Here is a 129,246-nt window from a genome sequence, read left to right as displayed (position 1 = left end):
TTCTCAGCTGGAAAAGATGATGTCCAATCTGAGTTAAACCAAAATCTGCAAAACACTGTCAGTCAAATCTGTTTAAACCACGGATACACAGTCCTGATGAAGATTAACTGAGTTTTCATGCGTTAAACTCTTCATAAATAATGATTAGTGATGTTTTTCCCCCAAAAAAACTTTAACTTTGTTGCTTTTTGAGTCATTAATATTCAATGTAATACAGAAATACTAAGAGGTACTAAAACATAAAGGTTTTAAGGGGCTTTAAAGTGAGTTTTTTAAAAACATTTTTGTTGACACTTGTAATTATAAACATGGAAACATTTCTGCAGATTGTGTTTTTATGTGAAAAACAAGATCTTAAGACTAAATACATACGAGACTGGCTTCATAAGACATAGTGACATGTTATCTTTTTGGTGTTTGGTTTGTTTTCTCAAACAGCTTTTATGATACACCAAGGAAAGTTGTTTCATCATTTGGATTTCAAAGTTGGTTGCAGTGTTTTGGCACACCAGAACTTTTTTCTTCTTCTTTTTTATTTCAAATCCCATCGTCTCCGCCAGTCGCCTTGCATCACTGCTGTTTACTGTTTAGTCTGAGTAAAATGTATTTGAGAGACTGTAGCTGCTGCTGCTGCACAAAACCTGTGGTCAATGTGCTGAAGTCCCAGATGATCTGCAAAAACCTGCAGGCAAGAAACAAAGTCGTGATGTTCCTTTTACTCCGAACAGATGCCATGGAGGTTCCCCTGAGCAACCTGAGTCCCAGTTGTTGGATCTTTTCACTGGCTGCCAGTAGATACCTATAGTACTATGGGAAAAGTACAAATGTAAATAAGTATGTGAGGGTGCTGAATAAGAGTATGCATGCTCAGCGAAACCTCCCTGAATGCATAAAATAGATACATACTCCCTATCTCTTACCACCAATTTATTATAACAATAGAAAAACCATGACTCTGCTCCAGGTCTGCAGTTTGTGTTGATATTTAGTCATAAAACCCTGTTTGTATTGTTGTGCACAGTCTTAAAAAAAAGTAAAGGTTTGCTTTTCTGGGGTATTTCAAGCAGATTAATCCTGAATTGAAATCACAGCGAACTGGCCTGCAGTAGTAGTGGTAGTCTACCGATAAAAAGGCATAAGTTTGGGGACGATAGAAGTGGCATGGAGGACAAGGACGCAGGGAAAATGTTATTCATTCATTTCTGTAACACGGCAGGAGCATTTTCAGTGTTAGCAGAGGAGGGCAATAAGGGAGCGAGGTCTGTGATTCAGGGGAGAAAGACGAGGACGTGACCCGCTTGTTGATGAGAGGAAGTCTCAGCGGCAGGAAGAGGAGACTCAGCCGTCCCGGCCGGGTTGAGCAGGTCAGTGGACCGTCAGGAGGTGGAGGAGCTGAAGCCCTTCAGGAGCAGTGGGGAGGGAAAGAGAGAGAGGAGGGGAGCCGGGTAGGAACACAACATGGAGCCCTGGCTGCATCGTAAGGCAGTTTATTTATATAGTGCCGTTCAGCTGTGCTTTACAGAGGCAGGGAAATACATTAAAAATAAGACATGGGCTGGAGGTGAGATGGTAGAGCTCCCTTGGCAGCCAGGCTGCAGAGTTGTAAATGTCAGAACTTCTATAATTAATATTATCTCGCGGCACCTGAGTATCCTGAAACAATGTGCAATCAAAATAAACCTGAAACCTTCTCAGTACAAAGAGCGAGAGTTAGCATTAGCACAACCAGTAAGACTGTGTCAGACTCTGCCATTTACAAGCTAACAAACAGCATAAACGGATAAAAGATGCTAACTACGCTAACAGTTCTGATACGTGTATTAGTCATCGATTTTGATCACAACAGACTCCTCATCTAAGTCCGGGTCTGACTGAGGCTTCAAAAAACATGTGGCTGAGTCTCTCTGATGTTTCCTCTAACGCTAACCACCTGGATACGATCTGCTCTTTCGCCGGTTCAACGAAACCTTTGTCGGTACAAAGAGCGAGAGTTAGCATTAGCACAGCTAGCCACTGCCAGTTACAAGCTAACAAGCAACTACGCTAACCGTTCCGACACGTCGTCTAGTCGCCATTTTGGTCACAATAAACTCCTCAAAAACTCCTGAGGCTCAAATGAGGAATTAGCAACCTTGTCAAGCAAAATATTAATCATTGCAGAGTGTTTTTTTTGTTTTTTTTACAAAGTTTAAAGCACGTCTGGAGAGGAACTTGAATAAATATCAGGCCAGTGTGTTTCTGCTCATTGTCTTAGATCCTCTGGCACACATGACATGTTTATTTTTATGTTATCAGAAGCAGCACCATTTGTTTTGTATGGGACAGACAGAGCCGCCTACAAAAAGCTTTCTTTCATCAACAGAAAAACTGAGGGATGTTTGCACAATATCGCACACAGCATTTGATTGGCAGGTGATCCCCGGGAAAAAAAATGGATGTCACCAAAATAAATGTTTAAAATCTCCTCTCTTGAAGTGTTCATAACTGAAAATGATTTTTTTAAGCATGTGTTGCTATCAGTGTGTCACAGCACTGCCAGATAAAGTCAGGCACTTGTACATTGAGTGGAAAATCCGCGTCGGATGATGTTTGCCTCAACTGAGTGAGATTCAAAATCCTGTGTTTCTGGTGGCGTTTAGGGTTCTTCAGACACCCTCAGATAAGAGATAGAAGTTTTCACCCAGCAAACAAGCAGAGAGAAGATGGTGACAGCAGGGCTCACCTCACCCCCAGGGAGTGTGCAGAGCCCAGAGGTATTGCAAAGAAATGAATTGCTGTGCACAGAGAAGAATAAAATGGAGGAAAGCGAAGGTGCACACAGGTAAACATCAAGGACAAAATGGAAAGGTGCAGCTGAGAGTCTGAGGGGAAGCAGCAGATGAGAATAAGAGGAAGTTTCATATCAATACTCGCTGTCAACAGGAAGAAAGTGAGGAGATACATCAATAAAGACTGGAAAAACAACTGTTCAGCATATAAAAACAATCCAACTCATCAGGTATATCAAAAATTACACATCTCCCATCAAATTGTCTTCCTTTATCCTGTATTCAGGATTAAACTCCGTCGTTTTTGTGTCCTCTAAATGAATCTTAGTCAAATATTCCCGCTCCTTTTAGCTCTGTTTTGCTCCCCAGTAATTACTGAGGGAAATAATTGGTGCTTTAGCTGCTAAAAGCTCCATTGTGTTCATCACCTCTCATTAACCGTTTGGTGCTGGTCACGTTCTTGGGCTTTTTCACTGAAAAAAAGCCGCTTGCTGCAAACAACAATGACGAGAACGCTGAGGGTAAAAACCAAAACAATGAGCTCAAAGATGCGAAAAAGCTATGAAAAAAAAATGAACTGGAGAGTTGTTTTACAATATCTGTAGTCATTTGATCCACTGTTAATATAAGGATATTAATTTAGTGCAGCTTTAAAGACCCCCTCTCAATCTGAGCAGGTGGTGGGCGGGGCATAAGACCTGATCCACATTTCTAAATGAGGAAGTAAGAGTAGATTTCTTCACTTTTTATGGTGTGAAAACCACATTAAATAAAATGTTAATCATAGCTTATTATTTCTTTTTACATAGTTCAAAACATGTCTGGGGAGGATCTTTAAGTATTACACTATTAGCAAAAAGTCAAATGAGGTACTCTACTGTTCAAAGTTAGAGGAATGTTCCTCTCACGAAGGTACCTGTTATGGTCGGCGCCTTTTCAATCAGACAACCTGACTTTCTCTGAAGGACAGTGTCAGGGAGTCCATTCAACAAGCTCCAAATACAACGTGAAGGTCTTGGTGGCAGGGGAATCTTTATCATTCATCAACACAATAGTTAACTAGAGAAAGAAAGAGAGGTCTAAAACCAGGATTTTTTGCTTCAGAGGAGGCTGTTAAAAAAAATAAAAAATAAAAAAAGAGCCACAAGATCCAGAAGGAAAACAACTCCACGCACACAACCTACATTTTCCCTAGGAGACGACTAATGAGCCAAACAACGTACACCTGGAGAGTGACAGCAACATGGAAAATCCCCAAGAAGAATAACGCGTAGCTCTTAAACTTTCATACTGACTTGCAGCATTAAGGAGCTAGTGTGTGATATCTGCGCACAATGTTAGAATAAAGGGGAAAACATTCAAGTTAAAAAAATAAAATAAAAAACAGAAAGAATGTAAAGAAGGCTTCTTGCTCGTTCCATGTCTGCCATGTCTTATTAAACACGGCTTCTCACTCTGACTTGCATTGGACCAAAAGAGAGGGAAAAAAAGGGAGAAGATATATATTGTAAAACCTAAAATAAGAGCTAAAAGTGTTGGAGTTTGAATTAAGTTGAAGTAAAAGAACGAGAACAAGGATCCAGACGAACAGGGAAGAATAAAGAAGCAGAAGAAGAAAACAAGAGTTTGCTTTGCTGAGGCAAACACACTAGTGATTAAAATGGTATTTAATTGGAAAACTGAACCTATTTTCATTTTGATGAATTATGCACACCGCAGCTTGGCAAGGTTTAAGATTCCTTAAGGTCACACTGGAAAATGAAATAAGTAAGCAGCAGCCTGAAGGTATCGATCAGCCCTCCAGTTAAAATGTAAGGACCATGAGGACATCTAATACTGCATCTATTGATTCCACAGCGCAGATGATTCATTATTTAACCGTGTAAATTCTTCAGTGAATCTGCAACAGCAGGAGAGCGAACACCCACTGATGTTACACCACACGGCGCCAGCGCATGTGTGTCTGCTTCCCAGCGGTTCATCCGTGGTCTGAGGAGCCACAGCAGACCAGGCAGAGGCTGCTTGCCCGTACAGTACATGACTCATCAGTGCACACACACACACACACACACACACACACACACACACACACACACACTGTATTTCCACTATTCCCTTCCCAGAAAAGACAATCTAAGTAATGAACTGTGCGAAAAACCCATCTGTGCTCCATTTTCAATTTTCCACGTCTTTGCGATGCTATTAATGACCTCGCAGACACACATTTGTATGCAGCGCGAGGCCAGTGTAGCATCTTTTCACTGCGCACAACAACTTATTGATCTGCAGAATCACAAGACTGGATCTGTGATGAAGTCGAATGTGGTGTAATATCTTCATGAACAGGACATTTAGAAGCCATTTTCAACACAATGAAACATTTGGAGAAAAAAACATTTGCCGTCGTTAGTCCTGAAATCCAAAATGTATTCTAAATAGCTTCATTCATTAACGGAGAAGAAGCGCCTCAAGTACTGGAGTCAGTATCATCAAAATATGGAGGAGCCAGTGTGTAGATCATTAAAGAACATTTACTCACATAAAACATGACAGTTTTACTATTGAAGTCTGATTAATATAAAAAATATTTGAATAATTATAACGTCAGAGTTAAAGAAGAAGTTAAACTTTATTTATAATAATTATAATAACACATTTTATTTATAAGCACCTGTCAAGGCACCCAAGGACACTTTACAAATCCAATAAAATATTCAGTAGATTAAAACAAAGGCAGCAACAATGAAATATATATAAATAAAGGCACTTTTCAAAGTGAGGTTACAAAGTGCTCTCACTGCCACAAAAAAAAAATAAAGCAATTACATTAGTAAGATACAACGAACACGGGTAAAAAACTGTTGCTAGGAAATAGGAACAAATCAGGACAAGGAAGCATCAATAAAAAGCCTTTGAGGACAAATAGGTTTTGAGAAGAGATTTAAAGCACTAAAGCGTTTGCTGATCTAACCTCCAGAGTCACGAGTCTTGAACTTTGCGTGGGGTGAGGACTGGGTAACTGAAATAAGATGTTTCTGAAAGTTTAACTGGGAATCAAAAACGAGATGTGAGTTTGAAGCCAAAGAACCTGAAAACTCTCGAAGGACTGATTTGATCCGAAGAATATCACTACCAATTTTGTTATGATTTAACTGCAGGAAATCATGAGACATCCAGGCACTAATCCGATTAAGACAATCTTGTAAAAATGGACAGATTTGAAAGTACGCCAGGTTTCACACACACATATAGCTGGACATCATTAGCATTTCAATGATGAGAGAAACATAAGCCAAACTGACAAATAACATGCCCTAAAGGGAGCATGTAAAGAGAGAATAAAAGAAGTCCCAGAATAGATCCTTGAGGAACTCCAGAGGAGCAGAAGCAGACATTTGGACATCAGGAATGATGCATTTTGGGTCCTTAAAAGCAACAGCAGTGGTGTATTTGTTTTTTTGTGGTTTGGCTTACAACAGTGAAACTGACGAAGAGCACCACTTAAAGAAACTCAATTCTCAGTGGTAAATCTGAGGAAAAATAAAGACTCGAGGACCTGGGCACCCTAGGACATGGTGTCCAAAAAAAAAAAAGCCTCAGACTGTATAGCAATAAAAACTTTATTATAACACAAAAACAAAATGGCTTTAGGTTTGTTTTTAGTCCATCAAACTGAGACCGTTGAGACTGATGAAAATGACCCAGTCTACTGCTTGACATTGATTTGTTTATGTCCAGCTGGATCAAGTGAGGCGATACTGTTAAACTTGATCTTTAATGAGGGCAGAAAATCAATAATTCATACAACATTGCCAAAAAATAAAAAAATAAACATAACATAATGCTTATCCCACACAGGGCAGCAGAGCTGTGGTTATATTTACTTATTACATTTGCTGGAAAAACGATGATTAATTTAAGTTTATCCAAAATGCTCTATGAAGCCTTCATCGCTGGGTATTTGAAAGTTACTATGTAAATGTTAAAAGGCATTAACAGCATAAAAATCTGATTGGCAAAAACCTTTAAAGCAGCAATAATTAATTTATTTGGCATTTTAGAGGGTAGCACAATACCTTATGAAGTTGTTGTGGGGAACATGTTGCCTGTTCACACAGAAACGAAGCAATATCATGTTCATTCGGGGGTTTTTATGCCTCTGCGACGCTACTTTCATTCTCGTGGACGCAACTTCTAATTTGGCACAAACATTCACTAACACTCAAGGATGACCTGATTAGATTTTGGTTGGCAAAGGTCAAAGGTCATATTTTATATGACTGGATAATTGGGGATGTAACCTGAAACTAGTCTGAGTGGCGGACGCATAAAAATGATTAATGAGGGCATTATCAGTAAATGAAAACATTGCAGTACGGGCCAAAAAAACCAAAACAATGTTGAAAGATGCTAAAATGCTCTGTAAAGCTGAGAAGAGCTGCACAGTTTATCTGTTGGTTCCTCGCTCCGAGCAGAAAGGTGCAGCTTTAAAGCAGTTGTTGAATAGCGAATTGATTCAGAAATAAACATAATCCCATCCTCCACCCAACATGTGTTCTGTTTTTCAAACAGATAATATCTCATTTTAGAAGCAAATTCGTCGATTGATTTTCCACACGGCGTTTTGCAAACATGCCACCACAGTTTTGGGGTTCGAAAAACAAACCTCATTATCAGCTGTGACACCGTGAAGTGAGTGCAGCTGTGTTTTGAAATCGGGAAAGGGTGATGTGAATATTTGACTTGCAGTATTGAGTAATTCAAACTACAGAGGTTTAATCCCACTTCATATAAAGCTTCCTTTTTGCCATCGAAACAAAAGCAGCCACTTCACACGTAGACGCCCCCAAAGTGATCACACACACACACACACACACACACACACACACACACATCCCCTAATTAAATAAAGTCATTAAATCAGATCATCGTGCTTTAGGCCATCTCGTGGATCGCACCTCCCTCGTCGGATTCTTCGGAGCTCACTCCATCACCTCCCCATGAAGTCCTCCACATTACCCTGAGCAGCTGTTTGGGGAAAATGAAATTATGCACGGGGATAAAAATTTAAATTCAGCAGCCACCTTCAGTGTGACTCATGATTTATTGATACTTTGGAGCAGACATTAATATTGTCGTTAAGATTAAGTCCCGCCTGAGTCGATTTAAACCCGGCTCCCGTTCCCACGTCTCCATTTTCTTTCCATCAGTTTGGAGGGGAGGTTAATCTGGTGTTGGGGCCGCACTGATTGTCGGTCATTGGGGTTTGTACAGTAGGGCTCCCCTTGTTATGCCTAACCTTTTGGAAAAGGTTGCACCGCTTCATTTGACATTTCAGAAACAGCCCGTTTGCTTCAACAGGCACGCCATCACTGAGTGACACAACTTCTTTGTTCGACCTGCGGCAAAACCTCGAGCCAGAGACGCATTTCGTGGGTTCGCTTTTTGAGCTTTTTTTTTTTTTTTTTTTTAATGATGAAACAACGTAGTTGAAGAATTTACTCGATGATGCAGTGGCTGGTAACTGAGGAGAAATATTAATGTGATGGTTTTTTGAGTTTTACGCTGCTCATTCATCCTTTCATTGTGCACAGGCTCTAATTCTGCTAATATCAGACACCTGCAGTAGAATCACCTCACCTGCTCCTCCGCTCACCTGTTCCCCATTCACTCATTAGCGCCTTAGTTTATATATATCAGTGTGTTTCCACTCACTCTCAGCTGGGTTGTCTTTGTGCCATGTGCCTCAGCTTTTCAGCTAAGCCTGTTTTTGATCCTCATCGTGTTTTTGACCTTTGCTTTCAGCCTAACTCCCCTTTCCTTCTTTGTTTGCCTGTTTTGGATTTTTGTAAAACAGTAAAAGACTCTTTACCTTCACATCTACCTCCCGAGCTGATGCCTTTTCTGACGATCATGGCGATTAACGATTGATCTGAAGGTGACAAAACAAAATCTTGGATAACATGATTTTTTTTTTTATTTCTTTCCACAATACTCCATTAACACGTTCTTTCCATCTCTCCTGCTGGATGTGTTGAGAGCAACGTGGCTCCTGCCCATTTTGCACCGTTTCCCAATAACAGCTTTTTACAGACACTTTCAAATTGCGCTTGTTTGAACTGTTTTTTTTAGATCCTGCAGCCTATAAAAAATGGAAGAGAAACCCTTTTGTTTCAGAGAAATATAAATGTTCAATCAAAACAGCTCAAGGGGAAAACACGAATCATAGACAAACACCCACAATGCACTCTTAACAATAACTTCAGAACAAAAAGGGGCATAATAGCCAGGTTTTGTTTTTTAAAGCTGCACCATTTCAATATTTTTTATATTAACAATGGGGGGGGGGTACAATGTGAAATTTGTTATTCAAAGTGACAAACCTACATACGTGTTTCCAGCATCAGCAGGCAAAATAAGCATTGTTAAATCCACTGTGTCCTACCTGCCCGGCAACAAACGGGAGACATTAAGCAATAAATATATGATTTAGTTGATCAGTAGGTAGCATCAAATGGGAGAAGTAAAGTACAAGTACCTCAAAGGACAGTCGTGCTTGACCTAATGTACTTGGTTGTAATCAACCTCTTGACTACTTGACTACTGACCTCACAGGACGTCTTAATGGAGTCGTATTAACAAGTTAAGAAAAAAAAAAATCCCATCACATTTTAATAGTGAGATGAAATGAGAAGTTATTTTAAATAAACACATGAGCTAATTCCATTTCATGGTTCTGTATCCAGGAAATGAATGAAATACCAATCAAATATCTGGATGAGATTTCAGCTCATTACCCTTAATCAGGACGTTGTTTTGGGAAAGAGAGAGTGAATACTGTTGGAGAGCTGCTGAGACTGGAGTCTGACCAAAGAAGACATTTTTGGAAAATCTGTTTTTGCAATCACGTGTTAAAACTTGTTGGATTTGAAGAGTTAAAATAAAGAGAGATTTAAGTTCAGAGGGATTTTTTATTTATTTATTTATTTATTTATTCAAAATCAAATCGACTCCTCGCTTTAAACCAGCGAACGCCACGAGGCACAGCTGAAAACTCCGTCAGAGAAAGGAGCAATCAAACTGACTGCTGTTCTCTCACTGGGGCCACAGTCTTCCTTCAGCTTCCTTATACAATACCACATCCAAAGTCCTTACACTGCCTTAGCCACTGCTTCATCATTCCACTCTGCCCGTATTGATTGCATCAAGTCCCTCCAAATGGATGAATGGAATAACCTTCCTCTCCGTCTCCGTGTCCATTTCCTTTTTTTTTTTTTCGTCAACTGATGGCAGAAACACAGAGGGTGCGGGTAACGCTGAGCCAAAGAAACGAGGCAAAAAGGATCAGGTCTATGTGGATTCCTGCTCTACTGATCATGTGCATCGACTGCCGGGCTGACAGCAACCTCCAGACAATCATCCTCATCCCCTCTCCCATCAACCTTGGTTTAGGCCGGCTGACCACAGCTTGCACAGAATCAATCAGCATTGAGATATGGGCAGCCGTCACGGCGGCGACCGATTTTGGCATGCAAGGCTCTCCCTTAATAGACAAAGAGACGGAGATCAATAGCCAATTTGGCCTTGGAATGAGGCTAGAATGGATCAAGGAAAATTCATTTTATTCTCCTTTTCTTCGAACGGAGAAGTCGAGAAAAGTATGATGAACATTTATGACTAGTACAGTAAAGAAGTGAATCCTTCATCGGTCGGTGTATGGCTAACCTTGGCGGTGCAGATAAGACTGCACGATTACTGAATGTGTGATATAAGGTGCTGAGAAAACGCCATAAGATTCATTACACTGAGTATACAGTACGTTCAGAAAGTATTCAGACCCCTGCACTTTGTTTTTGTTTTACATTTTATGTTGCAACCTTAAGCTAAGGTAATCAAAAGTTTTTCAAAAGCAGAAACGGAAATATCACATTGATTCAGACTCTTTGTTGAAACACTTAAAAAATTTAGCTCAGGTGCGTCCGATTTCTCTTAATCATCCTGGAGGTGTTTCTCCGCCTTGGTTGGAGTCCACCTGTGATAAATAGAATTGATTGGACATGATTTGGAAAGGCGCTCACACCTGTCTAAACAAGGTCTCACAGCTGATGCAGATCTGAGCGAAAACCAAACCGTGAGGAGGAAGGAGCTGCCTGCAGAGCTTCAGGGACGGGACTGTGTCGAGGCTCAGATCTGGAGAAGGTTACGAAAAACTAATGCTGCATTGAAGGTTTCCCAAGAGCACAGTGGCCTCCATGATCCCTGAGACTTTCCCCTCTGTAGCGAACGAGCCCACAGGTCGTGTGTGCAGCAGGTTATTATGACCCATAGTTATGTTTTTTTTTTGTCGTTAGGCGACAGACGGGAGCAAAAGGGAAAAGTGCAGTGATGTCAGGAGGAGGTTGCGGTGGATGGATGGGGTCAACAAAACACAGGAATATGACACAGGAGAGCGGCGTTCGATTTGCCATGTGAAACCAGCAGTTTCTTTCTATTATCCATGACCGTTTCACAAAGTTAACCACGTTGTTGTTGTTGTTGTTGTAACCATGACAACAGATCGTCTAATGTCGAAGTACACAAAAACAAAACTTCCTACTGTTACTTCAGTAAAAAAAAACATCCTTAACTGCTGAATACACACTCATCCCTCCCTTTTAGAGACATCACACTACCTTCCTCAACTTATTCGAATGTTTTGTCATAATGTAAATAATAATTATGACAGCCGGGACTGAAATGACAATAATTTGTGGCTGTGCATGAATGGACAACGGCCTCTTGAGAACATAATTGGCGCAGGAGCGGATTCAGTCGGGAAAACCTGAAGGGTTCCTTTTCTACCCATTTGCCGCTCATAATTATAATGTGACAATTCTCTGTACTATGTTATCATTCCCCCATTGAGATGCATAATGACTTGTTTCTATTAGGAGCCTGTCTCCATGGAGAGTTATCAGGTGGCGATACTGCACATATACAGCCCTGGAAACATTCACGTTGTCATCCTTGGGCTGTCCTCCAGCCCTCCTTGGCCTCGCCGCGGCACAAAGGAAAGGGATTCAATTGTGATGTGACACCTTGAGGCGTGCAGCACAACCATGCTGCTTCAAAGGAGATCAGTCAAAATGTATCCTCTCCCTTTTATCTACCTCTGTGTGCCTGCCTGTCTCACCCTCTCCCTCTCCCTCTCTCTCTCTCTCTCTCTCAAGTCAGTGATTCCTAACGTGTTCCTCTGGAAAGCATAAAACACAGATAAATGTGTCTCGTCTCCATCGGGGGCTCGCAAGGTCATGATGCCCTGAATGTGACTGAGAACTTTTCCTTTGGATTAAACACTTTTATTGATTCGGAGCAATTAGCGCAGAACTGAAGGGATAACTCAGCCCACACAGCTGAATAGGTAATGAGGATTACTCCTGTCTTGTTTCCAGCAGTCACATCTTCCTCTGCATGATTTGCTATGTTTCATCCTCTTTGCCATTTTTACTATTTTGATTTTCTCCTTTTTTCAGTTGTGATGTTCACTTTCCGACAGCTTCAGCCATCATTGCGTTTACGATCCAAGAGGTTATATGACGTGTCCTCGGAGCAGCTGCTTCTTCAGGGCAGCCCGGACGCTGCAGTGACTCGCTATCGGAAAGTGACGAGATGGTCCAACCGGGCCGGGGCTAGCTGGTTAGCATGCTAACTGCTAGATATGTAAATAGGTATATTTTTGCTAACGTGTTAAAGATAGTGATAACTTCCCTGTTGTATTTACAGCTTGTTCTGCTGCCTGTAATTGGCCATACAGGGTTTGACAGAGCAACAGAAATGCCCAACAATACACTGCAGTGAACTGAAAGTTTTTTTTCTTTTTCTTTATTTCTTTATTTTTTTTAACCTCTAACCAATGTCCCTGACATGTCTTTCATTGACGGTGAAGGGTCAGTGGAGCCTTTTGGCAGCATTCATCGTGTTATTTGGATTTTCTCAATGTCACATTGCATAACCTTGCAGCGTTCACGAAACGGACGGCGACAAAGAAAGAAGTAAGAAAACAAATGATGAATATTCACCAGTGAGTCATATTAAGATTTGAACACCAATTAGCAGTTTGTGTTAGCGTTAACGGAGGTCCGATCCCTTTTCACTAAAAGTTTTCAAGGGGATTTTTTTTTTTTTTTTTTACAGAAGCTACTTACAGAGGTACAAAGAGTTCAGTCAGTGTTTCCTTGAATTACATGGTGCAGGAGACACAGATGCTGTAAGATGATGTAATGTAGGAAGTGTAAAACATTTAAAACAACCTGCCTCAGCAGGAAGAGGAACCCTGTGATGTTTTTGACCATTAGTAGCAAAAAAGACTTCTAGCAAGTACATGGGTGTAAATAATGCACAATGTAATGTATAAAAATGGCTTTATAAATAAAGATTATAAACTTTAATCAAATGTAACTATACAAGCTTGTGTAGGATCATGAGATGTTTGTGTAATTTTGTGCATCCCCCTGTATATCTGTATATAGCAGTAACTCTTTGCATGAATTAATCAGATTAAATTAAATCTACTTTTCACTTTATATTTTTTATTACGTCTTTTTCTTCTAAGCCCTTCTACGTTTTTCACTCTTCCAATTTCTGCATAAAGAACATTAAAACTTTCACATTTTTATCTTGTCTTTTTGATTTCCAGTTCTCACGTCACATTTATTTTACTTATTATTATTTTTCTTTTTTTTAAATTTCTGCTGAAACTGCAAATCCAAACCCCACACGCACCGCTCGGCTGTCTGTTTCTGACTTAACACGATTAACCTTCTTTACGATTCAACTCGCTCTCCGCTCTCTACCTTCCCAATACATCACTGTGACGTGTTTTTCAATCGTAAATTACCCCCTTGATGGATGTCACCCGATGACTTTCACAGCACAGGCCGGTTGGGGCGTGATTGTTCCTCGCTGCTACTGAATCAATGTTATGTCATTCAATCGACATATCAAATTGCACCAGCAGTAAAACAAATTGAGGAGATGAACTATAGCATTCAAATCCTTCCATTCCTCCCCGAGGCGCTAAACGTAAGGCTACATGCTGTAAAACATAACTCAGGCGCTGTCACTGTCAGAACTGGTGCGACCAGTTTCGACTTTGTAATCAACCAAACAAAGAAAAATGTGAATCCGACATCTGGAAAGAGACGCTCCGCTGTGTATTTCAACGCACAATGAGGCTGATTTTTCTCCACCATGAAGCGCTAACGGCTAACGCTAGCCTTCCCTTCCCTTCCCTGTACCTGAACTTAATGACACTGCAACACCTCATCTTTCACCGCTGTCAAAAATCCTACTGATTTCATTAAAGCCTCCTCATTCTGCTTTTTTATTTATTTATTTATTTATTTATTTATTTATTTATTTATTTATTTATTTATTTTTGCAGCCTGACACTCAGATTACTGGCAACACATGCAAATTCATTTAAATATTTTTCAAATCAAACCTTGAGAATATGCTCATCATGCACCCCTGAGCTAATATAATATAAATGTTAATTAAGATTTGTGCAGTGAGCTGGGGAATGAATATTTGCAATAAAGCAACTGCGTCTCTCTCTCTCTCTCTCTCTCGCTCCCTCTCTTTCTCACAACTTCTGGAAATGGAATACAGTATTAGAGGTTTTTGTACTGTACATATATTTTCAGCATCTTATGGTTAAGATGGAGAGTGAATTATCAGCCAAATGCTGCTTCGAAATATGTCGGGAATTCCCGGCTCCGAGTGATGTTTATTTTCTCTGCCAGTAATCCATGTGGTTGCCGTTGCTGAGAAAATTTTTAAAGATGCAAATCTGTGTGCAAACTCTCACAATGAGCTTGAAACCTGAACTGATCACATAATTCATTCCCCAAACGCGGGGAGACAAGTTTTAAAATTAGTGGATTGAATCTGTCAGCTGCGGTGAACACATGAGGGGTTGATGGGTTGCCGGGGCCAGACTGAGTGGTAAATTTGTTTAAATTAAAAATATATATGCACATTTCCAAAACTGCCTGCCCTTCCAAATCGAAGTAATGACCAACTGGCCAGCAGCAGCAACGCCGCCGATAATTTTAATCTATTTTTTATTTCCACAGCTGTGAAAGTAAAAAAAATTCAATATTGCAGAAGCTTTAACAGCTCCAGTGGAATTAAAATCATGTAGTCAATTTCATCCTAAGGCTGACTATCATGACTAAATCTTTTTTTTTTTCCTTCACTTCTGAAGCTTCAGTCATTTCTGTATAAATGAATAAACTCAAGTGCATTAAGCAGGGGTGAAAAGCTTTCTCATATATAGGTTAAACGGGAACAGCTGCGTGCAATCATGGCAGCCACTGGTGGGGTGGATGTGCTACAGCGGGTTAATTGTGTGTGGCAGTAACGATGGCCCTCATTAACCTTACTGCATCACCTTTTCTTTTTTTTTTTTACTGTGGATAAATGGGGTAGGGGGGCTTTAAATCGGCCATCTGTTGCTGCCCACCTCGCCTTTTTTTACAGAGCCGCCAAGTGAGTGGAAGTGACACGCCGAAACCTTTTCAAGGACATTAACGTCGTTTCAGGAGGGAATCTCTAATAACACGCACAAGAACTGGGGCTGGTTAAAGCGTCACCATCTTTTTAAGTCTCCTTCATGAAAGGAGTTGCTTTAATCTATTATTTCTGTTATTTTTCGCTTCCTGTCTTTTTAATGTTTTGCTTTTTATTCCAGCAGCTGCTGATTTTTAGGGTTTTTTTTACATCTTCTGCAAAGCACCTTTTTTTATGTTTTGAAAAATCCTGCCCTTTATTAATTGCATGTGTTAGTTTAAGACTGATGCCCTTGAGATTAGTTGTTGGTATGATTTCAGTGACAGGCAGCTCAGAGTGGTGGGGGGAAAAAAAAGATTTTTCTGGAGAAGACAGTCAAAACAGTTGCAGTCCATGTGGGCTAAAAATCCTATCCAACTGTGAAAAGGCTGCAGCTCACACATTCATTTCAGTGGACTCAGAAAAATGTCCATCCAAGCTGTGACATTTCGCAGTTCTGAGAGTCATTCGGGGGAAAAAGAGGGAGAGGATAATGTCAGCCAATTGTGCATGCTGAGTTTTGCAGCGAGTACAACCTCTCCACAATGTTAAAAAGGGTCGTCATCAGCCTTTAAATCACGTCGAGCCGTTCCCAGGCGAAGCGGAGGAAACTGGACTGTTTGTTCCTCTGACTGAGGGCAAATGTAATGAGTTTGGAGATGACTGCTCGAGCAGAGGACATGGGTTTAAAAGCCCTAAATGTCCTGCTGAAGTGTCCTCGAGCATGACGGTGATTCCCAAGCACCTCCAGTTGCACTTAAGTGTCGGAGCTGACCCTGAACGCTGACTACCAGAAACCACTTCCCCATGTGGATCAATAGAACTCCAACGTTCATTACTGATACCTCTGTCAAGGAGGACAAGTTTTCCTTTCACAAAGGCTGCGTGTCAATACGACTGACAAAACTGATAAGACGGAGACATTACTCAAAATCCCATTGCTGCCTTGTAAGAACCACATATCTCCAAACAATGTAAACTTATATTGTCCTAAGAATAAAAAAAACAAATGTTTTTTTACTTTCAACATTTTTCAGAAAATCTGGCACTTTTTTAAAATAGTTGATATCTTAAAGCCCCTGAAAAGCTTATTTTAAGTGAGCTATCTGTAGGTTTTGCTATTGCTACATAGCTAACGTTAGCATTAACAGCTGTCTACTTACCATCTCATCTCATGTCTTTTCTTCTACTGAAGTTAGCACGCTAACAAGCTAGCACCGGCCCGTCTCGTCATTTTCCGATAGCGAGTCACTGGTAGCCTCAAATCTGCCCTGAAGACGTAGCGCGACAACGGCTGAAGCTCTTGTCAATACATTTATTTTTCATGTAATTCTGCAAACTGGGAGCGTAAAGTATAGTTCCAGTTAAGATGGATTAAAAAAAAAAAATGCAGTATTTGTGTTAAATTCAACATAACGGATAACAACCTAAATCTCTTTACAATGGGTTCTGGACTCAAGGTCAGAAACAAAGACACTCAAGAGTTAAAATGTTCTGCCACTGGTCGACATGCTGCTAAACTGTCATGTGGTATTTTGGAGAAAGCTCCCAGTTGAGGGAACACAGTGATGTTTACTTGGCAGCCGGTGTGACTGGTGCCATTAGTGAAACACAAGATGACAAGCTGCCGTTATGGTGTCCAGTTTTCTGCTGATTGACGCTAATTTGACGTGTATTCAGACACTTGTTAAAGTGTCATTTTAATGACAACTGTGGCACACGTGCTGCATAATCAACTGTATAGATCACGATTAAATTGGTGGTTCGCATCGGAGGAAGATGCATGGTAATGAAAGGAGAGAATGGATTTTTAAGTGGCACGCCTTAATGATGCACCAAATATTTACATACCATCTGTGAGTAATTATCACGTCTGTATTTTATGTGTAACACTTTAATAATAAAGTCAAAAGGTTTCTTTGTCCTTCAGTTCATGTTTATTTGTAAAATAAAGTGTTGATCATTGAAACATGTGACTAGTTAATATGACACAAACATTTTATTATTGACTGATAAGAACACAAATAGTTATCTACAACGACAATGAGTTTTCTAGCCTTACAACAGTTGGAATATACTTTTTTTTTTTTTATACATGAACTGAAAATACAAAGTTACAGTAAACATGCCTTTTGATAAAAATATCTTTACAAAAAAATGTACATTTCTATACAACAGTTGTCAGTTACACATCTCTACAAGCCCCACAATTCTGCTTAAAACCCACAACGATTCCAACAAACTGTCAGTATATTATTTTAAACTTAATAAAATTTCTCTTTTTAAGTCTATTGGTGTTTGAAATAAAACATGATAAGGACTATTTACATGGTGAACTAAGAGTGTTGAGCCGGAAATGATCTAAAGTGACCCAGATAAATTACAACAGTTAAAAGCAATGAGGATTTTTTTTTATTTTTTATGTTTTTGCAAAGTATTTGACACATCACCATACTGTTCATTTAATAACAGGCTACCAGCAAAAAAGATAAACATGTAGCAGAGCCATTTTTTTTCCTGATACAAAAATAGTGCTAAATATTACACATTATCATCATTCACCAGACACTTATTTTGAATGAGCTGCAGGACAGTCGTTATTTTAATTGTGTTTGTATGTATTTTTTCAGGCAGGACTGCCAGGGTTGACTGGTGTGTTCATGAAATTGTGCGAGCCGACTTTCCCTTCGCCATTTTAATAAATCCTTGTTTTAAATGATTTAAAAACGTTTTTCTTACTCACCCCTGGTGATATAGTTTTTTATTTCCCACAGCTTTTTGTGCGACACAAAAAGCGGAGAATGGGATTATGTTTATGGTGTTTTTAAAAGCAATGGATGATTACATGACTCCAAAACTAACTCATTATTTGGGTTATTAATCCAGTTTTTCATGGGAACCATTTTTACCACTCAAGGTCAAATATCGTGAACAATGTGTGTGTTTCTGAAAAAGAAACAAAGCTTTTTATTTATTTTTTTTTATTCTACAAGCACCAAAGATAAAATTTCTTTTACCTTGACTGAAGTGGTGGCTACAAGTCTCAGGAGCAGATACCTCAAAACACGTGGGAGTAAAACCACAACTATCTGCTTGACAAGACGCAACTCGGGTTTAAGAGGGACTTGTTGGTTTTTCTTTTTACCATTTACGTAAATCCAGGACTTCATTACTCCAAATAATGACAGAGGACTATTTGTGTTCATGCTTCCACTTTAAAAGCAGCCCGAGGAGGAGGAGGAGGAGGAGGAAGAAGAAGCAGCACAGCTAATATATTCCACTGCTCAGTATCATCAATTAGGCTGATTATGTCACACGCCTAGACATTAGGTGGGTTTCATCCATCCACATGTTTTTATGCACATTTTCAAAGACCTGAGTGGAAATGTTGGAAATTTGAAGAAAAAAATAAAAATAAAAATCTCAAAATATCGCCCAAAAAAAAAAAAAAATTGCAATGGAAACATATTTAGCAAATAAATCATGACATAAATGAAGCGTGTAACCTAAATGTCCACCAATGTTTCCGTTCCGCTGAAGAGACTGAAAATAGCGGCAGATGAAAACATCAGATCTGTGCAGAGGCCGTTGCATTGCTTTTTTATATTGGTACAGGAAACTGAAACACCATGTTTTTCTACATCATTTTTTTTTTTTTTTATTCATTTATTTATTTTTTACCATTTGTAGTTTGACAGGTGCTCCTTTTTAATGATGTTTATCTCCTTGCACCTTCCTTTTCTGCAATGATTGTAATGGCACCCGCCTGGAGAAGTCTTCCTAATATTCGCATGACAGTGGCGGATGGATTTGCTTTTGCAGAATTTCTCAAAATGTGGTTTGACATTTGAATGGAAACCCATCTACTTGCCTTTTCTCTTTGCAGCATTTGACTATCTGCTGGTTAATGCATCCAGCTAAACCTTAACTTGCAGCTACATGCAAAGTTGGGCCTGACTCGCATGTTTCATGAAGTTAGCTAATGTGGTCCACCTCACACAGGTGACTGAGCCACATTTTCATTTAGAAAATGCTAATTAAGGAAATTTAGTTAAGTTTTCATTTTGTTTTATTATATATAGCTAGTTATGCTAACATTTTGCTCCTACAATAATAATATAGATTGTCTCCTGACGACGACAACAGCAGTATGAGCAACATCAAATATAAACTTACATTAAAAGCGCTGTTAAACCACAGCTTTTGAGGATACAACCACACAGGTTTGATCCCATCTAAATGAATAAAACATATTAAATATGTTTTATTTGGTTTTAGTAGCAAATGTCGAAGCCCAACAAAGAACTGAACACAAGGGGTTAAACTGCAGTTGCCCCAGGTCAACAACTTCTGGGTCTCTGAAAGCTTGTTAGCATAGCATCGGCTCACATGCATCACCAGCCAAACTGATGCTACTGAGCGGTTTATATCACCTGTGGAGTTCCCAACAACTACCTCCTAACCTGTTAGCGGCGGGGGATAAAAAAAAAAAGATTGGAGCAAACGTGATGTGAATAATTAACAGTAGAACGTGCTGACACCCAATCACCGGTGACATAATTCACTTTGTAGCAATTTATTTATAATCAGGCTAATTATAATTGCTCAGCTTGAACCTCAAGTCGCATATGAAACTGTTGCATGTTAGCAGCAAGAGCAACTGACAAACCTGCACTGGCAGAAATCATGGACATTAATGTTGGTAAACGGCACCAAATGAGGGGACAGTTCAGCTTAATCCGATCAGTTTGTATTTGACTGTAATATTGACTTTTGTGTGTTTTTTATTTTGCCTCTATTTAGGCTGATTTTGAGGCGAATTATTCTATATATGCTCAGTAATCTAAGCGAGACACGTACTTGGATAAAATCAAAGCCTCTCGATGTATAATTCAAAATAGAACATTTCCACCATTTCCAAAAAACCTGGCCTCGCTCCCTCACCTACATGAGACAGAATCAATGCAGGGGAGGGAGGGAGGGAGGGAGTGAGGAGATGGTGAAGGAGAAAAGGCGTTGGCTCCTGAACAGCAGCAGTCCATGTTGGGATGCACAGGCTGAGCAGGGAGGAGCACATTGAGACGCTAGGGCACTGCTCCCTGGCAGGAGGCCTGTGCCAGTGTTGGCTCTCGACCACAGGAAGCTCTTTTCTGCTTCTGAAACTTGGCAGGAGTTGGAATATATGATGGAACAGCCCCACAGGGCATTTGTGTGATAAATGGATAAAGCAGGATAAAGTCATGCTCACAGCTATTGGCTTATGTATGAGTCGAATCCGAACCAGACGCCACCGATGTTTCATTCATTTTTCTCGCAGGTTGTTCTGACTGTTTATTCATTTAGATTTTTAAGCTACAACAGAAATTCATTGAAAAAACAGTTTGTGAAATTACAGCGCAAACACACTTCATAAAAGCAGCAACAATTGATCAACAACGTCATGTTCGCTTCTTGCAACATAACTCAATTAATAAATCTGAATAAGTCCCTTTTTATTTCCTTCACATCTGTTTTTTATTTTTATTTTTTTTCAAGAACAGGAATATCAGCCTCTTGCAATGAAATAGAAGTTGTACAGAATATCCATGAGGGTCAACTCAGGCCAATGCATTAAAATGGGTCTTGAATACAATTTTCTTTAGAGAGCAAATCACATTCGGTCTGTGCTGCACAGTTGGGCATCTAAAAATGCGATTCATCATCTCTTGAACACAACTTACAGTCCAGAATGGTTGTCTTGATCCCTCAGAGATCCTTTTCTGTCTCTTGAAGGTGATGATGAATTCTAAGCAGAAGTGTCTGCTTCCTCACCCTGAAGTGATAAACAAGAAAAACCCAGATGAAAACACATTATAGGACTGTGTTCTCCTCCTCAAACATGGTGGCTGTTTTATAAAGCTGTAAATCTGATGAGGATTAAGCCGAGTTTTAAAGCTTGTCCGTTTTTTGAATGGCCCCAGAAATATCTTGGGAAGTGCAGAAATATTTGCTGGTAGACAGAGCTGCTTCTCTAATCCTTCTGGTCATGACTTATTGAGGTTCCCCTCGATGTGATTTTCTATCCTTGGTAGGCCTGCGAGCAAAACATTCATATATTCTCTACGACCTCGAGAGGGATTTTCAGGTTTTTAAATGTATGTGCTGAGGAGTTTTTTTTTTTTTGTGAATCTGCTACTGATAGAATTTTAAAAAGGCAGACATATGGAAATGGGAAAACTGAAGTGTAACATGTGGTTTCATAAGAGGTGGAGAGAACTGGGACAGCAGGCGCCTGGACGACCACAGTGTGGTGTTCGCTTGGGGCGTTAGCTTGGGGCGTTTTTGCTACCTAAACTTTTTTACATGATAAAAATGAGACTCTAAAACTCTGGAAGATGGATGAATGCACAAATCAATCGATTAACTCAACAATCAGATTAAACAAGTAAAGGCAACAGCTCGGACAAACCATGAAAACATGGAGGCTAGCATGCTAACATTTCTGAAAACGCAAGCTAATGCTAACAGAACGTTACCAAGAGCTGCGGGGGTAACGTTAATGGCGATTAGCTTAGCTTAGAAAAGCGATTGGAAGTGGAGGCAAACCAGCTAGCCTGGCTCTGCCCAAAGTAAAAGCAGCATTGCTAAAGCTCACACATTAACACGTTATATGTTGTTTGATTAATCCACACACACAAAAAGAAACTCTTTTATAAAGATCAGAGTTTACGGGGAGTTACGCACTGGAACTAATTAGGCTAACAACTTGTGCCTTTCTGCACTAACTTAGAAATTCAAAATGAGTGAATGAGACTAAGGCTACTGTATTCACCATCCACCATTTTTTATTTCAGTTTTCCAAATTCTGTGTGAAATTCACACACACACTATATAGTGCCTTCAAAAATCTCCACAGTGGAAGGAAAAATAAGTAGCGTCCCTGGCAAGTACTCTCCCTTCTGATGCATTTTATAGATGTCAAAATTGCATACTAAAATGAAAATGATTTTTATTAAGTGTAAGAAATCTCAATTTACTGATAAACTGGTGTCTCTTCTATAGGGAGTAGGGTTGCCACCTGTCCTCGTTTTCCCAGGCTTGTTCTCCTTTTTGTTTTTTGCAGCGACTGTCCCGGATATTGTCCCAGGTTTTTGTGAAGATGAAGACTTCCAATTTAAAATTTCATAATTTCAAATAAAACCTCATTTGTTTCCTTCTACTGCTACTGTTTTCTTCCTGGTTACATCCAATCATTGTGTCTGTAAACGTATGGAAAAACGGGTACAACAGTAGTGATGTCTATGCTTTTGATTGGTAGTAGAAGTACGATTGTTTAACTTATTACCTAGCATCTGGTTCAAATCCCTGCCGACTGGCGTGTCTCAAAATAAAACTTCAGTTTCCCCAGAGGTGGCAACCCTGACAGAGACTGATTTCAGACACAGCCTTAAATTTCACTTAATTAAAACAGACGGAAGTGTCTTTACCAACTATTAAATGACCTCAAAAGACTGTGACTAAAGCTTTAAAAAAAAAAAAGAAAAAAGAAAAAAGAAGCAGCAAAATAAAATTCGGTGCCAGAACATGCTATTTACAGTCTCTAATGAACGGAGATTTTCATTACTAATCCAGCAGCAAAAAAGAAATCAAGCACCCCTGCTATGAAAAGCCAGCCGGCGCTGGGCCAACTGATGATGTGGCTGCATCATTACCCACACCCTGAGAGGCGAGAGGCAGGAAACTCTTTACCTTAGGCCTTCGCCATTCATACCCCCCCCCCCCCCCCCACCACACACACACACACACAATTCAATTAGATGAATGTTGTTTATGGGCAGTTCTGGCCCATTGGAATGCCATTATTGCTCCCTCTGTCGAATTCGGCATTAGCTGCCCTTCAGTGGAGCTGGGCTTCCAAATGTCATGGAGCTTATGTCTTATGAGATGATTAACGAATGTTTAGAGATGCTCAAGACACAGCTCAGTGGTTATGGCTTTTAATGAGGACCAGATGTAAGGCCTTTTAATGAGCACTGGCTGTGAGAGCCTCCCGGACCTTTAGCGGTATTGTAGAACAACCTCGCAGATGCTGTAATGGACACTCGGATTTGAGCTCTTACCTGATCTCAGTTGTCAATATCCGATACATGGTTCTCTATCTGGAAAAAGGAGAGCAGAGAGAGGATGTTGAAACCAACGATAGCATTTAGAACTGAGCGCACTCATTGTATTTAATCTTTTCAAAAAGGTCGCTACCCTACACAAAAGCCGCGACGCCAACCTGTGGAACATTTCTTTGTGTGGTACATTAACACAGCCGGTGATCAATGTGACCTTCAGGGAACAAATAAATCTCCTCCACCATGTCTGTGAAAAATAATCTCTTCGATTAGCGAGGGACAGAAAGCTTTCATCAAGGATGGCGTGCCCATGCTCACCTGGTTAATGGATAATAAATATAGCATAATAGAGAAAGCCCGGTCAAAAGCGTGGCCACAGTGCAGAGCTCAAGCCCGATGAAACCGAGGATAATTACTGTGATGGCGCCGCCTGAACTTGAAGAACTGTGAGATGTAAAATAAAAACGGAGTGGTTCTATGGTTTAATTAATACTGTTGAAAAAATATGGGTAATACGTTTTAACCGCTGTATAATTTGGCACTGTGGGTGTTTTTTAAAGCTCCCAGCATGAAGATAACAGTGTAAAGAAGACGGCAATTAGGGTTTCTTTTAGTTTAAATTCTTACACTGACATACATATTACAGCACTCGCAGCACAAAGCGGAAGAAAAGCACATTGTTCAAAGAGAGACAATGCCAACGTGGTATTTTTAGCTTTCATCAGACCCCAGTCTCCTCCCTCCTCTTCTTCTTCTTCTTCTTCTGCTTCTTCTTCTTGTCCATTTCTACTGTGTCTAGACCTCTGTCAGTAAAATGCATTTTTGAGAAGTGCTGATGAAATACGTGTCTGGGTCTAAAGCCACAGCTGACTGAGATCAACTGATTGTGGCTGATTGGATACAAACTCATCTGAGCTTTAGTGTGTGTGCTACTGTTTGAAGAAAGCTGAAATACATTGATTAGTTTCAGCTTCTCAGCCACTGTTTTTCTTGGTCATACTGTGTGTGTGTGTGCGTACTGAATTATAGTATGACTATCTATAGGTTTTGGACCGCTGGCCAAACGATTGATCGATTAGTCAAGAAAATCATCACAAACACATTATTCCGATAACAATAAAAAATAAATTAGTTGCAGTTTTCTTTCATTAAACTGTGTATGAGTCAGTTGTTTGTATTATTATAAGAAAATGTGGGTGAATTAAACTATAATACAAAGATATTATTTAGCAGGGGGCTACGAAAACAGTCGTTAATGCTAATGTTAGCTACGTAGCAATAGCTCCTTTTTAAGTCATTGGTCAAAAGCTATTCAAATCAACAACCCTGAGCGCAATGTGACAACACCAATTCATCTACAATTAGTTGGTTATTCATTTAATTGAATGTCAGAAACATTTTAGAAAGTAAGTAAAGATGTGAGACATTCGCTGGTTCCAGGTTGTCGTCATTTAACACTGACATCTTTTGAGTTTTAGACGATCAGTCGGATGAAATCAGTAATTTGTAGATGTCACATCGGGCTCTTGGGATTTGTAAAAAAGCATGTGTGTGTTTTTTTTATTTCAAAGAATGACTTTGTGAAAGTGAAATACAACCTCCTCTTTCCTGTTCTTCATGGTAGGATCCACACCAGTCCGTACGGGTCTGGGCTTCAACCTTTTCCCTATGTGTCTGTCCCGCTGCTTTAATTACTGTACAGCCTGTTAAGTGTGTAGGTGTGTAAGTGTGTGAGTGTGCCAGTGTGTGGGCTTGTGAAGAGCCGTGCTTCCACCGTTTGAGCCGGGGTCGACAGGGAGAAACTGTCAGTCCGGGCGCCCTCACCATTCACTCAAGTGAAGCCCCGCTCCCTCAGATCTGTGGCCATGAATAATTCTGGAAAATTAACTTTCAGAAACCAGAGGCCGTCTGGCCGCTCGAGAGCTCCCAGAGCGCCTCGCTCTCTCCCTCCCCCGTCAGCCCTGTCAACCGTTTTCTCTTACCAGATGGTGGCCGCCCTCCTCGTCGTAGTCGTCCTCACCTCCATCGGTCATCTCTCCCGCCTCCACGTCCAGCGCCCCCTCGCCGGCCTCCTCCCCAGAGTTTTCTGCCGTCTCGGACACAGACTCCTCATGCAGGGAGTCGCAGTTGTCATCGTACTTTCTCTGCGCCTCTGAGCGAGAGAGGAGCACACACACACACACAGAGTGAAGTCATGGTAGCAGCAAAGTTTTACTTGGCCGCCATTTTCTGTTTTTACCAGCAGAGACATAAGTACTCGGTCACTTGCGGTCCCTGGAGGCCGTGGTGCCGCTCCTCACGCTCAACTGGACACAAGTAGTTTGACATCAACAACTGCCGCCGCTGTCCGTCTGCACACTCCGTCTACACCTGATGCATTTTTCATGTCTTACTGAAAACTTGCACCTCCGTTTCGACTGATGCATCCGTCCACACCTGCTGCAAGATCTTTTGAGTTTCAGTCGTGCATCACGAGACTGAACACAACCCCGACGCGTCTCGTTTTTTTTTACTTTCAATTTAACCCAAGTAAGTACATGATGATGTGACGCCAGAGCAGACACACTGGCAGTTGCTGCCGTGTTGCCAGTTTTTCAGCGCGACTGGTGTAGACAAGGTGTTACCACTCCATGCTAAGCGTGGCTAAATACCTCTGGAATTCCACTCAGTGCTAAATTGAGGGGGATAAAACGGCACTTAGAAGAAACCGCTGAGGTGTGTTCAGACAGAAAACGAGGCAAATTCTCTCCCAGCACGATTCAGGCAAATTTGACCACTGGACCGAAACATGCAAATGTACCGGTTGTACATTAGCTAAAAGCTACTGTGCCTTGTAGGAGTGTGCCTGTGTTTTTGTTGTGTTCAACTCCATTAGAAACTCTCCGTCACTGACCTTCCAGTTTCCCCACCTTTTTTTTCTTTTGCTTTTTTCTCTCTCTCTCTCTCTCATTTACAAAACAGATCCATGAAGACCCGGGACACATGAGAGAATGAAGCAGCAAAATCGCAGCTCCACCACTAAAATTCACTTTGTGTTTCGTCTGAACACCGTCAGGGCTTAAATTGAATTTTAACTGCATGCTGCTATCAAGTCTCAGTCCTTAAATTTCATTCATTATGGCTCATTATTTTTGTTTTGTTTTTGTTTTTTTATACTAGAAACATCAGAATAATCGTCTTGTTTTGATTATAATTTGATATCATGAAAAGGGAGAACAGCTTCAGGCTTAGTTTGAAGGCAATTGGGCAAATTTGACAATATACTGCCAACGTTTTCTGATGTATGGTTTTTCATTTTTAGACACCACGTAATGTTGTTGATCGTGCATAGGCTACCGCATTGTCCTGCAGAGTGGAAGAGATATCATCAATCTCTGTGTCATCTCCGAGACAAACAAGATTAGACTTTCTATTTACCAAAAACCTGGAAACTAGTATTCATTTTTATTTATTTTTTTTCCCCCTCCAGAGTTAAAGGAAAGGAAATGCTCTTGAATTTGAATGAAGCAGTGCGAATGTGCTTGTTGAGAGATTGTAAAGATGCACTTTGCGGCACAAAGTCTTCCTGACCTTCGCAGCGACTCGGAGACTGTGGGAGCATTTATAAAGACCTCCTCATATAAACTGAGTCAGCGCGGCGTTGACACCTGTTTGCTGTTATGACGGAGAGCTCTGCTGCTCTTATCTCCCGCAATGTCACTAAGACTTATGGCCAGTGTGTGCTCTTAATTTCCCTCCCTCGGCGCTCGGTGTGCCCCCCCCCCTCCCGGCTTGCCCCTCACCAGACTCGACTCTCTGCTGCTTCTCAATCTTCTCCAGGCGTCCCAGCAAAGAGTCGATCTTCATCTTGATCTGAGTCAGCTCCCGTTTGATGGTCTGAAGCTGGTCCGTCTTCACTGCTGAGGCACAGAAACACACAAGCAGACGACTCCATTTAAGATACAGTTCAGTTTGCCCCAAGTTCATTTTGCATCCTCGCTGTAACGACGCCGCTTCATGCAGTTTATCACAGACTGCACGCTGTCATCTGTTAATACTCTTTTTAGTTTTTAGTTTTGGATATCAAATCATATCTCTGACTCACACTTTCCTCGGGGAAGAACATCTCAATCTGGCCAACTGCAAAGTTACCCAGCTGAAACTGTGGACCTGCTGCTTTCAATTTGAAGATTAGTGCACGGCTTTACGCCCACCACTGTGTGCTGTGCTGCTCAAGTTTTGCTCAGCTGTGCCAATATCTTTCAGTCGCCATGAGATGTTTATATAAAGCAAAATTATATTATTATATAAACACTGCTCAACGTTTGACTGTTCCCAACGGAGGAGAGCTGCAAATTGGGACGGCGAACAACTGGTGCACATTCCTTAAGCAAATCTGACGAACTGGTAGCACGATCGTTCAGTGAACTGCAAGTCAGCTGATCATATATACATGTAAACAGGGCAAGCACACGGTTAAAAACATGAACATTTTCATTGGGTTTAATATTTTTCCACCCTTTTTTATTATAGATTATAGATTATAGCAGTTCTTTTCAGGGAAAGTATTAAAACCTGATACAAAAGCATTGAAAAGATCTGAAATTCCTGTGTATCTGTGCGAGCGGAGAGGATTGAATTGTAGATGAATAGCAGCTCATTCACTATTTGAAATATCCATGTACTTCTATTTTCCTCTTCTTTTTTTTTTGCACAAACCTCGCTAAAGGTCATTTTGCAAATGAAAATATAAGTAACCAACGGCATGTGTAATATCAATTTAAAACTGTTTTAGTTCAGGCTGAAATTAAATTTTGATGATCAACACCTCTGTTTGATATCACTTCATTTTTAAACCCAGTTTAGTTTCACAATGTATTTTCGATTCCCATTTTCATATCTAAAAAGCAACATCGCCTGCTCATTGCCTCACTGACAGTGCCGCATGAGAAACAGGGGGCACAATTTGCCCTCCCACAGCTTCTGTTTACCGCCTCATGAATAATTGCTCTCCCCCTTCCTGCTCCGCTCTGCTCTCGGTGTTTTCACTCTACAATACATATCCGAGGTTTTGGGTAAATGAAGCGTAGCCGTATCATGTCAAAGTTTGAGTCCTAACCTTGATATGTCATATGCAAATAACATCTGCTGAACATAAAAAATGAAATATATATATTTATCTGAAGGACGTCACCATTAATTTAATCTCGCCAGTCTCACGGTTTGCTGAAAAGAGGGTGCGCTCCTTAGCATCTTGAACTGAGCAGATTAAAGAATTTAGACCAGAAAGTAATAAGATAATCTCATTCCTTTACCCTCAGCAGCTGAAATGTGTCATTTCTTTTTTTTTATTTTTTATTTTTTTATTTTGAGAGGAAGGGGGGTAAAATAAATAAATAAATAAAATGAACTGACACCAGAAGTTGAGAAGAGAACATAAAATTCTCTTTGACACCTATCAGATTCTGTCAGGGCTGGAAAGTGGGATGGATGAGCGCTCGGTAAACAAACCCACGACTTCCTGTAAGGCTTCACGCGGAAAAAAAAAAAAAAAAATCAGAGGCAGGAGAGAACGCACGGAATCAAAACATCACTCGTCCGGTTTCATGTCTGCATGCGGCTCTTTAAGTTAAGTGTCGTTTGATGTATGCTTACGCCCACACCGCATCACAATGCAGAGCCCCTCCTATGTCTGGCGTGCTACTATGTATGAGATAAACTAATGCATAAAACATAAACACCTACAGTTGGAGGAGATGTCAGAGCATGATAAGAACGTATGACATATTAAACGGCTGTAAAGGACGTTTTAATCTTTCCCCCCAGAATTCATGCAGAAATAAAACAAAACAGCAGGTAGGATCCAACGCACGCTCCACGCTATTTGTCAGTGCATTACTTCTTGAAAACGGAGCAGGGTGATTAATGCGTACATGAGAAAAGCGTGAAAAAAAGTGTTTTACAACGCCGCACTGAAGGCGATACATATGTAATACATGTGTGTGGCAATACCCAAAAAACGAGTCTGGCGTTGTTGTTTTTTTTTTTTTTGAAAGCAAGCCGCCAAAACCCCGAAGCTACAGAGAGGCAGAAAATCGACCTTTCTGGGAAGGAGAAAACTGTGGATGTACAATGATATCTCCACGCACTGAAGTGTCTTCCCATCTCTCTCCGTATCACCTGCCTCCATGTGTACAAACCAACACGCATGAATGCGCACCCCGTGTGCACTCACGTCCTAATTCGAACATTATCTGGGCTCGCTGTGGGCAGCTTACTAGTCGTCCTTTGATGATAAGAAAGTGCGGAACAGTTTCTAATTTATCGCCGCCTCCAGGCCTTTTTTTCCTTTTGTGCTATCAGTCACATAAGCCGCTGAGAGAAAAACATCCACGTCCTAATCCAACATCGTTTCATCAACACGGCATCTTTCAGATAGCTCGGGTTAAAGGAAAAGAAGGGGGAAGAATACAAAAAATAAAAAAATAAAAAAATGCCATTGTTATTTAATAAGCATTAGGGAAGATTTAGGGGATGAGAAATGGATCTAATTTTAGGACTTCACGATGTACTGCAGAACTTGTGTCTTGGGGATAGTGAGGATCTCTTGAATCACTGGTGTATGAAGATTAAACCGGACAAAGAGTTTTGGAGCCGAGGATGCTGATGTAATTCAGACTATAAATAGATGTTGGAACCAGCTTGGAGATGTTAACACTTGGGGGGGGGGGTTCAGGGACGTTGTACCATTTCTTTAATACTTTTTTTTCCATGTTTGATGCTTTATCTGGAAAATAGTGTTTTTCATCTTTCAGTAGATGCCTCATTATAAACAGCTTTTTTATGTACTATTAAATTCAATAAAATATTTGAAAGAAATCGATAAAACTGCCTGTGGCAAACGACTTCACACTTCCAGTTATTGCAAAACGTATCAAGTTAATGTATGTGCCCCCCCCCCCCCCTTTGTCCCTGTCTGGTGTGTGTTTAATTGCAGGAGTGGAGACAGGTGTGCAGGAGGGCGGGGCTACACACACTATCACAACCAAGCTGTTAATGAATTCCCTTTCGGTTCGAACTTTCCTTCTCTCCCTCTGAGTTCTGCGTTGTTGTGTTTCCCCGGACGAGCTTCAACAGTGTCTGTATGAACCGTTTTCTTTAAGATGCCAATATCGCTGTGACAACGTGAATCTTCTACTTTTACTGTGCTGTTGCGTCTGTAAACTCAAGTTTAACAATTAGTGACTTTTTTTTAGGAATAAACTCCTAAGGGGTAACCTTTCAGAAGAGACCACGGCGGCGGGCGTTCTTTGCTCTGGAAGATTCCTCTCTGAGTGATACGACCTGGAAGTGGCCGAGTGGCAGCCGTGATAAGAGCTGGTCAAATTCTTGAGCATTGTGACTTCACATCCTTCCTCGACCTCATGACGTTTCCCACTGAGGGCGAAAGTGGTTCGGGAAAGGAGATTGCAAATGAGAAGTCTTTTTAAAGGTTCAAAGTTCATTCCTAACCTTTCAGCAAGTGAGAAAAACAATCTCACCCCTGGGTGTATTTAGTCTGATTTGAATTTGAACCCCAGCTTTTAAGCCAACTCGAGGGAGACGCTCTTAAAGTGCTCGGAGAATAAATGCAAATTTTGAACATCTACATGAGAAAACTGATGAAAATCATGCAATATGATCAAGAACTCTGGAAAAAAAGCTGCTACTAAATGGACCTTGTGGTGAAATATTAAATTTAAATTTTACCCTCAGTGTTTCTTTAAATGACAAAACAGGCCAAAAGTCAGAGTCTGTTTTCGTAAAGTGACGGTGAATATCGTGTCAAAGAGGCGTTTTTAACGTGAATCCATCCTCGAGATCCACACATCTGACGTCTGCTTCTTTTTCTTCCGCTCAGGTGAGTTATTACTCGTACACAGCACAAGTGGTTCAAACTGCCCACACTGACCCACACTGCTGTTTGGGCAAGCTAACCTTATTTTGCTGTCCAATCTATCTCGGCCACAGTCGATACAAACAGTGATTTTTCACGGTCCTGGCAGGGGCAAATTAGTCTCCCAAACATACAGCAGCGCTGCTTAGACAGAGGAGAGAGAATTCATTGACTCTGTCCAAAAAGAGGATGGGAGATGGGGCTTGTTTTTTTTTATTTTTTTCCCCTTCTCTATAATACCAACTGCAACTGGGTCCTCCTGACAGACCTTACCAAGCTGCTCGCGCTGATAACACCGGCCTAGACAGACAACAATGAACAAACACTGCAGCCAATTACACAGGCTACGGATAGAAAACTAACGTTTAGGAAAACACAGCTGACCACAGCTCCATAGAGATGCCCCCAATCTCACATTAATTACATTTAGGATGTTTTTTATAATGCATCACCAGTTAATCAGAAGAACTAAAATGAGATCCAGATGCATCCTGGGTGACGGGAACAGAGCCGTGTGCTGAACGGGTGCTGCTCGGATCATATTTGTGTTTGTGCGTTTTAGTGTTTTGCTCTACATTTGCAGTGTGACTTGTTCTGAGCTGCTGGAGTGAATTAAATAGCTTCTTTTTTATTTTTTTTTTTTACAGTGGCACCGCATTAAGTAGCACAGCTGAATCACGCCGCCACCTTTTCTCTCAGAGCGCTACGGTTTTGAGATTTGCATTAAGCCTTCAGTTTTTTTTTGTTTTTTTTTGTGTGTGAAAAGGACAGAATACCATTAGCGTAATTAGACTGTGTTCTTTCCAGAAAAATAAAAAAGTTAAATAAATACAAAAAATCCAACTACAGCCGAGGTTAAACCACAAGACGAGTAATAAAAAAGCACCTTATTGTACGTACGTTTGAGCCCGGAGGAGGAGGATGATGTGGGAGGTCTGGATGATGAAGAGGAGGAAGAGGAAGATGTCTTGATGGGGAAGGAGGTCTTCCCGCGGCGGGAGGAGGGAGCGAGCACCCTGGAGCGTTTGAGGGGGATCACGGCTCTTGGTGGGGGGGCCACTCTGCCATGGTAGTCAAAAAGCCTCAAGAAAAAGAAAAAACCTGTATTACACCTCACCTCTTACACTCACAGTCTTTTTTTAATAAAAGTCCTTTTTATAGCATTCAGAAAATGTCCATCTATAAGAACTAAAGTTCTTTTTTCTGTTTACTCCAGCATGACCTCTTTCTAAAGCCTGTTATCTGTTCCCAGTATTGTATTTCAAGATGGATTTTCTATGGATTCCTCTTGGGTTCTTTCTCTCGAACAGCATACATAAAACAAAAGGTAGACATTACAGCTCAGCTCTACCAATACGCATCTTTCTGTACAACTATCTGGGCCGTTACATGCGTGAAAATAATCCCAACACGCATCCCTTTCTATCCATTTTTTGTGAAAGTGAAGAGGATGAAAAGAAGAAGGTGCTAAATGTCAAATGAAGGTGTCAAGCTTCAGCTGTGACAGCGGACGTCTTGTCACTGCTCTCAACAATGTTTGACATTTAGAAAATGCCTCGGCAGATAATCACTCTGATCACTGGCAGATGAATGAGAGAGAGACAACAAGTGTCCCTCACATCGCCGTGCTCGAGTTGCCTGCTCGGCGTGTTCAGCCATTTTGACAAGTTGACTATTTGAAGGTGCCTCTGTGGGAAAGTAACGGAATCATATCTGACAGGGGGAGACTTTTAATAAGGAAGAGTCAGTCAAAGTCTTAAGAGGAAAATCTACTGACCGTTCACTGAACCCCTTTATCCAATTAGGTTTTGTCCAATCATAGCTTAGTAATCATAACCAGACATGGCAGGCCTGTCAAGCGTTGGATTCCTCCAGATGTTGACGCACCGTACATGGCTGTAGTTAGCGTGAAACTCTGAATTTAAAGCCTTTCCAAAACCAGAAACATGTCAGCAAAAGCATAAAGAAGACGGACTGGATTTAACTGTAATTTATCTAAGACGCGTTAGTTAGCATGTCTGGCTAATCATACTATAGCAGCCGCCAAGGTTAGGTTAGATTGTGAGTACAAGCTGCATTAAAAAAAAAAACATGTGTAATATAACATGTGTATAAACTTAGATTATACTTCACTAACTAACACTAGCACCAACTAGCTGTGTATTGCAATAAGACAATGCTGTTTCTTTACTTCACTGTCTTCTACATGGACATGCAGCTTTAGCATTAGCTTGTCTTTTCACACAAAACCATGTGTGTAGCCGTCGGGTTCATATTTAAAAACCCCTTATTTATCATTATTGCCTTTTTTTAAAAAGAAAAAGTAAAGTAAGCTGAAAACAGTTAAAAGTCAGACACAGTGTTTTCAACCAACTCACAGGTGTTAGCTTAATTAGCTAGCTAGCTACAGCTGATAACATCTGCCAGTGACTTTTAAATGATAAACCTGCAACATAAACTGCATTATGTGACGCCTGGGAATGCAAAGCCTGACGGGCAGTAATTAAGGAGGATGGGGCTTAGCTCAGGGTCAGTTGTTTCCTTGTTAAAGCCTGAATTTGATAACAATATGACTGATACATACCTGCTGTAGAAATCATCCCTGTAGTACTCGTAATCAAATTCATAACCACTATGAGAGAGACAAACAGAGAGACAGGGAGACGCAGATAAAGAGAGGGCTGCAATAAGAGGAGCCATTTTGGATCTGTCAAAAGTAAACAGATCAGTTCCAGCCGTTCTGACTTGAACGGAAACCCTCCTTGTTTATGCCCAAAAGCTCACTGCAGGTTAAGCAGGAAGTCTGGCATGCTAAGACAACCGATCAACAAAGAAAATAAAAAAATTAAAAAAGTTTCAGACGGGAGAGAAGTCAGAGAATGAAAGGAAAGAAAAATCTTTTCTCAGACCCTGGAGAGTAAAATCAATGTTAAGTATCACGCTCAGGATGGCAAGTAATTTAGGATTCAGAGAGAGGAATAAAATAAAGAGACGAGGAGACAAGAAGGAGCTGTTTTGAAATGTTGCTATTCTCACAGGAATTTTAATTAGGATTAATGTATTACTATTTCAATTTGGAGAAGTGTAGTGTTGGTTTTTGCCTCTCCTCTTCCTGTTCCATAATTACCATATTACATCCTGACTGTTTTCAGCCGCAGCTATAAAATGCAAATTAGGTTTTATAATAACACAATGCACAAACTAATAAATTAGTAAAATAAGACGTGCAACAAACCAACAACTCAGAAAGGAGCAAATTGGTTGTAATATAAACTTCGCCAATGGACAAACTATCAGCCTATACAGGAAAGTGTCCCAGTGAATAGAAAAACATGTCTGGCCCTCTGTCACATTAGACTTCAGTAAACAAGCGCCGCTTTGATCTGTTCGTGACCAGGAGATGTGTACGGGCCAGAAAATCAGGGTCATGCTTAATGATGCTTATAACAACAGCAACTCCTTTGAGCTTTCCAGGCCTGGGCGGAACAAACTCCAGTCAAGGCTGGGGAATGTGGAGAGCTTTAAAAACTCAATTAGAAATTCAAGGTTCAAAAGGAAGGAAGGAGGGTGGGGGAGTAGAAAAAAGAAAAAAGACAGAACATAATAGGAATCCTCGTATTCTAAATATTACTCCACATTTACATCAGCGGGAGCAGCAGGATTTGAAAGAGAGTTAATATTTATGACAAGAGCGCCACACCTTTTGCGTGTGAAGCAGTGGCCGGTAAGGAGGAGGAGGAGGAGGAGACATCTTACCTGTAGACGGCGGAGAGCGGCCGTTTGGAGCCGGCTTTGGGCCTGTATGGTTTGGGCTCGCCTGCCATGTTTATGTCTGCAAAACCAGACACAGAGAAAAACACATGTCAGTCATTTATTGCACCACAGCGAACAGTGTTTGCATAAATCGTGCATAAATAAAAGACTTATTATAAGTAAGACCTCATTTTAACTTTTTTTTAACAACTATAAATCCTCATATTAATAGTATTATGGAAGCAAAGAGAGGCCGTGTTCATTTGAGTTTTATAAGCAACTGAATGCCAAATTGTAAATGTAAATTGTGATGAAGTTTTAAATACCACTGAATTTATAGTATTGAAGTATTTTTTACTTTTAAAATCATCTGAATTAATGTTTTAAATTCTCCTCTTTAAACTTTCTTCTGAGGTAAATTCAACTTTTGCAATTTCAAAAACTTGAATCCAGTCTGAACATCTTACTGAATATGAACACTCAACGTGAATATTATTTTTATTTTTTTCAATCTCAAAAAGAAAAGTGCTTAAAAAGGTCAAAACATCAAGTATCCAGTTGTGGTTAACATTCACAAAAAGTATTCAGGTACTTCCCTACAATACAAAACACTCTTGTTATTATGACCATCTATGAAATGTGAAGTATTCCTTTGTTAGATTTATACATTATATGAGAATGAACCTCAAGTTCAACATGTCTTTGTTGATGAATGTTTCACAACACACTTTACCCACATGAAAATATCCTTAATCATGTGCTACAAGTACAACAGCTCTGTTATATGCAGTAATTCACACTCTACCAGTTAAAAATCAGAAAACATTTTCATTATACACTTTTGTGTGAGATTAAATGTAAGAATTTCTATTGATTCATAAATATTCTCTACTGAACTTCACCCATATGAGGTGTGTTAGAGGATTTCATTCAATGCATATCAGCACCAGTGTTTTCCACACCGCTGTGTAACCTCCAATCATTCAAATCCCAAGAACTGTGTCATTGACAGCAAAACAAAGTCCCCCTCTTCAGAAATCCTCACACGGCGCGACAGCTCATGATGCTAGTGATGGTTCAGCGTACAGCTCAAAGCGCTGCCTGAACACAAGGCAGCATGAAAGCACTATTTCATAAAGAGAGTGAAAAAGCGACGGAAGTTCTGTGCTATTTGCTCAGTAGAACTGAACTCTGTGTTTTTCATGCAACCTTTTTAAATGCGCAACACTCAAAGCTACAGTAAAATACTGTGGGACACATTCACTAAGGTGCATTGCAAGGAGCCAATTTTTCTCAGGCAAGACAGGAGACCTTGTTATTGTGCACAGGAAAGATTACAGAATTAATTTCTTGTTGCGAGGCAGGAGAGAATCCTTGAAAATATAAAAACAATGAAAAGGAATAAGCATATAAAGAAACTCCAACAAAAACTGGATGTTAGAGGAGCTCTGATTTTCAGCCGGCTGTTCGTTCTTCATGGAAAAAAAAAGAAAAAAGAAAAAAGAAAAATGTTACCATCAGGTGTACAGTTTTGTGATCGAGCCAGTGATGCAGACTTTTTCAAAATTGCTATCTGTGCATTGCCAAGGGTGTTGCAAGGTCCTTGTATTTTGTACACAGTCTGAGTGGCTGCTGGGAGAGGAGCCAGGGGGTCAAAAATATGCACCCGGTCCAAAATAAAACACTCAAGCGCCGAGGAAAAACAGTCCAGGAACTTTATGGATGCAGACATTAAGAACATTTTTGCATAGTCTGACCAAAAGCACTAAAATCTCATCATCTGCTTTTTTAAAAATTTTTATATCTTTGAATCACAACCTTCTGTTTGCATCTAAGCATCTGCATGATTATAAGAAGTGAGCTACTCAGAAAGGCCGTTTAATAACCAGCAGGATAAAAAGTTTAAGACCGAGAACAATGCACCAATCAACAAAGTGCCCTTGAGAGAACGAACCCAAACCTCCTCAGTGTCGCAAAGTCGCTCTGAATAAGAGCTGCGGCTAAGTGCCTCGTATGTGCACAGATCACTTTAAAGGCACTCTCTGACAAATTGTTTTTTTTTTTTGCATGCAGCCATGGTCTCAGTATCATTTTGCCCCTTTCAGCAATACACACTTGTTTAAATAATTTATGCCCCCCCCCCCTTGCCCCTCAACACCAAACAAGTGGAAGCGCCCCAATCCCTGGGAGTGGAATTGCACAGGGGTAAAAATAAGCTGCTGGCAAACTCCTGCCTCCTTCTCCCAGTGGCTGCTCTCATGAGAAATAGGATTATACCCTGGTCTGTTTGTATACTACCTACTTAGACATGCTGAAACATAGACTTTTTACACAGAGCTGCATGACCAAATGAGCGTGCATGTGTAAATGTGTGTGTTTGTCTTGAGAGAGGAGGTCGGGACTGACCATGATGCTGACTAATGGGATGATTATTATTTTGCTCATCAACCTGAATGTTTACTTAGAGATAGGAGGACCAAACCTTTTAATTAGTTTGCAACAACCCAACGGACAATTCATCTCTCTGAGCCACGGTGCTACTGTGGTTCATGTACTGGACTCAGCCCGCTTTGAAGCTGTCGGGATAACACACACATTTTTTTTTTTTTCCTCTCAGTTCAGATTGTTCAGTTGAGGTGGGTGAGCCACATAAATCCTGACGCATCGTGTTTGCTCTTTCACTAGGAAGGCCTAGCTGCAATGAATATATGTAAAACAGCACCTGCTGGCATTCACTGCCTCAGCACTAATCTAAACTCCATAAACATGTTTTTCTCAGATGAAAGTAATAAAGAAATTTAAAGTACCTTTTTTATTTTTTATTTTATTTTGTTTGTTTGTTTGCAGCCTTGGTACATGGCTCCTTCAAAACTCTGAACACTACTTTACATGAGATTCTACAGGCAGCGGCGGAGAGCGCTGCACAATGGGCTTGTTTTTCACACCATCCTCACTTGTGTTTGTGTGGGAAAAGGTCTGTGTGCAGCACTAAAGACTGCGTTTAGTTTGTGTACGTGAGTTATTCCTCTGTTTTGCCTTCGGCTTGCACCCATTGGTTGGAGCTTGCTCAATATGCAGCTGGAGCTCTCCGTGGTGCTGAACAAGTTACAAAAGGTTCTTGAGGTCTGTTGCACTGCTCTGTCTGGGCAGCGAATAAAACACCAAAAAGGGGCTCGACCTTGCAGCTGTGTGAATGTACACTCGATGATGTTTTGAATTTTGCAATCCTGAAATTATTTATAGCTTTTTCAGCTCCTATATATATATATATATATATATATTTTATTTTATTTTTTTTCTTTGTCACAGTGAATGCAGTGCTGTCTATCTGGTCTGTCTATAGATAGTGAAACAAACATAACCCAGGTAGGAGTAAATATTTAAGGTAACAATGTTAGTGGCTGAGGAATTGGGAGAAAATAAATTGTTCTGGAGGTAAATTACCGTGGAAAGATTGAGGCACGGAGGAATAAGTAATCACTGAAGACAAACCTGTGTTTCCTCTGTCAAAAAAAACAAGGATCCGTGACTCCCCGAAGGAACCTGCCCATGTGTTTTATTGGTCTCATTTGTTGCCTTACATCTCTGTCTCCCTCACACTGCTCGTGCTCATGCTTCCTGTTCTGCCCTCGGCCTCACCCTATCCCTCAACGTCTCTTTCTCTATCTCAAGCCGCCTCGCTTCCCCTCCCTCAATCACCTCCCCCCTTCCCTCGCGCGTGCACTCACACACGACGATATCTAACCCCACCTCGCCATCCGTCACTCTCCCCCACATCCCATATTTCTTCCTGTGTCTCAGTGCGTGCCGAGGAAGCTCATTATGAGACATTTCACTGCAGAGCGTCACCTGTGGGGCCTTTTCTATTTGACACCTGTGCCGCCCATGAAAGCTTTGCAAGTCTTATTCCTCCCCTCCTTTCATTAGTAAGGGATGAATAACAGCAGAGCAATGGCAGTCGAGGCTTTGAATAAATCAAGGCTGTAAACTGAGCCATATGGTAACATATTGCTGGGGAATCACTGGGATGAAAAAGTACTCCTGTGAAAATCAACAGGACCCCAAAAACATAAGGAGAGGGAACAGGAAGACCCTCATATTCCTGGAAGGAATATGAATGAACTACTGAGGCAAGAACAAAACCTGCTAAAGTCACAACAAATCAGACTCTAATCTTTCTGCCTCCGTGTCTCTTCCTGAAAGAGACGGTCTACCATCTCAGACACAGGAGGGAAAACCAGCTAATAGCCCCGGGCTTCAGAGGAGTGCTATGAGGCATGGGTAGCAGGGGTCACTGCAAGGTCAGGAAGAGGGAGAGAAGGATAGATTGTGTCTCGGTGAGCCAAGAAACCTCTTTGTATTAGTGTGGGGAGAGTGTTGGAAGACGGACAGGAGGGCAGATGCCTTTTAAAAAGTATTTCTCCTGCAAGCCGGAGCTGCCACCCGCCATAACTCCGCTGGAGTGCTGATAAATCCAATCCCTCGGCTTTCAGCGGCTAATTCCGCATCAGGCTATTGTCTAAACAGTCGGCAAGCTACGTCCATCAAATATTGTCAGTCATGATCGAGATAAACAAACATTCAAACTGCATTCCTCACTCAAAAAACAAAAAACAGGCTTGGTACCATTTTACATCTAGAGCAGAAATCAAACCCCACAAGTGACTCATGCCCTCATTTTGAATTACACCAGCTGTACGGCTGCAAACGCACCAAAAGCAGTAATTTGCATGTCAAACTACCTTGCTTCTATGTCAAATTTCCTCAGCAACGGAAAACATAGCAACCGAGCCACAGTCGTTTTTTTTTTTAAGGGTTTTTTTGCTGCCGCAAATGACCTGTTTGGATGCCTGCTGTGGTGCAGCACACAGGCTGTAATTGACAAAACAATTGTTGTGAGTCAGTTATCACCTTTAATGTGTCTGGGCCCTCACACAGAGGCTGCAAATAAACAGGAAGGCATTCAGTCTGTTCTTTAGGGACACGAGGCTTCCTAGATACATACCAATTACTAGCTGTTGTAGTGGATCATGTTGATTTCTTTGATATATCTTTTGAGAGGAGACATCGATAATGAGTCAGTGGTGCATTTTAGGAATAACAACTGGCTATTTTTAGAACATTTTGAGATACTATTAGAGTTGTGCGGTAAGCTGGAAAATACTGCAGGGATCCAGGAGTATAAATCCTGTTTATTTATGCATCGACAGGGTTGGGTGACTGGCAGTTGGAGCACTTCCAAGCCTTCGATGGGCTTTAACAGAAGAGCAGTGACAACGACAGTGTGTTGATATAATGTTTACCATCTTAATTTGTAAATGTTAGCAAGCTATCATTTGCCAATTAACACTGAAATCTGAGTACAGCTGAGGCTGATGGGGGCGTCATTAGTTGCGGACCTGGTCATGAAAAAAAAAAAAAATTGTTGAGCAAATTTCAAATTTTGATCTGATGCTGCTGCCAGACAAAAAGTCAGGGGATGATCAGGGGCTCTTGAATATATGCAAATTTCATGGCAAGCTGTCCAATAGTTGTCAAGACATTTCATTTCAAGGGCCGGCCTCATGCAGGCACCGGAGGGAAAGTCAAGACAGCGTGAAAGCCGTTAGGATAAACTCACTGAGAACCAGGAATCTCTGCACGTTCGTCCAGTAGGTGTTGAGATATTCCACTAGAGCGATGCTGCCGACGTGGCTGAAGACACAATCTGCAGCTCTGATGAATTTTCTTTAAGATTCTGGGTCAATTTTTGGAAGAATTCAGCAACAATGGTGCAGTGTTTTGGTCCCAGCTGCTGCATCAAAACTTAATTCACTACAGCTCTGTCTTGCACCTCTGACTCACTTCTTCTGTAAAGTAACCGTGGGCAAAGCTCATGGATATTGTGTATCATGGATTTCTCAGAGACAAAGCTGATGTTAAATGGAGGGACATGACATAAACATTTTAGTATCATTACATTATCCAAGCCCACATGTTTTTATGTTGATGATATTCAAAGAAATTTCACTTAAAGCATCGTGATCCGTGCCAAAGGCATCAAACCTGTGATATTTAATTTATAGGGCAGTCTTCCTAACCTAGAACATCCTGCCACCATCAAAGCACAAAAAGTCCTTTATCCTCCTGATTACATAAAAAAGCTGCGGCGTCTCCTTTTCGAGTCATATCGCAGACGAGCAGCACAGCGACCAGGTGAATGCAATAAACAACGAATCGGCGAAGACCTTCAAGGAATGAGAAATGTGCTCTTTTCTTTTTCCAGAAACAGAGGGAACCTCCCGACAGACCAGCGCTGATGGCTCTACAACACATTTGTCACTTCTTTTCCCTTAGCGTGTTCTTTCATTTAATTCTCGTCCAAACACCCAACTGTCTATTTGATGAGATAAACATTAAAAGGCAAAGGCGGGGGGGGGGTGATGGACGCGGAGGGAGCTGCCGATCATCTCCTCATGGAATGAGAAACTCTGACGGGCGCCAATCTCCCCGACGTCTTAATTAATTGAACAAAGTAACTAATCATGCAAATTGTTCCTCAGCAGGAGAGACATGAGCAGGGAGACGAGGAGAGAGCGAAGGAGCTGAATCATGCAGGTGATGGACGTGCAGAAGGGACAGGTAGGGGGATGTGTTAGGGGAATTGATCTCCAGCTCCAGCTTCGTCTTGGTTGCCTTTTTGACGTGAACCCCTCGCTGAATTGTGAATCAGGACAGGTCTGCCGAGGGAGGCAGAAGGTCTGAGATGAAGGAATTGCCGCATCTAATACTAAACACCGTACATCATGTCCCGGAGGCGAGACCCTGGCCGGTGCGGGCCTCATAAAACGCCAGATATACCTTTCATCTCTCCACCTCTGACATATTTCCTCGGACTGATAAAGGCCATATTGCAGGTGTAGACTCGACAACTTAATTGACAGATTTCCACAAAATCTCAGAGTGAATTACAATCAAATATGCCATCACAGCCGGCTCTTACTGAGCGCCGACAGGTTTTCATTTTTCACAAAGGCCTTCCCGCTCCTCGCTGAATCAGACCTCACATTTCATTCACTTCACTCCCAGACATTAGCCTTGTTCTTACTTCCCTGTACCTGAGGAGCCCTCAATCAAGGCCTGAAGGCACTGCGGTCGCTTCAGAGTGAAATAAGCGCTCACCTCTTCCTGTATCCGCGCTGGGACTTTGCAAGCGGCTTGTTTATGGACGACCTCAACAACATGAGTCGCAGCAGGCTAACGCTGTTGTCTAATTACATGGGGGGGGGGAGGGAGAGTGGCGAGGAGACGGGGCGATCTGCATATCAAAGGTGTTGTTCTATGAACCTTTGAAGATCAAACATCAGGAGAACCATGACTCAAAGTTCAAGGTGAGGTGAGCCGGATCTCTACATTTTTCTGTTTGAATCCACATATTTTAGCTGACACGTATTCTTTCGCATCAAGTTAGCACAAACTTTTTAAAAAAAAAAAATTCTGACTAACTTCTGGCTGAATGATACAACGAGACTGTTAGACTTTACCCCCCCCCCCCCCCCCCCCCCCCCCCCCCCCCCCCCCCCCGCCCCCCCCCCAACCCCCCCCCCCCCCCCCCCCCCCCCCCCCCCCCCCCTCCCCCCCCCCCCCCCCCCCCCCCCCCAGCAACCATGTGAACCACAGTTAAAATCCCTGGTTGCAAACCACTGAGCAGAACTGCTTTATGGAGATTTCTTTGTGATTTTTGCATCACTGTGATGAAGTACTTTGATTTCTCGGGCATTTAATTTGCCTGGATTCGCAAAAACAGGCCGCTTTTATCCACTCACAATTTCTCGGTCCATTTTCCAAGAAACGTCAATTTATACTAATCTTGTGATATAAAAAAAAAAATACCTTCGACATGAAAAGATTAGACAGCTGGATCCGACTTCCTGAAACATGAGGGTTTGATGCTTTTAGTTTTGGACAAAAAATTAGCAAATTTGGGGTTTTTACTATTTTATAGTCAAACAATGAATCGATTAGTTGAAAAAAAAAAGAAAAAAGATCAGCACATTAATCGATAATGAGAATAATCACTAGCTGTTACTGTGTTATCAGAGGCACAGTCACATGATACAGTCACATTACATGTTGTGCATCATGATTTACACTTGCAGAGCACAAACGAGTACAAGCTCTTCATTCCTGAACCTTCACAACTTTCAAGGTGACACAAGCTCCAGCAGACCGGTGTTGAACGGTGGATTGCTTCTCTACTCTTTAATTCAGACCAGAGTTCACTAAACAGCCATTTTATTATATATGACAACGACAGACCATCACAAAACTGGAGCATCTCTCTCTCTCTCTCTGTAAACACTCGAGTGTGACTTCCAGTCTGCCCGGCCTGCCTCGCTGCCTTTCTCTGCAGCTCCACGGACCAAACTCCAAGGGGGATCAGCTCATATATAATCCTCCGGGCCCTTCAGGCACCGGCAGCACAGATAAAGGCATGGCATCGGTTTGAGATCACGTCCCTCTGTGTGACCTGTAAAACCCAGTGAGCTGTCTCACGCGAGTCAACAGTGATACACTTCAAAAAGCAGGCGATTAGAGCGGCTGGACGGATGAACATGGGAAGCTTAGTGGCGGGGAGTCGGGCATGAAAACAAACACAGAGCGGCCAGTCGCAAAAGAAATAAAAAAATAAAAACATTTAGCATTTAGAACAAGTGTCTCCTCTGAGAATCAGCCATGACAACCGTCGATAATCAGGTTATCACCATCGACTTTCCTCCTCTGCTAAAAATAGGCCCGCTTTATTTTTTATTTTTTTGTGGCTCTTAAAGCGTTGAACCTACAACAGAAATCTTTGACTTGTTCTGACATCATGCTGCTTCCAAATTCCCACTTGCACATTTATATTTAATTTAAAGCAGGAAATAAAGAGAATCACTGATTGAGGGGAAATTTTGACAGGCGTACCGGCGGCCCTGGCTATATGCATGAAAACATGAACCCGTGTCACTCATCGCCTGCGCAGACGCGTAGCAGAAGCTCCGTGGTTGGAAGAGGGAAAGAGCAAGATGTTACAGTTTCTCTAATTATTTCAATGTGCCTGCCATGACATTTGACAGACGTTAATTTCACCATTCTTCAGACTCTGGTGCGCCGCCGCAGTCACATCAGTCGACTGTGCACATTAGATCCAATATTAATACACGCCATTCACCAAAGCCTGTTGCTCTAAATATTCTTCTTCTTCACGATAAGAACAAAAAACATCTGCCATTTTGCAACCCGCTCCTCCCTGAAAAAGCTTATTGCACACAGGAACGTGGATAACAAGGTGTCAGTTACTTGTGAGTGTTTGGTGATGTCTCCGTGCGTCAGTGCTCGTATACGTGCGCAGATTTCGCTCTGTGTGTGTGTGTGTGTGTTTGTCTGTACATCACACTGATTGCCGCTTCTCCTGGCAACAGTCCAAACAGCCTTTACTCTACTAAACGCGAGCGGAGCTGCTGGTGGGAGAGACGAGACGAGGACTCTGTGGGGAGGGTGAGGGAGGGTGAGGGTGAGGGGGAAGGGGGCGACATCTTGTGACAACTCTGTCACATTATTTCATCATCGATGGCGGAGCCTCATTAGGTCCTTTTTTCTGACAGTTGAGATCACATCTGCAGGAGAGGGTGAAGTGCGATGCGTTCGATTGTCCGAGTAAAAAACAAAAACAAAAAGTGTGGAGGCGAAGCCTTGGTGAATTTTTAATCTGTAGCAACTGCAGCTAAAGTCTCCTGAACAGATTATATTCTGTAATTCTGTGTCACCGAACAGAAGCGGAGCAGCGGACTCTTCACAGCTCCGGCAACGATTGTGTTGCACATGATTTGTATTCCTTCCCATGGACATGCAAACTGAAATGTTGGGCAAAATGGAGCTAAGCTGAAAAGAAGTCTAGTCTGGGAGGCAGGCACACACACACACACACACACACACACACACACACACACACACACACACACACACAACATCCACATCACACACACAGAGCTACTCTTCACACTCGCACACACACAACTGCCCTTGACACATGGCTTGAGATACATGGAGGACATCTGACAGAAGATGTAACAGCCTGCCTCTTGTGCCCCCCCCCTTCCTCTCTTCCTCCCTCCCTCCCTCCCTCCCTTAACCATCACCAGCACAACACACACACACACACACACACACAACCATAAAGTAACATCTGCAGCACAGAAACGCACATTTATCTGTCATGCGCTGCAGCTTTCAATCACAGCACAAATTGCAACTGAAACAAGAGCTGCTGAGGCCGAGACATGTGGAGAGCAGAAAAACAAAAAATAAAACAAGAAGAAAAAGCTGCAGACAACTCTGAAAGAAGTTTCTTTTTGTATGATCAATTTTCATTACCAGGCTTCAAAGTCTTCCTTTGTCTGAAGATGAAACTGAACACGGACAAACACACAAAACACAGACACAGACACACAGAGACACACACACACAGACACACACACACACACACACAGAGAGAGTAAGTCTCGGTGGTGCAGAGGGCTGGAACCCCATTTGATCTCCAAAGATTCCTGAGCTGCAAAATCTTAAATATTTATGGACTTCAACTGAAACACTCGCGCTAAGCTCAGACTCACAAGAAAGAAGCCGAGATGTTTTTCCTCTTTCCCTTAATGAAATTAATCACAATAGACGACCCCACAATTATGTTCACCTCTCTGATGAAGAACAAAGAGGAGAGCGCACAGATACATTTCCCACACCACACAAGGGATGTGTTTACACAGCAGCTTCCTAACAACTAAAGAGACATCTTCCCCCGATTCATTCCTTTCTAATGAATACACAATCACAATCTATAAAAGCCCTGACATGGCTACCACATCTATGCAGAGAACATCTCGAAAATAAAGAGCTGCTGGTGCCAGGAAATAAATAATAAATCGCGATAGTCTCAGACGAACTCTTCCCAAAAGTTACACCTACACAGAAGCCTCTTCACGGTTATGTCACTCACACATCCATCGTTCGAACATTGCTGAATCTGCAGACATAGACCTTCTGTGGGAGTGAAATTTCACCCGTCAGTAAAAGGTATTCATCCTGCACTTCTTCACTACTTTGTGTGATCACTTATTGAAGCCACCAGTGTTTGACAGCGCTGAGGCTCTAAACCTGCAGCGAACGTTCCTGCACAAAAGGTCCAGATGAGTCCAGACGACATGAGAGGCAGCCTTTCAGTGCAGAGCGTTAGCAACACTCAACAACTGTAGTTTTCTCATTACTGACAGAAATCTCTTTTGAAATAAAAAAAATGAAAAATAAAAAAAGCCTTAGCTTTTCTAATGAAACACCTCTGCGTCAACTCAGGCCACTGGCAGTCTCTTTCTGTCTCTGAGGAGTAAAAGCTGGCAGACGAAGTACAGAACAATCTCTTTAATGAGCTCGACATCTTCACCAATTTGAACCTCATTGCTTTGTCACCCCCCCCCCCGACCCCCCCCTCCACTCTTTGACAGAGGACTTCCTGGATTTCTCCTCCTGCTCTGTCTCTTGACACTGACTCCTCTGTGCTCAGCGTCCAAATATGGCTTTCCACCTTCTCTATGCACGAGCTTGCAGCTACATCCAGAGAGGCATGCAGCTTGATCTACCTGTAGGTTATGCAGATGTGCAAATCAAAAAGGAGACAGGAAGGGGGAAAACGCACCTGCAGAATATTGTTTTGACAACAAGTTTAAAGTCTAATTAGCAAACTGCTAATTTTACATTACTTGTTGAGAGATGTCTAATCTTTCCAGTTTCTTAATTGCTTTTTAATCGGAGCTAAAAACAGTAAAGCAGAATTGCTCTGTGGCATATTCATAGAGTCTAATGCCAATATGTTTGAAAGACTGGAGCCTGTTAGATTGAGCTGCATAATTCCATCCATATCACGCTGTTATAAAGCTGCAACTAATGACTTTAATTTTAATCATCAGTTAATCTTCTGATCAGTTTCTGGATTAATTGATAAATCTTATCTTTATTTGGGGTAGAAAATGAATTTTTCACAGTCATAATTAGCATAAGTGCAAAAAAAAACCCCAAACATCTTTTAATCATTTGTTTTGTCTGACCCAGAGCCCATAACCCAAAGATAATCCACACCAGATAATGAAAAGTCCAACATTTCCACACAATTAAGAAGCTTGAACCAGGTAATGTTTGAAAAATACCCGAGTAAACATTTCATTAATTACCCAAACAGTTGCCCAACTAATTGATTAATCGACTAATTAACTCCTCCTTTGCATCTCTATATTGTCATCTCAATTTTGGTGGACCGATTGCTGCATTAGTTAAGACTTAATGCTGTCAATCAGCACATGAAGTGAAGTTAATTAAAGGAGATTGCGCTGTGGATTCACCACACAAATCTAATGCGTGTGCGTGCGTGTGCGTGTGTGTGTGTGTGCGTGTGTGTGTGTGTGTGACAATAGCAGCAGCATTTTGCAGAACATCCAGTATTTGTTCGGGAATATACGTTTCTAAGCTCATAAATCAGTGTGAACTGAACCCGGAATGACTGTTTACATTATTAATAGCAACCTCACAGCCGAGATAAGTCAACACATTCCATGATAATGTATGCTAACTCCAGCAGAATGAATATATTACCACAGACAACAGAGCAGGTGCGAGCAATGCTTTCCCGTCTAACTGCTTCATGCAAAGAAAAAAAAAAATATAGGCCTATATATATATATATATATATATAAATAATAAAAATCAGCTAGTGCGCAGCAGTTGACTTGACTTCCTAACAGTCGGCTATAGAGTTACCCATTATAAATAAATAAATACAACACGACAGACAAGATTAACTTTGACAACCTTTTTAACTGCGTGTGTCTGCGTGAAACCATCTTTCATTCCGCAGATTGTAACAACTTAAAATAGGCCTCCTGCACCCGGTTTAAAGCGACCCGGGTTCATCTTGGCATGCACGAAAAAAAACAAAAAAACAAACAAACAAAAAAAAAACAACAACAGCTCAACATTTGCAACTCGTGTCTCCACCAGCGTGAAGACAATGTCCTCGGTGCATGCCCGAGAAGCGAAGATAACGACGCCCGTGTAAACTTACATCGATGATTGCGACGCTTCCCCTTGTACATGGTCATTATGTACGGGTCCAGCTTTGCGCTCTTTCAGATCCTCTTTCAGGTGCCAGAGAGCGAGAAGCGAGAAGCGAGAGAGAGAGAGAGAGAGAGAGATAGGGAGAGAAAGGGAGAGATAGGGGGGAGACAGGCGGAGAGCGTCGGGACTTCGTGCGAGCGGAGATACTTTCTGACTAGAAATAAAATTAGCCCTTCAGACGGAGGATCGGAGGCGCTGCTTGAGCGAGGATCATACCATGCTCAGAGACGGGAGAGGGGGGAGGGAAGAGGGGGCGTGAGGGGGAGCGTGGGGGTGGGAAGGGAAGGGAAGGGAAGGGAAGGAGGGGGGTACAGTGCATCTCATCCACACACACACACACATCAGTTCAGTACCAATCACAAAAATAGGGGACAAAAATGAGGAAAAGAGGAATATGAGTTTACAAAATAACTCTGCAACAAATACCATCTTCCCTCAGTTTGTGTTGCTTTTAGAAAAATCTCTGTTTTGATTCTTTCTCCTCAATATTACCTCATTAATTTAATGTTAACATCTACAATCATTCACGTATACAGGTTGTTTTGGCTACTTGCTGTTTTCACATATCTGTTAAGTAGTCTAGTGGAGAAAAAAAGTCATGACTATCAATTGAAAATATATTAATTAAAAAAAGAACAATGCTATGCTATGCTATGCTAAAATGTATGACATTAATCTATAGGTTAATTTTTGGAGGACGTGTGCTACATGCAGAGCTGCAAGTCACTCTTTTACTACATTTATCCATGCTTGACAGATTTAAGAGCAAGTTTCAACCTGCTTGCTCATTTAAAATCAGTAAGGCTACTCTAGACGAGAAGAGTGCACGGCTATGCTAGCACGTTGCTATGCTAGCTGTGGTGCTTGGAGCTAAATGCCAACGCCAGCATGACGACGCTCAATCATGATGATGCTAAATGGTTTAAAGGGACTATTTGCTAGAAGAGTCGGTGTTGCCTCTGGAGACAGCTGTTGGCGATTTAAAGGAATGAGCTACAAATAGCTCCATTTTAATATTTACTATGTTCTGCATCTTAGCATAGCGTGCTAGCATGCTAATATTAAACACAAAGTGCAGCTGAGGTGGACTGGAATGGTGCCACAAAAGTATTGGATGAATCTGAGCTTTATGATGGCACTAAATGAAAAGTTAAGAGGATCTCCAAAGTTGTTACAGTCCAAGTCTGGACCAGGTTTCACAGCAATCCGTCAATATTTGTCGAGACATTTCACTAAAAGCCTCAAAAGTCAACCTCATGGTGGCGCTCGAGGAAAAGTCAGGGCATCGTCAGAGTCATAGGATTCATCCTGTGGCCACCATTACAGTTAAAATGTATAAAGTGTCATAGAAATCCATCCAATAGTTGTTGAGACATTTCAGTCTGGATCAAAATGGTGGACTGAATGACCGCTACAGGAGCTAGAAATGCACAGTGAATTGTCATTTTGTCCTCCAAATGTTTGTATCACCAAAAATGCTTGAAATGTATTACATTTTTATTTGTATAGCGCCAATTCACAACATGCGTTATCTCAAGGCACTTTCCAAATAGAGCAGGCCTAGACCTTCTCTTTGTAATAATATTTACAGGGACCCAACAATCCCCACTACTTCTTCAGTCCACTGGGAATAAGTTACACTCAGATTCATTCACAGTACACGCCGTTTCCTTGTGATTTCCTGTCAGTTCAACCTTTGAAGGACGACAAAACCCTGAAATCGAGTACTGTCTGTGACCTTCAAGGTGTCACCGTTCCTTCCTATAGTTCACACTATAAAGCAGCTGCTTTCTGTATTTCTTTTCCTTTCTGTAAGACGAGAAGGTGGCATCCAGCAGCTAACCACTCTCCGCTGTACATTGACATGGGCATAAAAATAATATTCCACTCCTTCCACAACCTCTGGGCACACTTCAGTAAAGGTGCATCTCATCTCACTTGCAAAGGGGATTTAGTTGCTAGGGAGACGAGGATACGGAAGCAGCCTGTATGCTGATTTTGTGCGATTCATTCCACTACATTATTACATTATTGTTGTGTGGGTTGAATAACAACATTTATTTTTTTTGGGGGGGGGTGGGGGTGGGATGGGGGGAAGAGCTGAATTGTGCGGTGGAAACTAACAACTCTGAAAGCCAACTGCATGGAAGTAGCAGGAATTCAAATCAATACCCCTCTCCTCTGGAACTGCTGCCGCTCTCACATGCTGCAGAATGACAAATGGTCCTCTTTATGTTTTTACTCTGAAACTTAGAAAAGATAAAATCCCTCAGAGTGGATTTTTGTGAAAATGGCCGAATCGAATAAATCGATGCAGCAGATATGATCACGTGCTGGGGCTGTAGGTTGTAAAAAAAAACAAACAAACGGCCTTTTAGCTTTGTGCAATTGTTTTTCCTTCATATTTAAAACTGTATTTTTATGGATGAAGAAATTTAAAAAGAAACGAAAAAGGAGGTTTAAACATGCCACCAGCAGCCAGCACTGAGAGTCTGTATTTAACAGTGAAGCAGGGACATCTGCTGTCCGTGATGGATTAATACAACAAACAGCCTCAGGAATACAACAGAAAAATGAGGACGTACAGTATGAATCCATCATGACTGGTACTTCTCTACCAATGTCCTTCATTTTGTAACTTATTTCTCTACAAATGAGAAATTAAAGAAGTGCTTTAGACAAGGCCAGTTGTGTTTAACACTCAAAGCCTTTTTTTAATGAGCATCAGACAGAATAAATCTCCCAGTAAAGCTAATTTGAGAAGTTTTACATTTTTTATTTAAGAGTAGATTTTTTTTTTTTTATTAAAATGCTCTTTTGTGAAGCAGGCTTTAGCTGCCTTGTGGTTAAGGAGAGAGAGAAAAAAAAAACTGCACTTCATTCTTTGAATAATCATGATGTTTTCTCTTGGATGTGAACTTTAATAGAACTGTATTCATCTAAGTTTTGTACCGTATATCTCAAAACGACAACACTGTGAACCAGCTCTTTCACTGCTGCAGCCCGGATGACGATATTCGATGTCTCGATCGGGAACATGTCAGCACTGAAGCAGCTATAATCAATTAACAACGAATGAAATACGTACGTGTGATGTGAAGAGAGTCGATCGGTAGAGACGAACTTTTGAGACAACTAACGCCAAACTTTCTCACAGTGCTACTGCGCTCTTTCAGCTCCTTGTTTTGGTTTTAACTGTAATGCTTTGGGGGTTCACTCCCACTTCTCCTAAAGAATCACTGGCAGCTGTTTTCACTGAATAAACTCCTAAAAACTCAACCGTACAGCACCTGCTCAGCACCACACAGTTAGATAACGAACAGACAGTTTCACTTAGGAGATGGTGGAGACCAAAAACGAAGCTAAAAAGGAGAGTGAATATTGCACTTACATTTAGGAACATGACCTCAAATGAATGCGAATGTGTAAATAAGCTACTGTTTGCTAACAAGTGACAATATGTCAGTATTGTGTTCCCGGCTTATTTCCACTGCCCCCAAAGAAATCAGTTATTTTTAGTATTAAACTTGAGTTTGGTTCCAGGTGTTATATATTGTTTAAATCCCCAATGCTTTTCCTGTGACAAACTTTAATCTACACATCTCCCCAAAGGATCACGGTGCTGTCAAATTTCCACAGTGATATCCATCACTGCTGGTATTATATTGCAGCCTCTCAGTAGCAGCCACTGTTATTTCCCTTGCCCCCCCCCCCCCCCCAAAGCTTGCACCAGATAAACGAATTTAACCCAACAATCAGGGTGCTGGATTTTCCACAGTGTGAGAGGAGAAGACTGACGTGAAATCACCAACTTTGGTTGTGACGATTTTGAAAATAAGAGGAATATGCCCATGGGCTTCTTGGAAGCCTTCAAAAACACTGAGCACATCATTAAACCTTTTTGAGACACGAACAGCTTCCGAGAAGATGAACAAGCATCGACTTCAGCTGAAGCGCTCAACATCCACAGAGAATCTCTGCTGGCATTTGAAACACACTCCCTGTTAACAAATGATCCTCATTTATAGCTGAGATGGAGGGGATAAAGCGGCTGCCCGGGGGGAAGATTTTCGACATGATGGATATAAATCTGCTCAAGCCATCACATCTCATTGGCCTATGACTTAAGCTTCTCTTAGCTCATTAGACAGGCACTGCTTTTGGCACTGAGTAATTGCAAACGTATCTAGTGTGTCAACTTGCTGCAACTGCTTAGCAGTCTGTGACAGCAAATCGTCTCTCTTTGCTGATACTCTGCTTACAGAGCCTGAACGCCTCATTGGTTTGGATTTGGTCCAATTCAACAGACCAGTGTCAAAAAAAAACCCCAAAAAACTCAGAATATGCAAAACTATTTCCTGGACGTTTCTCACGTTCCCTCTCCAAGTTTGCACATGTAAATTAGCCCCGAGCACTCAAAGGAGCATTGTGCTCAAAGACGACCTCATACTGCTGCGAAAATTACTTCAAAACTGACATCAGGAGTTTCACAAGGAGAAAACAGACACCCTGTCACACACATGTTGGTAATAGTACATGAGTATCTCCTCCATGTGTGAAAGCTGCAGGAAACGTCTTGACTGGTTCTCGACAAGAGCATCCCTCTGGTTCAAGTGCCGACTGAATCATCCCAGACCTGGGAAAGGAAAATTGCGCACTCTAGTGGAGAGCCAACAGCGTGACAGCTGCTTCCAGAGATTTAAAGGGGAACATCAACCTCAACACTAAAAATAGAATTCACATATGTCGTTTCTATCGCTGCCTCAGTTTGTGGATTTTCTTCATATGATGAACATCAGAGAGACAGACTGTGGTGATGATATCATATAGGCAGTTCCTAGAGCTGCTCCACAGATGGTAAACATGAAATGAGATCCTATGAAGCAGCTCTGGGGATTTTATGTACATGAGTGCATTTCCCTATTCAGCTGATTAAGCCCTATACATTTTAAACGAACCTCCCTTGGATGTATCTTTGAATAATCAGTGTCATCGGGCCAACTCTAGAAATAAGTCACCTCACGTTTTGCTCTAATTTTAATCTAAAGTAAAGATGCTCGTACATACATTGAAACAGGCTTTTCTTGCTGTAATCGTTCCCCCTGTTCATACTATTCCATCTTAATGCGCTTTCAATGTAAATGATGGAAGACAACATCCACAGTTTTGTGCAAAAATCGTACTCAAAGGTTTATCTGGATCTAATATGAGGCCCCTGCAGTCTGTGTTAGACAAATCAAGTGGGTATTTGACATTATTCTGCTTTAGGGTGGGTAAGGACTGATTTGGAAGTCACCTTTAAAGTTATAATTGTAACTTTTCCGCACGTTTACGTCTCCATCAATTCTCAAACCAGAGAAATCTGTGATTTCAATCATGGTAACGGTCTTTTTCATTTAGTTACCTGTCAATGACATCCTTTCTGCATATGTAGGCATTGTGGTTGCCTTTGTATCCAGTTTTAATCCTAATTTTTAAGATATACTCTTTTATACCTTAGTGGTTTTCAGCTATGTATTTTAACCAGATGAAGGATTTTAGTCATCTGACGTCTGGATCTTAAGTTATCAGAGAAACAGTTGAGTAAATGTTGGAAAGCTCAGCTCCCAGCCACGCCGACATACCCGGTGTCCACTGAACTGCACTGGTGAATCAGCGATTTTTAAAGTGAAACCGCTTCTTTCAGTGTTTTCTACCGGTTTTAATCTCCTCGTCCGTTTGTTATGGAGAGGAGGACACCTCTCAGGACATCAGAGAAACAATCGTAAGAAAGGTTAGCGGCAATCTCAGTCCTGCCCTGACGTCTCGTGTCCGCCCTACAGCATCGGAAATACACTGGCTTTTTAATATGAAACTTCTTTATTCTGTTACTGGTTATAATCATGTGGTCTGTTTGTTTATGAGAGGAGGAACTGACACTGAAGGAATCCAGACTGGGAGAAGCTGATGGGATTGGTAGTGAACACAACAACTCCCACGATCCCCCGCTACTTCACGAACACAACACAAAATCATTCCAATAAATCCAGTTTGTTAGTAAATGTCTGTTTGGATGAAAACATGATTTTAATACCAGCTGGTTTTGTCAAGGATGTTTGGAAATAAGAAAAAAAAAAAAGAAGACTTGATCCTACAGATGCTGGCAGCTCCTTTGAACTCCACAAATCCTTAATAAACACACTCTACTTTAAATTGAAGGATTATTTTCTAAGGCTTGGACAGAAATGAACTATTCTCACCCCCTCGTCTAATGTGCCCTCATTTAATCACACAGATGAATCTATTCACACACTACACATGATTTACATTCATCCAGCCCTCCTCTCAAGTAAGACCTCATTTGGTTTTTATTTAGGCTCTATAGTCTACATCATCCCTCCCTCCCTGCTTCCTTCCTTTTGCTTATTTCCCCTCCCTACTCCTCCTCCTTCCCTCACTCAGTTTTTGTCTCTCTTTCTGCTTCCCTCTCTCCCCTCTCTCTCCATCTGTCAGGGTCAGCAGAGTGCAAAGAATCACATTAAGAAGTATTCAAATGTTGAACTAGTCGCAATTGCTATTCATACAGGCATTAAAGGCTGCCAAATCTAATTCAGCTCAGACGCTATCAGTGCCACGGCCGTTCACCCAGTCAGCAGAGATAATACAAACCACACAGGGTGACAAGGGTTAGAAAAACCCCATACAAAGACAGTAATTTCTCCTGGGTGTAATGGAGCTACAATCACTGAACCAATGCCCACTGAATGACTTTAACCAAAGGAGGTGAAAAAAGAAAAAAGAGGAAACAAGGCTGATGGATTTCACTTCATTTCTGATTCCACCTACTGCATCTGAGATTAACAAGGCCGTGTTTTCTTTGCCACGAGCGGGAAAGTGGCACTTGTAAAGAATAGAGGGATTAAAACACCAAGGATGATGAATGACAGATAATCAGAGGTAAAAAAAAAAAACATCTTTAGAAGAGAAAAAGTTATATAGTATTACGTTTCTCCACTTCACATTGACGATCGCTGATGTGTGATGGTCGGTGTTTAGTGGCTGCAAGAACACGCAGCTCAACGCATAACGAGTCGAATCCAGACCAGGAAAACAGCATCAAACAACGCAGACATATTAGACTGTTGCAGAGTTTTTCCCATCATGCACTTCACGTTTTACTGATCCAGATACATATTGTTGGGAATAGGCATAATTTCTGTGTGTGTGTGTGTGTGTGTGTGTGAGTGAGACACAGAGAGAAGTCTGTTTCAGATAAAAACATCCACACTGACACATTGCATGCCCTATAGCCCTTATCCCAATAGCCTTAAAGTCACACTATGTGACTGTTGCATAACAGCAGCCATTATGGACACTGTGGAAATTACATGATATGCTAAATGCTAAATGCGTAGGAGTATAGATGAGTTAAGAAGTCAGGGAGCTGACTCATTGCAAACATTAACCACCAAGAGATATGTTATTGCAACAGTTCATTTCTCAGAGGAAGAATGTGTTTTTTTCCCCCTTCTTATAAATTAGTTTCACGTTAACCGATCCTTAACTTTAACCTTAAACATAAAGCTAATCTCAACTCTCACACAGACCTTTAAATGAAAACGTCCTCGCTCTCAATTACAATGCTGTAATTACTAAATAATTGAGTAGAATAATGATGATATTCCTAAAACTTTATGTGGATTTACTTCAGTGTCAACTTCTATAATTGCCAGCTGAAAGTCATCACAGGAATAGATGTGCAATAGCAAATAAAGAGCATTGAGCCTTGAAGTCTAAACTGCAGGTTGTGGGTACCTACAGTGACACATGAGCATATTCACACTGAACAGCGAGTCCCTGTCCCTCTGACAGCTGACACAGAGACATGAATTCACTCAGCAAAAGGAAGAAATGAATGAACGTCTACCCCATGATTGCACCTTAATGCGTATTGTTGATGTCAGCCACAAGCGGTAATAACCGCTGTGTACCACAGTGTGGTGCTCAGTGACCGCAGAGTGAGCGCCTGCCTTCTCCATGATCTCCACTTTACTCCACACATAGGAGGGGAGACGAGGCCGACACTGTCTTGACCCGTCATTTCCGACCAAATTAACACTTGATGAATTTCCCCTTTTGTTATAACAAGCGCTCGTCTTGGCCGAGGCTCAAAATTTCATTTGACAGGACGGCTCCCACAACTCAAAAGTAATGAAGGCAGCCCATCTTCCCCGGTTAGATGAGGTGCATAAATACAGACACAGCTCATTAATAATGCTGTCACACAGGTAGGCTACGGAGAAGTCTCTGACACACTTTACAACTGAAGCACTCCCAAGTCCCAGAACTCATCAGCTGCAAAGGCCCACTTATGTATGTCCACATGACTGTACCCTGAAAAACTAAGACGCTTAAGACCTTGGTACTGATTCCACATAATGTAGGATTACACTAGTGCACAACAATCCTTTCAGCCATTGTTTATCCATCTATCATGTATTGCATTTAAATTCTCCTCGTCTTTTTCGTGTGTGTGTTCTGTGTAAAACAACTGTTCCCTGCTTTCATACGACCATTAGTTTCGCAACTTCATTCTTTGTCCACCAAGGCTACAGGACGATGAGGATGTGCGGACGAGCCATAAGGAGTTGTCAAGGTCAGAAATGCACAACCAGCTGCTATCTATTGAACACAACCCCTCCCTGTCTGTATACAGCTCGCGTTTGTCAATTTTTCCTTGGAGACAGGGAGCAGACAGCTGTGCGTTATGCTTCCTTTCCTTCAACAGCTGCAATGGATGTTTGGTCATCCTGTCAGCTCAGCTCAGCTCAGCACAGCACAGCGTAGCGCTCCTCTTCTTATTTGAGTATCGCTGCAGCTTTTAACAAATCAAACTCTTATCCAAAGTCAGTTTCCACCGAGTGAGCGGGCAGGTTCGGTGTCTTAATCAAATCTTAACACTGAATATGCAAAAATATTCGGGACACTTTCTGCAAAGAGGTCAGCGCAGGTAGAGGTCATTATCACTCGCTGATTTCCCTAATTAAATCTATAGCAGTCACAAAGGAGGAGGAGACAGATAAAGGAGAAGAAGCTGAGTTTGAGAAAAGACATTTTAAGCTTTGAGATAAGTGAGATTGAACAGAAAAGAAGCTGTAAAAATATTAGGATAATGCAGCAGATGCTTTGCCCCCTCGGTTGCAGAATAATCCCTCTAGCTGCTCCTCCACTCGCCCCAGAAATAGCACAGGTTTGAGGTCTAAGAAGGCCAAGCGGCCAGTTTAGTCATGCGCCGCTGCTCTAAACAGAGCTCCGACTACCTCGAGGTGTTTGTGGCCTGACTGTAAAAACCGCCGTCTGGATGGTGTCGGAGAAGTTACTCCTGGCTCCGGCTAAATGCAAAGTGTTGACTGCAATAAACTTGAGGTACTTAACCGCCATCATGCTTGGCGTGACCTTTACCGGACAGTGGAGCTCCAGGCTGGGGGTGGGGTGGAGGGGGGGTAGGATGGGGGTGGGGTGGGGGGGGTGGGGGGGGCTTGCTCCAGCTGTGAGTCCAACATTTCCACAATAAAACTGGAAGCAGTGATTCACAAGCCCGGGATGTAATTGGCGAGGACGCCTCGTGAGTAAAGATGGTGGAGGAACGAGGGGGGGCGGAGGCGAACTAGCGTGAGGGAGCGAGGGAGAATAAATGCAAAGTCAACTAAGGGAATGTGAGAGGAAAAGTAAACACATGAGAGAACAACCCATCGCTCCGGGCGAGGTTATGGGCTGTTTTTAATGTTATTTTGTTTGTACTGTCCGTCTTCATTCAGGAAGGGAGGGGGGGAGGGGTGGGAGGGGGGGGGGGGGGGGGGCAACGCCCCAGTGAGTTCTTCACAGTGATTCTTAATTCGCACACTAAGCAGGGGGGAGGAAGGGGGGAGTCAGAGGGGTTACGCTGTGAGCACGCGGTCCGCAGAAGCCCCTCCGGGGGTCGCGGTAATTATCGCAGCATGTGTAATCACAAAGTCACGAACCGTTACTCGCGCAATACGTCACCTTTTTTCTTTTCTTTTTTTTTTTATCGCCCGGGTTTTCTCTTTTGTCATTCAGCCTGAGGTGTGTCAGGTCTGTGATATGAAGGTCCGTCTGTCTGTTTAGCGGATGCTCCCCGTGCAAAAGGTCGCACTGCAGTGGTCGCTCCGTCATCGCAAGGCTGCGCACCTGGCACAAACACACAGTTGTCTCATTGAAGCATTATCTCCCAGCATGCACAAGTAGCGCGCCTGTAAGAACACTAATCCTACACAAAAAGGCTTATTACTCTTGATACACATCGCCGAGACTCTCACGGAGTGAAGACAAGCCTCTTTAGTTAAATTGCTTATTCCAAATATGTTGTCTAATCACAACAGGCAGTCTGCCAGCGTGCATACCTCGTGCGCGGTGTTACTTTTTTTTTTTTTTTTTTTTTTTGTGCATGATATGAGAGTCCAGCTCTAATTCAAACCCATCCTGTCTGCATCAGCACGCCCTAAATGTGAACCTAAACTCTCAGGAGTAAACAAGCGTCTTTGATTATGCACAGAGAACAATTATCTGTTCTCCTTCACTGGTCCAAAGCCACATCCCTCGACTGCTTGTGTCTCTCCCCCTCTCTCTCTTTTTCTCTGTAGATGGATGTAAATATTAATGAATGAACACATCGTAGCCAGGATGCTTGTTAGACTTCCTGCTTCTCCCCAGTCCACACTGTTTCGGTTTATTTACTAACTGAAGGAAGGAGTGAAGCTTCAAGGATCCTCCTGTCAGCTAAAAGGCAGAACTGTGGCCTTGGGCTCTGAGGTGGCTCGTTGGTCAGCTGGAAGATATGAAGATGGATTCTGCTCCCGACTCGTGTCAGAGTCAGTGTTATACTTCAGCTCCTGCCACGACCACAGGTGGAGAGAGTTACTTTTGAAAGGAGTTAATCGTTTTGCTCCCTTTGAAAAAAGTCACTGCTAACCTCCCCACCCCCCCGATCTTACTGATCAGTTTTTGATCTTATTGATCCCATTAATGTAGAATAATACTGAAGTAATAAAGGGTTTTTCTTTCACAAAGCTTCTACCTTTGATAAGGTGACAAACCACAGCCGCCATGAGTCTGCTCAACACCTGCTGCTACAATTATTATTATTAATATCATTAATATCCTCATCATCATCATCATCATCATATGTGGTGGTTTGGATCTCTCTTGATAAAAGAAACAGCTGGACTTTCTAAGCAGCATGTTTACTTCAAATCTACAACACTTCCTGTCTCTGAGTCACATGTCTCTAAACCAACCAATCAGAGGCTAGGAGGACTTACACTGAGGTAAATAACTACAGAGAAGGAGCGAGGCGGTTACTGTAAGTGTTTTTAAAGATGCAGATGTAAATATTTAAACGTGTAAATATGCAAATAATTTTGTAAACATAAATGTATGTGGATAGTTGACTGTGTGGACATAATGGTGTAAATAATTAACACTGTAAATATACTTTTAGTAAATTAGGTCATTAATTAACATCTAAAGCTTACATTTTTATTATTATTGCTGTTACTGTCACCATTATCATTATTTTTATTATTATTATTATCATTGCAGCATGGTGGTCCTTCCTTCTCTCTCTCTCTCTCTCTCGCTCTCTGAGTCTGGTTTGGCGCTGTATCAATAAAACCAGCATCATTACACTAAATGATAAAATATTTCACATTATTTGGGCTACGTATAAAGGACTGTATGTACATATAATTTGTTAGCAAATGATTGTAAAACTCCTACAACAGCTTTTCTGCCAACTGTGCTTTCAACTCTTTTTATTTCATGGCAATGTGATGCAAGACTGCGGCTCTGTTTTAAAAAAAATAAATAAAAGAAAAAGAAACAGCACCAGTCTTGTTTGTATCAAGCAGACTTTGATTGCGTTTCTAATTAGAAGCCTTTCATCTGTGTGAGATTATGCAAGATTTTGTGTTTTTTGCTGCTGGTTTTTATTTAATTTATGCTCAGAGACGTACTGTGAAAGAACTTTTAAAGAAACACCATTTTAATTGAAACGAACAAATCAAATTAAAATGGGTTGCACTGCTTCATGAGTTACCATGTAAAGTGAGGAAAGTAATGAAAAGAACAAAGTCATAATTACTCTTGAAGGCCTTATTCATATATTTTTTTTAGTTACTTACATTCAAAGTCTATTCATAAAAAAAAAAGAAAAGTGATTGCGTTATAAATAGAAACCTAAGTGTGTCTCATGTGATCATAATTGAAAACATTATTTATGTATGCACATATTTCACAAGCACAATAAAACTTTAAATGCCACCTGGTGTTAGCCTCTGTATTAAAACACCCGCCAATCAATTTGGAAGCAATAACAAGGTCTCTATAATTTAGTTTACCTTTGCAGATCATAGAATCCACTGGATATATACTGGAATATCTGGTGGTTATGGAGTGGATATTACATTTTTCTATTTCTCTTCTTTTTTTTTTTTTGCTTGTGCTGAGGAAGCAGCTTTCTTTATCTTGCTCAGGGGAACTTTGACACATCGGCTGTTGCATGAGGATCAAATATGCAACCTGCCAGACAACCAGCACACCGCCCTGAATCATGCATGAGTGAGATTTTTATTTTTTTATATGATATACTGTATTTACTGGCCTGTTGCTTTGTGGCAGACATGAAGGACAATTAAATTTCAAATGTGAGAAGTCGTTATTTTGCTCGTATTTAGAATGACACTATTATACAGTAGGATAACTGAAGCACAAAATAAAACATGCAGAAACACTAAAACGAGCTTGCTGTCTCACTTGCATGATATGAGCCTATGCATCTACCCACACACACACACACACACGTGCCACTGCCCACACACCCACATATACGCCCACACACAAACACAAACACAAACACAAACACACACACACACACACACACACAGCTTTCCAGAGCCCACTGAGCCCTGCGCTCTGACTCTGATTCACAGCTCAGTGTTTCTCTGCCTTCTGAACCCAGGTTTCTAATCAGAGAATTAGCTGCAGTTTCTCCTGCCAAAATCCACACAGTAATCCATCTCACTTTGTCCACACTGTGGCTCATGCCCCACTAAAGCATTTGTCAGTATGTATGAAAGAGAGAGAGAGAGAGAGAGAGGGATAGAGAAAGGGACAGACAGAGAGACAGAGAGAGATCCTGGCAGCCGGGGAAATGCGCTTTCCTGGTTTTCCTGGTGGCTTTATTAAAGCCTATTAAGTGCACAATGACAATCTTTTAAATTTCTTCAGTATTGTTTCCACAAAAGAGACATGCTCTTATATTCTGAATACATTACAGCTCAGATAAACTCCCCCCCTCCCCCTCTCGGCTTGGCTACATTCTTGTTGTTGTTGTAGGACTGTGAGCCTGCACACTGCTCTGTACCTGGTGTTATGGATGCTTTTGTCGAGCGCTGGGTCAGGCCAACTGCGCATTCGACGTCCAGCCCAGTCTCTCCGAGTGTGACTAATGAGGGAGGAGACGGACAACCAGGGTGCATTCTAATCACCCACAAGGACGAGAAGAGATATGGAACGGGAGAAAGAGAGGGACTACCACGAGGAAGAGGAAGAAAAGAAAAAAAAAAAAACAGAAGGAAAGAAATAGTATATTTATATTAGAATTTTCTGAATGAAGCACATATCTGAAATTTCAATTTCAAACGTTTTCCTGTCTGCAAGCTCACATAAACCGCACATACATGCACACGCGCACATGCTCAGACACGCTGAATACTCTCACAGCCTCAGAAGCAAACACGGGGACATGAAAGACACAGAGGGGGCCTTATGGGGTTCGCTTTGGCAAGGTTCAGGCCACTGAATCAGGGGGAATTGGCCCATCTAGCTGCATACTGCCAATACCCATAAGGCCTCTCACTCATGACTGTTCATGCCTCTGAACCCGGCTCTCAAAACAAAGTTACTGAGCTGTGCAGTTATTGTAGACATAGTTGGAATTATCTATGCAAATTTCTGAGCGAGAGCGAGCCTGTGAATACTAATGGTGAATGATGGAGAGAATTACAGCAGCCAGGTGGAGAAGATGCAGGAGAATTGGTTTGGATAGATATAAAAGAAAAAACAAAATTCTCCTCCTCCTTCCCCCGGGTTTTCATTTTGTTAAGCCTGTGATGTTCAATGCATTCAAGGAGCTACCTGTGTTCTTCAAGAGGGTGTTGCAATGTACTTCTTGCATTTTGATTGACACATTTTATCCGAATGCCTTTGAACATTTTTTTTACATTCCACTCGACATATTTATTAAGTCAACGGTGCAAAATTATGAGTCTTGAGAAAAGCATTCGTGGTTTTTAATTCTGGGGGACTGACACCAAATTTTCCAAATATCGCATCGTGCTGCGCGAGAGAGAAGTCTTGGTCGCAGTTTGTCAGCGTGCTAACATGCTAACATGTACTGCTGTCATTTCATGATCAGTCCTTCTGACGTGGACCGAGTCGCTCTTTATACCACGTCACCGGACCTTTGCTACTGTCATAATTACTACGGCCGCTAGATGTCGCCGAACAACAAAACTATGAATAATAGCTATCTGCTGCACAGACGAACTGAGGGCTTGATTTTTACTGGACAGTCTCCTTTTATCTGTGAAGCTCTTAACTGGCCGTCGGTGGATTAAAATCTACCCCAGGAAAGATTTCACCAAGTCACGCTGGTAAATGTTTTACCACGAGGCCAAAGTCGTGAATGTTCAGGGCCTTTAAGAAAAGGGAAAGCTTATACGCCATCAAAGTCCACTTCAAACTCTCCAAAATAACAACTGTATTTGGTGAGTTGTTGAAAACCAAAAAAAAAAAAGTTCCGGAAATACAACCCATACATCCAGTAGCCTAGTATTTGTTGCCACACTTTAAGCAGTACTACCTGCACATTGTCCTTCTACCTGTCCCTCCTCAGTCTTCTCCCTCTTATAGTTTAGTTTCTGTGTCCTGTGCTGCTTGCTATGCATCATGTTGGCCCAAAATGACGATTGATTGCAGTGCCACTGCCTTTGTAATCCGCTTAGGATGGATTTTGCATCTAAATCACTTTATTATTTATGTGCCTAACTCGTGCCAATGCCATTTGGAGGCAGTATGATTGGTGATCCATCACACATTATCCTTCAGTGTGGTCATTAATATTGTAATGGGATGGACCTTCACCATGAAACTTCCAGGTGGAAAGGAATGCAGATCTCCTCCGGGAGGGTCAGGCTACTCAAAACAGGAGTCAACAGAAGGAAGATTATCAGGTGTGTTGCTACCAGACGGATTCTCCAGAGATGTTGTTAGTTCGCCCTCTCTCTCTGCTATTAACCTCTCTCTGCCGATCTCCCTCTCTCCTCTTTCTGCTCCCAGGTTGCACAGCAGCTTGTATCTTCATACATGGGCTCTCATAGAAAAATATAGGATGTTATTGTCCTTTTCCATTGGGGTTTCAATCACCACCTGCCAATCACACGCCTCTGCTGCCTCCAGGCAGACACACACAAGCACACAGTGGCACATCAAGACATGTTGAAACAACCACCTCTATAGATAAGAGAAACAAGGAAAGACAGAGACTCATCTTGCTACATAAAGGGCAAGAGTGATATGAATTGCAAAGTATTTGATGTGAATACATCAAAGGAGTCTTATACAAAACATACTGTTTGTGTACTGTATAGATTTGGAGACTCAGCACTAACATGAGGCCTGGGGCATGCTGGGACGGCTCGGGGCAAAAAATCTGTCACTCTTTGTCTCCGTGGCAGCCCACTGAGTCCACTAAAGAGCGGGGCCATAGAGATACAGCGCATAGATCTCAGTGGGCGAGGAAGGAAAAATGCTTAGATGCGTCTGAGGTGCATGGATGCCAGCAATCATCATGTCACTGTGTCACGAGGAATTCCCCCATGTCGGCTTTCAGCCAGAGGGAAGGGAACGCGCAGTAACACAAGTGAGTCGTAGGAATATTTGTGCTTAACGTGACTTAAGCAAAAACAGAGCAGCTGGCCTCAGATGGCTGAAACACTTACTTGTGTGATTGTAAGTGGAATTAAAACTAGTTTGGGGACAAACTGGAAAGAGAGTGAGAGAGGAGAGTGGTGCTATGTGCTAATTACAGTTCAGACTACACATTTATTTTAAGCAGGATCTGAGCATGTTGTGCATCCACACACAAAATTAATTATACTCCAAGATTTCACTCTAAATGTACTTATCATGCAGGTGATTTTAACTATTTTGGCTGATTAGACTTGGATTGATTACATCTACAGACTGTGCTTAATTAGGTGCACTCCAAAGCACTGGCACGGTGCAAGTTTGAGCATATATTATATTATATTATATTGAAATGGTGCTGTAGTGTCTCTGCCATCTCAGGCTGTTAGATTAAGAAGTTTTTGCATTACCTGCTGCTGTTCTTTTGTCAGTGGAGAGGGATTTACGCTGCGTACTAAATCACTCACTACTTCCTGTACACAGGGTTCGAATTACCGGGGGAATTGGGGAGGTTTAACATCCCCTGATAAAGACATGGACTCCCCCCCAAAGGCGGTAAAAACAACAGTCCGGGGGGATTGCAACATCCATATATTTTTCTTATCTGTAATTATAACTATTACAATAAATTTCCCATATTCATGCTTGGAAGAATCTTGTGATACGATTTCAGACACCCCTAAAGTGGGCCGTACCATTCCCTAACCCGGACGTTAAGTCTTGTTTACTTTCCTTACTCGCGTCAGTGGCTCGCGCTGCGTCTCTGCCCCCGTGCGACAGTGATGGTAAATGTAAGTGGCAGTAACAATTTATCCAGGTGGTTTAATACACTTTACTGTCTTACCCACACAGTTTCTGAATGAGACTGCGTGAAGTATCTACAGATGAACGCTGACGTTATCTATTTTCTAACTTTTGATTTAAGTTACAGTTTAGCTAACTAATGTTAGCTAGCTGATAGCGCCCATTCATTTCCAATGTTAGCTCAGTCATTTCATTACCTATATCTAATGTTAGCTAACACTGGTGCTCAGTCACTAACAGTGAGACAGTGGGAATTAGGTATTGTAGAGGTAAGTTTTGAGATGAGTTTATTATTTATATTTATAGTCTTTTGTGTGGCTTAGTTAGTCTTTTACCTATTTGGTATTAGGTTTTTTAAGAAACACTCTCTTTGTTTTCACTCAGGAATTCAGGAGTTTTATCTGGTTTGGTAATTGAACAATATTGAAATACATGTGTGGTGAAGGCTAAGTAATTGTATTAGCAGTGGTGGCGAGAAATTAAATGTATTTCAACTTTTTTGGCTTCTTACATCTTACAAAAAGCAGTGTTTAATTGGGTCATATTTCAGATGTCTGAGTTGTTAACAGTTACCAAATAGTGATTTTTCCCTCTAAACTTCTCACATGGTTTCATTTCTATAAATGCTGAAATTATCACATATTTCACCAAAAATCAGAGATTAGAGAACAAGTCACTGAGAACAGATTTATGAACCAGAGCGTTTTTACTTCTTTCGTCTCTGATTAATCATCTGATGACCCCTCAGATTTACCTGGTGACCCTGCAAAGAGTCTGTCCTCTCTTCTTTTTGTGGACATCAATGGAGCACCTTTGGAGATCTTTGACCCTACTCTGTCTGTGACGTCCTGGGTGAAAGCTGGTCATCGTTTGTCAACATCATGGGTGACGGGGAGGAAAGCCCAGGAGGGTCAACCCAAACCTCTGTGGTCAATTCTTTAAGGTAAGACTGATTTGATAGAATTTGCATTATGCTACTGGCTAAGGCCTGAAACATTAACCTAGCAACTCCTTAAAGACATAGACCACACAAAAATCTAACTTTGTCAACTGTTTTTTTTTTACCTTGAATAGTCTAATAGAAAAAAATTAATTCATACTCTACAGGACCTTTTTCATTGAATTCATATGTTTCTCACTTCTGAATTAATGGAAAGATAGGATTCACTCCATCTTAGGCTTTTGAGCCAATAGACCTCTTTGTTAGGTTGATGGTGTCTCTGGTTCTGCTACAGCGTCGTGTGGGTCTGTATTTGAGTGGAAATGATGGTCTGCTGTTGATGTTTGCGTGTGTGGGTCTGATGTTCTGCTGATGTGTTCTGCGCTTGAATACTTTGTTGGTGAGCCCTGACTACAAAAGTTGTTGTGTGGTACATTCTTCATGAGCTGGTGTTATGGATTTGATTCATCACCGTCATCTACAGACTGTAGACTTTAAGTTAAACAAGCATGATACTGTAAGGATTGTAAGACTTCAATCACTGAAGCACGCGCCTGCGCTGTACTGGGAAAAAAGTTGCAATTACTTGCAAACTACCCACAATAGCTCTATACTACACAGATTCAGCACCATGGACAGAAACACAGAAATGACAACATCAGTATTCATACTAAATATGCTTGATTTTTTAGTATTGACTGACACCACTGTCCCACATAGGACATGGAAATGCTACTTAAAACATTAAAACTATTTTTGAAGGGCGATGAGGCATCTCCCTGAACAACTAGTATTTCCAGTAGTTGTATTTTGGTAGGAACTTTCCAAAACTGTTTAGTTAATGTCCACATAAATCTAGTACCATTTCTCTCTAGTGCTGCCATAACAGTTTCCTTGCATGTTTCCATATGTCACACTGTGGTATTTATTGGGACGCAGCCTTGGTTTAAATGTTTCCACACCATGGAGAGAGAGAGAGACAACAGAGGAACGATTTCTCATGTCTGCTGTATGAGACTCAGTGTTCAACATCAACACATTCGTGTAAAGTGCTTTTCAAAAAATGTCTTCATGCTTGTAACTCTGAATCTCTTAGAGATACTGCACTTACACCATTCAGAGTAGCGTCACATGCACTGCTATTTAGTGATGATTGCTGTGCTCACAATCTTAGATGCATTCTCATGAACTCCTATTCATATTTGATAGGGTAATGGAGCATCCATTTCTCACTCAGCGGCAAGGAGAGGAAGGTGCTGCCAGCTGTGTTATTTTAAAATCTTTGCATTCGTTCATCAGCTGTTTTTCATCCGTATACACACACACACACAGCGATGGTCTCATCTTCTGTGGTGGCTATGACCTTTGACCCCTGGTTATCATTGAGTGCACAGATTAGTCATCAGCAGTGTGTCTGAGGAGCTCAAGTGGATCTGTGCAGGCGCAGCATGATGTGATTATTCCACTGACCTCTTTTCCAGTGACCACTGCCAGCAGAAAAGCATGCTTCTGAAACGTACCTCTGCGTCCACAACAACATGTTCTGCCTCTTTGTATGTGGGCGGTGGATGAGCTCAGTAAACAGAGGCTGTGATTGTTGAAACACCAACATACATGAATGCAATTACTCTAGTAACACAGCAATATTATTTTACGTACAGGTGTGAGTTTCTAAATTGAGGTGCAATCATCTTGCAGGTAATAACCCCGTTAATGAAACATTTTAGAACAGAAAGACGGATCCTTTGTGGAGGTCGTTCCTCAACTCCAAATCATTATGTGGCTGATTCATTTCCCTGCCAAGTTAATATAAAAAGCATCAGCTCGGGAGGATGAGATTGAGGGTGTCCTTAATTGTCAATTAAGGATGTATTGAAATGAGGCACGGAGTAATGAAAATTCTTTAGATTATGTTTGCTTTCTCAACCTAAATCAAGCCATCACATGTGGTTTGCAGAGAAGTCACAAATAAATCACTAATACTATTATTATGGATATGATAGAGCGCTCAGTGATGGGTTTTAGCTCTGACTGGGGATGGACCTGGTTGTGACTGGGTTTTAATAACTGATGTGTTTTTCTGCTGATTCGCTGATTAACACATCCATAATGTGCCAAATATCAAACTAATGAAAGCCATTAGCCTCCATTAATCAGGCAGAGAGAGATCCCATCATTACTTGCTCTTGTTTTCCATTTTGACGGAGAAATGGTCTCCTTCAATAAAAAATCTTCAATTTCTATCATATTTTTTTTTTTTAGTAACACCAGATCATTAAATTAGTTTTAGAGGGAATGTCAGGTGTTAAGTGTGCGGAGGCAACAGCCAGCACCTATCCAAACAGTCAGGCCTTCACAGACAGCCAACATCATGTAAACAATAGGAAATCAAATAAAGGAACCAATTACATCTGTCAGCTGTTGGGTTCTTGCAAATGGCTGGGAAGACTATTGGTTTGATGTTTTTCCCTTTTGAACAACACAACTAAGGAAAGGTTGCTATATCAATGTAAACTTGTCAGCTGTTCCCCTTACAGTATACCCTAATCTTCTCCAATTTAATGAAATACACCATTTCCTTAATCCATTGTGCAAATGTCAGAGGATTACAACCTTTCCATTTCCAATTTGTCATCTGGCTACCAGCATGACAAAAGACAAAGGCCTTTGTTTATTGTGATTTAAAATTAGATTTGATGTCACCACACCAAATAAAGCAAGGTTTTTTTTTTCAGGTTTAACACAAAAAAAAAAGCGCATCGATAACTTGTGCTGTTGAGTCAGAGGAGACACAACAACCTTTAAACCAGCTCTGTATTTTCTGTCTTCAAGTGTTCAGTTTTTATTACACATAAGATATTTTTAGTCACAGCTAATGTTGAATAACATAGGAGTTAAATGTCTAGAGAATATAATTTTTACTTGTTATGCCCTTGAACTGGAATTGTTTGCCTCACTTGTGTTAATTATCTTGAATAAAACTTTTTTCTCTTTCACTCCCGACCCTAACTCCAAAAACTGCCCCGAGGAAACTGTGTACTGGCGTGGCAGAGTGCACGAGCGGTTAGAAAGATCATTCTCAAGCCGGAGGAACTGAGTTGATAAATACGTGTCCTGCTGAAATGCCAGTGGAGACGCTATATTCATACCAAAACAATAGCTGAACTGTGAGTGAAGCAAGCTAGTTCTGGCAACTAAAGTCTGCACCTCCAGCTCCACCCCAGTGTCCAACTGTAGACTCTGGGTCTAGTCTATATTCTCTTAGGGGGGCAGTTATTATTTTCACTCCCCAATGCTGAACTTGGTGCATCCCTGTGGAGTTTGACGGGGTCACAGCTTTAACTATGTAACACTGTCACACTGTGATATTTGTACTCTTTACTTCATGGCCCATATTTCCTGTTTGAAACACCTCATTATCATCCTAGTTCCTAATCCCTCCTGTCCTGAGTTTACTTTATCCATGTGGGGAGTGATGAGGTCAGAGCCTAGATGCCAAATATCAACTCTGTAAATATTCTACATTTACATTATAATCCATTTCACTTCCTGGCTTTAGCTATGTGATTGAAGCACTACATACGATCCAGTCTGTTGCCCCTCCACCTCCATCCCTGCGTTCCCATAGGCAGGAAGTTATTATTGTCAGGCCAAATTCCTGCCGGGAAGAATTTGGTGTATCTTACATACAGTAAAATCTGTATGTATGAGTTTTCATTGTCACTCCCCAACCACCGCTATACAGAGCTCTGCTTTGTGGTTGAAACACCAAACATCTTGCAGTCCGCTGCACCTTCACCCCAGTGTCCAGCAGTAAACTCAGGGTCTATGTTCCCTTACGGGGCAAAGTCATTTATCATCACTGGTTGTGTTGAGCTTGATTTATCCTTGTGATAAGGTATCAGCCTAAAGTATGAAATATCAACCTTCCATATATTCTACATTCATGTGATAATCCATGCTACTTCCTGAGCAAAATACGTATGATCCCTTAGGGGGGGAAGTTACGATCGTCACTCCCTAATCCCTACAGCGCAGAGCTTGGCCCCTATGTTGCAGTTCACTGCACCTCAACCTCCATCCGAGTTTTCCCACCTTTAGGTTCTGAGTATATGTTACGCATATGGAGGAGGATACTATTGTCACTCCCTAATCCCTGCTGTGCAGAACTTGATGTATCCTTGTAGGGAGGGATGAGGTCAAAGCTGGGAAGCCAAATATCAACTCTGCACATATTCTACATTTACATAATAATCCATTCCAGTCTCTCACTGCACTTCCATCATGCACTGCTCTCTTTGATCATCTCAATAATGACATTTTTAATTCTGTAACGTACTGACATCCAGTGATATTTGCACTCTTTACACTCCACACCCCAGGTTCTCTTGTTGAAACACCAAACATGCCTATATGCAGTATTATCCAGTCATGATAATTTTAAAATTATGTTTTATAGCAGTAGTGTCTAGGAACTTGCTCTGCTGAACCTTTGTAATTAATCCCAAGGGCTCGTAAAGATGTTTTAACAAGATAAGGCCCAAGACAATGCCCTCCGCAGACAAGACTGATTCTACATTCAAACTTAAAAGGTGGTTTTGTTTGCTAGTGGAGGTAAAGTCAAACACAAAGACCTGCATAAACAAAATTTTTCTCTGTGCTTGTCTAAATTTCCTCAGATTGTCTAGAAAGTTACTTTATGAATCATATCTTCCAATGGCAGGAATATTTTTGCCTCCCGGCCATAAGCAAAATAAATGTGAAGAAAAAGCATTTTACAGTCAACATTCACAAAAACAACCCATTACAAAGTGCATGCACACTAGAAAATCAATGCTTGCACAGCAAATTGTAGCAGCATCCCATGCCACTTAACACACTCTGCTCTGTTCTAAGTAGTGTGTCACAAGAACTTTGACATACTTTTTGCAAGTTGCTGCCTGATAAATGTTAACATCAAACTGTGCTTACATTCACTAGTGGATCAGTTAACGGATTCTGCAGGGATTTTCTCCAAAACAGCGTGACAACAAACACAGACACTTCAGCATTTAGGAGCCGAGGGAGGTTCTAAACTAAAAGTCTGAGAGACGCCCGAGGCATTTCGTGTTCCAGAGAGAGACAATCCATTCCTCTAGCAAAGAACAGGCTTTAACGAAATATTCTGTATTTAAAGGGGAAAGTTTTTTGGGAAGTGGAGTATAGACTGTGTCTTACTGTCTCCACGTTAGTTCCTAACAGCATCTGCAATGCAAGTAACACAAAGATTTCTCACCAAAAAAAACAAAGAGAAATGAGGACTCACCAAGAGGCTGTCCAGCGATGATACGGGCATTTTCTCCTGCCACAGCCGCCCGAGCGTTCCTCTCGTTCAAGTACTGTACGAAGGCATAACCCTTGTGTACAGAACAACCCACTATCTTTCCGTACTTGGCAAAGATGACCTCTATATCGGTCTTCTTGACAATGGCTGTGTTGAGGTTGCCAATAAAGACTCTGGAGTTGAGGGAGCGCGGGTCATTCTTGTTGGTCACGTTGCTTGTCTGGGTTTTACCAGTCATTCTCCTCCAGTTGCCCTCCTGGGACACAGACAGAGGGGAGGACAGGACTTTAGAGGTTTTGGACAGGCCAACTCCAGCTAATTCTGCTCCTGAAGAAAACATTATAGAACCCCAAAGTGAATTAAATCGGTAAAATAAGACATTATGAAATAAATAAACATATAGTGAAATATATGAATGAACCACAAAATCAAATAATTTAATGAATATAAAAACTCATTATCATGAAATGGTATTTTATCATTCTCTTTTGATAACATATGCTCCCAGCGACGACCAACCACGCTGCCTTACCTCGCTAGCTCCTGTTGGCGAGAGAAACCACAGAGAAAGACTGTGTTTTAGCTCTTTAGAGTTTCATGTCTTTTGATGAACATCTTTAAAATCACAAGTCTGCCAAGTTAACTTTGAATTAACCAGTTAACTGCTGCCATTCACAGTGGCTCTTCACTTTGAGCTTTCACTGAGCTAGTTAGCTTGTTAGCCAGGGAGGCCGGTGGCATGTAAGTAACATCTGCTACCGTATGACATTTAGCATGTGAGCTAGCTCCTGCTAGCTAGAACAACAACAATGCCAAAGTAATATGGAATGAATGCTTTAAACACAGTACACAGACAACTAACTCACCTTTATTACCTTCACATGCTACTTACCTCACTAGCTAACTCCCTAAACTGGTTACAGAGTTTGGGTTAACTGTTAAATTTAGAGTTATCTCAGCAGTGTTGTGATCTTAAAGGTGGTTTCTCAGAGAAAGGTATAGTCTTTGTAGTTCTCTAGCTAACAGCTAGTTAGCCACTTTGCTAACTAAAATAAACTGGGGTTTGTGATAGCCTAAAAAGGGGGGAGGGGGGGGGCAGAAAATGGTGACATGAAAACTGATATTACGAAATAAAATGTGACATGAAATAAAATTGTCACTGGTAAAAATGCCTGAACTCTGAAATAAAAATGGACACTTTAAAGTAGAGGTTTGAAAACAAATAATAATGTGAAAATAAAAGTGATAAAATAACATTTCATATTAATAAGTTAATACATTCAAAAAGAATTTCACAATTTATAGCTTTTTTTTTTTTTGCATAATTACCTCTACTCATTCATATGATTATATATTTCATAATGTCTTTTATTAAGATCAAAATCAATCACCTTTGATGGAAATACACACTTTTTGTTGATGAAGGCTTTTGTTGATGAAGGTTTACACTCTTGCACTGGCCAGTCAACTGCTTACCTAAGCCACATTTTTGCATGGTTGAAATGCTACCGCTGCATGGCTGAGTTGGAGAATTAGAGGGAGCATCAATGTGTGAATGCTGCAGCAGTTTTCTCTGTTTTGTTGAGAAGCCGAATACAGTGGCTATCAGTGAGAAAGCTTTGCTATCTCAATACCCATATTGTTGCATCCCTAATGCTTTGTGTGCCGTTTCACGGATCACAGAATGCGTGGGCTGTAATTCATGTTGCAGTTTTATTCAGACTTTTTTTGTGCTGTCAAGTTATCAGCGCACATTAGCCTCAGCTTTTGTAAGTCTCCCCTGAAATTATTTCTAAGTGTCCTATTCATCATCCGAATGTTATTTTTTGTGAAAGGTGATTGGCTGCAGAGTCAATGAAATTATACCTACCCAAGGAAAGGATGCACTACTCAGCTATTCAAGTTCTATATTTAATTAGTTATCTTGAAGGAGATTGATAGACACATAGCCCAGATAAATAGATCCCACATACGTCTCATTGCTTTTCCAATTGATTTTCTTTTTAATGGAAGCACATGATTTCATTTTTTATAGCTGTAGAAATCCAGGTTTTCATTACAGTTTATATTCCAAAAGGGATTACACTTAGTGCATTAAATACTGTGAAATATTGTGAAGAAAAGACTGAATATTCAATATTTGCCTCCTCTGAGTCTGTGTCCCTGACACACGCTGATAACAACTATTCAGCTTTAAGAAGAAGAACCTGAATAATGGATCCAATCCTCAGTAAACAGGATTAGTAACCAAGGTAACACTGATGTTGCTGGAATATTATGCACACACACACACATGCACACACATATTTTCTCACTGGAAAATAGTCTCTTTTTATTTTTTTATATTTTATCCAACTTAATTTTCCACTGCAAGAGGCTACTGACACTGTGTGGCCTCAGTATCTTCACAATTACATGATGCAGTTTTCCCGTGAAGTGCTATACTGTAACGGGTTCGTTCAGCTAATTATAGCGTGGCATGAGATTATGTCGAAATCACAGCAAGAGCATTGTAAAGCGGAAACTGAGTGATGGTTACGTTTCACTGTAAGGTCGCTCGTTCTGTTCCTGCAGCGGATGAAGGAGTAAACTGAGCGGTCATCCAGAAATGCGAGAGCAGCCATTTGATTTACAGGGCAGAGATTCTCTGTCGGGGCAACCATTACACCTGAGACTGCGATCATGCTACACATTCAGCTGCTCATTCATGGATGAACGCACATTATTTCACTTGGCAGCACATGTTTTTAGCATTACATCACCCACAGACTCTAATGCTATTCACTTTCCTGTAATTATTCAACACCCACTACAGGTGCGTGATGATTCATGACTCTTATGGGCTCGCTGTTTACAGTGCTGCACCAGTGTGTGTGTGTGTGTGTGTGTGTTGTCTCGGCATGTGCGTGTGTGTGTGTGTGTGTGGGAATAAACTGCTGCTTGCCATCTCTGAAGTGACCTTGACATTTATCAGCACCAGACACTGAAAATTAATGTGGCGTAGGCACACACACACACACACACACACACACACATACATGTGCGAACTCAAATGAGCCCCACAATGACCACCTGATGGTAGTTTAAACCCACAATGTGACACCCATGCCGTAGTTATGTCTGTGGACAGGTCACAGGGAACATGACAAATCAGTGGAGAAGGGTTAGATTGCCTCTCTTGTCAGATAAATCAGCGGTGGGGTGAGCGGTCACGGACCCCTTTTACCGCTCTCTACTGTTATATTTCATGTTGTCTTCTCTGTTGTTTTCTTTAGAGCGGGACGCTAATTTATTCCATCAGTGGTTTTCCTGCTGACCTTGCCTTTTAGTTTATTTACAACCTCCATTAAGCTTCACATCCCACGAAGTGATAGCGCCACGATGAGAAACATGGGAAAACAACAGAGGAAGTGATAGGCAAACGGTAGTGTAATTGGCAAAATAATTGTTCCAAGGACTTGACATTTGTTATCAAAAAAAAAAAAGGCACAAAGAGGAGCTTCATCACAGAAACACAGTCTGCAAACTGCTTTTTAGAGGGAAAATGATGATCTGGTGTTCAAAACCGGCTCTTTAAAAACGATTACAGCTTCTACAGTACTGCTTTTATTGTCAGTATAGGGCAGAAGACAGTTAAGTCTTCGTTCTGGCATTACTGCCTTTAATACGGTACAGAAAAGCATCCCAATCTCATACCAATATAAAAAAAAAAAAAGAAGAAATATGGATAAGGTCAGCAGAAAAAGCACCAAGGTCATGTTGCTGACAGCAATGCTGTGTCGGGATCGTTGTAGAGTGGGGAAAAAAATAAGGGATTTACTGTAGAGCAGAAGTAGCCATATTACTGAGCTCTCCCTCGCCTTGCTCTGTAATGCATTGTGCCTTTGTAGACAGGCTCTTAAATGGTTGTTGTTTGGGTCTGGCCACCTGCCTGATTTATAGACATTTTTTCATGGAGGGAGGGAACTCATTGAATTGATTCCTTTTGTAATTTCCTACCACTCCACCACTGTACATTGCTCTTTGCCATGCCTCAGCCACTCTGCTCTGATTGTTGCCAAGGCAGCTTGACGGGGCTGAGGAAAAGGCTGGAGAGGCTGCTCACTGAAACAGAACACAGAAAGGTAGCCCGATACACCTTTTCTCCACTGGTGTTGCTGCCATGCACCGCAGAGGTGGAATAACTGCGTCATGGATTCTTTCCATTTATATCTTGTCTTAAAATGTGTCTCTCTGCCTCTGAAAGCAACGGCAAAATTCCCTCTATTTGTAAATCAATGCCTCTATTTGTATTGCAGGCTGCAGAGCATTTTCTGTGGTGTACCCAGCCATAAATGTGTGTACTTTTGTCACAGGCCTAAGCTTTTCTGCCCCACAGTGACAATTGTGTCTGATTTTGAGGTAAAGGAACAGTTGCATGGATTTAATTTAATATCAGAACGCAGCAGAATGGCTTTAAGGCAATGATATGCCATATGGTACGTTCTACCTCTCAACCTGCCTCTTGAAAAATAAGTTTAGTCTTCAAGACAGACGGACAAAAAAAAACTAATTTTCCCCACGTTTTCAATCAGTTGCTGCCCTTTGGTTTCAAAGGAGTCAAGGCGCACGGTGTTGAAGCTGAAATTCAACTCGGCAAGTAGACAGCCGCAGCACAGACGCGCTGTAAAAAGAAAAGGAACAGCTCTAATTTTTCCAGCCAAGGGTTCATGAAGCACTGTAAAAAAGCATAAATGGATTACAGTGAACGGGACATTTACACAGCACTACTATTTATGACTACAACTCAGGGGGATTATTCAGCACAATATCTTGAGGCCAGTGCCTTTCTATTTATAATGGTGCGAGGAGGCGTCAAGGGGTGTGTTCCTTTTGTCTACTGCCCTCAACCAGGGAGCTTTAATGTTTGCATCGTATTTGATAATCATCTTCCGTGCTCGTTGTAGAAGAATTCTGGATCTGATATCAACATGTGCGTGTTTTCAGTGTGAGTATATTTAGGAAGAAGCCAGCAGGTGGGGAGAGAGAGAACACACATCTGGGCTGTATTGTTTTTGTCCGCACGATTGTGTTGACCTGCTTTTTTTTTTGTTTGTTTTTCGTTGATTTTTGCGCTTCCACCATTGGTCCGTGAATGAATGATGTGAACGAATGCTGAGCGATGTGCAGTTCGAGTCACGGTTCCAGTTTGAATGATCGTTTTTTTTGCATTTTTCCCTGAAAATTAAAAACAAAAGATGATGATGATGATGTGATTTTTTTTTTTTTTTTTTTTTTTTTTTTTTTTTTTTTGTTGGGGCTTGTACAAAACAAGCCTGTTCACTTGTGTCTGGAGAATATGAATTGCAGGCCGGGGGCCGTCTCTGTATCACCACAACGCTTATGATGCTAACAATGTACACACAATATTGTGACACATTTTACCTTTATCAAAAAATTGCAGCTCCTGCGGTTTGGATATGGCACTTGGCCATATTGCGATTTCGATTATATATTTCAATTACTTGCGCAGCCCCAGTTTGAAGTCTTCATACTCACAAGAATCCCGAGCTTTATTCACTCACTTTTCCCCCCAGCTCGCATTTACTGGTGCTAGACGGTGTTAATTGAGCGTTCTTTAAAGCGAATGAGAACTGAGGGTCTCCTTAATCTGTCTTGACTCCTCGTGACACTTTATTCTTTCAGCAACTTCAGCACACATTTAAAAACATAAAGGTATACTGAATAAATGTTCAGTGTTTTTTATATTCTCAAGAACGCTTCTTTTTTTTTTTTTTTTTAACTTAGGTGGTTATTATATTTATGGTCTTGGAAGAAAGACTATACCCTGTGTACCTCATACATCTTATCTCACTTCAATACCACAGTCTTTCTCAGCAGGGCCTTTTCCTCTTACCTGCAGAAAACCTCATTTCACTACAAACAGTGGCTTTCGCTTTGCAGCTCCAACAGTTTCTTATTTCTTTCCGAACTCTGTTCTCAGAAAATTCATTGACTATTAGGAAGCCTGGAGCAATGATACAATTAGCTAAGATGCAAATGGAGCCATTTCTCAGTTGGCCCTCCTTCACCTGCAGCGGGGTGAGGGGGGGTGGAGGGTGGGTAATATGCGGTGGGAGAAACTCCTGTGTGGCGGGGCATGGCAGACACAGGATGATATACGAGTGGAATCTGTTATTGTCCAGAGGGAGTCGGCTGTTTGTGATGGACAGGGGGGAACACTTCACCTGCAATGACAAGATTTTCATTTCTTTCTGTGGTAGTATACAGCTGCACAGAGTTGAAACTAATCTGGTCAAACACAGTGAGCTGTCGAGCGCAGAATAGATCAATCTCTGCCTGTTCTTAATCCAATTTGATTGGTAAGGATAGCACCGGGGTGTTTTATGATATAAAACCCACTCTGCATGATTGTTTTGAAAAGCTTCCTCTCCACTATGTAACATGGCTCCACGGGATATTTAAAAGCTTTCTCCGCACCGTACAGTGGGATATCCCCATCTTCTTCAAAATGGGAAGGCAGACAATCAAATGCAATCAGAGTGTTTATGAGCACATCAGACAAATCTCCTCTTAGGATAAAATCAACATAAAGACACTTTATGCAGTGATGCAAGCGTTTTGAAATCCTTCACTCCAGCACAAGCAGCAGAACAACAATGAAAACAGAGTCAAGGTCAGGTCCTAACTGCTTTGTGTACTGCTGGTTACCACAGCAATGCATCATGGGTTATGTACTTAACAGATGTTTGAAATGCAAGTGATTTTCCCAGAGATGTGGTGGAGTGAGGCTCACAAAATGGAAAAAAAAAAAAGTACTAGTGCACAGTGTGCTTAACCACACTCTCCTGGGAATAACCTGTAAACTTTCCACCTTGTATCTCTGCTCTTAAACGTCCGCATGCTAAATGCATTCACTCTCCCGCTGCATTTTTTTTTTAAACGTTCATACCCATTGCATTTACTTTATCTCTGATGTGAAGATGTTATCTGTAGTGCTGACTGCTCCCTAAGTCTGATACAATGTTATGTTCATCTGAATCACCCTAGTACAGTGAATACTGTAGGCTATAGCTTTAAAGGGGGCTATTTACAAGATTTCTCTGCCGCCAAATGTTGGTTTCTTGCCAGAAGCGAGAGCTTGACACGGGCCGGGGCTAGCTAGTTAGCATGCTAACTTCAGTGCATGAAAAGAGCTGCTTTCCACAGCTGGAGACGGCTCTTAGAGAGTAAAGGAATGAAGTTTGCTGCCGACGTTAGCTATGTAGCAATATCAAAACTTACAAATAGCTCCTTTTAAGATGCAGTTGTTTTGGGAAGTTGATATGTTGCAGAGTCGACACTCTGCTGTTTGCTGCTGGGCAGGTGGTGGGCTATACACTGGGTTTTTAGAGAGAGAATCAATAACAGCAAAGTCTCAGAGGGGCGTAAAACAAAAACAATCACATGGAAGACGCCTTAAAGCTCAGGAGCTGCAGCTTTTGGTGACGATTTTTATAAGGTTCATCACTATGGGTGACCCTTTCCACATACGAGTCGTGATGCAATCTGTTGCAATCGTAAAAATGCAGATTGTAACCACATTAAACGAAAACATATTAAGAGGATTTCATACCCAAACTCCTTCTCAAACTCTTGCTCACTGTTTAAACCCTCTCTTGTGTAATTATATTATAACCAACAGAAATCAGGAAGCTACATTTAAATCCAAAAGGAGAAACTAATAAAATATAAAATAAAATGACATAAATGAAACCAAAATATTTAAAAATGCCAAAATATTGTAAAGGTATGCTGTGATATGTTGGGTCTAATGAATCCGGCCGTTGACCGTTCTGCTCTCCTCATTAAATCTGGATGTGTCATCATTAGTGCGCCAAGTTGCAGCTGCAGCTGGGACAAATTTTTAATGGGGGCAAATTAGCATTTGTTAACATCTACTCTGCAGGAGAGGTAAAACAAAGTCTCGACTCTTCATTAGAAGCATTGGTGTACACTTTAAAATGTGTTTGACTGTAATGAAAACAGCCATGTAGCCAAACAGCAGTATTTTTTAAGTCAGAGTAGTGGATGTTTCATTTAATCTTGTCCTCAGCTCCCTACAATTAACAGTTTGCAGAGGAATATTTATTATTTATGGACACCCCTGTGAGCCACACTGTGCTCAATAGCCTGTATTGTAAAAGGATGACAGGCAATTTTTTGGCTTCAAAGGCTTGGCAGCAGCTCAGTGGAATTTAAATGACCTTAAAATTCACAGGTTTTGTTTATGGAATTAGAATGCAGAAAATCAGGAGTATTATCTGTACAGTTTCATCAAAATATGAGCTCATTTTTTCCAATTTAATGCACTTTGCCCTTATCGCGGGCGTTGCATATGAATGTGGGTTTTGGAGCCAAATTCCAAGAGGTTATAGTGAGGATATGTTTGGCATCGCCTCTTCTCTGGTGGTGCTGCACAGAGAGGCTGGTCGGCCATCTGCAGCCTTGAAATGACCTGTGTGTCAGCACAGGCCTCGTCCGGCAGCAGTTGCCCTTGCCTGTAGCACCAGCCTGGCGCAAAAACTGTTTTACGAGTAGACGCTTGTCCGTCACCCTCCCCGGGTGTGTGTACATATATCTGCCGGTGGCGGTTATAGCACTGGCGCGGTGACTAGGACGCACGCGCAGACGTAGCAAAGCCCTGCTCCTCGACCATACGTTCGCCCCGCAAGCAACGCGATCAATCAAGTCAGCAGAAATTCATTAATCTCGTATCGAGGTGAAGCAGCCAGGGAAACTCAGCGTACACATGCAGAGTTGGCCGAGAGAATTTGGCCATGGCTCCACTTTATGTGGACCATCAGGCTTCACTGGGCAGGTTTTCCTGCTTCGCTGTTTTCCAACGTCAGTTTCATTTTTATTCATAATCATTTCGCCTGCCAAGTGTAAAATGGATGAGAAGTTTATTCTAGTCATTCATGGCCTCCCACATGACAGGAATAAAACATCTCAGAACCACAATTGGAGCGGCTTAAACCACTTGTTGGTCAGATAGAGTGACTTAGAAATAAAAAAAACAGGAAAGTATCAGCCTAGTTCTTTTTTCCAGAGGTATACTCCCAACGAAAGAGATCCTAATGACTGAAAACAGCATTGACAGGTCTGTGTGAAGGGACCTGTAGGATATGTACGCCGAGTGCATCAGTTTGAAACACCCGTCAGATGGACTTTGATGATACAAATCTCCATCATGTAATGTTCATGCCTGCGACTGCTCCCTCCTCTTATTGCCACGCTAAATGTTCAAAGGTAGCACAAACTTTGTCTAACGCATTGACAAGGTAAAAAAAAAAAAGAAGAAGAAGAAGAAAAAAACTCACAGCGCAAACTTCAAAGAATCCCCAACACTTCAAAAGCTTCTTCATGGTTCGGTGACTAATCTTCAAAGTCATGCCAAGGATTGAACTGATAGTGCCGCTGTGTGTATAGCAGGTACAAACATCCTTGTCAGCGTCACTGAGGTGTGAGGTGCAGAGAAAGGGAGAGGAGATAAAACCAAAAGCTAATTGAGACAAAGTCTGTCCCTCGCCTGTGTGAAATACAAAGCCCCTGGCTGAAGACATTTAGTAATTACAACTGCCAGAGAACCAATCAGTCAAATGGATACGCCATTAGAGGTTGAAGCCAGACATTAAGGTAAATTGGAAAATTATTGGTGATCCTGGAGGTTTATCCCAGTCATTGTGGAGATTACAGTAGATCTATCTTACCTCGATGCTGCCTTTGTGCACCACAAGCTCAAGAAATTATCTGGGGAAAAATGGCCTTGGGAAAAATACTGTTATGTACTTCACTTATGAACTTTGTACAGTTTCTCTTTCTGCACCTGTCCAGTCATTATCCCCCTACTAATTGACATTGAATGTATCCTTTGGCCAGAAGAGACTGAAATAACTCCTAACTTGTTATTAGGACTTTTATCCCTGCAGTGGAGCGGTGCAGTCAATGAAATCCTCCGAACTGCCTGAATCGTTTGTCATTGGTGAGTTACCGGCCAATGCTTTGTGTTATATTTCTTGAGGTACTCGGTAGTAAGAGCAAGTGTGTTTTAATAACGCGAGTCCGAGACTTCTGTTTGAAATAAGGCATCGTGACCCTTAGGGGAAGCACAACATTGTTTAGCGGCCAAATGAAAAAGAAGAACTCAAGTTCTGTATCTGTTTACAGTGAAACAGAACAACCTGTTGGCATTTTACTAAAGAACATCTGACGCAGTAACAAACAATTTGGCCTCATGCAAGAACATTGTTGTATTCTTATCCTTAAACTACTCTTTCTGTATTTTTTCACTTTTGAGGTTTGTTCGTACGGACGTTTCAAACTGGATTCAACAAACCCTCTTAACTCATCTGATATCTGTTCATTAGCATAAATGAAGCCCTAAATCGTTCTGCTCCATTTGCGGGAAAAGTTTGAAAAGTTGACAAAAATGTTACCCAGCTCTAAAAAGGAGAACTTTTCACAATGAAGCTGTGTCAGAAATCCAAAGACAAAAACATGAAGTATTTAGCAGCGACGGCAGTGGCGTTGGAAGACCCAGATAAGTACGTCAAAGCTCTCGGTAAATTAGCAGGCCAAGATGCACTTCACAGTGACACTGTTTTATTTTTAATGTTCAGTTTAGTTGATTTTTGTAAAACCAGTAACTCAACAAGTGCTTTTTGTGAAATGTGCTTATGAAACATCTTTTGTCTTGCGCTTGACGTACAGGACAGGGATGTCCTGTATTTGGGTAAACATTTGGAAACCCATGCAGAAACGGTGGACTTCATTAGTCACAATTAAAGCCACTGTACAGAAACTGAATGCAAATACATTGCTGAAAAAATACTGGCCGTAGATACTATCAAAAAATATATGCATATATATAGAGAGAGAGAAAATCTATGGGGTTACCGCGCAGTGACCTCTTGTGAAACTGCTCTATAATAGAGCAAAATATTACACAGAAACCAAGACATAAGTGTTGACCTGAAAGGTTTATACAGCTCTCACTATATTTATCGTCCTCCCCTCCATTCAGCCCTCCCCAACGCAGGCAGACGTGAGATGATAAGCCCCAACCGCTGTGCAGAAACATACAGAATACACATTGATAATAAGTTCAGAAGTTCAAACACAGCACAAGGTGTATGTCTTTGTATATTTATGGGAAAATTTCCATAACTCACGAAAAATTCATACATTTTCTCCAGCTTTATAGATCTGAAGTTATATATATATATATTGTGTGTGTGTGCATATACTGTACATATATTAGCACGAATGGACTCAAGACAAAAGCAGAGCTCTCTAGGTGATCAAATCAATTGATTTCCCTCGATTTGAAATGTGCATGTACAAGTAGCCTCATGTAGTGAAGCGCACAGTTACCAGAATTCAAAGGAGCAACATAGCGACTGAGAGTATGACACGTCTCATACTGTAATGTTCTCACCAACACGTGTTATGAATTCAAACACCTAACATGTTAGTGTCATGCAGAAGGAGACGGGGAAAACCAAATGGCATGTTTTACAGTGGGGAAACAGCTTTATTTAATTGGCCGGCTGCATGTGGTGTCACCCTCTCTCCGTCTGTAAATAGACGCTTCATCACGCCCACCTCATTTCATTTCCCTTTAATTGCACAGCGTTCGTAGCGTAACAGTAAAGTTCAATTAAGACAGTCTCAATATTTGCTGACAGCCATACGCTGCAGAAGAGTTCACTTGCTGTCTAAATAATTCAGCATTGAGAAGAAGAGAAGAGACAATGCGATGAGCCTGATGAAGGAGCTGATACTCCTCTCATCGCTTTCTTTTTGTCTCTTACCACAAACAATTGCAGCAGGTAGTAATTGCTGCTAATTCTACCTATTCTAAACAAGACAAACCACAGCTCTCTTACTCCAACCAGTAATTGCAAAGCACTGTTGCAGATTTTTTAAAGCCGGTTGAAGCACAAGGGGAACCCTCAAGGGCCTCCCTGGGCAATGAAGCCCTCAGCATGCTTCATGAAGTATAGCACTTTTCTTCGTCTTCTTCTTCTTCTTCTCGTTCTGGCATATTTCCATTCGTCAGGTCTAGTGAGGTGCAGTATACGAGCTTGCAGACTTCAGTGAAATAGATCAGAGTGTGAGGTTTGTCAGAGAGAAGCAGGCAGTGTTGAGTGTGCACGCACAAACATGCGTAAACGCTCAAAGGTGGATGCACAAACAACAGAGGAACACGTGTCTAGGCACTCGCAGATGGATGAATTCGTAGTCACTCACTCACTCACACACACACACACACACACACACACTCACGCTTGCGCACAAACACCGCAGACATAAAAGCGACGGAGAACCTCACACGGCGGACCGATCACAATCCTTGAAGTACAAGTTTTGACAGTTTGACAGCGCGTGTTTTTCTTTTGTTTGGCGGCGGAGGCTCATGGAGTCTGTCTGCTGCCCTCGACACTTCTTCTCCTCTTAGAGTAATGAAACACACACACACACACACACACACACCATATGGCTTTATGCATAACACCACACAAGCCGGAGAAACTTCACTTTTGCGCGAGACAAAAACAAACAATGTGTAAAAATAGACACGGGAAAAAAAAAAAGAAGTAATTCTCAGTTGCACGGTTCAGGAAGCAGAATTATCATATGCATTTGAAGGATTTTTTATTTATTTATTTTTAAATAAGACCTCAGTCATGGAGGAAAAAAAAAGACACCCACTCTCTTAGAATGATTGCTGTCACAAAAATAAGGCTCAGAAGTTACTAAAAAACAAAGTAGAGATATTATATCTGAGAATGTATTTATATCTAAGCAAAGAATCATCTGTTTTAGAAAAAATAACTTAAGAAAAAAAAAAAAATTGATTTGACTGAAACCTTTCATTTCCTTTTGGAGCCACACTGTATGACATGTATGCCTCAGAGCGCCGTGCAAAATGCAGACACACATAATGACACACTAGCTGTGGATGAATGCTCACGTCCTCTTAAGAGCAATATGAACTCGGATGAACTCAAAGCGGCGTAGGATCTTATGAGGGGAACGTCACTTTCGGGGGGTGGGGGGGGCTTTAAAATGGAAACACCATCGGGTGCTGCTTCTCCAAGCTGCGCTAAGACAACTGTCATCTCTCGGTTTGACAACTATTTCTCATTTCTCCCCACCCCCCCACCCCCAAAAAAAATGACTTGAAATGACTCTTCCCCCGAAAATATCTGTAAATAATGAAATAAATAAATAAATAGTTGAAAAAACGTTGACACATGAAATCTTATCCACGAGGATTAGGGGCTCTATATCTGTCAAATACTAAAATAACTTAAGGTGAAGTGAACTGCTAAACCTTTGATCCTCATCCCTCTGTCTCTATCTCCCTCTCAACCCTTATCACATCATCCATTTCCTCACTTGTTTGTTGCTGTGAGTGACACCTCGTACTCAGCCTTATACAATATCTGTCAGATTGCATTATTAATGCTGATAGAGCGCCGGATGAATCGTCATGTGAATAAACTGCCGCCGTGGAGGAGGGCGGAGGAGGAGTGGAGAGAGGTCACAAAATGATCAAAGAATTGTGGGGGAAACGGATGACAGACGGGGCGTTTTTTATTTATTTATTTTTTTTTTGCCTCGCCACACCAACCCCAGGGAGTTTAAAATACATAGATAAACAGCTTTTTCATGGAAGAGTGAATCCTGTTAATTTGTCGTGCTGGTGGAGTAATAACAAGTATTACACAATAATAATAAGCTTCCCTCGTGGATTCCGTCTCTTTTACAATCCTGTAATCACCGCAAAATACATCACCTACAAATCAAATTTCACATGGCGTTGTCCGCACGGTTGCAACGTTGTGGATTCACTTTAAAAAATAAATAAAAAATAAAAACAAACTATAAACAATGTCATATGATAACCAGTGCGTGCTGATTCCCTGCTTTGCCTCACAGAGTTGAAGAGGATTAAGCCTGGGTTCCCTTCATAGCTAACCCAATAATATGTGTGACAGAGCTGCAGGCGGCTTAGTGTTTACTGCCTCACATCTCTCCGAGGAGCTCGGAAGTACAGCACAGACAGGCTTGATGTTTTTCCCTCCATCACCTCTGCTCCTTCTTCTCAGTTAAATCATTACTGATACCTACTGCACTGCACCCGTCCACAAGCCTCTGCATTATACACCGACAGCTCCATCTGGTACTGCAGTCATTTGGTCTTGTTTTCCTACGCTGCACAAGTCGTGTGTAATCAACACATGTGGCCTTAGCTTAGCACGCGCAGTGTGGTGTCCAGTGAAAAGTACTGTAGGTCACCGACGAGGATGTTGTTGCCCGTTTTTTGTGTCAGAATTTCTTCACCATATCACTAAATCCACATTGTACAAAGATCAGGTACGCACAACTCACATTTTGGTTGTAGTTGTTAACTTGTAAACTTGTAACCCAGTGGGAAACTGGCCTTGATTTCAAACTGGATGACTTGTTCCTTCAACACAAGATAGATATTGCTGCAGTCTACTAACAAGACTTGAAGTGCTTCAGGAGGTTATCAAATAAATAAGAAATAAATAATATAGTAAAGATAGCTTCATGTGTTATTTTTTATTTGAAATCCAGTGAGAGAGAGAGGGTATGACACCCAGCAAAGAGCCAACACAAAAAGTTATGGTTATGGTTGAAGCTAGATTCTGGATCACAACGCCAACCGAACCGGGCATCCTGCACTGTTACACCCCTAATAAAAATGTATTCACATCCACACAGCAATTAAATCATGAACTGTATCATAAATTAACAATATGTATTAATATTTCTGATGCAAACGCTGTCACAAAGTATTCATGATCCAGTGTTGTTTGGTTGCATGTACCAGAGTTAAAGGCCCCCGTGTTTGGAGCAGTGCTCCGTTTGCAAACACCTTGTCAAGAGTGGCATTTAGATTTAAGTCATCATCTTTCCAAGTTGCTATGGCGACTTTGTCATCAAGTTGTTTATTGCACATCCACCAGACGGTGGAAAAACAGCAGCTTTCAGCTTTGAAAACAGAATATTTACTCCTGTTACGTCGGGTCAGATGGTAATTTCCCGTGAGTTTGTGATTTAGAAAGATCCCTTGATACAAAAAATAAAAATATCATTAGAGCATCTTTAAGTAACGGGCCTACACACGAACACTGCCGGCTTTATAATAGTATCTTATCAGCTAAAAGGTTTGTCTACAAATTCGCCACAGGCACACGTACCCGACGGTGTTTAGGTTATTTATGCTCGCCATAGTTTTTAAAAACACAGCACATTGTTCACGGCTCACTGGCTCGGGTTGTCGTCTCTCTCTTCCAAGTTAGTCATCAGAAGTCCTTGGCTACATGACATACATTTTCAAGTCTATCACTCATGACAACAGCATGGTGATTATTTCAAAAGACAGTGACAGCATGCACAAACTGCCGCAAGAGAGAGAGAGAGAGAGAGAGATTTTTTTTTTCCTTTCCTTTTCGTGTGACAACAATATGATGCCTTCTAATGAAGGGTAAGAAAAAAAGAAAAGAAATGTGGAGCCGCACTTTGTCAAATTCCTTGTGTGTATGTCACATGGAAACACAGTCACAACCAATGTGACTTTGTCAGCAGTGACTGGAAGTAAATCTGATTCCAGCTTACCTCAGATACTGCCAGTATTTCGTTTTTTTTTTTGTCAACAACAGAAATGGAAGAGAGCATGACTGGTGCTGGGTAAAAACTCAGAGGCGCTGTGTCCAAAACAAGTGAGGGGAAAAAAAGGGACAAAAACAAGTGTTGTTAACATGTGTCTTCTTGACATTGCTGTCAGTTCGGATCACAGCCTTCAAGATACGAACAGTCATCCAAATAAATAAAATAAGATAAAATAAAATCAGAGATGAGCAGCAATTTTTTTTTTTGTTTGGGAGGCGTAAAAATCTGCAGCATTTCAATCAAATTTCAATGTATTTGTTTTTTTTTTTGTTATGGGACGACTTAATGTGACACAGAAATGACTCAAGTGTTTTCACTGAGAATCGAATCTGGAGTCTTGGTGCATCTTGGTTATGAACATTTTAATGACAAAGCACCGGCCCCCATTATTCAGTATGCAGAAGACATGTAATGACTTTCTCCTCCTACTAATGACTCACCCGGGAGCTTATTGATGAAAGTGTATTTGGGTGTAATAGACAGGAGATGAAAGAGGATATGATGAAAGATACTGTGACTCAAGCTGAATGTCACTTTCAGAACCATGTGAATGAAATAACAGACGGTTAACACAGCAGTAGTTTTTCTTCAGTTCGGCCACTTCGATCTCACACTAAGGAAAACGTGGATGCAGAGGATGCATCAGCTCCTATGCTACACACACACACACACACACACACACACACACATCATTTACCAGTGATGACACTGGCTTAATGCAATCATAAATAATAATAGCTCACAATCATTTTGTACTCAATTCATGGCGCTGTGCCATCCCTTAGCTGCTAGCTAGAAACACAAGCACAGTTGAGGAATATTTAATCTCCCAGTAACCGGGTAAAAAAAAACAAACAACTGAAAGGCTCAATTGCAAACTTCAGCATTTTCTTCAGCGCCTTGTCTGTGTCTGATGTTAAACCATCAACCTCCGAGACTGGAAAATGAAGCCAACACTGAAACACCAAAAACTGCAGTTCTTCAAATGGCCACTTGAGGCTGCCTCCAAAAGTACGAGGGTGTTATATTTATTTATATATATACGTATATATATATAACACACCTGTTTAAATTTTTATTATTAAAGGCTTATTGTTCACGGTTGTGGAAAATGTGCCTTCAGCTTCACAGGCGGGTTAAAACCACGTCACTGTAGCTCACAAACAAATAAATACAACAGTAAATAAGCACAACATGCACAGTACATACAATAGATTTCTCCACACAAGTAGACCCACGGATATATTGATTTTAGGGTTGCATGTTGTAAAGCCAAATTTTCCATGCGTTTGATTGCTTTTCCCGGGGGGTGATAAAGTGCGTACGAAAAGGTTCAACAAACTAGTCATTGAGCCCGTAATTCATCAACGCAGGGCAGGCCTCCTCTGTGTTTATGGCCGTGACCCGTGACGCCCAGCTGGATGAGGACGACGTGCTGGAGGACACCTGCTCATTTTTGTCACCTTTTCCCCTGTGATGTCACATTTCCAGGTCGCGTTCACGGTCGCTCGGAGGCGAGTTGGAAAAATGCCAGGGTATTGATTTTATGGCAGTTGTTGGGAGTTGTAACAGAGCTGTAAGCAGGAGATTATTGTCGCAGCAGCCATTCAGCCTCGAGGTTGACATACAGTATATGGTCTCTTTAGCATTAAAATGTTTCTCAGCCTTTAAATGACTCCTCTGAGTCTGAGTCTGATAGATTTCACTCTCGCCTCCAGTGCAATGGTTATAGAAACATACTACTCTGACAGCGTCTTAAATTATCCAGCCTTTATTGTCTCGGTTGTTGGATTACAAACTACCAAACTCCCCTTGCTTTGCTTATACTTTTCAAAAGAAAAGCCGATTAGGGACGGGAATTAGGGAGGTGTGATTTCAGTTTTGTGTGATATTCAGAAGTGTTTTGGATCTGTTTTCTCTGCTGACCTTGTTCGTGGCCCAGGGAGTTAACTGTGCGCTTTCAACTCTTGTTCTACAAGCCTCTGTTTTTTTTGTTTTTTAGCTTTTGCTCATAATTTTGTTTCGTGAGGGAAGGTCTAGATTACACCCAGTTCGTACTCAAACTGGATTCTGAGAGTTGGAGGAGCTGCTGTTTCCTCCCGCTTTCAAGCAGATCCAAAGTTTAAAAAATGTGTTCATCTTTGAATACTGAGAAAACTCAGACTGTGCAGACACGGCGGTCATGACTGAGCGTGTCTTGAGAATCAATACAATCGATACAGGAAGATGAAGAAACGGGTTACTCTATACCCCATGTGAACATGCTGTCCTGTGTATTATTATGAACAGGACGACTCGTAACTGGGACACTAGTGAGCATATAAGTATGCTTATTATTCAACACTTGAATAAGCTCAAAAACTGTGTCGCTTGAGCATAATACAAGCGAGATCTTCACATTTGGCACAAACGTTCACTTGGACTTAAGGAGGAACTAATTAGATTTTGGTGGTCAAAGGTCAAAGGTCAAGGTCACTGTGACAAAACATACATGTGAACTGTACTTTGAGCGGTTAGCGGAGAGATACAACTGCAAGTAATTCTATTTTCTTTCTTAATTGCGTGGGAAGTTAAACGACGTAACGCAGACGTGATTTGTGTACAAACTAACTGGCGAGGTCACTGCGAACATTTACTTGTGATTATGCATCTAACATATGGAAAGCTAAGCTCTAAAGAGTCATCACCGTCTACACCCCCCCCACCCCCGTGTGTCTCTGCTTAATTGGCTCTATACCAGGTTTTCCTTCAGTGTCAAACTGTATCAAAGTGGATTAACTGCCATTTTTAAAGCTGTTGTATCACTGATTTTGTAACGGTTTTAATTTGAAATAGATGGGCAGTGAAATCACTTCTTCACAGGGATGTTTTGAGAAACAATATCTCCACTGAGCAGCACAATGCATCATAAAGGGAGAGAATCTTAATGTTCAGCTGAATTTACCCGCCAGTGTCCGAAGGGGGTATGTTCATCAAACCCCAACTGCGTCTCCAGATGCCACATTCTTTATCCCTCCGCTGGTAATCAATATGAGTGCTGAAGTCTGCTGGTTTGTGCTGCTGGGTCAGGTTTACTATTCAGTGTATATAGCAGACACACATCTCGAGCAGCTGGCGTAAAGAATTCTGTTTGAACAACACGGAGGAGGCAGAAACCGTTGCTGCTGCCGCCGTTCTGGGTTCAGTGTTTCTGTAAGTGCTGCAACAACTGTCCCGTGTCCACAGATGTAGGTTAAAGGTAAAATTACGCTGCTGTTCAGTGGGTGCAATATGGATTTTATGTTCGATATGTCACATTGTGTGTCCAGGCGTGTTTGTAACTGCTTTTTTGTTTGTTTCGGGATTGTGAAATCTCCCGTCACTTTCTGTCTCCTGGTTCAAGCATATTAATAATAGTTCAGTAGATGCCACAGCCTGTGAAATCACAGTAGTTACTATCTAGAGAGCATTAACACCACACATCATAACTCCCCATGAAAGCACAGCTGCTTCTTCTGCGTCGGATGTGAATTCAGAAGCCTCAGACTTTGCAAATGAAATGTGAGTCTCATCAAGGCATTGAGTTACAATAATATTTCTTAAATTTAAATAAACCACGTTTTGTTTTAAAGGAATAGTTCCACATTTTTGTAAATCTGCTTATTCAGGAGAGTTAGATACGAAGATTGACACCAGTTAATTAGCTTAGATTATCTTAGCTTAAACATTGTTCTCATTTGTTTCCCTCTGTACTCAAACTGAAATATAAAAACAAGTTGTAGTTTTATGGGGAGTTAAATTTAAATGTGTCAGGCTAAATGTTTCTCTCTGCTTCCAGTCTTTATGCTAAGCTAGGCTAATCAACATCCGGCTCTTACTTGATCTTCTTCGCCTCTGAAAAAAGGCCGTTATAAACCGATATTATGTAAAGTTGATCTTTTATCAAGCTACAGCAGCAGCTACAGTTTCAGAAGAGTCAGAGCAAAAGGTCGTGAACTCCAGAAGACGTCATTAGTATCCTGTAACAACCGTCACAACACCCTTGCAGATATATTATGGTCATTTTCTGCGACAGGACGGGCAAAATCTCAGTCTCTTTGAAATCACGATAGGAGCTCATGAAATATTTATGCTGCAAACAACAGGATGTGTAATTATCATCAAACACAAGAGTACACAATGGCTGCAATCAAGCCACTTCTGTCTCTCTGTCAGTCAACCCAGGGAAAGGTTAAGTTTCCCTCCTACTCCTCTAATTTCTGCTGACCTTTCTGAGGTGACGTCTCAAAGCCCCGCAAAGTTTCTCCAAATTTCTCAACACTTATCGAATCACTCAAAATACAATCAGCGCCACGGCGGTCTAAAAATAAACAAGAGCCCTGATGGAGTGTGTGTGGTTAAAAAAAAAGAGAGCCCTTGACAGATTGATCTGCTGCCACATCCTGACACATTACTATGACAATGGCAAAGATCCCAAGCAGGGGACAACAAGGCCACGGGAAACAATCTTCAGAATTTACATGGAGTATCTCTGCTGCCTTTTAATGTGTTGATTTCCCACACGAGACACAACGTGATTCAGCGCTGCTTGAAAATGTTTTTTTGCGTTTTTTTGGGGGGTTTTTTTGCCTCGCTTCAGAGGCAGTTTGTCGAGGGGGGGGGATGAGCATCAGAACACATACAATGAATGCTTATTTTGTTTGTTGTTGTTGAGGTTGGGGCGATTGCTACAGAACGCGAGGTCAAAAATTCAAAGTTATATAACAGATTAAAGCTTTTTGTGTCGAGCACAAACATGGTTTGCGGATATAGATTAAACAAGGCAAGCAATCACTTTGAGTGGGCAACTTATTTTTCCATCCATGAGCCAGTTGGAGATATGGAAGACATAAGTCCTAATGACATTATATATTATAACTACAACTTATACACGTTGTATATTCTACATCATGCCAACTGTGTGCCCTGTGACCCTGCATTATAACTATTCACGTCTTTATTCTCTTATTATGACCGTTTACTCTCCCATACGGAGACTCAGTCTATCATATCTTTACGAGCATGGGGTCTATACTGTGACCTTGGTTGCTATGGCAACAGTCGTCAGGGAACAGGCCAGCTGGACCCTATCAGTATTTTCACAGCTATCCCAAGACACAGACAGTGAACTATTGTTTTTAGGGTTAGAAACCGACTTATGACTCTTCCAGATAATGCTAACGAAAAGATCTAAAGAGGGAAAAAAAAAACTTCACATTCTCCTGGAGTGAAAGGATATTTTATTGGATTTCATTACCAAGATGAGTCTGTGGAGTGACTGTCATGAATCAGCACATGTTGATGCAGAGTGACTTCTCCAGTCTGCAAGAAATGTGCAAGAAGCGCCCGAATCACTCAGTGTTCCCCATTAATCTGCTCATTTACAGCAAGGTGACTCAAAAGCCTGGTCCAGTATTTTATGGGGTGCATCGTAAAAATAAAGACAACGGACGTTTAAGTTAGACAGTTTAACTTAGAGTCACACGTCACATTGTACGCATTTATCAGTTTGTAATTTTTAATTATGTTAGCAGCCAGATTCAGATCAGGATCACTGCTGACAGATAACACTTCTGAAACAGATCAAAAATATCAGAACTACAGTAGATCATTTTATTGACCTGATGTGAAACTGACAAACTCATCTAATTAAACTGAGCTCATGATAAAAGAAGAGTTTTAAATCATTGATTTTGCGATTTTTTTCCCCGATCAAATAAAAAACTAAAAACATTGAGTGAACTAAAGTTTGTGAACTAATGTTGATGTGATTGAAATTTGTGTCAAATTATTATTATTATGTTGGAGTAAAATAAGTAGGCAAAGCACATAGACTAAAATGTTCTTCTACAGGACATAAATAGAAATCCAGACTGGGCTGATATTAGATATATACACCCTACAGCGTCAACTAATTACATGTCTAAATAAATAAAAATATATATATTAAAAAAATAAAGCATAATTTATACTGTAGCTTTAAAATTTTACTATGGCAGACAGCTAAATAAAACACATTTAATTCAATGTTTGTGTCTGTGAAGTTCATCTCCATATATCTGGAAGCCAGGGCCAATCCCAGCAACCCCTGTGGCACTTTTTTGGACCTGCTCTTGGCTGTATTACACTGCCCTGGGTAAAATAACTGTCTACTCAGTACACACACACCACTCAGAAAATGTAATGACCCTCCAGTTGAGCTGAATTATTCCTTCACAGTGCTCTCCAGCCTAACAACACTTACATTTAAGGGCTTTTCAGCTGATTTTCAAGACCAATTCTAATGGAATAAGTCACACGAGACATTCAGAAAAGAATGACTGTTTTCGACCGTTCCCTCCAACTGTCTCATTTGCATTTACATATTTTTTTTTCACTTCATTTCACTCCTGTTGCTTAATTTTTCCCTGTACTGAAAGTTAGTAAGTAAGTGAGTAGTAAGTTGTGTTTTAAACTTTCCATATCATGATCCTCTGCAGAGTTCACAGAACGGTTGGACGTTTTGGGAAATAAGTTTGTTCACTGGTAACTGGAGATGGTTAGCTTAGCTTAGCACAAAGACTGGAAACGGGGGGAAACAGCTAGCCGGGGCTTTGTCCAAAGGAAACAACATCTGCCAGCTAGCACCTGGCGCAATATCTCACAAATGAACATACTGTATATCTACACTAACAATATCTATTTGATTTAATCTGCACAAAAGCCAACGCTTAAAAAATTTAGGTTTTATGGGGGGGGTTATTTATTGGACTATATCTTGGCCATTGCAGTTTATGCTAACATGAAGTAACCAGCTGCTGGTTGTAGCCTTAATTAATCAACATGGCTATATCTAGCATTTGGAAAGAGCCAAACTAGCTGTTTTCCCTTTTTTCCAGTCTTTATGCTAAGCTAAGATAAGTTTCGGCAAAAACTCTAAAACTATAAATCCTTTGAATCTCTGGCAGTGGCAGTGTAGCACTGATAACACATATAAATTCCTATTTAGCTACTTAAAGAATTACGCCCTTGTGAAATTGTGAATTAGCACGACACTTCACTTTAAAATGAACCCTGAAGAACGTTTTTGCTTTGAGCGAACAAGAAGAAGCTATTGTCGCTGCCGCTCGCACCGATGTATCTCATCCTCATGGCCAGTATTTTCTCCTCCTTATCTCAACCGTATGCGACGGCCTTCAGTCAGCCGCCTGCTCGCAGACGTCTCGTAGAGCCTCTGAACTGAAATCGATTTAAACAAGTCCTTCAGGTTTTGATGAGTTGGGACCGTTCGTTCTGTTCCACTGAGGAAGCTGTAGCCAGCACAAATATCAGTAAGGTGACCTTCTCCGTGTCCTCCCACTCGCACACCTTATGCCAAGTGGCTGAACGGGGGACACGTGTGGGCCAGAACTTACCGGGCACCATCTATAGCATCAAACAGTAGACGTTATAAAACTATGGTGCTTTTCTTTTCTTTTTTTTTCTGCCTTTCTTATTTCATTTTTCTTAATATGCATGTGGAGTTTCCATCTCCATGCTGTTGTGCCCACACTGCTTCTCATTGTTACCACAGCAGTAAGTAACAAGACAGGTTAATGCACTGGCTGTCTGATATACCGCAGCTGTTTGGTAGTTATTGCCTGGACAAGTGGATGTTTAACACCCGTGCTTACTTTGGGAGAATATGAATAAAAGAGATTTTTCGAAAGCACAATAGACTCCCACTAATTACACCATGTGTTCCTTAAACATTGATCCGGGCGATTTGTGATTCGCAGCAGCATCACCTCATCACCTCATCACCCTGCTGCTGACTCTTGCCGCTGCACCTCGCTTTAATACAAATCTCAAGCCACTTCTCAACCTCTTCAACACCTCCTGTAGCAGCTCACCGCTTCCTCTTCGTGCCACTGTATGTTAACAGCCTCGCTTGAAGGCTGATGTTGGCAAATCTGTGTGTCAAAATCAAAGAGTAGCGAGACTGGGTCCTCCACAAAGGGAGAGGGGGAGGAGAGGGAGGAGAGGGAGGAGGGGGGGGAGAGAATCAGCTTAGATGAGTCGGCTGAAGCCCCGGGAGCGAGTGAGACGGGCGGAGACAGAGAGAGGCTATATGCAGTCTCTGGTGTGTGTGCATAGGAATGGAAATGGAGTTAAACTGGTTGCTCCTTTGCCTCCATCTGCAATAACAGCTGGTGATGCTGTGACATAAAAGACAAAGAAATTGAGAAGAAGAAGAAAAAAAAAAACTAATGCCCTGAGGCATTTGTTCCCATTTCTCTGAGAACTAACTTTATGTTGTCACAGTAAACATTTGTATTGTGATGGTATAGGCTACAGAGCTTGATTAATTGCTTCAGCTCAACAACAAGCATCTCCCCATATGCTGCTGTTTAGATTCTTCCCATACTGTATCGCTCTAATACATTCATTACATCCAACGCAGCTAAGCACTTTGGATTTGTTTCTCGTTTGCGATGAAGTGATTATTGTTTTTCCCTCCATGAATGGGAACTAAAGTAACCCCCCCCCCCCCAACAAAATCTGGCAGGTCAATCATTTTGAACTCCTTTCATTGTTCGGCACGGTCGGGATGATGTTACTGGATGTGAGTCTTATCTGTGGATGCGCCGTTGTCCTGAAGCAGAGCTAACACGGAGGAAAAGGGGGCTTGCCAGTAGATAAAGAGAAAGAGACAGACAGCTAAATAATCAGCCTGCAAAGACCTGGCAGCGGAATGTAATTACCGAATGAATGGACAAAGCATCCGTCTCTCCGGAGGCTTCTGGTGGGATCTCTGAGGATGGAGAGATGGGCAGGTGGAAACTGAGAATGAGGTGGAAACCAGGTGAAGAAACGAAGGGCCGCTCAGGGCATCGCCCGTCACGTAGCTCTCATATATGCTATATTGTAAACATGCTTGAGATGCAGCAAAGAGAAAGACTAACAACATTTTGCACAAGTTAGCATATGTATTGTAGAAATTGTATTATACTCATCTTTTGGCTTTAAGTCCCCCTGTTTAGCATTTATAAGAAGTATATGAATATTTAATAGTTTATAATGCACTATAATGTAGTTATGAGCTCATATAAGTGGTTAGTAATATATATGTTAACAACTATAACACTTACAATGTCCGTATAGATGCTTAAAACTGCATTATTCAGCCACATGTTAAGCATTAAATGCTAATTAGAGTAAATATTTTATTAGAATTTCCATTTCAAGGTTTTGAAAAAGTGAAATATAAATTCAGTTGTTGTGTTTGTATCCATCAATTCTTCCTCCAGAAGCCAAGACTGTCATCAGTATCATGTGTTCAACCGTGTCTGTTTGTGTCGTGTGTTTCTGAACAGAGTATGTCCTGCGGCTGGTTATGAACTCTCCTCGGTGGTTTGTTTTCGTATGAGAAAGGTGAGAGAGTGTTTGGCTTTCATCTGACCCTATTCAGCTCTACAGCGCTGAACGGTGTTCCTGAGAAACGTCCAAAATCCATACGGACTGTCCGCTCGGCAAACACACACTCTGACCCGTGAAACGGAGAGAAATAATGACAGCTGAGCTTTTGGTTTTCGTGCTGAAATTTCTCCTCGCTCTTTGCTGTGTTGATTTTCCTTCTGTCCTAACCATTGCTTTATACATTTGCATCCGATATTAGTTTCATTCTCTTAGTGAAGAATTAATTGGAAACTGAAATTGCGTTTCAAATTGTTTCAACTTGCATTGACTGACCTAATTAGTTCGATGATTACGCTCACTGGGAAAGGATCCTTGCCTAAATGATGTGACTAATTTGAATGAATATTTCAAACCCATGTCTGCAATTAATGTCATTTACATATGTAATGTGTCTGCTTGATTACTTAATTATGTTTATATTCCCTGATGATGTCACTGACAGGTGTATTTCTCATAGTAAAATAAGGAGAGACCCCAGCAGATGTCCTCGTTCATTCAAGTGGTACAAACAAAAACTGTGGCCCTACCTGCAGTGCTGAGCTGTCGCGTGGCCCGCCATGACGTTACATCTACCACTGATAAATATATTCACTGCCATCCACTGATTTGTCGGGAACTGACAGAAATGGATTTTCTTTGTAGTCAGTTCCCTGTGGAACTGGAAAATTAAATCATAATAAAAGAAAGATAATAAATAATCTAATAAATAAAATATAAAAAAGTCTTTCTTTATCTGGTCACAACAATGTTGGACTGTTGTTGTCAAAGGGAAAATATGCCCTGAAAAGCTGGTGTGATGTTTTGGTTTTCAATTAATATTTTGATTAAAACTTTAATAAGCATTTTTCTGTAGTTTTAGTCATCTAGTATTCAAACGGGAAAATGTCTGCTTCAGTTGAAGTGTTTTGTGATACAGTTTGAATTGTTTCACTGGATTTCTTGGAAAAATATTTGACCTGAAATTGATTTAAATTACTCAAAAGTTTTAAGTGGAATTAGGAATGAGGTGAACAAAACAGTCCAGTAAGTATTTCCCCCTCTGGTGGGAGCAACATGTTCTGAGTGGAATAGTTCAACATTTTGGAAAAACAGACGAGAAGATTGATACCGCTCTCATATCTGTCTGTTTATTACAAGGCTACAGCCGCTTAGCTTAGCTTCTCTTAGCATAAAGTCCCACACTTAGACTTCAATAAAACCAAATATTGTTGTTTTTATATGTCAGATTTAGTGCTTTACAGGTAGGTGGAGCTCATTACCTACATGAATAGAGCCAGGCTACCTGTTTTCAGTCTTTATGCTAAGCGAAGCTAAGCTAACCAGGATAATTAAGCTTTTCATCCAACTCTTGTCATCTCTTGCTCCTGGCCCCTCTGGGCTTTCTGAGGCCCAGGGCTCACAATGTGGCAATTAGTTTGATTCATTCATTAAGTTTCATTAATGGAAACTCTAGTTTCAACACTAGTTTTAGTTCATATTATGCTGCTTATACGACGCAGCAATAAGTAAGCTAAACGAGGGGGGGGGGGGGGGTTGTTTGAATGGGGAACCTGGGCCCCACTAGTGGTTTTGTCCGGCCCTGCCAATGAAGGAAAGCTTCAGAAGTCAGAGACAAAAAAAATGATGTTACACAAAATGACAGATCCATTGTCAAGATTCTTCCAAGCTTTGATTTTTTTCAAATGTGAATTATTGTTTTGGATCGTTTTCACTTCTTTAGGCATCTAACTTCGATTCAAGTGAAACCACATCTTTAGTTCTTTGCTGTTTTTTGACCTGGTTACAACTCGCGCTTTAAGATCTGGAACCACTGGTTTATTTAAAGCTTGTTTTTCTGAAATATCCTGCTCCAAACTGTGTGGAAGCTGAAAGTTTAAAAACTGTAAACACCAACAACAAAATGTCACCAACATGAGTAATAAACAGAATCCAGTGAAAAACATTACCATTAACAGGCAGGGGAATTAATAACTAAGTCAAATCGATATCTTCCAATAAAACAAGACCAGGATATTTGAGGACGACAGGTGCTTCATAATAAATGAATTTTAGATTTTCAATGAACAAGGCAAAAATCCAAACCACGTCTCTGCCCAAGTGATGAGTGTGGGATCATGATGTTTATTAGAGAGAGTGAATGGAAACAGAAATAAAAGATGGACGAGCCCCCAGGATCTGCAAGAGCACACGGCAAAGAGCTCCTTGATTTCCTCTGATGTCAAAACCTGGAGGAAAATCAATAAGAAGAATGAAGCCTTATTTACACACGCCACCTGATAGACTGTGGCTCGCTGCACGATGTCAACAAGCTATTAATGTTTCAGGAGACGATGCTTTTTGAGGCTAAGTGGGGAATTAAACGATGGGAGTTCTATTTTTACCCATAAGCACACTGGCGAGCAGGGCGGCATTTTAGCGGGACAGATGTTTTTGTCTTTTTTTTTTTTTTTTTTTTGTTAACTCCAATTTCGCCCAGAGAGCTCCTGTAGCCTAAGTGTAATCAGACAGACATTTGCAATTCTTAATCTCAACCTGGCAATCCGGTTCAGAAGACGTGCACACACACACACACACACACACACACACACACACACACACAATGGGGATTATCCCATATGGGCTGGGCTCACTTTATGTCACATATGGATAAACCAAGAGCTGAGATGGTAATAAAGTGTAATAAGGAAAGAAGATGATAAATGTCTGCATTGTTTTCTGCTTGATTCTGCAGAATCAAAAACAACCACAAAGGCCAGAAAATATTTAAATAACTCCACGAAAATCTCCAAATGAAAAGCCCCCCAGTCTGCCCATATGCTGCAGTCAGTTAAGGATTCCCTGTCAGGCTCAATCAAAGTTTGAATGTGGAGCGGAATACATTTTCGCCATCACCGCCAGTCCCTCGCTACCCCTGAGTGAACCGTTTGTTGAGAGAAACATAAAAGGTTTGCTCGGTGGACATGTTTTTGCCCTCGGGGGTACACAAACTCAATAGCTAGCTAGCTAGCTAGCCGTCTCTACTTGAGTGCACCTGCGCTTTCCTAGTGGCAGACACTGAAAATTGAGGTCATGAACCTCGTGAGTATGTGAGTCAAGATGCCTCTGTGTTGAAATCTCTCTTTTTTTTTTCTCGCTCTCAGGTTACATCTCCTTGAAATATCCATTCAGGTTATTTCTACATATATAGATATAGGCTCTATACCTTATTACTGACTACACAAATTACACATTAAGTGAATTTGCAGCCCCTTTTCTTTTTTTTTTTTTGCACAATTCAGTCATCTCATATATCCGATTCTCTTTGTGCACATCTTCTTTTTTGTGTAGTAAACATCACTGTGTGCGCTGACATGATGTGACTCTGTTTAAGTTCTTAAACCCCTCCGACTCCCGTCTTGAACTGTCTTGTGAACATGGACAGACTATGAGACAAACGGGCCCCTGGGCACAGACGTACAAAAGCCCCCCCCCCCCCCCCCCCCCCCCCCCCCCCGCCCCCCCCCCCCCCCCCACCCCACCCCCCCCCCCCCCACGGCTCCTACATGAGATGAAGGAACTCAGACTAAAACAGACACAAAGCAACAAATGATGCACAATGAAAGAGAAACAAAAGTTCAGTCTCTTTGTAGTCGGTTTGTGTGTCTTTATAGTCGTTTGATTGACTTTCCAGCAACAAACATTCACACTCACTTCAAACAGAGGCTCTGGCCCCGGGGCCCTCTGACCTCTTGGGGTAGGCCCCGTGCATTATAATCCTTCCACGCCTTTTGAAAAGCGACTTTATGCAACCGTCGTCAAAACAATAGCCGGGGTGTCAATAAACTTGCAAATGCAGCCGTGGCTATACGGCAGGTACAGCACAGTATATCATGTCTGCTGAGACTGTGTCAGTGCATCCAAACGGGTCACGAGCAGGTGAGAGACAGCTGAGGACAGCAGGACGACAGCGAGAACAGCTGATCCCTGCAGAACCGGCTTGGAGCTGACCCAGATGAGGACGCTCCACTGTAATCGGGTTCCCTGAGGTAATCTAGGCAGGACATTATCTGCTTCGCTGCTTCTCTGCAGCATCTGGAGGGCTCCGCCACCTGCTCTGGAAGGCCTCACGCCGCTCCTCTGCCTCTTTTTATTTCAGGTTTGTTCGGAGCTTCTCCTCTCCTGGACTGAGCGAAACATCACGCAGCCGCTCAGACGCATCGGATGTGCGCCTGAGGAAGCGCGGCTCAGGTCCTCGTCGTGAATTAGGCACACTGAGAGTCACATGCACTAATTGCCACGAGGAATTATCTAGCAGCAAACAAAAATCATCTCCCCAATTAGATGTTTCCCATGCATGCTGTTCCTACACTTATTATCTTCATGCCCTGGTCATTTCTAAATTGCCAGTTGTGCTCTCTTTTGCATCTTAATGTTAAATTAATTAAACGTGCCTTATAAGTTGCCTTTAGCAACTAAGAATCTTTTAAGTCTTTTTCTCTTATTCCAAGTGCAATCGGAATTTAAAACTCTCCAAATTGACCTGTAAGACCTGCCTCATGTTATGTTTTATATTCTGTATTAATTATCTTTTTGTGGAGTTTTCTACAGTGCCCTTCAACAGTGCTTTGCTGCTATTATTTGCTCTACTACATGGTCTATATTTGGGGCATATTTCATATTTCAGTGAGGTGAATACAGTTTCTCTCCGTGCTGGGAAAAGAAAAGTTATGTTCCTTTCTGAATAGTTGATCATTTTGCTTTTTCACATGGCTTCATTCAAGTTCTGCTTAATGCTGAATGACTCGTGCGATGATGAAGAAGCAAGTTACTGGTATTGAAAAAGAGATTGCACGCTCTTGCCATTTCCTCCAGGCCTTTTAAAGCATTTTCATATATTAATCTGATGCTACCAGGTATCAGGCAACTACAGTGATGATTTCTTATCACTAGGATTAAAATAAAATGCACACACACGTCAGAAATGAAAGAGAATCTGACTTGTGAATCTGCCTTTGAAGGTCAAAAAACTATACAAGCGTGATTTGTTTCTTTCTCCTGCTCTTTCTCTAGCTATTTTTCTATGCATGTATGTGTGACTTTGTGCATGTGTTTGTATTATATTGGTAATGTTTTATGGAACGAAACTGTTGCATTCTGCTGAAACATTTCAGCCACATTTCCATAATTCTATATATATGTATACCAGAGCGGAGACTTTCCATTATTTTCAGAGAAGACAGACACGAGCTGAAAACTAAAGTCATCTGTAGCGCGGTCATCTTCCTGCCTGAGGGTTAAACTAATGATGGCGCTCTGCGGGCGGATGGAAAAACATGGATTAATATGCCAAAAATTTAAGTGTGATGAAACAAGCTTGTGTCCCCACAATGAGACTCACCATTTTCTAAAATTACAGTTTAATAACAGGAGGTTGGAGGAGGAGGAGGAGGAGGAGGAGGAGAGGGAGGAAGGGGGGTGGGGGGTGGGATGCTGCTGCAGAGAACTCCATTGTGTGAATTTTGATTTATCCCTGTCTAGAAAAACAACACGTTTGTGTATCAGCAGCAGCAAAGCTGGATCTATATGTAATCTTAAAAAAAAAAAAAGAGAAAAAAACTAATTTTGAATGTTTTGATCCTGCACGACGCAGCGGCTGGATGTAATTTGATGAACAGTGCGATTAGAAAATTGGACTGAATATGTTAAGTCGACCTGAAACAGATGTAGCCTGGAAGCTATCAGGTTGGCTGGATCGATATCTGCACGCCGAGCTGACAAAGTGGTGAAGCAACATAAACTCCACTACTTTCTTCCTTTTAGTAAACAGCTCAGAGAAGATCACAGCGGAGTGACATGTGGAACATCTGAGATCCATCTTTTCTCCCTGGGCTTGGGTTACTCCTTATCACGCAGCATGAACCTTATTTCCCTCTAAAAATAGAAAAAAGTAATTCCTCTGAGTTTCTTTGCTCCCAATAAGGAAAAATAAAATGGAAGTGATTACTGCTTAATTGGTCATTTTTAGACTGCACTGATACTGCTGTGAGTTTCTCCTTTACACAAACACATGAATACACACTTAACTCTACGCCTCTGTCTTCTGTATTTACTCAAAGGTCAGATAAAAGAATATTAATTTACTCTACAATGCCTTCATTAGCATGTTGTCAAGTTACAAAGGAGTCAGACCAAAAGTTAATGAAATACAACTAAAGCACAACTTTAATACGAAAATCTAAAAATACACCGAGGTCTCAGCACGTCAGCGCTGAAGGCTCATTTAAGTGATGCACTATAACTCAAATGGTTCCCATAATAGACACTGGAAAGTCACTCAGCCTGACCCTGTTCTTCAGATATGGGTTTAATTGCCCAGAATATGAAGTGAGAGATCCCCTCACTTATCAAATTAACAGCTCAGAAAGGGACACTAAAGTACTTAAACACTTGTTTCCGTGGAATGAGTCGTGCCAAAGGTAAGCTGTTTATCTGTTAAAGGCCTGGGGGGGGGGGGGGGGGGGGGGGGGGGGGGGGGGGTAGAGAGAGAGAGAAGAGAATATCTCATTGAGGAAGTGAAACATGATGTAAATGCCACTTTTAGTTTGGTGCTACAGGTCAATTCGATAGGATGCGCAAGAGCGTCAGACTGGAAACAGGCAGATGAAAGAAGCTCTGAGCTGACATTTTAGTTGACTTTATTTCTGTGCACTTAGAGAAATTAAGCTTTAGGAGCAACACGGAGACACACACCCACACAAACACACCCACACCCACCCACACACACACACACACACACATATGTATTAGTGATTTTAAGTAGTTATGATGTAGCATTTTTCTTTTGTCGAAGAATCTTTTCATTGTGTTCCAACTAAAAATCTTTCGCCCTTGGTTTAGAGTTATATATGAGGACTGGACTGCATGAGTCTGTGGTTTACAAGTGAAGCCACAGTGGAGTATGAATGAGACCTTCACTCTTAAGTCTGGAAAAAAAAAAAAAAGAAGCTTAATACGAGAGAAAACTGTAGATGGACTTTGCAGCTACCAGATCGTCAGTTGATATGAGGTCATGAAAAGGCATTTTACACTGAAACTTTCAGCTAAGTGTCTACGTTTATGGAATAAAAGGCCCATGAACCCAGTAAAACTCCATTATTGCTTCTTATATAACTTCTAACGTCTTTCAGACTGGACCGAGGTGTGAGTCCTTCTGATGGAAACGTATGCGGCGTATCTGCATTGAGACTAAACAAACCAGACTGAGGAGAAGCTTGTTAAAGATGCAACAGAGGATGCGTCTGCGCTTCCTGCGTGTGTCTATGGAAGTTACTGCGTTCAGAGTATGTGGCGCTGAAAAACAACATCCCGGGACGATTACACAGAACATGTGTGTAAAAGATGCGGCGCACGGCGTATTAGTAATGTTTCCGTTTGTCCGGCTCAGTCATGCTGAAACCTGAAGTGTTGTTTCGGTGCCGTGGATACAAATTCCAATCAAAGCACCAATAGTGTAAACACAGTAACACATACATTCAGACAAGCGTGCATGCAGACGCACACGTCTCCTAGTGGATAAACCTCGTGATGTTTTATTCATGGCAGCCGAGGTATAGCCACACGTGAGCTATCATATTTCTCCATAAGTGTCCTGTGCAGCTCTGGCTTGGCCCAGATAACAGAAAAAAAAAAAAAATCTGCCTGGAGGGGAGACACAACACCGCAGGACGTAATAGAAGCTATCATAATGCTCAGCAGGAGAGGCGTCCAGGAGCTCACACTGTGGCGGCGTGGCAGAAACACCTCCTCTCAACGAGGGGCGTGCAGCCACGGCGCTGTGTTGTGGTGCAGCGCTTTGAGGCTTGAAAGGCAAGATTTGATTCAAGTCTGTTTTTAATTGAATTGACTTGAGTTTGCGGCGCTGAAATGTTACCAGCGGATTACTATTTACACAGCTAAAAACTTATTGTAAAAGCCTGAGTTTGATTGACTTGAGCAAATGTTTGTACTTCAGTCTGCAGAGCTGAACAGGAGAGAGGAAGTAGCTGAAATCATCATCAGAGACTCTGAGCTGCTGTGGCCTGAGGCTGGAAATACAGACCTTCAAAAACTAGTAACTTGGTTCATGACTTAATCAAGTTATTGGATTGAATAGTTGCACCCCTCCTCTCGATAACTTACGCACCAGTGCTTGAACCTGGTTAACCATTCTCTATGGGACTGTTGATACAACCAAAGACTGACTGTAAACACTGGAAGAGATTCCTTCCTGATTGAACTCCACACGTTGTTTCTAAATCGTCTTACAGCTTAAAAACCCATTCAAACGTCCCCTGTGGCTCTTTTTTTTATTATTTTTTATCGACATCCCCTTTATGACCTGCATAGATTAACCAGGAGACAGGGGGATCAATACATGATAACAGCTTTCCAATACATGATGGAATGTATTACCGCAATTACGCTAATCAGTTTGCCTTCTATTAAGACTGTAAGTTTGCCTACCTACTTCTGCATTCAATATTTATCAATATTCCATTTCACCACGTTAAACTGTACTGACTCTGATCTTCCATGGCAGCCTGTTTAATGACACGGGGGCTCAACAGTCTATACTCAGACTTAATGGTCCGGTCTCGTATATTTTATAGGCCTACAGTATTCTTCTGACAAAACCTGTGTTCTGTCAAGCTGAACACATATGGAACCAAATGGAGCAAACTGACGAGATCTGACGCACAAGCTTGTCACAATGTAAAAGGCCAAAGTTAAAGCAGGAACTGATGCAGATGAGTCAGTCTGGAATAAGTCAAATCAGGTTTGTGGATTTCTGCTGAGCACCAGTACTTTGAAGACTAAATTTAGAGAAGGTTTCGTTGGCAGACAACAACGTTAAAGTGGCTCAAAAAACTACTCCAAACAGCAGTATTGTAGCCTAGAAAACACATGAAAAAAAATAGTTCCAGTAACTGGTTGCAAGCCATGCCCTTTTCTAAGACTGCATGTTATCTATTTGTTTGCATATCCTGCAGCACACCAATAATCTGAAGTTAAACCTGCCTCTTGAAGGATTAATTCAGCCTAAGCCCCTTTTTTTGAGCCCTGTCATTAGCTCTATTCATTTCCTGCAAAATCAGATTTGACAAATCCAAGAGTATTTATGAATCCAGGCCCACTAAAGCCGATTTCAGCAATGAGGAGGGCACTTAAGTTTGGCAAGATGCTTTGCCCCGTGATGCACAGTAGTAGGCTACTGTAGTGCAAACTGTGGTCACCCTAATTATTTCCCCCCAACTTGTAGTTTAAAAGAAACACTGGCTGCAGCAGAGCAAATTGTTATTCCTGCCCATCCATGTGGATGTATGGATGGAGTTTGGATACTTTATCTGTGGGAGATCATTAGAGTGCATCCATTCCCAGGGACCTGAATGTAGCTACTTACATTATTCCTCAGCTGCGACGGCGTGGAGATTGTTGAACTCAACACAAAGGAAACATTGTGATCAAACGACCTGCGTGTGATTTACCAACCTTTGTTCTTGAATTGTCGATCACGTTACTTGTTTTTTTTTCTTTTTTTTTTATATGGAGCATCACGCACAGATCGATCACATCAGGTAACCTTCAGATAACATTGATAAAGATTGCCTTCTCTAATGAGCACCTTACAAAATAACACGTCAGCCACAGGTGCATATTTCTGTCACCTTAGTCTTTATTGTAAATACAGAAACTCATATTATGTTATGTACCTGCAAGAGGGAAAATGTCTGTTCATCCTCGTTGATACAGAAAACAAAAACGCATTGAACTCCCCCAAGAATCAAAACTCCCCTCGTCCACCCAGCATCATCTAGTCAAAAAAAAAACCGATAACATCCAAAAATACTTGACACTGCCACCAGCAAAAGTATAATGAAATCGAAAAAAGAGAAACACAAAAACAACAAACCTGTGAGCTCAGCTGCAAGAAAAGTATCACGTTAAAACGTCATCGGGCTCTTTTAAAAATGACTCCTTTTTTTCTCTTATAAAGAAAAGAGGAACAAAGTAAAATCAAGGGTTTGATCGGTGAGATTCACCGAGACATCAAAATCACAAAACTCGAAGGCAACAAACAACACTGCAAAATGCAAACCAAAGCATAGCAACAGCAAAAGTCGACAGAAACAAAAAAAAATAAAAATGTTTCAAAACCACCAATAAATGTTTGAAAAATCTCAATACTGACAAAACCTGCTTGGTTTCGACCCTCGAAACAAAACTGCAAGCAAGTATAAAGGCTTTCTCAAGACCGATAACGCACCCGTTCACCCTCTTGGCACTCTCCATCAGAATAACTGCATGCTAAAAACTTGAAGCCTGGATGTGAAAAACGCTCAAAACCACCATGTCAATGCTCAATTCAAACACCAGCAAAAGGAGGAAAAATAAAAAAAGGGGGGCAATTAAAAAGACAAAAAATGCTTACAAAAAAAAGCCATTGGAAATGTACTCACCGAGCGGGAGTAAAATGTTGCAATAAAAATGTGATATGGCTCAAAATACAGTATGGCGGTGCAAGCCGAAATGCTGTGCCTTTTCTCTAGATCTCTGCCTCCAGTTCTGTCATGTGACTGATTCAGCCCCGACTTCCAGCAATAAGAGACCAGTGTTGAACAGCTGATGCTGAATGCTCTCCTAACGGCTTGGCTCTCTCCAAAAGTAAAAAGAGGTAGTCCTTATCATCCCACAGTTATGACTGAGCTGGTTGTGTGTTTTTCTTTGGCTTTTTTTTTTTTTCTGTTTTAAAGATGCAGAGCTCACTCGGTGTCAGCGTCACGCCGGGATCCAGACGTGCTTTCATTTCATTCAGGGGAAGCATTGGGCTTTTATACACTGCATGTGTCTGTTCTCAGGAGGAATCAAGGGACAGGAGGGTGGGTGATTACAGTGGGGTTGGTCAACGGGTAGCACATGGAAGAAAAAAAAAAAACTGCATCATCCTCGTAATAGCGCGAAATGTGGCACATTCAGGGCAGAACAAACAGCAGTATCATACCATTAACATCACGCCAGCTCTGTCCATGGTGCTGAAATCTGGCGAGTATGAACAAGCAAGCAGTAGTAACATACCCAGCCCAGCCCATCTCTGTCCATGGTGCTGAAGCAGAACGTGAGGACAAGCAAACAAAAGTAGCAAGAAAATCAAGAAGCCCTGTTCATGGTGCTGAAACTTACAACAAGTAATAGTATCAATAGCTGTGTCCCAGTTAACGAGACACACTGCTAATAACGCAGATCAGGTTTTGTCATTGTCCATCTTTAAATCACCCAAAAAAATCAGTATGCATAAAAAATAAAACAAAAATCTTTTAATAGGTTGTTGATAGACACTGTCTTCCCTTGATGCATTGCATAAACTAACATGGAGATGCAGACAGCTGGAAAAACCAAGATAAATTCTGCAAGGTGGTAAATGACATGTGTTGTCAGCACACACTGTATCACTTCCTGTTGGTATAAAAGAGTGAAGTGTGTTGATACAAAACAATAGTATCATACGCTTAACATCACGCAGCTCTACCCGTGGTGCTGAAGCAGAGGTCATGCAGAACATTGGGGGCGAACACTGGCTATGGTGCTGAAACTGTGCGAGAAAACAACAATTAAGGAGAAACAAAACAAAAAAATTGTAGCATGAATAGTACGAACATCACACTGCTTTGTCCATGGTGCTGAAAGTGTGGGCGTAAAGCATAACAAACAACATTTTCATAGGCTTGCATCCAAAATTGTTCACTTATCTACTATTCACGACTCTCTACTGCAGTATATAAAAGACTACATAGTCTGTCAGGTGGCAAATAAATAATGATTTAAAAAAAATTCATGAACACATAATGGTGTGGACAGAATATTGAATGGTGAGTGATTTGTTAGCACAGCTATAGTCTTAATGATGTGCACCTCTGTCCATGGTGCTAAAATGTGAAGGTAGCACGACCTAGAACAAACAACAGTATCAAACTGCAACTCAGTGCTGTGCCTGAGCGCCTCCTGTGTAGACACAGAGTTCAACTCTGTCCACGGACTCCAAACCAAAATAATATGTTGCATTTTTTTAGAACAAACAAACAACTGTAACGCACTGCTAATATTGTCCAGCTCTGTCCATGGTGCTGAAACTGGGTGCCACATCCCGATGACACATCATGCGTTTATACCTCATTCTTTTTATTTTTTTGTTCATTTCTTATGTCCAGAACCTGACTGAAGATGTGGTGGGTTTTACAGGTGAGTTTGGCTTCATCGCACCAACACGATTACCTGTAAAAACCCACTTCCTCTCACTCTCATTTGCTAAATAAATACACCTGAGAAATGTAGGTTATTGCTGATTGTGCCAGACAGGAAAGTAATAATGTGTTATTGATGCATTAGCATCTGACTGCAGTTGTCAGACAAAATTCAGTACAAGTTCATGTAACACACAGTGCTGGAGACAACTGTCACCATTCATTCATCATAACTGTAGTTGGTGCACTGTTTCCACCTTAAGCACTGTCTAATTTAATTTACTTTTCAGATCACATCCGAGCCTTTGGGAAGCACAATGTAAAAATGCTTTACAGTCTCTGAAGGATACAATGGGTGTCCAGGAACAGTGATCAAACTTTCCTTGAAGCAAAATCTAGCACCTTTATCACTGCGTGTATTTACCTCTTCTTTCATTTTGCCATCAGAGCCTGTTAAGCTGCTTTGGCAACATACTGTATCGCACAGTTTTCTCTATCTCGTTTGGTGTGATATGTCAACAGTGTCATAGCACATTGGTCTTTGTGCCTATAAACTTGACTTGACGGTTAGCGTGTTGCCGTGTTGGGCATGTCAGACCGTAATTATCGATGCCTGGGGGTGCTCATGACCTAACTCACTGTCAATGAGGTGATTCAGAATGCTGCAGAGGTCTGACTTGAGAATTGGCTCGTAAATAGATAGAGATAGGTTCCAACACGTGGGCAGAGCAGAGGTGATGAAGACAATGATGCAATTAGGCTGCAGCCAGCATAATTCCACATAATCCAATACCACACTCTATAATTGACTAATGCATGACATCGTAATTGACAAAGAGTCATTGGTTTACACTCAACCTTTCTCCCAGTTTAATGCTACAGAACTTTTAACGCATGCTGTGGAAGATATACTGGTGAATAAAGAATTTATGTCTCCCTCAACATGATTTATACATATGTGGCCGTAAACATGGGAGATGCTGTCATTTACACACTCAGGTTTCAGGTCCATGCTGCTTATCGGCCATGCTGGTGCATCAGAAAGACACTTGCAAGGTTAAGGGAATGCCCTTTATGAATAGGCTATCTGAAATAAGAAATATCAGTTGTACCAACCTTCTGACATGGTGTTGCTGATTAGCAGCCTGAGCACGGCAGAAGACACAACAGAGAGACACATTTTCCATTTGACTTTGTGCTATATCAGTGAATCTCAGTGTGTTTGCCATTGGTAGTTTTACAAATTAAATAAGATATGAAGCTAAACAGAATCATAATTCATTGCCTAGAATGAAATCCCCATTAGTATAGCACCGTGCAGGGACCACACATTGCCTTTGGCCATAAACAGCCAATCAGAGGCAGGGCTCAAAACATGTGGGCTTTTGGGTCTTTCCACACATCCAAAGTGTTTCCTCTCAAGGTGCATTAATCAATATTTGTTATTACATTATTTATAAGCTGTGTGCAGCATGCAGTAATGTGGAAAAGAGAGAAAGAGAGAGAATTATCATTTTTATAACGATTAGTCTGAGTAATTCAGCTACCTCTTGTGATACCAGGTGCTATAGGAAGAACCAATGTCCATGACCCTCAGCACTAAAATCTTAAGATGTCCGCTGTGAAGGGATGTGGTCATTTCAAAAAGAATATATTACATAATATAACAATGTCTTCTGCTTTTTGTGTGATATTTTGTGGTCAAGTGGATGAACTTTCTATAATGTATAGCCACAGAGTGCTCATTCCCAACACAGCTGAGGTCCATGTCAATGTGTGGTGGTAGTGCATGGGACCTTGTGGCAACACAAAAAAACCCTATGGACTGAATTAATTTCCTTTATTAAAGCAATGACAGGATTTGTATTTTTTAATTACCATTTTGACAAGGAGTCTGCAGAAATCATGCAGGATATTTTAATCAAAAATAAATGGAGTGTGCGCACATAACTGTAAGGGGATTTAATGCTCATTACAATAAATGGGTTACATTTACAAATCTAGAGCTTGAGGTGGAGGGATTATATCAAATAATTCAAAATGAAAATATACTTGAAAGCCTTTTTTCATGTGTTCTGTGTTTGCTAATATCAGCACTGTAATATGGGTTTAGTAAAATCATTGCAAAGAGTCTTTTTTTTTTGCACCATTATACATATTTTAAAGGGAAATGTGCTTGTGTGGGCTGGGTCAGTTAGAGAAATGTCAACCAATGCATTTTAAGGATCAGACTCAATTGAATGCATCTCCCATGTGTTTATATGGCACCTTCATTTTCCTTCCTCCCGTTGTCCCTGTCAATGGTTGCACTCTGTCCGAGCTGAGTGACCCACAGCGGCCTATTGGGACATAAGGCAGGCTTACTGACATAAATACCAGTCGCCCTGAAAAGAATCCTCATGTTTGAGGATCAGCCTCTGGTACCACAAAAGTCAAAAAATGAAGGTTTATATCTTTAATTAGGAGACAAATGGCTTTTTTCAAGGAGCTATATGTGAGTTTTGCTTTTGCAACATAGCCAACGTTAGCATTAACGGCTGTTTATTTACACTTCATTCCTTTACTCTCCAAGATGATGTCTAAAGAGGCGGAAAGCAACGCCAATGTAACCTCTTGTTTTGCTTCTGTTGCATCACTTCTCTGCGGCTGGTTTCTTGTCGGGAGAGGGTGGTGGTGGTGATAATTGTCGGCTGCCAAGAGCTTCAGCCATTGTTGTGTTTACAAGACAAGAGGTTAGAATACGCCCTCTGAGCAGCACTACTTCTTCATCCTCTCATGCTGGACCGAGGGCAAACTAGACGCTACAGTGACTCACTATCACCTCTTGAAATACAAAGTCGTAGCCGTTAAGAGACAGGACAGGCCGGGGCTAGCTGGTTAGCATGCTAACTTCATTAGATATGTCTAGATAGATAGATAGGGGGGGTTATATTTATAATATTTTTCTTACCTGCAATTATAACTATTACAATATATTTCCCATATTTATACTTGGAAGAATCTTGTGATATGATTTCAGACACCCCTAAAGTGGGCCGTACCATTTCCTAACTCTGACGTTAAGTCTTGTTTACTTTCCTTACTCGCGTCAGTGGCTCGCGCTGCGTCTCTGCCCCCGTGCGACTGCGATGGTAAATGTAAGTGACAGTAACAAACTATCCAGTTGGTTTAATACACTTTACTGTTTTACCCACACAGTTTCTCAATGAGACTGTGTGAAGTATCTACAGATGAACGCTCACGTTATCTTGTTTCTAACTTTTGCCGGAAGTTACAGTTTAGCTAACTAATGTTAGCTAGCTGATAGCGCCCATTCATTTCCAATGTTAGCTTGTCATTTCATTACCTATATCTAATGTTAGCAAACACTGGTGCTCAGTCACTAACAGTGAGACAGTGGGGATTAGGTGTTGTAGAGAAGTTTTGAGATGCGTTTATTATTTATATTAATAGTCTTTTGTGTGGCTGTGGTGCCTTAGTTAGTCTTTTACCTTTTGGGTATTAGGTTTTTAAGAAACACCCTCTTTGTATTCACTCAGGAAATCAGGAGTTTTATCTGGTTTGGTTATTGAACAATATTAAAATACATGTGTGGTGAAGGCTAAGTAATTGTATTAGCAGTGGTGGAAAGTAATTAGGTACATTTAAACTTTTTTGGCTTCTTACATCTTACAAAAAGCAGTGTTTAATTGGGTCATATTTCAGATGTCTGAGTTGTTAACAGTTACCAAATAGTGATTTTTCCCTCTAAACTTCTCACATGGTTTCATTTCTATAAATGTTGAAATTATCACACATCTCACCAAAAATCAAAGATTAGAGAACAAGTCAAAAAACTGAAAACAGATTTATGAACCAGAACTTAGTTTTTTCTTCTTTCGCCTCTGATTAATCATCTGATGACCCCTCAGATTTACCTGGTGACCCTGCAAAGAGTCTGTCCTCTCTTCTTTTTGTGGACATCAATGGAGCACCTTTGGAGATCTTTGACCCTACTCTGTCTGTGATGTCCTGGGTGAAAGCTGGTCATCGTTTGTCAACATCATGGGTGACGGGGAGGAAAGCCCAGGAGGGTCAACCCAAACCTCTGTGGTCAATTCTTTAAGGTAAGACTGATTTGATAGAATTTGCATTATACTGTTATATACTGTTTTAACTTTAAAATAGAAAAACATTAATTCATATTACGGGACATTTTCCATAGAATTTATATGTTTCTCACTTCTGCATTAATGGAAAAGGACTCACTCCATCTTGGGCATATTTGACTGAGTCCTATCTTTTCCATTCATGTTGGTATTGGGACCAGTACAGGACACTCTGTGGGATGTTGAATGAGATGATGTGGAGTGTTTAGAGTATTGTGGTCTATGTCTTTAATGTTAGTCAGGCACAGGCCTGGATGCGGATATGGACTGGACTGGATATGGTGTCAACACATCTGCCCAGCTCTTTGTTAGGTTGATGGTGTTTCTGGTTCTGCTACAGCATCATGTGGGTCTGTATTTGAGTGCAAATGATGGTCTGCTGTTGATGTTTGTGTGTGTTTGTCTGATGTTCTGGCAGTTTTACTTTTGAATACTTTGTTGGTGAGCCCTGACTAGAAAAAGTACATGCTTCATGGGCTGGTGTTATGGGTTTGATTCATCATCATCATCATCATCTACAGACTGTAGACTTTAAGTAAAACAAGCATGGTACTGTAAGGATTGTAAGACTTCAATCACTGAAGCACGCGCCTGCGCTGTACTGGGAAAAAAGTTGACCCCCCTGATTATCACTGTATAATTCGCACTCTGACCTAACGCACAATGAGACTGAGTTCTCCCTAAGCAATATAATATTTAATGGGATTGTCATTAGCATGCGGATATTACAAAGGACTTTGTCTACTCTATCAGAGGCAAAGTGAATTGAGAGCTGCATTATTCTTTATGGGACAGCATGTTCTTCTATCTTTGCTCTTCTGTCTAACCTTCAGCGGTGTCTTATGAGATTCACTGCCCATGATCTCACGATAAAAGCATCTCATTATAACAAGAGGATGTTCATATTAGAACAAGATACTGCGGTTTATTTATTAATTTTATGCTCGTGCTCTCAACATATTTTCTGTACATTTATAGCTTATTCTATGCAATAAAGTGAGATCTATAATAAAGCAGATGTTAAAACAAGTACAAGCTTTAAATTAGATAAACTGTCCTTCTGATTTTCAGGAGCCACTTTCATCAAAGTCACAAAGTGAGATGGATGTATCAGCATTTGGAGATATGAAACATAAGCTCTTAATTCATGATCCATAATCGTTTCCTCAAGACAGGTAAATAGAGGAATGCCTTTTATGTGGAACTTGGCAGTGGTAATATCAGCCTATATCATACTGATTAGTAAATGTCTCAGTGGATATATTTCCAGTTTAAGAGTGGTACTATACTCTGCAAGTGCAAGATCATTTTTATGTTACATGGAACCTGACATTTAGATGGTTATGATTCATTAAATACACCTGCTTTGTCTAACTCGCTCTGTTTTATGTATACTTTGGTCTTTGCTTTAAAGGATGAACATAGTTTAATATCAGACATATTTGTCAGGACTAAAACATATTGTTAAAAAAATGTCATCTTCAAAATGAAGTGGTTTGCTTTCTTGTCTCCTTTAGGTTTTTACTGATTTTACACATCAAAGTCTGTTTACAGGTCTTGGGGAATGCTACTGCATATGTGAATCCCTGGTGTGTGTGAAAATATGGGAATGGCAGCATATGTAGACAATAGTGTTAAAAACAGGGTTTTGTTTCACTCGATTTCACACATCAAAGTTAGTTCACAGGTCTTGGGGGAGAGGGAGACTTGCGGCTCCAGAGGTAGCCTGCTACTCCTCATTTTGAGGCGAGGTGGTCGACACTACGTTAGCTGACGCTAGCATGAAACACGCAAATCTCTGACCAAACTTTCTGTGGTTGAGTTGCATTGTGGGTAATATGAGCCAGCTTTGACAAGGAAGAAGAATGTGTGGAATAAAAAAAAAACATATACAGTATATATTACAATATCTCTGCAACTTCTGCTGCACTGATTTTAATAACTGCCTATTGTGAGTCTGAAAGTTCTATAGAAGCGCAATGCTAAACTGGTGGACTGCCCCAATATGCCCCAATATACACTGTTTTGCCAGAGTCCCGTTTCTTAGCTGGCAAGGGTTAAAAAATAATTACCCATCAGTCAGCGTAGCCACAAATATGAGAATAAGATCCAGGTTGAAAAATGTCGTAATTTTCCTTTAGCGAGACTCAATTTATTTATGTTTACTTTCAAGGACTTGTCACTGCTTCCAAACTGGAGTTAAATGATGGGGGCAGTGGCTGGGGGGCACAGACATCCCAAACCCAGATTAGTATTCCTTTTGAAGGGTCCAGACATTCTTCTTACCTGCAGTGCCCCTGCAGACAGCATTTGGATGTTTGTCTGTTTGCTCATTTGCCTGCCTGCTCTATATGTGCCAGAGTTGAATAGTCAAAGTCGTTCTCATCAGAATCAACAGTAGTTGTAATTCTCATGCAAACCAAGGCATCTCTCCTCTATGTTGTCTGGCTGTGAAATAAGACCCAATTACAGGCGTTCCCTATTCACTCACACTGTGTGTTGCTTCCCCTCCAAGTAATGCTCGTTTTGATGTCTTGTCAGAAGAGGTAAACAAAAGTATGAATTGACAGGTCAAAGGTTCAGACACTCGCAGACAGTCAAATAGCCGGCCGGGCAGACACATAAACACACACACTAACACGCAGGCCAAACTTGAGTTTACCAATTTACTGACAGCACACTGCAGTGCCATCTCACAAAGCATTTACGCTTCCAATTAAGTTTAGAGAAAGAGGAGTCTTGAGGAAAATGTTGGCCTCTGCATTGAATTAATTGCGCTCAGTCGGTGACAAGGAGCTGGAAAAAATAGCTCACGTCGTTACATTCTGATGAACAAAATAATTGGCTTTGAAAAGGGAGGTAAACAGTGTCACAGCTCCATCCCGACTGAATCACAAAAAAGGAGGAAGAAGAAGGAAGAAGAAGAAGAAGAGGAGGAAGAAAGGTCGCTCTGAGTAGATGCACGCGCATCTGATGTACTTACCTTGTTAACATCAGTCAGATTAATTGTCACCTCGCACAGGGACATTTCCATTTCAGTGTGACTGCCACAGGCGCCTGCAGAGACTGAGGCAGGATGACCTTTTCACTACGAAGTAGCTGGACTCTGTTGGCCACTACACGGCTGGGAGCATTGTGGGACTGAGACAGGTTGATTGTATTGTTTGGCTGTATGTGCCCTTTTGATAATTAATTAACATAAGTACATGACAGTTAATTTGTTTTCATGCAGCATTGCTGTTCTGCTTTGTGCCACGGCCAGTCTCCACGACTTTATTAAAGAGCATATTTGAGCATATGGTACAGGTAGGGGCTTTTTATTTCTAACGATGGAATCTTATTCAATTTTTTTTTTTTGCAAATGCTAAACCACTTAACTATTTTGTTCAATCACAGGAGCATGAAATTGGTCCAACTGACTGTAGGGACTGAATTGCATGTGGCTAAACTGATATCAGGTAACTGGCTTTTAGTGTGTCACAATTTTCCTACTTGCTGCATGTCGGTTTTTTACATGGTTGTTCCCCAAATTTCTCCAGAATAATGTAGTCATAGTCTAAATGCCAAATGTTTCTTTTATAAATCACAATGTCACAACCATTATTTGGTTGTTTGCTTATGCCCCCCCCCAAACTGTATCTCTTATTGTCCCTTATTTAGTCAGCAACATTAAAGATACCTGGACCTAATTGAGTTTTTCTGCTAAATATATATACAGTATTTTGTGCAAGCAGCAATATATTATTGGGTTCAACTTTGACATGTGAAAATATGGTTAAATATATATGCTGATGCACACAATTGCTGCCTCTTCTCTTTCTTTGCTCTTTTCTGAGTACCCATAATAGCAAAGGAGCTTCTAGGTACGACTGAACACACCGCACAAAGTCAGATTATGTAATGGCTAGTGTCATTATTTGTCACCAGTGGATGTGGGAGAAAAATCACCTGAAATTGTCAATTTGTCCTTAGGATTTTCAAGGCCATTTGTGAAATGTATGGAGAATGATTTGGTATTCAAGCTCTGTATGTTTTCCATTTCTATGTCTGACTGCAAGTATGAAAAAAAACAAACAAAAAAAACACCAGGGATGTCTTTGATTTTGATATATTAAGGACCTCTGCATAAGTCTTTGTCGCGTCTGATTTGCGACCTCTGATGCCTCTGTGTTGCTGAAAATGAAAAATTATCCCGGCTGAAAACAGGAGTTAGGAATTGTGCCCCGGTAGTCAGAGTTAAAGACAAATATAAATACCTGTCCACCGTTTCACTGGGGCTCCTGAATATACTGTATCTACGCTTCATGGTGCATTATATTCTATATATTTTACTACAAACCTGATACGACATCAAGCTCCAACTGTTTTGTGAATCTTTATTCACTGAAGAATTCTGACATTTTGGGTTGGGAAATTTGCTTATTTGCTTTCTTGCCTGGCAACTGGTTCAGACCAAAAAAAAATACTCTGGCAAACACATTTACAGGCACTGATAGGGGGATTTTAATACCTTTGAACAGACCCAGGCTAGCTATTTCCCCACTTCCTGTCTTTGTGCTAAGCTAATTTAGCTGAGGTAGCTTAATTTTGAGCGTACAGACATGAGAGTAGTGTCAAACTTCTCATTTAACTGTTAACAAGAAAATGGCAAATGGCAGTTTGTTAGCTAAAAGGCTACTCTAATCCTCATTGCATCATCTGATTAGCACACAAGCTAACATGTGCAGTTGATGCTAGCAGTTGTGGTTGCTAGTAAAATATTAGGAATTACCCAAAAACAAAATCTTGTTGAGGTGAACTGAGCTGAGTTTTCTCAGTGTATAGTTGTTGTGGAGTTGGTCACTGTAGCTACAATAGCGGTAATATAAATTTGGAAACAAAACTGCTTCATTATACTGCTTACTCTTAATTTCATAGATGAGTGGAGCTACAGTCAAGTCAGTTATGTTTTTCAGGAATCCATTTAAAGTGTATCTCTCTTGCCCAGTAGTATAATATACCAGACATTGCTGCTATTGAGTGGTCGTTTTTGTGATGGGGGGGCCTCATGTGACCTAAATGATTCCTGTGTGTGTCTTTATATTCAAAACTAATTAACTTTAATTTAAAAGTTTGCCGCCGTAATTTGATATTGTTGTTTGATATGTATCTGCTACTGGATTTCAGTTGGGCTGATATCTTGGAAGTCAATCACATCCCCTGAGACCAGAGGGTTGGTGTGACGTGATATGTGCAAAAGCAGAGGCATCCACTTCCAACATTTACAATGCACTTACTCTTCCATATCATATTACCATACAAGAGATTTATCATAATTTCTTCCCCATATGAAATATTATCTATAAGATGCAGATAGTAAAAATACAAATATATTAAGATACCCCCCCCCCCCCCCCCCCCCACAGTGTCGTTGAGACAAAGTAGAAAAGGCACAATGGTTAAAACTGTTTACAGTATGTGTGCATCTATTGGTAAAACAAGCCCTAAGGTAGAGAATCACAATGAGATCATTCATTACACCCACTAAGTCAAGGTGAAATGTAGGTTAAGTTAGTCAATTATGCAAAACTGTTAAATATGGAGGGCTAAAGTTCCAAAACAGCCTCATTTTAGGAGTTTTAACATTCACACATTTGGTTTTGCATATATTTTTTTATACTTAGGGCATTTTCTTCTCTCACTACCAGCCCTCAATTTGGAGTAACAAAAGGTGTAAAAGAGGAAAATGTGCATGCTGTGGTTGTGTGTTTTTGTCCCTATAGGCTCATTTCCAAGGTTACATGGTCTCCTGCCTCAGCCAAACTGCAGGGCCTTTAGTTTGGAGGTGCAGGTGCTTCTGGAAGGAGGGCTCCCAGCAGCCATGGCAGAAATTATAGACATCCTTCTTAATTAGATTCTGCAGAAGCTGATAGTGGGAAAAAAATGCTTCCCAGTGGCCAGTAGTACTTTGGCTGCCATGCAGGTCTTCCTTATACACATCCTGCAGAAAGCAGAGGGCAAATGGAAGACCAGGGGTCCTTGCCTGCTATTGTTTCCTCCTATTGAACCTCTTAGTGGTAGTGAATGGCTTTTTCTGGTGCCTTTGGCATTTGATGTTTGCAGCGAGCTGAATAGCTCCCAGCCTCAGCTGTGTGCCACGAGCCTCTCAGCTTTAAAATGCACTGCCCATAGTCCTGCAGTCTCTGCTGCAGGGCCACTTGGACTGGTTGGATCAAGTTGTAATGACGTGGTTTAAATTTCACAAGCTGTAGACTTTCAGGATACTATCCTGTAATATTTCAGCTTCTATAGAAGTGAGAAAATGGAAAGTGCAAAGTGACAAAAAAAGGTATAGGACCAATATAGTGGTAAAAATACTGTATGTCCTGGTTTGTCTGGTATTGCAAGTGAAGACAGGGAGATTTTTAGATGTGGTCATAATTGAGGATAGCAACAGAAAAACACTTTGTCAGTTCTAGAAAATATGTGTAAAGTTATGAAAACTTTGTGAATGTTAAGAAACCATGGTTGGACAGATAAAGAGTGTGTTCTCCTATTACTAATGTGGTATGTCTACTTTTTCATTTGACCTCCAAACTCGTACACAGTAGCACACAATTCATACATGAAACTTTTGCAGAGCTTAGATTAAAAGTCCTGAGTGACCTGAATTTTTAATTTTAACTGCACAAGGACACTCTTTTTTCTTTTTTTTTAATTTTGCTGTTTGTGCAAACAATTACTCGAAAGCAATTTAAAAAAAAAAAGAAAAAGAAAATTACATTCAACAATGAATTATTCATGTAATTATTTATAATAAATGTAATCATTATACTAGTGGTATCTCTTCCATAAACACAGTAAGGAAACAGAAATAAAAATAATCCAAATGAAACTAACCTCATTTTTAAACCAAATTTCATTCAGGCATTTTGAGTAATAATAGAGATAATTTATTACAATGTATAAACAGATTAGTAACTCATCTATAAAGACACAATGTTTTTAATAGGTTCAGTGTGATTTTTTTTTTCTTTGTCCTGATTGGCTGCATCAGAAAACAAAGATTGCAAATGTGAATCTGCTCTGAGTCGATATCTGGCCCACTCTCACTCTGTTTACGCGTAACTAGATGCTCATAATTTGAGTTTTGTTTTATAAGCATTAGAATAAAGAGGCAAATGCTGACTGTGGCTCTTTTTTCTACTTGTTTCTCCGCATAAACAGCCGGTTGTGACAAGAACACTGCACTTACTCATCAGGGATTTGTAGCTTATACGCTAACTACATGAATATTAATTATGTTTCCAACCTCATTGTATAAGCCTCACACATAAGGCTTTATTTAATTAGTGCTTTCAGCTTAATTCACAAACCACTTGGAAGGAGTCAGATTTTATTCAAATTTGTTTTAAAATTAAAAGTGATAGTGGAAGCAGATGAGGGAGAAGTAAAGGAAACTGGAGGGAGAGCTAAATTTGAAACCTTGTTTGCATGTTGCAGATTAGAAAACCAGCTCCTGTGCAACATTAACTGGCGGTGGAAGCGTTGTTTGTTTATTTATTCCGACCACAGGCATCACTTTGCCTTGAAAAAAAATGTCTCACCTACAGGTGAACTGTTCATGCGGTTTGGCATGAAGCTTTCATCAGAGCACAACAGAAATCATAACGTGCGATCAACAAGAAAACACAAAAAAATGGGGGAGAGGAAGAATGAAATAAAACCAAAGTATCATAGATATATCACATACATTCATATATAACCACCTCATATATACTGTATATGACAACCACATCTAATAAGCCATTCCTTTCAAACTCTCCCCATCATCCACTTCTTCTAACATGACTCCACAACACACCAAGATTGTACTTTTTTAGAGACGAGATTTGTGACCTACATGTCAAGTCAAGTCAAAATAATTGGTATATCTTCTCTAGACTGTTAGAGTTGAAGGGAAATCATGAAGCAAAAACATCCACAATGCACAAAAAAGAAAAAGAACTCGAGGTTCCCAAGGGCATGCGTTCCCGGTGACGCCATACACGGCGCGCTTAATTTCAACAATTAATATGTAATGAGTGTTCCTTCTATCAAAGTATGGATTATTAATAATACAGACTGTCGTTGCATGTTTAACAATCTGTCATCACAACAGTTGACCTTTCTCAACATAATTGAAGCAGATTCCCTCCGACCTCTCTCCTTTCACAAGTCTCTGCTCTCGTCCTGGTTTGTATTCCTCGCTGCGATTCTGCGATTCTTCTCGGCATGCACATTACTATTTGCTTTACCCCCCCCCCGCTGTGCCTCAGTTGTTTGTCATGCCACGATGAAAGGCGCATGCTGAACTCAACATAAAGCCGCTGTCGTTTCCGTTGACTTGTTTGTGTGGAAATGCTAGGCTTTCTTAAACCTCAACAGCTCATTAGCCGGTCTCTGGTAGGGCCAGTGGATTCACTACATATATTTGAGAACAGTGAAACGTGACTGTGAAATGCTTTGTTATGCTTTCCCCACATCACAGCCGGTTATCATTATCAGCAATGGCAGTTGTTTTTTTACTTAGAGACTGATGAGAAGCGTCAGTGATGAACAGTGATGAGAATGAAAATGCATCCTAGAATATCGGATCTTGAGATATCTTGATTACAAATTCTGCTTCATGTGGAGAGCAGCCACTACAGAAGCAGTGATTTTGAGGGAACACGGTTTGAACCATCGCTTGTTGAACTGCGTTTATTTTATTAATGTCTTCTTAATGCTGGCCCCACGTTAGAGGATAATTGGGCAGGTGTTTGGTCCGGTTTGCCCCTCCCGACAATCATGGAGGTGTTACTGATTCGAGATTGGTCTGAAGGGTTTTACAGAAGTGGATCGGAGTCTCCGTTTTCCGAATCGTAAATATCAGAATTGAAATCCTGTAGTGTGAAGGGAACAGCGATGGATGTTGCTTATGGCTACCAACAGGAGTTTTGTGTCCTGAGCCGGGTGGACAGGTGAAAGGAGGAGGACAAGATGGTAGAATTATGGCAACAGTATGAGTGCTTTTGTATGTATGTATGTATCTGCATCGGAAATGTGTAATTTCAGTTTCCTCGTCCAATTTATCTATTTTGTTGGATTATTTACCGGCCATAGTTTGTAAGGGTTAAGTGTCCTGTTTTGCTAAAGTGTCTGTCCGTCTCAGTATCTCCTGAATTGAATATAATGCTGAACATAAACTAGCTTAACCACAAAAATCACATGAAGTTCATCAGAGTCAAGCTGAGATGGCAGTTACTGCTCTGCAAAGCTAGTTAGCATTAGCAGCTTTTATTTAGCTGTGGTTCTGTCTATAATAATTGGGTTAAGCCACATTAATGACTGATTCAGTATATGTGTAAAACAAACCGAAGATGTCATCTCATTAAAAGAAGTAAAGGCCATGTAGCCATTACCTGTGAATTAAAGATATCAATGTATTTTTAATTCACAGATAATGGCTAGGGGAAAAAAAAGCATTGATATCTAGCATTAGCTACAAGTAGCCATGGCTACCTCGCCATTTAGCTTTCACTTGATTTATCTCTCCTGCTTCAGCTGTCTAGTTAGCTGTGTCTCTGTGGGAGTGTAATAAGTGTGATGGCAGCTTGTACATTACCAAGCCAGAGTGAATACTGAGGCCTGGACAGGAATACATACAAAGCCAGAATGTATTTGCAGTTCAGTTTGGTTTAACTATAGCTCCATTCCTTAGTTACAAGAAACTGTACTGTTTTCATTGAAATCATACATTAATATTTCATTATGAGTCATATTCTGGATTGTGGCCTTGGTTGGACAGAACAGACCTTTTCAGTTGTAATAGCAGGTTAAGCACAGGTGAGACAAATTGTGTTAACGATGGCTCAGTTCCATCAAGTGAACCATGACCGTGAGCCGGCACGCTCGTTATTTATGTTATTAATTACAGCTATGCTTTTCCTGCAGTGACATGGCAAAACATCCCTCTGTGACACAGAAATCGATTGCGGTGCATCAAAATAATAAAAGGTGAACGTAGACAGTAAAAGTGGCTATATTTTCTTTCTTACAATTATATGAGGCAACATGTGTGTGTCTTCGTTTCAGTGCGGCTGGTTCAAAAGAGGCTCCTGAGGAAGTTTAAGCTCCCTAAAATGTCATAATTGGATTTGCCTTCATATGTTTTTATTCAGATGAAAGCTAACCGACGTTAGCTGTCAGTAAGCAACAATAACAGCTAACTATACAGTATTCCAGTAGATTTGTCTCACTCTATAGATCTGCTGCAGCACTAAAAACCCTAATTAACTCTCTGAGGAAATTAATCAAATTGCATAGATATAGAAGTATTAGATGCCCAATATTTTGAAGTGTTAAGGGATCCTAGTTTTCCAAAAATCTGGAGCCTGCCTTAAAATGCCTTGGCATTCATGCATTGCAGCCCCTTAGGTGACTAGCTTGGCGCTTACTTGTTGTCTATCTGAAGAACATAAGGTGAGCTCTCTTTTATATTTCAGTGTGCAATCAGGTTTTAATGATGTGTTTCTTCTAATACTTCCTCCTGATCTCTACGTGCTTATACATTGATGCCCCCCCCCCCCCCCCCCCCCCCCAAAAAAAACACTTTTGATGAGTGATTATAAGAAATTAAAGAGGGATCATTGGGAGGCATCAATCCTCTTAGTGTTATGTTTGGCAGTTATTTGGAAAATTCTGTTCAATTACAGAGAAATGATGTTTGTGTTAGTATGATGGATACCATGTCTTCAGTGGGAGAAATAAATGGTTCATCATGATTAAAGTTAGATGTGTGGATTAAAGTTTCCAATGAGTCGGCCAGATTTAATTTAAAAACCTCTCATTTATTTTGCATTTCCCCTGATTTTTGGCGAAAAGTAGGTTAAAAAGGAACCCAAACACAGTGTCTGAACGCATGTCTCTCTCTGAGGCCTGATTCACCGGAGGCAGTAAAACTTAAAACGGAAACTTTTTCAAGGACAAAAAGGAAACACTTAACATGAGTGAGTAGACGCAATGTGGTCCATAGACTGTTTCAGTGAAAAGATGTGTAATTAATTCATCTTTTCTCAATTCCACTGCCTGTCAGGCATCCCTGTGGCATGCTGCGCCTTTATTATTTTGCCATTAATGACAACTCACTATCAATCACAAAGAGTTTCTTAACTCTGAGCTGCTTGATTATGGACTGCTCATCTTCCCATCCTCAACAATGAGTAATTGCCTGGGATCAGTGTGGGGAGTCTATGACAAATGAAGGTTAACAAATGAGGACTTTGAAGTATCTCGTCTAAAAACGATTAATAAGAAATTGACAACTTGTGTAATGGGACAGCAGTGAAATGTTAACGTGGTCAACAAGGAAAAACAGGATGTCCGGAGATTGAGATGATGCCGGCGTATGTCTAAGGTTTCAGAGATTATCATCAATGTTCCAGAGATGCAGGCTAAAAGAAGATGGAGCGAGTGGAAGAGGCAAGTGCAGAGAGAGATTTTTCTACAAAGGCCTAGTAGGGCTGAAAGGAAGCTCTGATAAGGCTTTTGAACGTATAAGTCTTTGCCAGGACTTGCACTGTGGTGAAAATTGAAACATAACAGACAAGAAAAGATAAGCTGAGAAAATAATCATGCTTTTATTCTGGCACCAACAACATGATAGAGGCATCAATCTCACCACTGCAGCTATTACGACATAAAAACACCACACAAATTGAACTCCAAGTGTTTAGTCCAATTAGGAAATGCAGGATATGAAATTAATGGGATTAAGCAGGAAAGTGTTTTCTGCTCAATCCCATTAATTCCCTGCTTCAACTAGTGTTTGAGCATTTTTGAGACAAATAATGGTGTTTTTTTTTACTCTTTTCAGCCATAGCTACATAAAATTTTCAAAACATTTTCTCCTTCAGGATTTGGACTTAAAAATACCTTCAATGATACATGACCATGACCACCAGTCGCACCAATATGAAAGAAACTCATGCAAAAAAAAAAAAAAAAGACAGACAGACTTATCAGAAATGTCAGTCAAAGACAGTTTGGTGAGTGAAGTGTGTCAGAAGTTGCAGGAGGCTTCTGAGGCCGCTCATAAATGATAAATATTGCCATATTTAGTTTATTTGTAGGATTATTTTATTTCTTTCAGACAAACGTCTAATGGCACATCCAATAGAAATAATGTATAACTTACCCTTAATAATTAAATAATGTAAAATCATTTAAAAAAGACAATAAATAAAAGCAATACTACAGATTTTCTGAATATAATCTTGAAATATTTAAATAATAACAGTCGTCATATACAGTATATTGAGTCAATAAAAGATGTGTACTCATACCTTCTCTGTATCTGTTTAAAAATATAAATAGTATATAACTTTTACGTTTTCACATTTACTACAACTTCTACTGTAAATATTTAACTTGACTCAAATTTTTCTGCTAAATAGATTCCAAGGAAAACATGGCGACACCTACAATATACTTTCAACATGTTAACAAATTTATCATATTTAACATATCACACAAAATGTTCAGTGCCCCAGATATATTCATAGTGAACACATTCTCTGTCAATCTATCTAACAAATAGTCAGTGTCAAAATTTTTCTACTATAATCGCTCTTTGCAACTGAAGCCTGCATGAGGTATATATACTTATGTTAATGCAACTTAACTATTTGGTTAAATTCAGGTTTAAATTCTGAATTTGAGTTTAAGTCCGACTTGGAGCACGAGACATGCCACGACACGAACCCTGCAGCCTGCGGCATGAACCTGACTGTACTGCACCATTACTTTTCCCCTGAAGCTCACGCTGTAATCCCTCTTGCAAATGAATGTAATTCACAGGACACAGGGGCTTCTCCGTAGGGCTTCTTTGCACTTTGCATATATTTTTAGTCATGTTCCACTGCCATTTGTGCAATATTTAAAAAAAATAAAAAATGTTCAGGAAGTCTTTACAGAAGACACTCGCTATGCCTGAAGAAAAGCTGTGTTTGTTCAGCAAGCAGAGCCAGCTGGACTCATGTCAGCCGGTGATTCATGGTGACATATTACTACTAACTGTGGTCTGTTATAGTCCAAAAATAACAGTTGATTTCAGCTGAAAAATAATAAAGAAATACATGAATATCTCAAATATGGCTCCAAAAGTCTCAGTCCCCACTGAATATATTCTGGAAAAAGCAGTGGATTTGTAATAGTGTCTGAGGTTTATGCATCAGCTGCCTGACTTAAGTGTCCCCTGTCAATTGTGGCTTTTCTAGATAAATGACTGCACTGTTTGCGCCAGGAGAAGCAAAGAGAAAAAAAATAAATAAAAAATTCTGACAGTGTGATGATACTAAGTAGAGTGAAAGCAGAGACAGGAACTGTGAAGTATCAGTCTGGCTTTCACCACAGAGCGGGTGACTCAGCACAGGCCAGCAGTGGATTTCAATAAATCAAAACGCTAACTGGACTCACGGGGTGGCCATGGCTGAGTGTTTCTCATTACAGCGGGCTAAGTCAACAAAGAGCAGAGTGACAGTTTGGAGAGGAGCCAGGGAATAATCTACACACATTTGAGCTCGTAAGCAACTTCACTACAGATTCCTTACTTTTTCCATTTTCCCACAATGCATCAACAATCCCACACCCCCCAGCCCTTTGATTTGCCTCCGCGGTTGAAACCTTCTTCGCGTTTACTCTCCACAACAGGTTTGGACTTCATAACTGCAGCCGGAAATGAAAGAGCTTCAGCCAGATGCGCTGTTCTTTGACAAATTCTGCAGCCACCTGTACAAAAAAGAAAAAAAGTCACTTTAATCACAGAGTATTTGTGTTGTCGCTGAAAGCTATTAGATTTACTTCTTAATAAAAGCCAAAATGTAAACTGAACATTAAGCCAGTAGCTCCTCAACGGCACAATAGGTGAAGAGGCGTTTTATAAATTAGCTGGTTAAATATTTGCTCGGCAGAGGAGGTACATTTTAATTGACAAACTTGGAAATTTCTAAGAGGACAGAGCAACCCTGTCCCCTGCAAAACACATTCATATAAACAAAGTCACGCTGGATGGTGAGGTATCCAAAGCACAAAGCGTCAGTATTTTTCAATATTTTGGGGGACATCGAAACAAGCTAACACGTAATGTAACACCACAGAAGACATGGTGCCAAAGTTAGCATTCATTTGTTGTTTTGTTCATCGACATGTGACTAATCTAAATCCAATATTCACTCAGTTTTTCAGCTTTTTTTATGTTGTCCACCACCTTCTATGCAAGATTGTCTGTCCCTTTAGCTGCTAAATGCTACATTATGTTCACCTGCCAGTTTCTAGCTCTGTCGGTCTGTTGTTTGGTGCTGAGCAGGTAGTGCACAGCAGGTTAATCACAGCTGTTTTCGTTAAGAAAGAACTGCCTGCTGTGGCAGAAAATGACGCCATTAGAGCAGTGAGAGCAAGTTGTCGGCTAAAGAGCTAAACAACGAGCTGAAAGTCGCTATAACAGTTGAGGAGAGCTGCAGAGTCAGGTGAAATTCTCCAGTAAGTTCATCGTTACAGGATGGTTTCCATCCATTAATGTGCATTTTTGTGCAAAAAAGGGCAAAAATATTACAGAAAAACTTGGCTGAGGTGGAAAAGTTAACGTATTGATATAAAGTAAAATGCGACAAATGAAACAGACTTCAACATGGAATACAAGAAGCATGTGACTTTTACAGCTCTGTGTTCCCCTGAATACATAAAATGTTAATCATCTGCTGTTTTTCTAGGAGCAGATTTTTATAGAGAAAACAAATGGAAAGGGAACGTTTTGCATTTAATATAAACATTTCCTCCTTCTGCTTATTAAAAAAGAAAAAATATGCGAGTGGCATATTATTCCATTCCGATATGAAAATAATATGCTTCAAATTAGGCATCCAACGCTGTACACTATCACTGCAATGTCTTGGACTTCTTCAGTAATGGTCATAGCTGGGACAGGCTTCGTGTTAAAGGTGGTCCCTGGTTCCCCGGCAAGTGTCAGCTCCTCTCAAAGTCTCCTTGAGCAAGACACAAAACCCTTAATTGCTCTGTGGCTCTGTGCTTCCTGGCCGGCTCTCCTCTCGGCTCTCTGGTGACATTCATACATACAATATGCATATGAGCTATTGCCTCATGTGCTTAAGGGATATGTGCAGAAAAAATGCGGTATACCTGTATGTATTATTGAATAATACAAAATATACCCTTCAATAAAAACTGATTTAACCGGACTAACAAAAGTCAACAGCTATGAATTTAAATGGGGCCAGTGTAAGCACCTTCTATCATTACCAACCTATTTAAGCAAGCTTTGTTGACACTGACCTGAATAATAAAGTACATCGCATTTGGTTAAAGCGCTGCCTTGCTTTCTCAGCGACGACAAAACCTATTTCTCCACTTAAGTGAATGCAAAAGAAGCTGCTAATGCTATTGCGGGAAGCAAACAAAATTACAAGCTCTACTTACACAAGCAAACATAATTAACAGGCACAGAATCTGACAGTGCACCTGTTATAGTCCTAAAAACCCATCCTGCCTGAGGAGTAAATCTGCTGCTGATCTGCTTTTTCTATAATGATGCTGCTGTTCTAAAATTGTCTCAGTTTTGAGTAAAATGCCAGCAATTTCCTGTAAATGTTTCCGAAGACAACATGGTGACGGTGCCCAATCTCATGGTCTTAGCTCGGTTTTTTTATTTTTTTTTCCTGAGCTCCAGTGAATCCTGCCCCGAGTGCTCATGGACCTGCATCCTAAGTGGCTGCTGTGTTTGTGTGCACATACGTGTAGCTGCGCGTGTTTGTGTGTGTGTGTGTGTGTGTGTGTGAGTGTGTGCGCCCAACACTTGACTATAATGAGCTCGTGAAATCTTCCGGACTGCTCTAATGGCTGCATTCTAAGCCATACCCCTGGGCTAAAGGGTCGCGTTGCGTCGGTGGGAGCCGAGGCGAGCACCAGCGCCCGGCAGCCTGCAGCCAAGCCATCTATCAGCGCGGCTTAGGCCATCGCTACTGCTCAACACCATGGCAGGGGAGCAGGATGACGCACACTACCCTGGCTGTGGCTGGAAATGCAGAGACAAATCACACTTTACGCGGTACATGTTGAGTTTCATTATCTAAGAGCAGCATTCAGGAAGCAAAAAAAAAAAAAAAAAAGAGAAGAAAAACAGGAGGCAGAGCGGGAACGATGCACAGACAGACAGAAGCTGCTTGTA

General features: G+C 41.0%; 1 protein-coding gene across 2 annotated transcripts; it reads right to left on the bottom strand.

Annotated features, from left to right (window-relative positions):
* Positions 1 to 20,848: 20,848 nt before the first annotated feature.
* On the bottom strand, positions 20,849 to 107,272 carry ralyl (RALY RNA binding protein like). Of its 2 annotated transcripts, XM_022748783.1 has the most exons (9): positions 107,080 to 107,272; positions 71,381 to 71,654; positions 35,130 to 35,205; positions 33,958 to 34,005; positions 32,274 to 32,455; positions 27,241 to 27,357; positions 25,441 to 25,610; positions 23,459 to 23,497; positions 20,849 to 21,171 (listed from the first exon to the last, which is right to left on the bottom strand). In XM_022748783.1, exons 2-8 carry the CDS (start codon positions 71,634 to 71,636, stop codon positions 23,465 to 23,467), a joined length of 882 nt encoding a protein of 293 aa, XP_022604504.1. In that variant the 5' UTR covers positions 71,637 to 71,654; positions 107,080 to 107,272; the 3' UTR covers positions 20,849 to 21,171; positions 23,459 to 23,464. The 2 variants fall into 2 exon arrangements, with proteins under 2 accessions (XP_022604504.1, XP_022604503.1); XM_022748782.1 differs by lacking the exon at positions 107,080 to 107,272 and having other exon boundaries at positions 27,241 to 27,354; positions 71,381 to 71,651.
* Between the last annotated feature and the right edge of the window lie 21,974 nt (positions 107,273 to 129,246).

Source organism: Seriola dumerili, unplaced genomic scaffold (assembly GCF_002260705.1).
Source record: "Seriola dumerili isolate Sdu_G_001 unplaced genomic scaffold, Sdu_1.0 BDQW01000129.1, whole genome shotgun sequence".
NCBI lineage: Eukaryota > Metazoa > Chordata > Actinopteri > Carangiformes > Carangidae > Seriola > Seriola dumerili.
This window is presented reverse-complemented; position numbering and strand designations above follow the sequence as displayed.

Coding starts and splice junctions, on each gene's coding strand:
- ralyl (XM_022748783.1), bottom strand. CDS start 71,636: ATGACTGGTAAAACCCAGACAAGCAACGTGACCAACAAGAATGACCCG. Junction 32,456..33,957: donor AGGGATGATTTCTACAGCAG/GTATGTATCAGT, acceptor CTTTTTCTTGAG/GCTTTTTGACTACCATGGCA. Junction 25,611..27,240: donor GCAGCAGAGAGTCGAGTCTG/GTGAGGGGCAAG, acceptor TCTCTCGCTCAG/AGGCGCAGAGAAAGTACGAT.